The sequence below is a fragment of the Amphiprion ocellaris genome, chromosome 11, assembly GCF_022539595.1.
Source record: "Amphiprion ocellaris isolate individual 3 ecotype Okinawa chromosome 11, ASM2253959v1, whole genome shotgun sequence".
Lineage (NCBI taxonomy): Eukaryota > Metazoa > Chordata > Actinopteri > Pomacentridae > Amphiprion > Amphiprion ocellaris.
The window spans coordinates 32,568,374-32,712,552 of NC_072776.1; the positions used below are offsets into that span (position 1 = coordinate 32,568,374).

The 144,179-nt window shown below is 37.2% G+C and overlaps 3 protein-coding genes across 7 annotated transcripts in view; 2 read left to right on the plus strand and 1 right to left on the minus strand.

Moving 5' to 3' along the window:
- The window catches only part of tent5c (terminal nucleotidyltransferase 5C), a 9,651-nt gene extending 8,467 nt beyond the window's left edge, over nucleotides 1-1,184 (plus strand). For both annotated transcript variants that reach the window (XM_023270708.2, XM_023270707.3), the window contains exon 2: nucleotides 1-1,184. This exon is cut by the window's left edge and continues 3,580 nt beyond it. The gene's annotated coding sequence lies outside the window, so the exon portion shown is untranslated.
- Nucleotides 1,185-22,856: 21,672 nt separating this feature from the next.
- gdap2 (ganglioside induced differentiation associated protein 2) lies at nucleotides 22,857-61,210 on the minus strand. Of its 2 annotated transcripts, none has more exons than XM_023291845.3 (14): nucleotides 60,968-61,210; nucleotides 58,630-58,833; nucleotides 52,809-52,948; nucleotides 51,336-51,489; nucleotides 50,547-50,635; nucleotides 48,453-48,529; nucleotides 46,089-46,248; nucleotides 43,073-43,223; nucleotides 41,592-41,668; nucleotides 40,147-40,223; nucleotides 38,961-39,100; nucleotides 29,549-29,603; nucleotides 28,678-28,821; nucleotides 22,857-25,067 (listed from the first exon to the last, which is right to left on the minus strand). In XM_023291845.3, exons 2-14 carry the CDS (start codon nucleotides 58,812-58,814, stop codon nucleotides 25,026-25,028), a joined length of 1,491 nt encoding a protein of 496 aa, XP_023147613.2. In that variant the 5' UTR covers nucleotides 58,815-58,833; nucleotides 60,968-61,210; the 3' UTR covers nucleotides 22,857-25,025. The 2 variants fall into 2 exon arrangements, with proteins under 2 accessions (XP_023147613.2, XP_023147612.2); XM_023291844.3 differs by having other exon boundaries at nucleotides 58,630-58,836.
- A 6,295-nt stretch (nucleotides 61,211-67,505) lies between these two features.
- On the plus strand, nucleotides 67,506-89,893 carry wdr3 (WD repeat domain 3). 3 transcript variants are annotated; one of them, XM_023296272.3, is made up of 27 exons: nucleotides 67,506-67,639; nucleotides 69,579-69,775; nucleotides 71,230-71,439; nucleotides 72,718-72,836; nucleotides 73,710-73,788; nucleotides 75,417-75,512; nucleotides 76,482-76,580; nucleotides 76,817-76,918; nucleotides 78,126-78,226; nucleotides 78,344-78,448; nucleotides 78,539-78,769; nucleotides 78,862-78,955; nucleotides 80,084-80,185; nucleotides 80,295-80,377; nucleotides 82,297-82,435; nucleotides 82,521-82,577; nucleotides 83,810-83,910; nucleotides 84,272-84,383; nucleotides 85,795-85,929; nucleotides 86,011-86,061; nucleotides 86,472-86,537; nucleotides 87,583-87,675; nucleotides 87,873-87,920; nucleotides 88,012-88,055; nucleotides 88,144-88,272; nucleotides 89,384-89,477; nucleotides 89,572-89,893. In XM_023296272.3, exons 2-27 carry the CDS (start codon nucleotides 69,602-69,604, stop codon nucleotides 89,725-89,727), a joined length of 2,820 nt encoding a protein of 939 aa, XP_023152040.2. In that variant the 5' UTR covers nucleotides 67,506-67,639; nucleotides 69,579-69,601; the 3' UTR covers nucleotides 89,728-89,893. The 3 variants fall into 3 exon arrangements, with proteins under 3 accessions (XP_023152040.2, XP_054871602.1, XP_054871603.1); XM_055015627.1 differs by having other exon boundaries at nucleotides 75,417-75,511; nucleotides 76,478-76,580; XM_055015628.1 differs by having other exon boundaries at nucleotides 67,580-67,639; nucleotides 69,576-69,775; nucleotides 75,417-75,511; nucleotides 76,478-76,580.
- The last annotated feature ends 54,286 nt before the right edge of the window (nucleotides 89,894-144,179 follow it).

Here is a 144,179-nt window from a genome sequence, read left to right on the forward strand (position 1 = left end):
TCTTTTTGTTTGTTTTTTTATTTGAGTGAATTAAAGACGCCCACTCCTACCTGCCTTCAGCTTCTCTCGTAGGCGGCAGGCTTCAGCAGCGAAGGGGTTTTTATCGTGACTTGGTTGAAGTCGCCTCCTCCTTGTAGCGCTGACATTCATCACCGAAGATGATCTTTGAAGGCTTTTAGGGAGGAGAACCTTCAGAATCTCCATCATTCCTGTTTCTTTATCTTCTCTGAGCGATGATAAATCAGATCCACTTTCAGAAACTGAAGTCTGCCATTTAGGGAGAATGAATCTTTCCTCTGGCTTCTTGTTGACGGGTCGCTCGTCAAAGAAAATGCGTGTATTTTCTCGACACCCGATGGTGAACGTAGCCTGGAATGTATGAATCCCGTGTTTACGGTTATCATAGCTTTTTTTTTCTCTTTCTTTCGATATAAAGCTTTACCTTCCCCCTCCAGCTGAATCCCTTCCTTCGTCAGGGTTTGTCTGTATGTTCAACTCTTTGTGAGTGATGGAAAAAACTAAAAAAGCAAAAAAATAAGAGGATGAAAGGTAGTTTGCCTTTTTTATTTTCCGGCCTCCACCTTTTCTTTCTGCTGTAAACTCATCAGTATTAGTCTCTCACTCGCCTCGGCTTCAGTCGCCTCGTTCGTTAGGCTGTTGTTGATATTAGTGCAGCGTGTTTTGTTGTTTTTCTTTTCCTTTACGACACCTGTAGATGTATATTTCAGCCGAGCGGGTGCAGGGAAATCTGCGGATTAGACGTGTAGTGATTCTGCTTGTCCGAAGTCTTACACCAGGGGAATGTGACGGAGCCTCTCTGGAAGCTCTCTGCAGTTTCTATACGAAGAGTTGTGAATTTTTTTTTTAATCATTTTGCAGCAGATGTGTGTTTAACGCATGGAGGTTTGCATGTGTGTATGAAGGGATGCCTGTGGTAAAGTTTAAAAAAAACAAATGGGGAGGGGGTTAAAAAGATATGAAATTTTGTCGCACTATATTTTTTTGAAATAGATAATGCAAAAAGGAGCTTTTGTCGGCTTTGTGACGACTTTTGATGGTTACAACCATTATGCTATTTCATTTTTCAGCACTTTTACCTCATTTGAGTTTTTCCTTGGAATGGAAATGTACATCAGGAAAATGTGTTTGAAGAGGAAATAATCAATAAAGAGTATTAAATGCAACGTCTGTGTCGACTCACAACTCCTGTGTGTAGCTGTGTGTTACAATCTGTAAGGGAGTCAAACATGCGGCCCGTGGGCAAAAACCGGCCCTCCAGAGGGTCCGATCTGGCCCATGGGATGACTTCAAGTGTAAAAACTACACAGAAGACATTAACTGCAGGTTGTAAATTTGTAAAACTATAAATTTAAAATAATTTCTAGACAAGTTGTTTTGATCATAAAGTAAAATACTAGATTGCTTGTTCTTTTGTCATTTTGTGCCTCGTTTTTGTAATATTTTGTCCTGTTTTTGTCTAACTTGTCATTGGTCTCATGTGTTTGTCATTTTGTTTCCTTTTTGTCTCACTTGTGTTTTTTTGTCTTATTTTGTCCTTTTGTCTTTCGCTTTATTCATTGATTTTTGTCCTGTTTTTGTCATTTTGTGTTTTTGTTGCTTTGTGTCTCATTTTTATCATATTTTGTCTTGTATTTGTTGTTTTTTGTCGGACTTGTTTGTCTCATGTTTTTCTCAATTTGTCGTTTTGTGTTTCCTTTTTGTCTCGGTTGTGTTTTTTCTTATTTTTGTCATTTTGTGTTTCGCTTTATTCCTTGTTTTTTTTCTCGTTTTTGTAATTTTGTATCTTTTGTCTCGTGTGTCGTTAGTCTGTCATTTTGTGTCTCGTTTTTGTCATATTTTGTTTTTTGTCTGACTTATTCTTTGTCTTGTTTTTGTCATTTTGTTTCTCATTTTTGTCAGTTTGTGTTACTTTTTGTCTCACTTGTGTGTTTTGTCCTATCTTTGACATTTTGGTTTTCGCTGTATTTGTTGTTTTCTTGTCTTGTTTTTGTCATTTAGTGTCTTTTTTTTCTCTTGCTTGTATCATTGGTCCATTTTTGTGCCTCGTTTTTGTTGTATTTTGTCTGACTTGTCTCATGTTTTTTTCACTTTGTTTCTTGTTTGTGTTGTTTTGGGTTTTGCTTTATTCGTTTTTTTGTCTCATTTTTGTCATTTTGTCTTTTTTTTGTCTCGCTTATGTTTTGTTAATTTTTTTTGTCATTTCATGTCTCATATTTATAATATTTTGTTTTGGTTTTGTTGTGTTTTGCCGTTTTTGTGCTGTTTTTTTTTTTGCCTGACTTGTTTTTATCATAAAATAAAATACTAGATTGTTCAATTCCAGATAGAAATGACCAAAAACACGGTTTCCTCTAACTAGATTCTGTAAAAAACAAAAACTAACTTCCTCCTCTATGCAACCATCAAACCATTAGTGACTCACCTGTGACCAGCAGTGAGTTGTCTAAAAGTCAGTGACCACTCGGCTGAACTGCAGGCTGTGTTCACACGGAGCAGTGAGGAAATAAAGTCAAACATATGTTTAGTTTGAGGAGTCACCAGTTTTTTTTTATCCAGTATTGGTAACACAAAGGCCGTGACTTTTCTGTACTTCTAGTCATGATTGTGCTGTTTTCAGAGAGACGCACAAGAAGCTTCTTTGGTTTATTAAATATCTTATTTGTGAATTTAAAAGCTCAGACATTTATTCTTCATGTCATGTTAAAAAAAAAAAAAAAGTTAAAAATACACCATTTGAACAGATAGGATTCTGTTAAAACTAAATAATTCTGGACTCCTTGCTGCACCTGTGAAGCCATAAGTCACTCTGCTGCAGCCAACATTCACTTTACAAAAATTCTGGGATTTTTCAGCTTAAATTTGGTGACAATAGAGATGAGAGGAATTTTGTGAGAGCTGCTCAAATTTACTGTAATAAATATTCATCAGCAACACCTGTTTGCAGTTTCTGTCAAGACTTTATGAACAAAATCCAATCAGGAGATACGTTTTAGATGCTATAAGTTCAGTGAAAATGTTTTCAAAATAATACATAACGCTTTTCAAGACACTCAGGGATGTAAGTAGGCAAATGTTATGTATGTTTTTTTTGGCAATTAACTTCATACAAAGTGAAATAAATGGTGGAAAAAATGTATTATTGTTTAATATTTACTGCTTTGATATCTAATACTTCTGTCTCCTCACTTTCTGCTGCAGGAGTCCTTGTTCAAAGTGCAAATATTTTCAAAATAATACATAATAAAATAACAATTGTCAGGAAGACGTGAGTAGGCAAATAAAAATCAAGAAAATATAAAGTTATGAATGATTTTTTTTCCAATTAACTTCATATAAAGTGCAATAAACAGAAAAAAACAGCATTATCTTTTAATATTTACTCTTTTGATATCTAATACTTCTGCCTCTTCACCATTTCCTGCTGCTGGAGTCCTTGTTTTACAAGTTTAGTGCAAATATTTTCAAAATAATACATAATACTCAAATAGCAGCTTCAAGACACTCAAAGACTCTAACAAAAATACGTGTTTTTTTTGTGAATTAACTTAATATAAAGCCCTATAAACTGAAAAAAACATTCTTTTAATATTTACCACTTTAATATCTAATAATTCTGTCTCTTCACCACCTTCTGTGTATTTCTTTATGATTCTATCTGTCTGTTGTAGAATGACTTTAAAACCCTTTTGTACTAAAATGTTGTGAAATGAAGCCCAGATCGCTTCACTCTGGTCAGAAGAAACGTTTAATTTCTGGACCCAACATGTTTCCGATGGCTCCAGCTGGAGTTTAAACCGTCCTGTCGAGTTCTGACTTGTGGGCATCTTTTAACCAGAGATGTTTTCCGTCTCCATCACCGGGGAAGCGGTTAGCAAGGAGATCCGCCAGCTCAGCAGTCCAGCTCTAAATCCATGCTGTTGCTGATGCGAGTGTGGTGGAAACGCTGGTCCTGCTGCCAGAGTTTTTATTGGGTAATAACAGCCTGGACGTCGCTCTTAGTGAGGACGGTGCTTTAGGAGCACTTCAAAGTCCTCGAAACACTTTGTAGAGTTGCTGCTCGTAACCGAACATGAAAAGGAAGCTTTGGCTTCAGATGGATTCGTCATGTGTGTGTTTATTCTCATGTTTTTTAACCAAAGCTCGAGGTCATGTGTGTAAATCTGCATGTTTTAACTCCATCATGTTTGCTCGTCCGTCGGATGTTCGCCATCGAGTCCATTTTCCACTCAAACCACAGAAAAATTCGAGAAAGTTTCCCAAATGGCAGCAAAAGTAAATGACAAATTTCTGCTGTTGTGTGTCCGACATTTGCAGCAACTCAAGTGGACGTTAAGGAAGCATTTTGAATAAGTGATGGGAGCTGAATTGTTGACCGCCAACTGGGAAACATTTCACTATTTGGGTTTTTTCCCAAATGAGACTCTTTTTGTCCACTTCGGTTGCATTCAGCCAATTGTGTGCAGTTCAGTGCATCACTACAATAGAGGCCAGATGGGAAACTTTACCACATTCAGCACAAACTCCATCCAAATATCTACTTTTTGTACAGATGCTACAGTAGAGCCTTTGATTAAAGTCAGTTTTAGTACATTGCTACACAATTATTTGAGAAATCCTATAGACAGTGACTCAAAATTTGCATGAAGTGCAGCAAAAGTGTCACAAATGTTAAAATAGATTTGAAAACCCAAAGGTTCCCATGTTAAAGTATTCCAAACAGACATGTACTTTTAGATGAATGTCCATTTTTGACACCTGTTGTCGAAAATTGTCAGTTTGGAGCGTATTTGCATGGGGTTTTATGGTTCCCATTTGGACTTCCTATAAGATATATAAAAAAGAACTTCCTGTTGGAATATTGAGAGGAAGTTGAAATATTTTACATAAAAAAGCTGCTCCATGAGGCTCCAGGTTCCAATTCAAAGGGACGTGGCAGCAAAATAAAGTTAAACAGCTGGAAAAATGAAAGTTAATGCAACATAAATCACTCAAATGAATCACCTAATACAGACTCTGCAATATATATAAGAATATATCACCACAGACTGCAGTTCTGATCAGGAACTATGAAGTTCAAGTTCAGTATTGAATGTAAAATTATCAAATAACACAAAATTGAAGCTTCTGTGACTTTTTAAATATCATATTTGAACATTTAAAAGCTCAGACAGATTTATTCTACTTTATTCCACACTTCTCAAGTTTAAAAAAAGAGTTATAAATGTACCATTTGAACAATCTGGATTCCGTTAAAAATGAAAAATTCTTGACTCCTTGGTGCAACTGTGAAGCCATTAGTGACTCAACTGCAGCCAACAGTTATACTACAAAAGTTCAGGGACTTTTCAGATGTGAAGGGACATTTGTGAACAGATTTAGGAGCGCAATAAAGTCCAGAGAGCACATGCTTGATATGACTAATCTATGTTATCAGATAGGGTACTTGGTGCAACTTTCATTGCATTTTGGGGCATTTTGTAAGACGTGATCATGTGAAATGACTCAGTTCACCTTATTAAAACTTCCAATTCCAAAGAAATGGGAAGAGCTTCCAATGCTGCCATTCTAATCGCTGTTAGATCCAAACAAAGAGGCTTTTTCACAACATGGATATTCCACCAACACCACCAAAAAGACAAAACACAACAAAAATTTAAGCTCTGGCAAGTCCAAAACAAATCTGACTCCAGTTTGACAGAAAGTTTACCAGCTTTCAACCATTTTTAACTAGAATTTTCAAAAAAACTAACTTTTTTTTGTAGCAGCCAAAGACAAGAAATGATTATGCATCATTATAGAAGAAATACTGAGTCTCTGTGGTCTTTCTCCACATTGGATCCCGTTTTAGGGCAACTCTCAAGCTTTATCTAGAGGACAGTGAGCCCTTTGGGAACCAATACAAAAGTATTCCAAACTGACATTGGTGTAGAAGTTTATCAAATGGACATCCCAAATGTCGTAAATGTTCCAGATCAGGGTCAATGGGACAATTTTTGCTGTCAGTTAGGTTGGTTTCCAGATCATTTAAACCTTCTTGTGTGGACGACCTGAACGGCAAAAAGTTTCTTGATTGGACATCAAACACGACAAGCAATCAGTATCTCTAAAAGTTCTGAGATGGTTTCCATTTGTCAAAGTCTTTTTCTGTTCCCTCCATCCTCGTGTCGATGCTGTTTCATAAACTTCAGCCTTTAATCTACTGAATCCAACTTTAACCCCTTTTCTACTGAGGTTTGTTTGCAGTTTGACACAAAAATCACACAAATTCTTATGTCTTCAAACAAAACGCATTACAATAATGGCTTCACTGTTGAAAAGAAGTCTGACTGTACGAACTCGAGACTTCTTTAAATGCAGCACATCCACCAGGTTTCTGTTTAACAAACACTGCAGCTGGACCAGACACCTGAAAACTCTCTTTTCCCAACCAAGCGTTTATTAAAATGACTTGCAAAGCAGCACCTGTCCTCTGGCAAAGACGCTGTTTCATCCGTCTGAGTTTGTTTTTTATGAAACCGGTCTTCAGTGTGAAACTTTTTCTTCATGATGTTCACAACCCAAAGAATGAAGCCCATTTTGATGAACTCGACATGTTTTATTTATTCTTGCCGAGAACTTCTTAAATATAATTCTAATACTATTGAATTAAAAAGAAGTAAGAGACTGAACAACAATGCAAGCAAATAATCACTGTAATGGAACTAAACCAGTTGTGTTGGTTTTAGCCAGCTTAGTACAAATCACACACATTTTGTTGCAGTGATTTTCTACCATTGTAGTGTCTTTTCTTTCAGGATTCGGTTAAGTTAGATCTTTCTGTCCATGTAGAAAGTTACTTTTAAATGCTGCTATTGTGGACTAATTGACTTGTACGTGATGCATAGACCCAATTTGATTTGTTAAATTCAAGACTTTCCCTTTGAATGTGTTCGTATAAATTCAAAAAAAGGTGGAGCCACTGTTTATGAGATTAAATCTACATTTTCTCCATAATCGCTCTTTAATTTGGCCAGGAATTGCTGTAAATGTTTTAGATTTCTTTTAAAAAGTTGCTTTATTGAGGAAACAGTCATTCTCCCTGTATTTTCTCAGGTTGTGAAACATCACAGATGAAGTGGGAATACACTACATTCCTCTTTGTGTTTCATTGAAGAATTACATTTCAGCATCTACATGTTTCTCTGGAAGCAAATTCCCTGTTTGCTCTGGATTTTCCAAAGAATATACTCCCAAAAGTTTTCAACGATCTGGATCATTTCACCACAACAGACCACATGGTTAACCACTTAGTCTATTTTTAAAAAAATTCCACCTAAAAGATCATTCCTGAATTCACTGACAGCTCCACAACTGTCGGGCCAAAACACACAACCTTGGGCTCGATGGATAAGAGATACTCAGGATCACATAAATAAGTCTCTTTGTCAACAGAAATGTTAAAGTTCTGCCAAAACAAGTTTGTAAATTACAGCAAGTCCTTCAAAGAATGAGTCACTGAATACTGATGTTATCGTCCTGAAGATCTCAACTGTAGCTTTGTAGAAATGAAACATAACAGGTCTGGATCCATTGGTGAAGTGTGTTTCCATAACCTACTTTTATGCACATTTTGGAGCGGAAAAATTTAATGGAAATGGTGAAATTTGACAAAGGACAGATATGAATACCTCTTTCGGATAAGTTTCGAATACGCTGTTCCTGCTTCTTACGTTGTCTTTGTCTCCAGACAACATGAACATGGAGTATTAACCCTTTCCTGAGGACTTTTCTTTATTTTTGCCTCATGTGGTTAGTTTCTTCTTCTTTGAGACATTTGGACAGTTTGCAGCACCACCTTCTGGCGACAGTCTGCAGCCCAGTTCAAAGCAAGTAATAACAACTCATTTGCTTTTTCTTTTTTAAAGTTTTTGTGAAATTTTAAAACTTGGCTTCCATTTTGCCAGCACTTGGCAACCCAAAATGTTGACTGCACCAAATAAACATGCCAAAGTGAAGGATTACAGCATGTTTCCATAAATTTCATCAAATGTTGCCATTTCCATTAACTTTTTCTACTGTAAGATAAATATTAACATACGACTTTTCTTCCACGTTTTTACGTTTTAGACTTGCACATCTCCTACTGTACTTTAAAGATGTTGTCTGATTTTGTGAATGCATCCACAGGATCAATGCTTCATTTTGTTGTTGTTCACAGAATTTTTTTAACCTTTTGTTCATGTTTGCAGAGCCTAGTGGTGGCAGTATCATGCTGTGGATCAATGTTTGAAGAGACGTAACTTGAGAAATAATGTAGTTAGAGTCCTGATATTTTGCAGGTTCATTGAAAGGTACATCTGGTTTTTAATGGTAGAACCCTGCTTTGATAAAATAATACAAACCAGTTATATGATGGTACAAATTTGGTCAAAAATGCCCATGTTTCTGTCTATTCTATTATTCCACTAACCATAAAACCTTTATTTCTCAACTTAAGAGGATGTTTTGGGTTTTTTTAACCTGTAATTAGCACCAATAGGGGCTTTTAAGATGTAGAGTGTGGTGCCAGTCAGAGGCAAAGTTTAGGAGTAAAAAACTGCATTTATGGCCAATATTAGGACAAGCATTGAGCAGGTATGATGGTGAAACCACTCCAATAGTGTTCCAACTGGAAGAGTTCTATAATGTTGTTACTGGGATAAAAGATTTTCCAACTTTTGATGCTTCAAATAACTCTATGAAAAGTGGTTCCATAACCAATTACAGGTATGTGTCAGTGTTACGGCCCCTGGTGCTTGTATTAACCTTTGGTTTTATTTGGTTCTTTACATTAGCAGCGCCCGCTAGCTCTGTTTGTCACGGTTTTATTTTTGTTAATTACGTCACTAAGCAATACATTGGTTTACCTCACCAGTAACAACCCAACTGGGTCATAACAGTCACACATCGATATATATTTCATATTTTTGATTTCTCTGTCAAGATATGTTTTGGTTCTTTATAACCTTGTTAGCAAAGAGTTAGTCATTGTGTTGGTAAAAGGTGGTTGCAGTAATACCTGGTGTACAAACTGTGCAAAGAAAACGGTGCAAAAGTCGACATGACCCAGCCATTTTTATGAATATTTGAAGGGTTTGGAAGCAGTTCTGTAGTTTTGAGAAAAATGGGTTCAAAGTTTTGTGTTTTCAAGAATGGTCTAACATTGGAAGCTCCACTGAAACGCTATATTTGGGTTGAGGGTTGGAGCACTTCACCACTAAAATCCAGACCATAAAATATTACAGAGATGATTCAAAACTCAGTTTGGATATTTTGTGGGTTAGACCACTCTGCTTCTAATCCCCTCATTTATCTCAGATGTTACCTATGAGACCAGATTTTTTTTTTTTTTTACACATTTTACTTAATAACATTTACAGAAAAAGAAATGAGGTCTGAACTTTTTTAAAACTGTGGTGAATTGAGGTGGAATGACTGTTTCCTGTGTTCACATTGAAGTGTTGGGTCATTTAAGTCACTGTTGGTTAAAATTACCCAACAAACCTTGTGTGGTGTGTTGTTTCTAACCCTGTTTCATTAAGTTTCAGCTGTTCCATTCTTAATCAGACCAGTTTGTGAACACCCACTCTTCTACACTTGCTTAATTCTTTTGTGTTGCTGCTGTCACCTTTTCTCGGCTACAGCGTCTCGTTTCCTGAGTTTCAGAAACAGCAGAACGAGGCGTCCATGAGGGAGTTTCAGACCCACAACAAAAAAACCACACAACCCCGGCGCACCCCTCTGCTGCTCATGCAAACACACCTCCACGTGCACACGCCGACACAAAAACCCCTCCGGTGGCCAAACAATGCATGATTTCTGGAAAAATACTGGTACAAGTAAGCAGAGGGCAGCGAGACAAAAGGCCGGTGGACAGAGCAGAGAGGGTTTGTTGGGGTCGGTGGAGTCAAACACCTGCTGCTGGTTCTGACAGCAGCTGAATTCTTTACTGTTTCACTGCAGACTTTTTTAAGAGCTTAGAGTTTTACTGCACTTGTTTTGTCAGTCCTTTAACAGACAAGAGTACAGTACTGTCATTTTCAACAGGGGTCAGTGGATTTTCAATGAGCTACTGCTCTGATTTTGGACCTTTTAGTGGTTATTATGAGAATTTTTACTTCAGATTTCAGTTTGCTTTTAGAAATCCGGTTACAGAGGTGATTCGATTGTATTTGTCCAGGATTTTTTGTCAAAATTTGACAAAAAACAGATAGAAATGCCTCTTTTGAATCAGTTATTTCTACTTACTTCATTGTCTTTGTCTTTCGGACAACATAAAAAAATAGAAAACCTTTTCTGAGGACTTCTCTTCAGTTTTGTCTCATATGGCCAAAGTTTGAGATTTTTGGATGTTGACAAACTATTTTTGTAACGGGGATCTTGTGGAGGTTATTGTCAGTAACATGAGTCTTTGTCGCAAAAAATAATCACGCTTTTTCACAGATTTATGAAAGGTCTTGAAATATGACAACATCTGCTGAGTGAAAAAATACATACAGCAACTGTAGTATTTGGTTAAATTTGTCTGTTTCCTCCTCAGTTGGGTTCTTCTGGTTTCAATCTTCTGGTTTATCTTTGACTCCTCTGGACAGAATTGGTTCAGTTCAACTAAACTTGTCATCTTTCTGACTCAGACTTGTTTCTTCATCAGTCCACAGGTTCTTGATGGGTTTAAGTCAGGACTTTGGGGAGACCAGTCTAGAACCTTCATTCCAGCCTGATGGAACCATTTCTTTACCACGTCTGATGTGTGTTTGGGCTCACTGTCTTGTTGAAACATCCAACTGTGTCCAAGATCAACCTTCTGCTGATGGTTTTAGGTTTTCCTGAAGAATGTGGAGGTGATCCTCCTTCTTCATTATTCCATTTACTTTGTGTAAAGCTCCAGTTCCACAGAGCATGATGCTGCCACCACCATGCTTGATGGTAGGTTTGGTGTTCTTGGGGTTAAATAAAGACCTGCCCAAGACAGTCTGAAACCAGTTCTAAACCAGTCCTAAAATGGTTTCAGGTGCAGCATTTCAGTTTCATGTACAACATTGTCAGTGTAATGTGCTATATTTTAGTTTTATCTTATTTTTCTGGTGCAACATTTCACATTATCATGTGCAATATTACTTATTACCTTTAGTATGAATGCAAGAATTACTTTCTACTGTCATATTTCAGTCTTATTTTAGCTTTTTATTTTATTCCAGTGATGTTTCATATTGATATACATATATCATACATATATCTTATTACTTTTCTACTTTTCAGGTGCTGCATTTCTTACGTTATGTCATTTTTTTTCTGAGCAATATCATCAAGTTTTATCTGATCTTATCTCCATAAATACAGCCGCAAACTCAGAGTACTGAACAAGAGCAAACACCAGACATTTGTCCTTGACTGTACAGGCAACTGTAAACAGAATTAGAAGCATAGAAACAGCTGTACCTGCAGCACAACTGCACCTACTGAGGACGCTAACGTTTTATTGATACCATTGTTCTGCAAACATCGACTCGTCTCTTGGAGATAAAAGGTCAAGAGTGACGTTTGGCTTCTGTTTGTGCTCCGGCGGTATCTGCAGGGGAGGGTTTTTTGCCTTGTTTAACTACACCCACCTCTGTTTGACTGAGTGGGACAGGGTAAAGTTAGCGTGATTAGTCATCACCAGAGTCGGAGGCGTTCCAGGAATCGTCAGATTGTGAAGGTTTCCCAGCTGCTCACATGTGAACAGTTTGAATGGAACTCATCTGCGCTGTAATTAATGGTGAAAAATGCTTCCACCTCGCCTCGGTTGCTTCCTGTTTTTGGGGTCCTCGTGGTCAGTGCGGATTAATTAGCGCTCAGCAGCACACGATCCAGGAGTAACGAGCTCCAATAACATCTGTTTTCTGGGATGATGGTTCGCTCATGTGTTCATGTGTTCGCTGTGCAGACGGATGGTTGATGTTGTCAAAAGTGAGTGGAGGATAAGTTGCCATGACAGCAGACTAAACAGGGATGAGCACATATACCTGGACGTGAGGCCTCAGCGATCATCCAGGAGTTCCTCTAGTGACTCTGGGAGCTTTACCGACTCATTTACTAATTACTTCTTGGAGGCATCACTGATTCCTTGCTCCGAATATTTCACTGCAAACATTGTAGACAGTTGCTTTCTTCTATTCAGATTTTTATCTTTCTGACAATCCTTGAACAACTTGACTGTTGAAAAATTTAACCAAACTTTAGCTTAAAACCATGAAATTTGATCAAAATCACTTTATTCAGCAACTTTTTTTTGTTAAGAATTTGCCAAATACAAGCATTCAAATGAACCACATTCTGTAAAAATTAAAAAATTCTGGGATCCTTTGCACAACAAATCATGGCCCAACTGTGATTAATAGACACATGACAAAAATTCTGGGATTTTTTTTGGCTGAACTGCAGAGAAAAACTGCTAGAAAAACATTGTTATGCACTTGTGGGCACAAATGAAACTTTGTTGTTTCCTTTGCTTTAAGATTTCTGATGTTAGAACGGTTTCGTTCTGCAAAACAGACATATATGAGCCACTTGTATTTCTAGATGTTGTGTTTCTATAGAACAGCAGGACTTGATGTTGAGCCACAGAGAGTAGAAATGAGACAGGAAGTGATTGATGAGCTTTAAATGCTGTGAGATATTTAAATGACCGCGATTTGACTCGCTGATGGTTTAACCCTCCTGTTGTCCTCATTAACGGGCACCAAAATTATTGTTTTCTTGTCTGAAATAACTCCAAAAAATCAGCAAAACAATTCCCCAAATTTCTGAAAATTTGCAAAACCTTCAGGAAGAAAATTCCAAGAAAATTCTTGTAAATATTTTGAAAAAATTCTAAAAATATTTCAAGTGATTACACATATATCAGTAAAACTTCTAATATATAATTTTAAGAACATTCACAAAAAAAAACAACCAAAATTCAGCGAAATTCGCTGGATTTTGGTTGATTTTTTTTTGTGAATGTTCTTAAGAAACCTTTTTTAACATTTCTTATTTCCCACCAAAAAATGTTCAAAGATTTCCCAAAAATGTTGAAAATGTGGACATCAGAAGTTTCACTGTAAACATATATTTTTTTCCCACATTTTCAAACTTTAAAACGAGTCAGTTTTGACCTGCAGGACGACACGAGGGTTAAACTCATCCTTTCTCACCTTTGCTCTTGGCTGACAGATGTGCTGTTTGACAGAGTGCAGCTGGAGGCCGATCAGACACCAGAAAATAAAGAGCTCATAATAGAAGCAGCATGTCGGAGTACATTAGGAGCACATAGAGGAACTCAAGGCCAAGATCTGCTGGCAGAACCCAGAGGAGATGAACACTAACGCAGTCAGACGTGTGCTGAAGTCTGCATGTGTGTCGACATGAACCACATTATCAGATCTGTGGGGTTTACTGGTGTTAGAGCAACTGGAGGGTTTAGTTCTGGGAAAGCAACCATCAGAGCGTAGAAAAGGACTCGAGAACACGATGAAATTCTCTGTTTCAGCCACAGCTCGCTTCATCCTGCCACCTGTTGTCTCCTGTTTGAGCAGCTTGTTTGATTCCTGAGGAGGGAGGAACGTTTGCACAAGCTGCTCCACTTCTCACACTTTTTATTTTCCACCTCCGTTAGTTTCCTCTTCAGGTCAGAGTCTGTCCAGGTTTAACGTCTAATGGAGCTTCAGCCTGGGATGATGAGTCTCAGATTATCGAGCTGTTAAATCCACAATATTTACTGCTTCTGATTACGTTTTATTGAACAAGAATGTGATCTTTACAAAATAAAACTCACACTGGAAAATAAAATTATGAATAAAATCCTGTAAAACTACATGATGAAAATCTGGCTGTGAAAAACTGTAAAATTACTGCAAAAATAACTGAAAATATCTGTAAACTAACCATAGTAGTAGCTGATTTAAATACAGTAAACTAGTGTAGTTTTACAGTCACACAACATAAAAGAACAAATTATCATTTGTGATTTAAAAAAATTTACTTATAATGTGAATATTACGTAGTTTTTAAATGTAGTTATTTTACAGTTAACATGTAAATTAATATGTTAATGTGTAATATGTTAAATCTATTCTGCAACTTAACAAAACTGTGAAGATCTGTAAAATAACAGCAAAAAAAATACAGTCTACAGTTGACATTTTTATAACGTGCTTTTTATAACAGTTATTGTCTGTAATTTAACTAAATTGGGGAAAAAAATTATAACAGACTGTATAATTTACCATGTAAAAGAAATTTACATATTATGTAAATATTATTTACAGTTTTGTCCTGTTGTCTTTTTTTTTCACAGTAAACATGTAAATAAATATTTTTTCCCGTGATTTTTAGTATATCAAGTCTGTAACAAAATAGGGACAATCTGTAAAAAAAACAAATTAAAAATGTAAAAATCGTTAATATACATATTTTTACAATTCAAATGATAGCAGATACCTGTAAAAAAATTAAAGAGAGAGAGGCTTTTTCATGATGTAAATACAGTAAAAAAAAAAAAGACAGAAAGAAAGACAGAAAGAAAACAATCCAAAAGAACAAATGACCTTTTCTTAAAATACATATTTTTTAATGTGGACATCATATTTTTTAAACATGCATGTTCATACTTTTTTCCAGTGATTTTACAAGTTATTATATGTTATTTAACAAAACAAGTAAAAAAAAATCTGTGAAATAACAGATATTGTGTCTTCTAATACCAGCAAATATCTGTAAAATAATAACGTTTGTGTTGATTTACTGTAATTAAAGCTGTAATTGTTGTATGTTGTATAAAAACTAAATAAATAGTAATAAAAATAATACATAAACAAAAAATGTCAATAAAATAATATGACAATATTTCTGTTGTTTTTGCCTGGTTTTTCATGGTTAAACTGCAAATCAATATTTTATTTTTAGTGATTTTACTTGTTAAATGTAATTTAACAGAGTGAAGGAATTGTAACTGTAAAAAAACATTTAACATTTTACTGTTGTTTACATTTTTCTTAGAAATAGTGTTTTTCTTGATTCAAATTTTTTTAAACTAAAGTTTATCACATCATGATGCTGCCACCACCGTGCTTCACATCATGATGCTGCCACCACCGTGCTTCACATCATGATGCTGCCACCACCATGCTCCACATCATGATGCTGCCACCACCATGCTTCACATCATGATGCTGCCACCACCATGCTTCACTTAATGATGCTGCCACCACCGTGCTTCACATCATGATGCTGCCACCACCATGCTTCACTTAATGATGCTGCCACCACTATGCTTCACTTCACTTAATGATGCTGCCACCACCATGCTTCACTTAATGATGCTGCCACCACCATACTTCACATTATGATGCTGCCACCACCATGCTTCACATCATGATGCTGCCACCACCATGCTTCACATCATGATGCTGCCACCACCATGCTTCACATCATGATGCTGCCACCACCATGCTTCACATCATGATGCTGCCACCACCGTGCTTCACTTAATGATGCTGCCACCACCATGCTTCACATCATGATGCTGCCACCACCATGCTTCACATCATGATGCTGCCACCACCTGATATTTTGGTTTATGTCCGCGTCTGGACGGTAGAATGTTTTGTCAGCACTTAGTTAATGTGTCGGTTTTAAAATAAAACATTTGTCCATTCACCTCTCAGGACTTTTCTGTAGCACCTTTCCGCAGATGGTTAATTAGTGCTTAAAAAAATGACACAATCCCAATAAAATGTCTGGTTTGAAGTAAAATAGAATGAGTTCACGAGTCTCCTCTGGTGGCCACATCTCCTCTGACCGCCTGCTGCCCTCTAAACACTTCGCTGCTTTCAGCATATGTTCATCTGAACCTCTGCCACATATCTGAGCTGATAGATGGCAGAGCAGCGAGCCGACCAAAGAACACTCAACGCCATCTGCTTTTCTTTATTCTATCACCACTAATCTGTGTTTTATGGACTGCTGGACTGCAGTCTTCTTCATGGTATGTGACTTTTTTTATGTCTTGGGAATTCAGTTGAAAATTGGTGCAGACATTCATGGTCTCCAGAGGTTGAATCCTGAATGTCTTTGGAGGAGCTTGTTGTCTTGTTGTTGGAGCTTCGACTCGTCTTGATGGAAAACAACAAACATCAGGTTGTCCTCCAGGATTTCTCAACACTTTGCTGTTTTCATTTTACCCTCTACATTTACAAGCCTTCCAGGACCTGAAACATCTTTACATCGTTATGCTGCCACCACCGTGCTTCACATCATGATGCTGCCACCACCATGCTTCACTTAATGATGCTGCCACCACCATGCTTCATATCATGATGCTGCCACCACCATGCTTCACTTAATGATGCTGCCACCACCATGCTTCACACCATGATGCTGCCACCACCATGCTTCATATCATGATGCTGCCACCACCATGCTTCACATCATGATGCTGCCACCACCATGCTTCACTTAATGATGCTGCCACCACCATGCTTCACCCCATGATGCTGCCACCACCATGCTTCATATCATGATGCTGCCACCACCATGCTTCACATCATGATGTTGCCACCACCATGCTTCACTTTATGATGCTGCCACCACCATGCTTCACATCATGATGCTGCCACCACCATGCTTCACTTTATGATGCTGCCACCACCATGCTTCACTTTATGATGCTGGCACCACCATGCTTCACATCCAACCAAAATATATAAAGGAAACTAGTTTGTAATGTAAAAAACATACTTTTAGATGTAATTTTTCTAATTAGATATGACAGCTTCTGACTGCATCTCTGTAGCAATATGTTGGCATTGATGCATAGCCGCAATAAACAGCAGCAACCAATGAGCTTTCTGAATGTATTTATCTTTAATTTCACTCATATGCAGCCTCTCAGATCCACTAACATGTGTACAGACTCTCTTTTTCTTGCACTTTTCTGTCACGCCAGTTTGCTGTGCTTCAGATTTTCCTCTGGTTTTCAGCTATTTGCTTCTGCAGACATTCGAGTTGTTGTTGTTTTTCCTTCCCTTTATTATTCTCTTTTATTGCACTGAAGACCAGACATCTCGGACTAGTGCAGACTTTTCCTCGAGGTCCTGAATGTTTGGAGTTTGCGGTTTAACGGGACAAACCGACACGTTGGCCGAGCGACAGTGAATAAAGTGAATCACTCTGCTGCAGTATCGGTGTTCAGATGTGGGTTCAGAGCAGGGGAACCTCTCAGCAGGAGGAGAGGTAACGACGCTGGAAACCCTTCAGCTCCTCGGCCTTCACCAGGAGGTGTCATTAGTGTGCCAACACACTTTTTATGGGTTTGACCGTGATGTTGACCGAACACACAGTCTGGTCACATCATGCACGTCAGAATTTCCTCACCTCCTTTTTGTGCTGCTCCTAATTACTAATACGGACAGTTTCTAATTTTTTATCATCTGGACATCAGACGTGGTTTGAATGAACCAGAGGTTACAGAGTTGCTGAATGTGAGCTTCAAAGGAAACGCTGAGGCCTGAGAGCATGGATCGCTGGTGGAAGGCCTAATTGAATCCACACACGGGAGGTTTTTGACTTTAATTTTTAGCTTATTTTGCATTTTAGGTGTCTGCATTGGATTTGCTGTTAGTGTTTAGCTAATTTGTCAGTAATTTGTTTGGATATGTGTGGCTGTGTGAACCCTGTAAACCTGCCGATGAATCATTCTGACCCACATCCTCCCTACAGGTGTGAGGAGCAACAATGGGTTTCAATAATGGAATATTTCCCACATTATCAACAGAGAACAGCTGCACACCACTCCAGTTAAGATGAGTCACCAGATCTGGGGACGAGGTTTGGTTTGACCAGGTGAGAATGTTTTTGAGATTCACCCACCACCATGCTTCACATCATGATGCTGCCACCACCATGCTTCTCATCATGATGCTGCCACCACCGTGCTTCATGGTTGACATCCCATGATGCTGCCACCACCATGCTTCACATCATGATGCTGCCACCACCGTGCTTCATGGTTGACATCCCATGATGCTGCCACCACCATGCTTCACATCATGATGCTGCCACCACCATGCTTCTCATCATGATGCTGCCACCACCATGCTTCACATCATGATGCTGCCACCACCATGCTTCACATCATGATACTGCCACCACCATGTTTCACATCATGATGCTGCCACCACCATGTTTCACATCATGATGCTGCCACCACCATGCTTCATGGTTGACATCACATGATGCTGCCACCACCATGCTTCTCATCATGATGCTGCCACCACCATGCTTCTCATCATGATGCTGCCACCACCATGCTTCATGGTTGACATCACATGATGCTGCCACCACCATGCTTCTCATCATGATGCTGCCACCACCATGCTTAACAGTGAAGATGGTGTGTTTCTGATGATGTTGAATGTTTGGTGTCCATCAAACATATCATCTACTCTGATGGACATAAAGCTCCATTCTGGTCTCCTCAGACCAAAGAACCTTCTTCCAGGTGTCTTCAGAGTCTCCACATGTCTTCTGGTGAACTCTAGTCCAGATTTAATTGGAGCTTTTTCCAACAGTCTTTCTCTTTGTCTCCATAAAGCTTTGACTGGTGAAGAACAGACAACAGTTGTTGGATGAACAGTCTCTAACATCTCAGCTGCTGAAGCTGGAACTCCTTCAGAGGAGTCATAGAAGTCTTGGTGGCCTCCCTCTCTAGCTTCTTTCTTCTCTCTCTCTCAGTTTTTGAGGACGTCCTGCTCTAGTCAGATTTATTCATGTTTCATCTTCCTTCCATTTCCTAATGATGGCTTTAACTGGACTCTAAAAGATATTCAGGAACTTTTTTCGTGTATCATCTGTGATGTTTTTCAACAACCTTTTCTCAGAGTTTCTTGGAGTGTCCTTCAGTCCTCATGGTGTAGCTCTATCCAGGAGAACTGATCCACCAGAGACTGGACCTTCCAGATACCGGAGTCTTTATACTATAATCACTGAGACACATTCACTGACCTCAGATCGTCTGTTTCATCAGCTGACAATCAAACGTGTTGAATATCCAAATCACAGGAGCTGCAACTTTTAGATGCAGGTCAAATTGTCAGAAATGAAGCATATTGGTGCTACAGAAACATGTTTGTTTGGTTCAGACTGCAGCAAAAATCACCTCATTTTAAATTTTTTTATAATTTTTTTTTACAGTGGAAATAAAATAAAAAATTACCACTTTCACTAAAAGTATGACTCATATCGCAGTCATAATATCTGTCAGGTTACATTTTTTTTGCATGTCGTTCAAGCTCCAGTTCCGACCTTCACATGACATGCAGACAGATTTACTCAACAGTATTTAGTGTTTTCATCCACATCCTAAATTATTATTATTATCGTAGCTAATAGATACTTGTGGATGTCCTGGCCGTGCTCCTGCAGTATTTAGAGTCCATCTGCGGTCACTGATTGAACCACTAAAGACTCATTTCTGTGTATCAGAGTTGCATATTTAGATGTTTATTCCATGAAAATGATCCCCGTCTGAATCCATTCTCAGCCACGGGTTTGACTGCTGTATAAAAAGACACTCTAAGGACAAGTTAACAAGGAAAAAACTCAATTTTCATTGCATTAAGACTTCACTGTGGGTGAAATTACCACATAATGAACTAGTTTTTGAGGGAAAATGTTAAACAAAAATGGTATTCTGAGTGACATTTACCTAATTACATTTCCATGATGTTCTAAAGCTCATTTCAGTGCTTTAATTTGACTTCTTTGCAGCTGTATTGTTTCAGTCGCTGTTGTTTTGTCTCTCAGATGATTTGGAAAAGTTTCTCCTCGTCTCTAACACTGTGGAGATTCATTATTTAATAGTGACTCTCTCTGACTGCTTCGTTAACCTCACAGTTTCCAGCGAACAGCGGGAGGCAAAGCAGTCAAATCTCAAAGTCCCGAAAGCCAAAAACTAACATTTTGGGGTAAAAGTCTTTCCCTCTGGTGGAGAAGTCGTCATATAAAGCTTCAGTCAGCAGCTGTGCTCGACTTATTTTGGCCCAATGGAAAATGGTTAAAACTGCTAATTAAGAAAGTCAACCTGACAGATTCTGCACAGCGGCATCTCTAAAGGTCACTAATTAACACATTATAGATTGTTTGTTTACTGTTGTTTGGCTGTTTGTTGACTCTAAGTTAACCAGGAGAGACAATAATTCTCATTCACAATGTAGAATAATGCACTAATAAACTAAAAGTTAAATCTAAACTAACAGCAGCTTCTCAAAATGCCACAATAATAAATGATCCTGAATTCTTTTATGTCTCATTTCCTAAAAACTGAAAACTCCGTCCATTTGTGATGATATTCTAACTTCTACTTTACAAAAAGTGAAATAAAATTTTCTGACTGCTGTGATGGATTTCAGGATCAATCCTGTCTCCATGCCAGGGATAATTTATACTTTTAAATAATTAATGAAGTTATTTTTGCTGTTATCAATTAATCTGTTGATTATTTTCTCCATTAATTGACTGAATGAAGTTGTTTTCATCTATAAAATGTCAGAAAGTGGTGAAAAAAAACTGCTCAAAGCCTCAGATATCATCCTCAAAAGTCTGGATTTGTCCACAACCCAAAGATAATCAGTTGACTGGAGGAGTAAAAAAAAACAAAACAAAACAAAATCACATACAATTTTCATATTTAAGAGTCTGGAATCAAAGAAATGTGACTTTTTTTGGAAAATAAAATAAATAAAAATATAATATAATTACAATAAAAATTAAATGAAAAAATAAATAAATTGGAATATAATAAATTAAAAAATAAATAAAATAAATAAAGTAATAATATGCATTGATTAAAATAAATTGTCAAAATAGTTGCAGATTAATTTACGATTTGGCAGTTAATCGATTAATAGTTGCAGCTTTAATTATTCTCAATGTAGATACGTTAATCTTAATATTAAACAATAAATGAGCATCCTATTAGAATAATGAGTGAGCAGTCACTTTTTGTGTCATTTTCGAGATGTTTTAGTTAATTTTTGGATAATTTTATGTCATCTTGGGCAAATTTCCAGATTTTTAGTTACTTTTTGGGTCGTATTCAAGATATTTTGTTCAAATTTTGTATCATTTTATATAGTTTTGGGCAAATTTTGTCATTTTGGGCAAGTTTCAAGATATTTTAGTCTCTATCTCGAGATGTTTTGGTCAATTTTTGTTAAGAAAACTAATGTTATATGTATTTGTGTATCAGTGATGTGTATGTTTTAATACAGATATAGATGCTGGCTGTAATTTGGACTCTGTTCCAGAGGCAGCTGATGCTTCTTTGTGTGTTTCGTCCAGTTAATCCTCAGTCGCCCCACCAGGAGACCCGTAGAAGATGGATTTGCTGCCCGGCTCTTTATTTACAGAACAGATAGCAGCGTCCGTCCGTCCACGTCCTCCTTAATCCGGCAGAGATCAGAAAAGATGAAGATGGGCCGTGATGAAAGAGGCCGGACGTGGGAAGGTCGGCCTTCGGGTTGGAGGTTTTTAATCAGACACTTCTTCACTTCCTGGAACACGATGCTGCTCGGTAGAAACACCTGCTGTTTATCCTCGTTCAGCCACTTATGTGTCTCCGGCTTTCCTGTGGTCTGACAGGAAAACACGCCTGAGAGCTGTGATGGGATCAGACTAATCTCTGGAGGTGAGTCAGTCGCACCAGTTGGTATGACATTAGGAAAGATTTCAGATAATCTACATTTATACAAAACATGAAGCCACGTGGGGCTGCACAGTGATGTAGTGGTTAGCACTTTCTCCTTGCAGCTAGAAGATCCCTGGTTCGCGTCCCGGCTTTCCCGGGATCTTTCTGCATGGAGTTTGCATGTTCTCCCTGTGCATGTGTGGGTTTTCTCCGGGTACTCCGGCTTCCTCCCACAGTCCAAAAATATGCTGAGGTTAATTGATCATTCTAAATTGCCCGTAGGTGTGAATGTGAGAGTGATTGTTTGTCTCTGTATGTAGCCCTGTGACAGACTGGTGACCTGTCTAGGGTGTCCCCTGCCTTCACCTGAGTCAGCTGGGATAGACTCCAGCCCCCCATGACCCTAGTGAGGATTAAGTGGTGTATAGATGATGGATGGATGGATGAAGCCACGTGCACATGAATGTATCCATCCATCCATCCATCCATCTTTTCTGCTTATCCGGGCACATGAATCCCATCCGAAGGATAATCCTGGTGATATTCAATATTTCACTCCCTGTCTCACAAAAATCTGCAGTCAAAAGCCTAGTACAGTGGAAAGTATTCAGACCCCTTTACATTTTGTATATTGCAGCCATTTGCTAAAATCATTTAACGAAACAGTTTAAAACCTTCATTAACATAATGTTTCTTTGAAATAAAGTCAAATATTTGTAAAATAACACTGTTTTGAAGGAAGACTGTTAGAGGAACTGGTTGATTGATGTGTTGGTAAAGAAATACAAGCATTTTGGATGTGGTATTTTTAGTACAAAGGTAAAAAAAAATAGTGAAAACCCATCATTAACACAAAGTCTTACCATTACATTTGTCATTTATAGCCAGAAAAAAGCTACAAGTTCACTTTAAATCCAAATTTTGCTGCTTAACTGTTGGTGCAGCTGAACTTAAGGTGCATTATGCAGAGAAAAGTAAGATTTAAGTCGAAAATGCACCAAATGTCATTAATTTAAACAATATAACATGAGAAAAAATTAGTTTTCTACAGTGTTTTTCCTTTCAGTTTCATTCTTAATTTCGAATTAAACACATTAAATACAACCTACACTTCTTTAACAGAGGAAAAGTATTTTAATCAGAGTGTAAAAAACCCCCAAATGAAACTTAACGGTACAACAAATGTGAACAATAACCAAGTCACTCGTTGGATGCGGTCCAACCAACCTCCATTCATCACTTGAAATTATATAAATATATTTAAAAAAAAAACAAAAACAGTAACGATTATATACATTTCCAAGATTTGGCTCATTTATGTACATTCTGAGAGAATCACAGCTCTGACAATAAAGACTTCAGTGACCTGAAGCACCACATTTCCTCCAACGCTCCATTTGTGACACTTTTACATCTTAATTTCTGTAAAAGCAACAAAAAAACGAGGCATTTTGTCAGTGGAGGTGGGAATATTTGAGTTTTCCTTGTGGTTCGTCTTGGAATAATCTCGCCGAACTTTCTCGTACGAAGAAAAATCTGATTTAAAGACAGATTAATGTTCTATTTCCTTTACGGATTGATTGTTTACAAAGCCTCAAAGTTTTCAGCTGAACTCTTATAGTGTCAAATGTGTGGACAAACAAACAAACAAACAAAATAAGGCTGCGAGGGTTTAAAAGTGAAATCAGATGGACTAGATGAAGGTGAAATCAGCAGCTAGTGGAACTTTTATTGTGATAGTGTTGGTTCTTGGGGCACCGGACAGACTGGAGCTGCTATGTAAAGACGAGGTGAAGCTTTTAGACGGAAGAGGAAAGTTTACAAGAAAGTTTTAGTTTATTTCAGCACGTTTGATTCGCCCCAACAAGGTTAAACCCATGAGCTTAATCAAAACTGTGTGTCATTTTGGGCAAGTTTCAAGATATTTTAGTCTCTTTCTGGGTCATTTTCGAGACGTTTTTGTCAATTTTTGCATAATTTTGGGCAAGGTTCAAGGCAGTTAGTCACTTTTTGTGTCATTTTCAAGATGTTTTAGTCAATTTTTCCATCATTTTGTCATTTTGGGCATATTTTGTGACATTCTGGGCAAATCATTTGAGATGTTTTGTTCAATTTTTGTATAATTTTGGGCACATTTGTGTCATTTGGGGTAAGTTTCAAGAAATTTTAGTCTCTTTTGGGTCATTTTCAAGATGTTCTGGTCAATTTTTGCATAATTTTATGTTATTTTCGACAAGTTTTAAGATATTTCAGTATCTTTTTGTGTCATTTTCAAGATGTTTTACTCAATTTGTGCAACATTCTGGGCAAGTTACATTTTAGCCACTTTTTGGGCCATTTTTGAGATGTTTTGTCAATTTTTGCATCATATGTCATTTTGGGCAAGTTTCAAGACACTTTAGTCACTTTTTAGGTTATTTTTTAGATGTTTTGGTAAATTTTTTGCATCATTTTATCTCCTTCTGAGCAAAATGGTCAAACATTGTGTTGTGAGATGTTAGTGATAAATCTGAGCTTTTTCTATGTTTTTTTGTGCCCAAAACATCCATATCCTTTGATTTTGTTGATCCTAGTCATTTCCACCATGTTTCTGAGCATTCTAATGTACTATAAACAGCGAAACCATGGTCTGAAGTAAACTTGAAAATCTTTTTTCACAAATATAATGCCATAAATCTTGAAAAAAGTTAAATTTCTTTGATTATTTATGCTAAAGAAATGGCAAAAGACTGGAATCTTGACAGAGATGTGTTGATCTTCTCATCTAAACTACTGAATAGATGATGTGAATTTAATGTTATGGTACGTAGCTAGCTAGCCGAGCAGCAGCGTTGTAGTCTGTCGAGGAAAATCCCACAGAAGTTAATGTTGTTCTTCTGGTGTTGCGACCGCAGGAGAACACAGACGCCGTTATTACAGCCTACCAGGTGGGAATTTCCAACTTCCGGGAGACTGAAACCCGTCGTTACGCTTCACTTCAGAGTCTCTGCCGCAGAATTTAAACGGCGTGGAAACCCAGACAGACGTCATCCTCCCCGAAGTCTGACCCACATTCTGGAAAACCCTCAGGCGATGCTTCAGGAAACTGTAAGGCATAATCCAGAAACCAGAGCAGATCCACACATAGTCCACATTGGTCTAAATGTGGCTCCAAACTCTGAATTTGGTCCTTTTTTTTGGCAGCGATGGAACAAAAGGAGAGTTTCCCTCATCGTGGTTCTTTAAAGAGGAGGTTACGAGTTCAGGCCAGATCCCAGTTAAAGGTCCGACTGGTTGGATGTCACAGATTGGAGGCCTCTGATGGATGGTAGGGTCCATTCACCTGAGAGGGAGGACAGAGAAAAGTCAGATTATTGGTGCATCATTAGATATAGACTACAGATCGACTGATTATTGGTCGGGCTGATTATCGATGCCGATATTTGGAAATCTGACGTATATCGGCATCGGCCTTTTTTTAATCCGACGGGCCGATATGAAGAAATCAATTTAAAACTGGGTTATTTCGGCTCAGATGCAGCCGAGCCTCTCTCTCTCCTGCCTTCTGTCTCCAGCACTATCCACCCCACCCTCTGATTGGTTGAGAAGCTGTCCTCACACACACACACACACACACACACACACACACACACACACACACACACACACACACACACACACACACACACACTGCAGAGAGGAAAGTTTTCTCGTGTGAGAAGAGCGGAGTAAACATTAGCGGCAGCTCTGCTAACTGGTGGAGGATGGAGTCCCAGGTATTAGAGGGTGTAGTCCTCCTTGTCCCGGTTCATAGTGGGTGAGCTGCTCCATGAACCGGGACGAGGGGGCCTACACCCTCTAATACCTGGGACTCCATCCTCCAGAGACCACCGGACGGTGGGGGGCGTGGCCTATCTGACAGATTCTGACAGATCTGTCAGACCGGTCACATGATAAAAAGGACACGTCAGCACACGCCAGATGACGCTCTGATGAAGACTGCATTTGAAACATGTCAGCTAAGGTAAAACCATCTTTTCTTTGAGTTGTTGGTGTAAAAAATAACGTTATCCTAAACTCTACCTGATTACTTCTGTCCAATAACTTCCTCAAGTTTGGTCTGACTCCAACAAGAATCTCCTTTAATACGTGTGACAGGAACGGACAGATTAATTCACTTTTCCTTCACTTTTCATCCCAACTGACTGAAGAGAAACAGTTGTTGTCCATTTCCAAACTGCAGCATCATGCCAGCAACTGTAACTGTGACAAGTGTATTCCCTCCAGACAAACACTGTTGTGTAATAAAGTCATTATTCAACGAACAAAGTGAGAGGCGGGTTTGTTTCACTTTGTTCCTGAAGGAAACAACACCCTAAAGGGTTTGTACGGCTGAATCGGAGGCGTTCTGTAAGGCGAAACTGACTGGCGGTTTTATCTTTTAAATTCACGTTGCTGAAGAGCTTCATTTATCTGTAATTTAAGATCACCTGGAATTCTCTCACGCTGCTCAGTGTTGCTGTTGATGCACATAAACACAGACGGCTGCAGCTTAACGTACAGTTTCTACTTTTAGAAGAGCTTCAAAACAGCAATAAAGGATTTATTTGGAGATCCAAGTCAACTTTTCTGGTCCTTCAATTCACCACATTTTAAAACTCCTGACCATCTCATGTCTGTGGGACTTTTTTCTGTGCATGTTATCAAGTAAAACATGCAACTTATTTGGCCACAGGTGTTGTAACCTTTTGAGTTATGGGGCATTCGATGAATTGAGGCAGAATGTCCCATTCACTGTACATTTAGTTCTAGTTTTGGTCTCTACCAACTCCTCCTGCTTCTTCTAGCTAGTTGCTAACTAAGATTATCAGCTGTTTAGTCCTGTGCAGTTAGCATACAGTACATTTTAGAGCTTTAATGCTAAAAACAACACCAATAAAGCAATGAAAATAAAGCAATGTGGCTCAAAAGCTAAAAAAACTCACTACAAAGCACTTTAAAGTTGAGGGGAACTGCAGATTTTAGTGTTGATCCTCAGCATGTCATTATTTCATAACTTAGAGAAATGTGCTAACCCAGCTAGTGCGTGATTTGTGTACTGTACGAGTTTCTGACTGTATTAAGAGCACATCCAATGCCCTGACAGAGACACATCTGAAGAATTGGGCTACATTTCAGCACACAAAAACTATTTTTTTGGACTCCATCGTCGCTGAAACTCAGCCCAAATTCAGTCTAAACTGTTTGAGTAGCAATAATTCACAGTTGTCAATGCGAATGTTATTGCCAAGTCCTGCTGGCTGGCTGCAGCGCTGACGAGAAGAAACTGACTGTACTACAGCCTCAGAGGAGGCCAGTCCATTGTGTTCACATACTGACTGTTAAATTCCCTGCAAAAAGGCTGAGGTTGACCTAAAAATACGTTCCTTATGAGCAAGCCAAGCCCAAGAGAACACCAGTGCACAGCCAGAGAGAGGGCAGCATCTGAACTATTGACTACTGAGTCTGACCTGCTTCTCACTACAACACATGATGATACTCACTCAGTGTCAATGCATGGACAACACAACACTTGACTGCATAATTGGTTCCAGAACTAATTCTAATATACTGTACAATGTATTCAGAAAAGCTAAGTTTGCACTCTAACCTCATTTCATCTGAAGTCCAAAAAAACAAGCCAATAAATGTGAAAAACATGACAGAGTCCAACACTTTCTGACATTTTATATCAGAATCAAAAACTCTTCTGGTTTTTATACCTCCTGCTAGTTCCACTATTAAGTGAAAGTGACACATATACAAGTCAAGGGCAGTGGCTATGACCTGGACTGTTGGCTGCTACACTCCAGTGACTCAACTCAGCTAAATAAAACCAATTATCCTGGCCCACCAGGACATTTTAATAGTCTTTTTTATTGTAAATACCAGCAATTTTGGACCTTTTTTGTAAATTTTTGCACCTTATTTCTTCGACCAACATGATTCTGGGTCTTCTGTACATCAGTTTCCTTATCTTTCTTGAATGTAATGTGAGAGTTACTAGATACCTTGAATTTCACCACAAGGATGAATAAAGCATCCATCCATCCATCCATCCATCTACCCATAGATGTATCCATCCATCCATCCATCCATCCATCCATCCATCCATAGATCTATTCATCCATCCATCCATCCATCCATAGATCTATTCATCCATCCATCCATCCATCCATCCATAGATCTATTCATCCATCCATCAAACTCAAAATTTCTATGAAGCTAGCACAAGATGAACGGATCTGTACAAAGCATAAAGTTAAAGATGAAACATTTGTCCACAGTTTGAGCAAGGGCTATGGAAAAGTCACTGCCATTGTTAAAAAAAGGTCTAAGCTTTAGAAATACTCTGCAACCCTTATCCCAACAAAGAGGAGTCGTGGCTTCTTCTAAATCGTAGCCAAATGCTATGTAAAGTTAAATAACTGATGCCCCGAAAGTAAGGAAATGCTGTAAGAAGACAGTGTTTAGGTAGTTATTTTGCTCAGATTGTAATGTTATGACTAAATGGCATTTAACAGCGATGGCGGGGGTCAAGCTGAGGCCTGGTAGACAAAGAAAACTTACAGAGAGGATTGTTTGTAGGGTTTGCTCGAAAGGAAAATCCTAGTTCTATTTAAAAAAAAAAAAAAATCAGAATCAGATGTTTGCACTGGAACATCTAAACATCCTTGATGTGTTTTTGAAATTAGTCCTGTTTGGGGGAAAAGGATGTGGATTGCTAACTTCAGCATTTTAGCAATTATTTTATGAAATTAATTTGAGTGATTTGATGGAGAAAAAAAACAAAAACACGTAAACCAGTGTTCACCAGTTCTCAGTCACTGTTGTAGTTCAGAAATTTCTATTATGGGATCATTGAAACTCAAGTCTTTTTCACAAACCCCACATCTCTTATGAGTCCTACTTACTCGTGCATCATACTCCAGCACAAACGGAGGGATGTCGATCTGCTCAGGTCTGATGCAGGTGAAGAGCTGCTGCAGGTTGTCCAGGTAGCGAACTTTGTCCTTCATGCCAGAAACACTGAAGGTGGTGAAGAACCACGTTGAGACCTGGACAGAAAACAAAGAAAGAGGAGGGGCAAAAAGGACTTCATCAGTCATCAATGGATCTTATGTTATCAAGACGTTAATCTTGCCAAAGAGGAAACTGTTCAGCGTTCTGAAGAAACAACTAGATTAACTCTAATGAAACTTTAATGATCAAAAGAGAGAGTTTGGCGAATGGAACAGAAAGTGCTTCAGTTCTTGTCAACAGTTGAGCAACTGATGTAAACCAGAAAACACTGAAGGACAGTTTTTCTTTGCCAACATAAAAATATTTACAATTTTTGAATTTTCTTCTGGAACCAGATAAGCACCTAAACATACGGTTTGATGGAAATTATGGTGATTCTTGGATAACACCCATCTTGAGACTGTTGGGGCTTTGTGAAAGGACGTGATCATTCAAAATTTAAAGAGTCACACACCAGATTACTGAGCTATTGTTGCTGTTGGAGGTCAATTTTGCAAGGTTAAGTGGGTTTGTGAGTTTAATTTGCACAATGCATCAAGAGTTGTGGCATTAGGTTGTGCGTAGTGAGACAAAATTAGGCTAACAGATGCTTGGCAAATGCAGTAGAACAGTATGAAATGTAAAAAAGTGTGTAACACAAGTCCTGCTATTGCTCACAACCAACCAAAAGACGCTCCATGCACCACCATGTATAGTCTCAGAACTCTTTGATCTACCCCTAAAATAAGCTCTGCTGACACTGGAAAGAGAAACCGATCTTACCTTGGAGCGAAATGTTGGATGGACAAAGTAGAAGGCCTTCAGATTCTTCTTAAACCTGCAAAACACAAACCAGAAGATGAAGAGCACTTTTCAGCAAGGTTATGACTCACTGTTTCTGAAATAAAACAGGGGAAAACTTAGGTAATTTAAAGAAGGATCAATTGTCCGAAATCACTGTAGCTGGGTTTCCAAAAGATGCAGGTTGGCTCTCCAAAAAAACCCCACAACTTTAGAGATGATGAGCCTGTTAATCAGCCTGGAAACTTTTAGCAAACATATTATTTAAAAGCCTGGAATTGCATGCACACATGTTTTTTTTTTTTTTTTTAAAATATCTTTGATTACAATGCTAATGCTAACTATCCAGTATCCAGTTCTTATGTTCCATCCAAGTTAACAAATGCATCAGTCACAAGAAAATACACATCAAGGATATCAAGATATTCTGATATTCTGTCAACAAATCCAGTAAACTAACAGAAAATACCAATGAATTGATCCTTGAGTATTATCTGTGAATCCGAAGTCAAATATCTTATTTCTTTGTGCAGTTAGCTCAGCTGTTTGTCTAAAATCTTTTTAAAATACATCAGTGAGCCACGGTGTTGCTCTTGTTATGTCATTGCAAAGGAACTGGGCATTATGACTCACAATGATGATATTTTAATTCTAACATTGATAGAGATCTGCATTTAGCCTCTCTGCAGGCGAAGAGCTACAAAGAGAACGAGGAAGTCGGAAAGTTTTAGAAAAAGTAAAACTGGACCGGTGCATTGTTGGTTTTGAAGGTTCCATTAAGTGGATCTTTTTCGAGGGAACAAGCCGACCTTTGAAATAACATTGAGCCATGAAAATGTCGTAGATCATTAAAGGAGGTTATAGGCGAGAAATTCATGGCTCCGCTTGAGAAGTTTGAGACACCTTTGGGAGAGATTTAACATTAAAACGAAGCGTAAAGGTTGCACATAAAAAGCATGGAGGGATGGCATTAAGGAGAATAACAGGATTAACTGAATCTTGACTAACTTCACAGGAAAAAATATCAAATATCCTCTTTTTACCGTGTCTGATTTATCCAGAACTTCTGGATTTAAAGCAGTTTAACAAAAATCCTGTTATTCAACCATCTGATGATTAATGGCAATCAGCAGTGTTGGGTATTTTTAACCACACGAGCGACGAGCTTCAGCAAAGTTCATCCAAAGTTATGTTTCTCAATAACTACCGGATAGATCGTCACAGAAATCGGTAAAGACAGAAAGAATTCTTCATTCTAAACGTGAGGTTTAGAATGAACATTTGAAAACCTTGTGAACTTTGCACACAAGATACATCAGAAAAATGTCAAATGGTGTTTCTCAAATGTTTTCTTTCGTCCAAAACCCAAAGATAATCAGTTTACTGTCATAGATGAGCAAAGAAACCATATCTTTACATTACAGCTGGAATTTAAAGGACTTTTGTCTTTTTCCCCTTTTTAGTAGTTGAAGTAGTTATGTGACGATCGCCGTACGTTTGTCTGTCCATCTGTCTGTTAGCAACATTACTCAAAAACGGACTAACAGATTTGGATGAAATTTCCAGTGAAGATCAGAAATGACACAAGGACCACCTCATCAGATTTTGGCAGTGATGCAGCTTATAGTCTGGATCCACGGCTTTGTTAAAGATTTCTGTATTACTGCGAGATAGCATCACTGTAAATATGACAACAAGTGAACACTACGTCATCTGCCTGCTGATGATCACAGGATTGCGATCCTACTACAAATCCACCGCTGAGGACTTATCAGGACTTACCCGTTGGAAGTTATATAAGGAACAATTGACTAAATGGTGGGGGTGTTTCCGAGTCCCATCAATTCCTGCCGCCAGCTACATATTTAGGTCACGTGATTCAGTATCTGTACATAATGTACACATGAATAACACACACCTGTACTCAGCGCAAGGTCATTTTGTTTGTGGGTACATCTATATTAAATGGCCTGATTCTATGTTGCTGTGATTTCTACCACAAATTTTTTTCAAGATTTCTGCCATCGGAAATTATACAACAACTGAGCAGCCTTGGAGGAGTACTGTGCTCTAAATGTAGTAGTTATCTGAGTCCTCTACTGATGTCTTTCTCATTCTCTTCTTGATTATTTCTGTAATTCCTTTTGAACCCTAAAATCAGCTGGCAGGTTTGAAAGATGTGTTTTTTTCTTTATAAAATTTAAAAATAAGCAACTGGTGAAGGTGCTTTAAAAAGATTTGTTTTTCAAAAATGAAAATCTCCACTAATATTTACTCAATTCCAACCATTTTTTTAAATTTGTGGGCAGAAACAACTTAAGTTTTGTCAGATCAAAATGTCATCAAAACTAAATGACTGCCACAGGTCTTCCTAAAGTTAGCTTTGGAGCTGGAAAATCCACTTTTAAGGACATTTTAACAGTATTTTTTTCTTCATGAAGGTTTGTTTTTATTTCTTCGAAACTTTTTGAAGGGAAAGTCTTCGTATCCATTGAAAACATATTAAAAAATTACGTTTTTGCATGATTTTGTTTATGTTTTCTTGATGAACTGGCACTAAGTGACCCAGGAGCAGGAGGAAACGATCCTCCGTTATATGAATGTGGAGCTGGAGGTCCCAACCCTCGTCCAAACCCTTCACCCTCGGCTGCAAACCGCTGCACAGCGAGCTAGACGTCACGCTCCGATGGCGCTGGCAGCAGAAGCAGTCTGGAGGCGAAAACCAAAGCGGTACGAGCCAAAGATTCCAAAATTACTGGAGCTAATCTCTGCTTTTGATGCAACAGTGGAAGCATGAAAATACTCAGTGAATCTCTGACACAAACAAACCTGCATCTACAAGCTGATCCCTAAAAAAATCACCACATTTCAGTCACTGTTTGTTCATTTTAACAGCAGTTGTAGGTTGGATAAATGTTAAAAACATCTGTCTGTGACCTAATTTTAATGCAGAAAATGAAACTAAAACTACATTAAGAAGTCATATTTTAAGATGAGAACTACGACAATATTATAAAAACAATTTTAGGCTCTTCGTGTTTTATATCAACACTACCTGACTTTAGGTTTAATTAAAAAACCTCTACCACTTATTTTATTCAGGTTTTAATTGGCTGAATTGATTTTACTCATTTACTACCATTATTAGAATTAATTTTATTCATTGAGTCCTCTATTGTTCACTTATTTGCATATTTTAGTTTATTAAATGTCTGGTTTATTAGTTAATTTTTTATAATTTTCCCATTTTGTGTTTGTAAAGTGAGGAGTGGAGAGTAGTTTGCATTGGTTTGTTGCATTTTTATTCCTTTTTTCCTTTAAATTACTTTGTGTTACAGTTCATTTGTATGAAACATGCTAAATAAATAGTCAGATTTATCGATTAATTTATTGATATTAGTTAAAAACTAAACTAAAAATGGTTCAAGACAGACTCCTGGACAAATAAATTAAACTCAAAGTGCTTCTAAAATGTGAAAGAATCTAAAAACTAGACTAAAATGTTATTTTTAAAAAATTCGACTGCCACTAAATACAATCAAACGACCAGAAATCCAACTAAAAACACACATTTTTACCAAAAGACGAGAACCATGATTTTTTTTTTTTCTGGGCCGTTTGTCCAACAATGAACCCAAAAAGGGCTAAAAATGAAGAAAATAACAAAACTCATCCGTCTCCTGCAGAAACTAATCAACAAATCCCCACTTAGCCAGACAGTTTTGGAAACTTCTCCGTTCATGTTTGGCTTTGGGTCGATTTACTTAGTTATTCGGAGCCCAAGCGCATCTGCAGCCAGTTTGACAGTTTGATGAGGTTAAATATGTTGTAGAAAAGCAGCAAGAAGTGAAACCTGCTTTAAAATGAGTCAAACGTCCTGACAAAAGAGCTGCAGCAGGAAAAGAACATTTACAGATGAAAGTTGGTTTTTTTTAATGTAATTTGATCCCTAAACATGATATAAAACACAAGACACTTTGCTTGCAGAGCAGAAAAAGAAAATTCACCAAAACACAGAGACCTTCTGAACCAAAACACCTAAATTAAACTAGACTTTTATGTTTGTGCTTCAAAATTCGTCAAAAATGAAAACTAAGCTGATGTCTGATCTAGTTGGTCTTGTATTTTATTTCAAAGTAAACACATTAACATGCATTACCCTCTGAAAACTAGATGAGGAACATCTTTTAATAAATTATCACTGTTTTTCGAGTCAGAAACTGCAAAAATAGGAAGAACCGGATTAAAAAAAATGGTAAAAATGAACAAATTTTAAGCTTTAAAATTGTAATATTTTGTCAAAATCCCTTAATTCTACGTGTCTTTTTAAAACATTCTGCAAAAAGAAAGCAGAGTTGGTAAATAACCTAAAAAACCTGATCAAAAATACCTGCTAAATGACAATCTTTTAGAGGAAATGGGCAGGTTTTCTAAGTCAAAAGTTGCACAACTAAATATAAACAGCAACTTTCATGAGTCCAAGTGTTCTGAGAGTTTTGGTGAGATAACATTTTAAGGTAAGCAGCATTTCAACCTGAGCTCTGATGAATAAGTATCAGTTATAGTTTATGACTAAACAGGGGTTTTCCTGCTCTGACGAAAGAGGAAGCTGAATGAATCACTGATTTCATTCATATTCTGTTGCGATGACTGCATGAATGGGACATTTTTAGTGGCATTTTTCTTTATTCTCCACTGAAATACAGCAGCAGAAAAGTTTAACAGCATACGAGGGGATTTATCCTGTAATAAAATGTGTAAACATCAAAAAAAGGGAAGATTTCTCGACAGAAAAATGGAAATTAAAATGTGGTGAAGATGAACTGGGAGGGGTGAAAGGTGCAGGATGACTGCACGGAGTTTCCCAGCGACACAGGAAGCTGCTTGGTCATGAGAAAACAGAGAGACAAGAACTAGGAAGGTTTAATAAAGCCACACAGTTTCTCTCTAATCAGCTTCCAGTTTAAAAGAAAAAAAAAGCTGTGACATTATTTTGCATTCGTTTTGCTCTACAATAAACTCATCTAGTTTCAGTTGCCTTATTAAACCTGCAGTCAATTAAACACAAAAGGATCCTTCTAGTTTATCACCACTTGTGTCTGATTTTTGTAGTTTTGGACAATTTTTAGACAGATGAGTGAATCTTTATGTACATACACTACCGTTCAAAAGTTTGGGGTCACTTAGAAATGTCTTTATTTTTGAAAGAAAAGCAGCATTTTTCAATGAATATAGCATTAAATGAATGATAAATCCAGTCTGGACATTGTTTATGTGGTAAATGACTATTGTAGCTGGAAACAGCTGATTTTTAATGGAATATCTCCATAGAGGTACAGAGGAACATTTCCAGCAACCATCACTCCTGTGTTCTAATGCTACATTGTGTTAGCTAATGGTGATGAAAGGCTAATTGATGGTTAGAAAACCCTTGTGCAGTTATGTTAGCACATGGATAAAAGTGTGAGTTTTCATGGAAAACATGAAATTGCCTGGGTGACCCCAAACTTTTGAACAGTAGTGTATGTCATGTCATATCTTTTAACAACATTACTCAAAAACGGACTAACGTCTATGGATGATATTTTCAGGGAAGGTCAGAAATGACACAAGGATTACCTCGTTAGATTTTGGCAGCGATGCGGCTCAGTTTAGATCCACGGATTTGTTAAAGATTTCTGTATCATGACCAGATATCGGCTACTGCGTCAGCTGCCTGCTGACGATCACATGACTGTGATCCCACTACAAATCCAATTCCCGTCGTCCGCTACATATATCTGTACATAACGTACACATGCAGAACACATGTCTGTGCTCAGTGCAAAGTCATTTTGTTTGTAGGTACATCTATATTAAATGGACACATTTTATGTTGCCATGATTTCTGCCACAAATTTTTCAAGATTTCATCCGTCAGAAATGATACAACATCTGATCGGCCTTGGCGGGAAACTGCGCTATCTGAGTGCTTTTCTTGTTATGGTATGTATCCACAAGACATGGCATGAAATTAAGTACTCGGTTTCCAGTTGTAAGTGTTTAACAGTGATAAAGTGAGAGCTGTACCAGCATACAAAATGACAGGATTAGCAGGTATGTTGAGTGTAAAATGAGCATAAAACCAGTTTTTATTGCCATGAAGGTGGTTCTTTTTTTAAATTACTAGATCACTGTCGTTCTTGGCTAAGTGGATTATGTTTTATCTGCAAACCTGTTGAGCTGTATGTTACTAAAACGAGTAAACGAAGCAGTTACAGTATTACAAACCTACATGTATTCAGTTGGAGATGCAGAAAATGCGTAAGTATGTTTTTAAGTTTGTTCCTGATTTTTTGCCAAGTTAGTTTTATGCTGCTGGAGCTATTTGTAATATTAGAGAAAAGCCATTGTTGAGTTCTCTCTACTTCTAGTCATGGTTGTGCATCTTCTGCTTTATGCTGCAGTGAAAAATGAGCCCACAGTGAGTAAAAATGTGTTAAAAAAAAAAAAAAAAAAAAAAAAAGCCAAGAAATCAGAGTCTGACGATAAAACCTTAACAGTTGACCAAGAAAGTTGATACCTGTTATCTCTGAGTTTTAGGCTTTGTTGAACCAGTTAACACAAAGAAAGTCTGACTCTGTCAAACTTACTTTATTCTACACCCTCAGATAACATAAATCACATTATTTTAAGGCAAAATTGAAAGTGAATCGATTCCAAATGTTTGAAAATCGCCTCCAATCGTACAACTGTTTGATCAAAACTGTGGCTGGTAAAGTTCAAGCAAGAGGGACAGTAAAACTTTTCTGCTCCAAATTAAAGGAATTCTGACCTAAAATCTTACTTACTATAATTTAATAACAACAAGAAGTCTGAGCATCACAAATCTCACTTTAGATCACACGAACAGGACCCTGCTTTTCATTTGGAGGATGTGGCTCCTATTAGTCTTGAAGAAAATATTCCTCAGGGGTGAACCTCACAGCCGACTACAAAGGCAGAGGCGCTGGTATCGATACGAGTCATTCGAATCAGTGAGTATTTGATGTGACGTTGTTCCGTGAATGTGATGACAAACATCCTGCAGTTCGCTCACAATCTTAAAAATAACAACAGAATTGCTGGTGTAGATCCAGATCTGACCTCTGGGCTGCATGTGTTTCTTTAAATACACTACCAGTAAATGTTTGGACACACCTTCTCATTCAACAGTTTTTCTTTATTTTTACTACTTTCTACATTGTAGATACATACTGAAGACATCCAAACTGTGAAGCAAGATATATGGAATTATGTAGCAAACAAGCAACTGTGAAATAACTCTGACTATGTTTTAGATTTTAGATTTCTCAAAATAGCCACCCTTTGCTTTGATTACTACTTTGCACACTCTTGGCCTTCTCTTGATGAGCTTCATGAGGTAGAACCTGAAATGGTTTTCACTTCACAGGTGAGCCTAGTCAAGGTTCATGTGTGGAATTTCTTGCCTTCTTAATGGGGTTGGGACCATCAGTTGTGTTGTGCAGAAGTCAGGTTGGTCCACAGTTGACAGCCCTATCTGACAACTATTAGAATCCATATTATGGCAAGAACCAATCAGCTAAGAGAAACGACAGTCCATCATTACTATAAAAACTGAAGGTCAGTCAGTCCAGAAAATTGTAAAAACTTTGAATTAATCCTCAAGGAACCATCTAGGAACTACCCAGGAACCTAAAATATAAAACATGTTTTGACTTATTTCACAATTTTTTGTTTACTACATAATTCCATAAGTGTTCATTCATAGTTTTGATGCCTTCAATGAGAATCTACAACATAAATAGTCATGAAAATAAAGAAAAACCATTAAATGAGAAGCTGTGTCCAAAGCTGAAACGCTTCACTGCAAATTCAGAACAACGATCTGCTTTCAGAGCTTTGATTACGGCTCAGTCACAGCCAATATATCAGCCTCGAGGATTTGCTTCCAAGTTTGGATTTCCCTGGTCCAAATATGGCCGCCAGATTTTCAAAAATCCACAACGAAACAAAAGCTTGGTTTTTTTTTTCTTTTCCAAAAAACGTCCAAACAAACCACAGCCTCGGTGGTGTCGTGCTGCAGTGTAAACATCGTTCGCGGCTGCAGAGGTCAGCAGAAGGTCAAATGACAGCAAAACCTCAAAGATGACGCAGCATTTTTTCATTTTACAGCCATAACTGGATATGACACTCTTTCACATTTTATTAAGCTACAAAAAGTGGATAGGCTCATGTAAGAAACAAATTCAGCTTCTAAAGAGCTGTCAAACCTTCGTAGATGAAGGGATTTTGCTAACTTTTGGGTTGATTCCTCAAAGAAAACCCACTTTCTGTGATTCTTAGGTGCATCTGAGTATCTAAAACGGCTAATTCTGCTGTAAACCCAGAACAAATAGTTCCAGGTGAGTGGGAGGCTAAAGGAGTAACTGTTCTAGACTTCTCTGTTTGTCCTTCTTGTCAATCATTGTGAGGCAAAAATGAAAACTAAGCTGGTGTCCAATCTAATTTGTCTTGCATTTGACTCCAAAGTAAACACATTTAACAAGCATTAAACCTCCAGAAACCAGAACTGGCATGTTGAAAGGCAGATTATCTCTAAAGTTACACATTTTACAAAAACACAAACGATGTGCATTAAAACGGTGTGCAACGTTTAAATATTCAGCAAATAATAAATCATTTTTTAAAAGTAGATTCGGTAAATGATAAAAACAATTACAGACACGTGACTAAAATGCGCTAACTTTTCAGTCGCACTGCAGGCAGTGTTTATACCATATATAAACAAATAAAGAATGCATGTAGCTAAATATCTATAGTATGCAGATTCACCATTTTTTCTGGGATTAATAACACTTATGGGCACTTTAAAAAATGTTACATAATTTAAAAAAAAAACAGATAATGATTTATTTAACTGTAGCTTTTTATGATTTCTACATTATATTTGTGTTATACTGCAAAAAAATAGACTTTATATTGCAGTGAAAAATTAGCCTACAGTGATTAAAAATGTGATGGGAGCAAAAAACAAACTAAAACACCCTCTGAAATTCATCAACTTTAATAAATTATTTATGGATGTATAAATTTGCCATGCTACAGTAAAGTCATTTTTGAGTTCTCTCCATTTCTAGCCACAGTTGTACAGTTTATGATTCATATTGCAGTGAAAAATTAGCCCACAGTGTGTAAAAATGCACAAAAAACAGGATAAATGCTTTGAAACCCAGTCTACTGAGTCCAAAAACTGTAAAAATCTTTAAATCTAACTACAAAATGTTGCACGTGTCTGAAATACATTTCCCAGCATGCACTCAGTTCAAGGTTCATGCACAGCTCTTACAAAGGAAGTGTGCAGCAGCTCAGGTGAGTAAAACTTCACACTTACTTGGCGTCCACGATGTCATAAAGGTTCTTGAGGAAGTCGGAGTCCAGATGGTTGTGTTCTCCGGTCAGAGTGTGGAAATAAACCATCACGTACTCCTTCACCGTGATGTGATCCATGACGTGGATGAAGTACAGCAGGGCCTGCACACGCAAACACACACGCGCACACACACACACACACACACACACACACACACACGCACTTTAACGCCTTTTATTAATGTTTTTTTTTGAGTTGAATACCCTGTTTTGGATCACTGTTTTTTTTTAAAGCTTTCAGTTGGTGATTTAATATTTGAGCCATAGGTAGTTAACTAGCAAAAAATTACAGACACGAGACTAAAATGTACTAACTTTTCAGCTGAACTGCAGGCAGTGTTTACACGGCGCAAATACAAATAAAAAATGCATGCAGCAAAATATCTGTAGTATGCAGATTTAACATTTTTACCAGTACTTATAACACTTACAGGCACTGTTTAAAATGCTCTATATGCTGATTCAAGTTATATTTATTTTAAGTTTTCCAAAACAGATAATTAAAGCTTTATTTTACTTTTGTGTTTAAGGATTTATGGCATTAAATTTGTTATAATTAAAAAAAAAATAGATTTTTTATTGCAGTGAAAAACAAGCCTACAGGAGATACATGATCCTAAAATGTATTTACTACTTTAAAGTTAAAAATTTGACCCTGCAGACATTAAAACTGTTAAAAATTTAAAACAATTTGGGATTTATTTTCTAAGGTTGCAGTTTTAGTATTTTTGTTGCGTTGTGATGAAAAATTTGAGCCACAGGTACTTGCTAAGTACATGCTTCTAAAATTTATTTACTACTTCAAACTTTGTGTTCAGTGAGCAAAAACTTAAGTATTTGACCCTGTAGATGTTAAAACTGTTAACAATTTAGAACAACTTGCAAACACACGTTGCAAGATCACAGGATTTGCAACGAAATGCAGATGCAACACGCTTATGTGCACACAAACAAAACACATTTGTACAGTTTGCAGACGTCCACGAGTGTGTTTGAATACAGACGCAAACTGAAAAGGACAAACACAGATGCTCTGAACACGCAGAGACAGAAGCTGCTACAAACATTCAACCAGAGAACAGTCAAACCTGACTCACTGCAACGTCAAGAAAAGGCTTTTATTCTGAAATAACTTCAGGTTTTGGTACCTTTTCAACGTCGATGAGGGTCACTGGGATGTTTCGTCCGACCACGACCATCACTGTCCGTCCACACATGTCCACGCCTGCAGAAACACACATTAACACAACAAACGGTTCAATTATGACTTAGAATCTTGATTTCCAGAATCTCAGAAGTTAGGATTTGCAGCTTTTCACATTTTTGTGTCTTTGTAAATTTAATATCTTTGAGGTTTTGGACAAAATAAGAAGCGCTTTAGACTTTTTCTCTCAATGTTCTAACATTTTGTAGATTAAATAATGAGGATAATAGGATATTAGATGAATGCAAATATAATTTAACAGCTGTTTAACAGGTATAGTAGTTATAATAACACATCATTCCAGATGAATAACTCCACAGTCAGTCCTGAGAGTTAGTAAGTCGCCTGCATCTGCAACAAATAACAACAATTTCTAGAATAAATGAATGATTTCATTGATTTATCAAGCAAAAATGCCAAACGTTCTCTGGTTTATGGTTCTTAAATGTCAGGATTTTCTGCTTTTTACTGTTTAAGTCTTATTATAAATAGACTTCTTTCAGTGTATATTTAGTTTTTGAACTATTTATATGACAAAATAAGTAAATCATTATTATTGAAACAAATAATCAGATTATGCATAGCACAATTATCTAACGGTTCTTATTTAACTAGCGGCTCTTAATTTTAAGGTTGTTTTAGGCTGTTAATACCTAACAAAAAAGATGATAAAAGATGCTCATTGTGTACTATTGTAATACACATGCATTAATATGTGCAATGCTGTTATTTCTAGAACAAGCATTAATGTATATTTTGGTTTCTTTTTGATTTTTGTACAACATTCCTTGATTTTTCGCACCATCTTTGCTGCTGTGAACAGACTAATAAAGGCTTATCTTATCTTTTGTGTGATTCATGTGAATTCAGAGACCGTAGCTCATCATTTTATTTTATTACTGGTCTGTTTTGTATCATCACACACCTTTACACTGTTTTATGTTGTGTTTTTTTATCAGTTTAACACTTCGCACTTTATTAATTACCTTAAAAATTAAAGATGAACGTGACATTTTCGTAAACACAGATGCTTAAAATATTCAGAAAGCTAGATGATGCATAGTTTAGGAAAGGATGCTAAACAGTGTGTTAAAGTTTTTCAAATATCATTTCACATCTGACAGCTTTTAGGACACGAGATCTTTAAAACAAAGCTGCACAACATCACTGCCTCCTACTGGTGAAGGTGTAAAACTGCACCTCACAGCTCAAAGTTCACAGAGGTGATATATTTAATTTACAAGTGTTTTTTTTCTTTAATCCTGCAAACAAAGGCGGGGAAAGTGGATGACAGCACAGGAACTTTAACCACATACACGCCCCTTTGTTTCAGTTTTACATTTACAGAAATGAAACATACGATAATGGAAGATATGACTAAACTCCTACCGGTTTGGTACAAGGCTTTCAGTGCAGCGATGTCTGACAGATCTTCTGCTCTCGCTCGACACAACCAGCGACTGTAGCTGAAACACACAAAGAGAAGCACCTTTAGTTTATGTTGCATAGATGAAAACACACCACATAATACGGAGTATACATGCATCTAAAATACTGCAACCATTGCCGCTATAGAAACTTCACTAGGAGGTAAAATATTGAGACATTTGTGAGTTAATAACTGATGTGTAAAAGCTCTAAATAATCTCTGCTATGACTTGTAGGGACACACAGTTCCTCATGCAGTAAATTAATTTGATGTTAGCTATAAATAATATAGATTTGCTTTAAACTTGGCGAAACTTGCTATAAGAAGTCTTTCTTTCTACTATCTTTTTTATACTTTTTGTTTTAACAGTGGGGATGAAGTATTCAAATCAGTAAAAGTAGTTAATCCAGCTTTTAAAAAATACACTATTGCAAGTTACGTTAGCCTTCTGAACGCCAAATTGAGCCAGTGTGTTTGAAAGACATGTTAACTTTAAAAAAACAAAAACAAAATAACACTATTTATCAGACAGAAACTGCAAAAGCAGAAAGATTAATAATGTGTGACTTCCGGTTCCAAATGTACCAAATCTTAGCTTAAAAAAAGATGATATTTAATCAAAATCTTTGTATTCTACACATTTCATTTCAAAATTTCTCCAATAATAAACAGATGCTGTACAAAAATCTGCACTCTTTTTAACCGATAAGCTATTAGTGACTCAGCTAACCAACAGTAAAATATTCTAGGATTTTCTGGCTAAACTAGACTGAACTACTGTTTAGTCGATAAGAGACAAGTATGGAAACTAATTAAAAAGTAGCGGTAAAGTAGTAGTAGTAAAATATCTATGGTAAATGTGATTTAATAATAATCTTAACTTGTCTGTAAACTCTTACTTAGTTTAATTATTAATAATTCATTATATTATGAACACTGATGTTAAGATGCCATGACATAAACGTAACTAGGAACTACAGCTGCAAAATAAAAGCAGAGGACTATAAAGTCCAATATTTCTTTCTGAAATGTACACAAAAGTTTTTGGACTAACTAATGCTCTAACAAGAGACAATTTGGGACTTCAAAAATAGAATAATTGTAATAATCACTGCAGGGAAACTGCTTTGCAACAGTTTCTCAAATATGAAAAAGGTGTGAAAATATACAAGAATACAAAATATACAGTACAGGAATACAAAAACGTACCGAGATGCATAATCTGGACTCTTATAGCAAGTGGTTTAGTGACAGGAAGAATGTAAACAACAACCAAGAAGGCTTGTTAAAACCTCCCTGGGTATGTAGCGTGGAGGTGGCACCATAGCTAACAGTTCAATATGTTGATCCTTCATGGTATATTACAGAGTACTATTATTACATAAAAATGTGTGTTAATGCAGTATGTTCCAGCTCTGTTAGAGTTTGGTTGCATTCTTACTTTCTCTGGTGCTGTTTCTGCATGGCTGCCTCTGACATCTGGCCCTGTAAGATCAGTTTCCTCTGTTTGTCCACGTCGCCCTCCATCCGAGCAAAGGCGTGATTTCCCACTTGACCCAGATCCAAATCCAGGTTCTCCTCCTCGCTGTCATCTAGAGAAACAGATAGCGAGCGGATATTTAAATTTTTAATCTTTAATGGATTCAGGAGTTACTGTAAAGTTACATGCACACAGGACAGATGTGCATATTCAAACACATCTGTCCTCCCTTATGCAAAAAAAACCCAAACAAGCAAGACTTAAATTACACTTTTTACAGAATGTATTCAGTAAAACATCAAGAATTTGGACTCATGCTTATCTTTAATATGCTGATTTTCTCCTAAAAGATTCACTGCATGCTTTTATTTATCAGATTACTAATCTTACTACTAATTTGCATCGGTGTCCTGGCTTGTCTGTGTTAATTTTTTTAGACACATCCACTATTTGCATGTGTTCGAGTCCACCACATGCATTGCTCTATGCATGTCCACGCATTTTATCGACCTCCACAAGGCCGCATCTGTCTGTCAGCGTGTATACATCAGCCTGTTGTTATTGGGTTTCTCCTGCAGGCTGCTGCTTTCTTTGGATCGACACCCTGAAGCCACATCTCACTGCTTTGAAGCGCCAGGCCAGCAGACATCACACTGCAGGTCAGTGGAGGCGACTGGCTTCAACGTGGAAACCACAAACACTAACACATGGACTGGTGTTACTTTTACAATCCTCCTCACCCAAAACCTAACATTTAACCAAAGCTTTGGCTAGGTAAACTGGAGAGGTCATAGAACATGCAGATTTTATAGAGAGTTTAAGTTTAATCTCAAGCTATCAATAGTTACTGTTAATGTAGTTAATGCTTGTGGTACTGTTATTATAGTTAATGCTAGTGTTACTGTTATTGTACCTAATGCTAATTTTACCTTTACTGTAGGTAATGCTAATGTTGCTGTTACTATAGCTAATGCTAATGTTGCTGTTAATGTAGCTAATGCTAGTATTAAAAAATGTAACCAGCCAAACACATGGCAGCGACTCTACGTATTTAGGCATGTAAACACGATGAAGACGACCTGCTGAAGTTCAAATGGGGAAGAAAGGTGTTTTAAGTGACTTTGAACGTGGCTGGTTTGACGATTTGAGACATTCAATCTACAACCATCTCGAGGATTTACAGAAAATGATCCAAACAAGAACAAATATCCAGTGAGCAGTTCCCTGGGAGAAAAAAAACCCTTTATGCTAGAGGAGAACAGCGAGAATGGTTTGAGATAACAGAAAGGCAATACATATTCATCCAACCTTGAAGCAGAAGACAGTCCTGTCAACTATAATCAGGAAACCGATGCTACAATCCACCAAACCGGACAATAGAAGATTGGAAAAAATTTGCTTGGTCTGATGAGTCTCGATTTCTGGTCAGAAATTGGCGTAAGCACCATGAAAACATGGATCCATCCTGTCTTGTATCAATGGTTCAGGCTTCTGGTGGTGTAATGGAGTGGGAGATATTTTCTTGGCACAAAATGAGCATCATTTAAACCACACAGCCTCCCTGAGTGTTAAGGCCATGTCCATCCATTTATGACCACAGTGGACCAGCTGAAATCATCTCAAACTGGTTTCTTGAACATGAAAATGAGTTGACTGGGCTCCAATGGCCTCCATAGTGACACAATTTCTGTCCACAATCATGTCAATGTAGACCAAAATCTCTGAGAAACATTTCCTTGTTGAATTGATGCCATGAAGAATTAAGGCAGTTCTGAAGGCAAAAGGGTCCAAACTGGTACTAGACAATCAGTGACTATTTATCATTTAGAAGTACAACAACCACCAGGTACTACAGCTGATCTACAATACGTCTTCTGACATTCAAGTCCTTCGTCTACCTTATCAGTTAATAATCTTTTAATTATTAACGAATCCATCATCATCAAGTAAACCCTATAAAAGCAGCCTGCAGCTCTGTCTTGCTATGGAATAATGCTAATTTCTTGGTAACAGAAAGACGACAAACTGCATAAAAACATGACAGAAAAGCACCTGCTGCGTTCGGCCTCCCGATTGTCATATTCAGACGATACTGTGTGGAAAACATGATGTCATCCAGGGAGGAAGCAGTGCATGAGTGGGTGTGCACGAGTAGGTGTGTGTGAGTCGGTAAAAGGTAGCCAGATGTTCCACTGACCCAGTTAAAAAAATGCTTTTCCATGTCCTCAGACTGACTCAGCGACTACCTGAACTTAAACAAACGGTTCTCACATTCAATCCTGACCCAGAACTACATCTTTACTTAGACAAAACTTAATGTTGTGGCTGACTAACCATGTTGTTGAACAGGTAGACTACTTAACTCGACACCCACAGACTGTTCCGACCTGACTTATTTAAGTTTTTCTGAGACAAAACAGATCATAATCTCCTAAAAACTGCTGTTCTGTCTTTGTAGTGCAGTTAAAATATCCTTAGTTAATTCTGAAGTGCTTCAATTCAGTCAAAATTGAAGTTGAGGTTCCCTTCCTTTGGTCAGAAATGAAGCGGAATCAAGTGAGGGGGTTAGAAGCAGAGTGGTCTAACCCACAAAAAAATCTGAACTGAGCTTTATATCATTTCTGTAATGTTTTATGGTCTAGATTTTAAACTGGTCTAACACACATCCCAAATACAGCCTTACAGTGGCGCTTCAACTGTTAGACCATTCTTGAAAACACAAAACTTTGAACCCATTTTTCGCAAGCACCAAAGAAAGTGGTTTAGACCACTCTGCTTCCAAACCCTTCAAGTACTGAGTGTTTATTGAGCCAACTTTCAAAACCGTAGCAAGAATTCAACTGATGTTTGACACAAGAAGGAGACTTAAATACAAACCATTTGAACAAATATGACGTCTAATCTTGTAAAGAGATTGCAGACATGAAAGTGAACCACATTACAGAGCTCTATCAAACAGTTTAAACTGGTTTTCTACCTTCCAAGGTTCCAGGTTTCTCGGCGATACGAATCTGTCTCTCCGGGACGACGGGTTCGCCCTCGGAGTTTCCGATGTCAGCTGGAATAAGAGGCAGGAAAGTCTTCTCCTCGTCCTCAGAGCGAGGATAATAGAGAGGCAGCAACTTCTTGAATACAGGCTGAAACAACACACATACACATACTAAATAATCTAGTCTTTCACTGACTACGACTATAACCCAAGCTTATCACTTCCTGTTAATTTGACTAGACTTTTCTCATTTCCTTGTGAGAAAGGGATGCTGAGTTTGAACAAATTTCTTAATTTGGCAGCACTATCAATCAATAATCAGTCAATCAATAACACAAAATTTATGATAGAAATTAAGACACCTTGACTGTACTTATGTGTCAGACAGATTTTCAGCCACTGGGACAAAGTGATGCTGTTTCAGTGCACTTTACTTTATAAAGCTCTGGCCAGAAGGCATTAAACACTACAGAAGACTTTGTCATGGTGCCAGTTGCTAGCTAAACTCCCACAATAACATTATAAACTGCTTCTACCTCCTCTGGTCTCTACAGTATCAAACAATAAGAGGCTCCCCCTGGTGGAACAACCAGGTACTAGATCTAATCTGCAGTATATTTTCTTTCAATGTCGCTTGGTTCTTTTAATTGGTATATTTATTACTATTTTGCTGCACTGGCTAGCAGCTAAGTTGAATCTGTTCTCACTCGACAGATAAATAAAGGGAGAAAAACCACATAGCAATAAATACACAAAACAATAAAAAACTTAAAAGTAAAAAAAAAATAAGTAAAAGCAATAAATAAAAGTTGACTTCAGCAGATTCTGAATAATTTTAGACATCAGACAGTTTAATCATAATTTAATCTGATTAAACAGAGTAAATAAAGAAATGATCTAAACTGAGACAATAGCCTTTTTTTGTAGAATATTGCAGTTTTTATCAGAGGATTTGTTTATGGATTGAGTACGCAGATTTAACTCGAAAGGGTTAGGGTTATCATCAAAAATGCTGACAACTGAAACAAAAACAGGCTTGAAATTTTTTACTTTACGTGTAATAAATACAGAATATTTAAGTATTTAAATATAAAAGGTTATCTTTTTGAATTAAATAGCAGGAAAAAAAGCATTTCATGATATTGTAATTGTTTGACACAAATACTTGATATTTAACATAACATGTAAGTGACCTTTGTGTTTTGGTTAAGTTAGTGTTAATTTCAAGCTAATCAAATTTAAATTCTTTTACCAACTATTACTGAAGCTTACCATCAATCAATGGTAAGTTGTTTATGTATTTCACATTTCCTTGTTTTGGCAGCCTTTCTAATCAATAACCAATTAATCAGTAACACTAAATTGACTAACAGCGCCTGGATACAGATAACAGACATCAAAAACATCATTTTGACTGGTTTTACTCAAGATATTTACATCATTCTGATGAGTTAAAACCTAATTTAATTTAATTATCTTAAACTAGAATTATGATTAAACTGTCGAGATCTGAAAGTGGAATTACAGCAAATTCTGTTATAGATATCCACAGTTTCCTTCATGGATAACTGCAGCTGAATTGTATATTTATGTTGTTAGAAATCCACATGAATAGTGAAAGTGACACCATTTATACTAGGAAACATGGAACTGTGGATAAATTAAATGTTCTTTATGATTAAGAAGAATTATATTACGGTTATTGGCAATAAATATCCAGTCCAGCTCTTTAACTGGGTATTTAAATTCACCCTACACGTACATAGCAGCAACACAAAGTGTATTTTCATTCTTTTTTTCTTTATTTTATGTGCGTAACTACAATAATTGTATATTTGGCCTTGAGGGTTTACAAAATAAAGTCGTTTATGCTCAACACTCCAACTGAATGCCTCCAAAACTCCAGTTTCTTTGCTAAATGTGCTGCTCATGCTGTGACATGGTGTTACATAACAGGAAGGATAAGAAAAACTGGACTTAAATCAGAAGAACATGTGTGTTCAGGCTTTCAGAAGGTTGGAGAAATTAACTACCCTCAAGCAGGACTTAAAGGGAATCAGGCTGCTTTAATGATCAAACACTTTGTCAAACTCTCCCTTCACCATTTTAACAGCTGAATAAGAGGAATCTGACTCTATTAACTTGTTTTCTCTGAGTTTACAAAACTGAAATTACATTTTTAGTAACATCATTACAGGGAAATTATGCAACACCAACATTAAAATGATCAGTGAAGGTTACAAAAGAGCAGAAATTCCACAATCTACCTTTTTACAAGCTGTAAAATGAATCTGTACACAGATTGTATAATACAGTTAAAGGGCAGCTGGCACAGATTAAAGTCATACAAACCTCCTCTGTGTCCGACACGGCGAAAACCACCGTCTCAATGCTGTTTCCGTGATTCTCCAGGAACCTGCGCACTGTTCCTGTAAACTCAAAACCACTACGGTTAGCTTAAATACTAGGACAAAACAACGAAAGGAAGTGATTACAAAATGTCAAAAACCCCCTGAGAAAAACACCTTAAAAGTCCTCATGTTCCCAAAGATACGACGGAGAAAATCAGCATTTTTAATTATAAAAAAAGTGATTTAATGCTAACAATTAGCAAAATTAGTGTTTCAAGATGGTTATAAACTCATCTTGTTCACAGTACTATGGACAAATAGTTTGGAAACTAGCAAAATAATAAACACAAATGCATCCGTTTCTGTGCATGTATTTGCTAAACTAAACTAAAATAACATCCTGGCATTAACTCAAAGGTTATAGTTTGCTGTTTTGTTCTCGGTTTATGGTCATTTTGGAAGCTGTATTTTGTCTTAATGCTTAGTTTTGGCCTTATACCCACAGGTTTATTCATTTTGCAAAATGCATCTGAAACAGGTTTATCAGATTATGATATTATTGTGTGCTTAAGTCAACATATCAGTTAAGCTAAAAGCCAGTTTGTTTGTCCTGGGTTTGTCATAATCAAATCTGTGTCTGTCTGTTTGTAAAATTTCTTCATCTAATTTAAAGTATTTATAGTGGATCTGTGTGGGACTGAAGTTAAATTCTACTTTTTAACTTCATTTCCAAGATAATTATCAGTGATTATGTGAAACAGAAAGCCTGATAGATGACATCATAAAAAACAAGTTCTGAACGTCCCACAATGCTAATAAAAGCTCTTTGTGTGTGTTTCGTAATTCTCTGTGACCCCGAGCAGTTTCTGGATTTTTTTTTCGTTCCTGTTGCATTCTTACTCACTGCGGGTTCATTTTTCACTGCAATATAAAATCCGGAACCTCCATGGAAACAGAGCAACTGTGGTTAGAGGTTAAATGTCTTTAAACAGTTAGAATGCATTAAATCATAAAAAAACAACTAAAAAACGGAAGCAGAATTTTGTTGATTATTTATTTTATACAAACAAAAAAAAAAAATAATGGTATCTACATGTACATTTTTTCAAGTGCTCTAAAAAAGTAACTCTACCAACTGTAGATATTTTACCACTAACGTTTTTAATTTGTTTGCATAATTGTTGCTTATCTGCTCCGTCTAAACGCTGCCTGCAGTTCAACCGAAAATCCACGAATTCACCAACGGTAAACGCAAATGGTTTGTTTTTAAAAAATGAGACATGTAGAATAAAGTGATTTTTGATGAAATATAAAGATTTTAAACTGAAGTTTCAGATGGAACGGTACGTCACACATGATTAGTTCAAGGACCATCAGAAAAAAAAAAAAATTCTGTATCACAAAAAGGAAAAAAGGAAGTTGATTTTCTTTTATTATGTATTTTTAAAAACTAAAAAAAAGTCCCTGAATTTTTGTAATGTAACTGTTTCTCACAGTTGAGTAACTGTAGTCACTAATAATTCTCTGTTGTACAAAGGAGAGTAGACGTTTTGTTTTAAATATTCAAATGAGACATGTAGAATAAAGGGATTCTGATTAAATATGACAATTTTAATTTGGTTTGGTTTTAATTTCAGATTTGGTTCTTTCCTGATTAAATGACACTTTATAGCAGTTGAAGGAGTGTTGAAAAAGTTAAAAATCCAAAGATTTTCTCGGTTTTTATAGCTTCTAGTTCTGATTTAGGTGAAATTTTGGCAATATTATATTAAAAACCTGCTTTTCAAACCATTGAAGGTCACAACTAACAGCTTCAAGACTGTGCTGAATTTTAATTACAGTACAGAATCTGGTAATTTCAAATTGTATTTGACCTGTATTTTTTGTCTTAAATATATTTATTTACTAATACATATATCTGAGACATGTAGATTAAAGTGATTTTATTCAAATTCATAGATTTTAAACAGATTTGGTTACATACCATCGGAAAGTTGAATATATGATGATTATTTCTGTTGTCATGGTGTCATTTTGGTGAATATTTAAACCAAACATGCCTTTGAAAGCAGTCAGTCAAGTGTTTGTGTCTTACTGAAAGCGATGTGTGTCGCGTCCACCAGTGGATAACCTCTTTTAGTCGTACTGACGACACAGAGGCCAACCGACGACATCGACTGCTCTCTGTGGTGACAAGGAAAAAAAAAAAACACGTTAGATACCACATTTCTACGAGACACTGGCCAGATTCACAGTCTGACATTCTATTAAATCTCTTCGAAAACACACATCTTTGCAAACCAAATTTAAAAGTCCATTATCCTATTAAAATAATTTATTTAGTTTAAGAACTGACGGCGCACAACTTAGCATCCAGTTTCATTATTCCCCCTTTACATTTTATACTTGAATTTCAATTGGACACTGTGAACAATTTGTCAAGCAAATATGCAGATCTGCATGTATTTAACAATAAATTATATCATAAATCTTACATTATAAGTCAAATTGAGATGCAAACAGCAAATTGTGTGAGAATTTTTGAATTTTAAATGTGCAAATCCATGTATTTCTTGTCAGACTTACTGCCTTTTTTGCACTTTTAAACTTTCATGAATGAACACGTTTGATAAAACCAGATGCAGCTTTTCTCCAAACACTGTCACTGACATGATTATTGTGAAAACATTCCTTCAGAATGGGCTGGAAAGCTCTGAGAGGCTTTCATCAAATCTCTGTTTGTTTGTCTGTCGAGGTCAAACGTTGTTTATCAAACACTGAGGGGAACTGAAAGGATAAAATCTGAAAAACTCTGTGTGATATGAAGCGCTGCTTTGGAGGATGAAAGCCCAGTTAGTGGAGGTGAGGAGTGTTTGATTCTTACGCTGCCAGCTGCATGATGTTTCTGTAGCAGCTGTATAATGAACTCTCCGCCGCCGTCCTGTACTTGGCTTTGAACTTGGGTCCCACTGTGTGGATGATGAACCTCGCCGCCAGGTTAAAACCTTTGGTCAGCTTCGCCTCGCCGGTCCGACATCCTGCAAACAAAAACAAATGATACAAATGATTTAGTACAAAATAAAGAACACAAAAACACCTCACAGCTTCTGTAAATGTGCTTGTAAGCAGATAAAACACATTTTGATATGTGAATTCTCTTGAATATGGATGCTAGGTTTGAGGTTCAGGATATTTGTATGATATCTTGCCTTTAGGTTTTGAGTGCTAGTTATGTTTTTTGCTCGTTTTAAAAAACCTACAATTCTACAATTTCATTTAGCTTTTATCTAAAGCGACGTACATCTGAGAGTAGATATCACACAGCAAGGATCTAGTCAGGAGAAAATAACCTGGATAAGAGCCCTAAAACAAGCTCAAGTGTGCTAATAGAACCGCGGTGTCTACAGGCAGTGTGGGAGGTAACAGGATGTTTTTTATTTTGTTGTTTTTTGCAGTCTGGCAAGGGTGTTCAGTGGTTTTTAGCTGGTTTTTAGTCCTTTCTCAAAGACTGAGAGAGGTTCTGCAGATTGAACAGAGTTTGGTAACTCGTTCCACCACCAGGGAACCACAGAAGAGAAGAGTCTCGCTATGGACCTGCCCTGTGGTGGTTGGATCAGGAACTTTTTCAGGGGGTGTAGACCTGAATGAGAGAGTTCAGGTAGGAGGGAGCTGTTCTCATTCTCCTTTTGAATGCAAGTGTCAGAGTTTTAAATTTTATGTGGGCAGCAACTGGAAGCCACTGAATGATCTGAACAGTGGCAGAGATTTAATTTACCTACAGCATGTTGTCAACATGATGCATTTTAGACAAATCACATATTTTTGGTGTTCACGGCTATTAAAAACAATAAATAATGTCCTGGCAGTTCTGGATAATGAAACACATGAAAATTGTGTTTATAGGGGCTATTATCACAAACTAAACCGCTCGTTGTGTTTGGATGGTCGCGGAAACTCCAAAATTTAGTGTTTAAGATATCTTAAAAACAAAAGTCTCTAAGGAAAGCAACCGCCGCAAATTTCAAGAGTCGTGCACACGTTGGTCCAAGCTGATCTCCAGTTCAACTTTTGCATTTAAAACTGTGAGGCTGCGAGACTTGAGGTATGCAGTATGTACATGAATTCTTTTGTTAGTTTTGTTCCTTTTGGTCTGATCGACACTATAGTTCAAACGTATTTCAATCATCCTAAATGTTCATATACTGTATATTAAAGGAGCTTTATTGTGAAGATCAGCTGAGCATCAGGTGTCTGCTTATGTCTAATCCTGACACTGACATTTATGTTTTGCTGCTGCTGATCACTGAGCTGAAATCTAGTTTTTCTCAGCAGACGGATCTCATCTAAACCTTCTAACCTTTGAGTTTGAGCAGCTCGTCTCTCAGCTCCGGTCCGGCCAGCTGGTGGATGCTGTCAGAAACCGGGTTCTTGTCGGTCAGCGACTCGTTGCTGGTGTTCACGATGGCGGTGCAGTTTAGCAGAGCGACATCCCCGGTGCTGGTGTGAAAAACAAACAAACAAAGAAACATAATCAGTGTATTTAATATGATAAAATACACTTAAATATACAGGCACAATCACATCACAAAATAATGATCTTTAGATTCAGCTTCACTCAAAATCTTGGAAGAAACACTAAAGTAGGTTGGTCTAAGTTTGTTGCACTATTTTTTCTTATTTATTATTGTTTTTATTTATTGATAAATGTATTGATTTTTTTAGCATTTTATTTATTATGTCTTTTTTATTTTATTTATTTATCATTTTATTATTTATTTTATTATTTATGTATTTATAATTTTGTTGATTTATTTTCTTATCTATCATTTAGTTTTATTTTTTATTTTTCATTTTATTGAATTTTTAACTTATTATAGTATTATTTATTTATAATTTTATTTATTTATCACTTCATTGATTTAGTTTTCATTCATCCTTTTATTTTACTTTTTTTTATTACTTTATTTATTTTTATTTTATTATTTTTCTTGTATCACATATTTCATATTTATCCACTATTTATTGTGAGAAACATGCTTCAGTTGCTATATTCTTGTCAGGTTTCCATTTCTACTTAGTTATTTACTGCAGTGAATCCTCATGAGATTTTTCCTACCTCCAAACACATAATATAATGTACCTTTCTAATTTGTTTTCATGCTTATTCAATCCGTTCTCTGTTTACACTGCCTGCAGTTCAGTCAAAAAGACCTTAAATTTTTGTCACGTAACAGCAGAGTCACTAATAAATTCCCATGTTTTCTGTTTTGACATGTAAAATCAGGTGTTTTTGATCAAATATCACAACTTCAGGCTTAGATATGGTTGTTTCCAGACCAAAAAGCACGTTGGAGAGTTAAAATCCCAACATATTTTCTCTGTTTTATAGTTTCCGGCTCTGTTGGTGAAATTTGGGCAACTTTTAAAAAACAACATTCTTTTCAAATCCATTGACGTTGATTTGTGGGTTTAGAAGGTTAAAATATACATGCAGTGTATTTACACTCAGCCAACCTTTACGCTGCAAACATTCATACAAACAGCTGTGAAGACATTTAGCCAAAGCACAATTCTTCTTTTATTGCTTCAGCATTTCTTTGCTCTGCAGCTCTTTGGAAAGAACACTGAGGAAACAGTTGTGTTGAAACAATTTGATCACAAGACAATTTCACCAGGACCGAGAAGGAAGAGGGTGTGTTTTTTCGCTTTAGACCAGGGGTGTCAAACATGCGGTCCACGGGCCAAAACCGGCCCTCCAGAAGGTCCAATCCGGCCCTATGGACGACTTCGTAAAGTGTAAAAATTACAGAGAAGACACGAACTGCAAATTGTACATTTGTAAAACTATAAATTGAAAATAATTTTTAGACCGTGACAAGTTGTTTGATCATAAATTAAAATACTAGATTGCTCATTGTTCTTTTGCCATTTTGTGTCTCATTTTTGTAATATTTTGTCTTGTCTTTTGCTGTTTTGTATCTGTCTTGTTGTTTGTCTCATGTTTTCGTAATTTTGTGTTTCCTCTGTCTCGCATGTTTTGTCTATTTTTTGTCATTTTGTTTCTTTTTTTGTCATTTTTTTGTCTCATTTGTGTCCATTTTTTTGTCGCTTAACTTTTTTCTCTTTTTGTTTTGTTTTGTGTCATTTGTCTAATTTTTGTCATTTTGTGTCTCATTTTTCTAATATTTTGTCTTGTTTTTACAGTTTTTTGTCTTTTTTGTCTGACTTTTGTCGTTTGTCTAATGTTTTTGTTGTTTTGTTTATTGTTTTGTGTTTCCTTCTTGTCTCGCTTCTGTTTTTTGTCTTATTGTGTCATTTTGTGTTTCACTTCGTTTTGTGTACAATTTTTGTCATTGTGCCTTTTTTGTCATTTTTTGTCTTGTTTGTGTCCATTTTTTGTTGCTTTGTAACTTTTTGTCTGACTTTTGTCGTTTCCTTTTTGTCTCACTTCTGTTTTTTTGTCCATTTTTTGTCGTTTTGTAAATTTTTTTTGTCAAATTTTTTCTCTTTGTTTTGTTTTGTATTGTTTGTCTCATATTTGTCATTTTGTGTCCCGTTTTTGTAATATTTTGTCTTGTTTTTGTTGTTATATGCTGCTGTTGTTTTGTGGTAATAATAAATGAGTCACAATGTAAAACCAACCAGGCTGCAAAAAGTAAATATAACTTTTACTGACAAACAGATCTGGTAGTTCCTGTTTTATTATCGTCTGTATAAATCCTCCGGTTACAAATATTCCCCATGAAGCCAAACTTCTCTTTTACTCTCCATTTAAGGAACAAGATTATTCTGCTTGTGTTTGAAGGTGTGGCGTGTAAAACTGTTCAGCGTCACGTTGACAGATTTATGTCGTGACAACAACAGCAACAAACGAAGCCAAAGCAACGCCGCTGCCAGATTTTTCTCTGAAGGAAATTCAGTGTGGGAACGGTTTGGTTGTAAAAAGCTCACATGAATGTTCAAACAGGAATGCAATTTTCATCAGCAGAAGCAGAAACGACTGACTTAAGTTATATTTCGTATCTGTGCTTGTCTTTGAACCAGTAAAACTTCTTTCATCTTGTGTCCTGCCAAGAGTGGTGTAATATGAAGATAGTTGTGGCTGATATTTGGCATTTTTCATTATTGTTTCATTATTTTCATTGACAGATTATTGTAAAATAGATTAAATGCACTACTTTGGCTCTTCAGCAGTTCTATCACTCTGCAATCACTCTATGGTCTCTGCAATGTTCCGCCTACAGCTCTTTCTGATTGGTTGTTACCTGTCCTGAGTAACAGCCAATCACTGAAAGCCATTGTTTACACAGAGAGACAGAGAAGCACGTTTGATTTTGGAAGGTGAGGCATTAGACAAGTGGTAAACAAGTGGTGCAGCTGGAGCTTATTCTGCTAACGGTGCTAGGCTAATGCTATTGCTAGAAGGTTTTCTGTGCCTCTTAGCCTGCAGCTAACGCTATCTGGAGCTCAGTAATGTCTTCCTAAAGTCAGATTAACTTTAAAATTCTGTTCTAACTGACAGACAGCCTCTCTAGCAGAGATACAACCTGAAAAACCTGAACAAGAAGCACAACCATCTTCACAAAACAGGACATAAGCTGCTTTCACTGTGGCTAAGGCTACGCTAACGGTTATTACCTGAGAGTATCTGGAAAACAATAACTAACAATGCTTTAAGATCTGGACTTTGTTGGGAAATAAAAGTGACAGAACAAAGAAAGATTAAGAAAACAGAGAAGCACAAGACATGAAAGTGAGGGAGACAAACTGATCAATCTCAATCAATCGATCGATCGATCAGTAAACACAGCATCTATTCTGACGAAATCACTCCTATTGCTAGGAGCTGCCTTATTAATGAAGAAGCCTAGTTATGAATGACAGATTCTCTGCTATCAAACGCTGTTAAAGTATAACATTTAACGTTAATCAGTTTAAAATTTCAGTTATCAGCCTTTTTTGATGACCAATAATCGTTTTTGCTCAAATCAAAGTGAAAATAATCTTGTATTATGTTAATTTTCTCTTAGCTGCAGCACCAGCAGTGTATAATGAACTACGGGGCCAAGCATAAAAATATATTTACGCATTTTCTGCATCAAAAAACTGAATATTTACAGGTGATATAGCCTTTAAATATCTGAAATCTGAAAACACAGTGCCTTCAAATAGAGTTATCACCAGAACAGAGGTTCAAAAATGTGCCTATGAGGGACTTTTCAACATTTTTCAAACATGTGCAACCTCCTCTGAGTGTTTTCATTTCCAGCGGTCACGAGCTGAAGGAGGTACGACTGCTGGAGGGTCGACGGTTCTTGAGCTCGGTCATGTTGTTGCAGCAGGAATGTGTTTCCTCCTGATGACTGCCGCTGCAACAACGAGGCCTCACAGAGAAACTGCTGCTAAAGATGGTCATGTGTTTCTGCACAAAGAGGATTTACAAGCTGCTCTGGACTCTGAACTGGTCTCAGTGGAAACGCAAAAAGCAGAAACACAAAAACTACTGCTGACAACGCTTGAATCACAGCTCCGGGATTCTCTCTCTGAACATCCGATACTATAATTAAAATGACAACAATCACTCAACACTGTCATTTCTCTGCTGATGCTTCTCTTCCTGTGACTTTCTCTTCACTATCTGACATGTTTTTGTTGAATCGTGTAACTTTAACAACATTTCTAGTCATATTAAAGCTGACAGTAACATCCAAAATCAATAATTAGTCTAAAATGATTCAAATTGTCTGAAATGCAAAACTTGTACAAAATGAGTGAAAATGTGTCCAAAATAACACCGATTTTGCCAACAATTAATCAAATTAGTCAGAAACGACTCATAATGTTTCTAAAATGACCAAAAATGAGTCTAAAATGACTCATATATGTAAATACTAATAAAATAATGCAAAATTAGCACAAAATGACACCAAATTAGTCAAAAATCACTCCAAATGAGTCAGAAGTGACTCAAATTGTGTCTGGAATAACTTAAAATTATTCCAAAATGAAGGGAAATGTGTCCAAAATGACTTGAATCTTGTCAACGATGAATCAAATTAGCCAACAAAAACTCAAAATGTTTCTAAAATGATTAAAAATGAGTCGAAAATTACTAAAATTCTACCAAAATGACTTGAATCTTGTCAACAATTAATCAAATTAGTCAACAACAACTCAAAATGTTTCTAAAATGACTCAAAATTAGTCCAAAATCACTCCAAATTAGTCTAAAGTCACCCATATTGTGCAAAATGTATTCAAAATGAGTGAAAATGTGTCCAAAATGACACAAATCGTGTCCAAAAATTACACAAGTTAGTCAAAAATGACTGCTTAAATGGATAAAATGATTTGAAATTAGTCCAGAACTACTAATATTAGTCTAAAACAACTCAAAATGTTTCTAAAATTACTAAAAATGAGTCTAAAATGACTCAAAATATGTCCAAAATATGTACATAATGACTCCAAATTAGTCCAAAATGACTTGAATCTTGTCAACAATTAATCAAATTAGTCAAGGGCAACTCAAAATGTTTCTAAAATGACCAAAAATGAGTCTAAAATAACTAAAATTAGTCCAAAATAATGCAAAATTTGTACAAAATTACTCCAAATTAGTCCAAAATCACTCCAAATTAGTCTAAAGTGACTCAAATTGTGTCTGAAATAACGGAAAATTGGTTCAAAACGAATGAAAATGTGTCAACAATTAATCAGATTAGTCAAAAACAACTCAAAATGATTCTAAAATGACTAAAAATGTCCAAAATAATGCAAAATTTGTACAAAATCAGTCCAAAATCAGTCCAAATGAGTGAATTTCAAACACTGATCTACAGCATGATACTGCCACCACCATGCCCAGCATAAATCAACACGACTCCACCTTCTTTAAGGATTTTTAACTCAAAAATGAATGCTACCTTTGAGATTTTACACATTTTGTTTAATAACAGGGAACTTTTTTTTTTTTATTTTGGTGACTCGAGGTGGAACGATTTTGGATTTAGGGCTAAAAACGGGGCAACATTCGATTCGATTTCACAGTCTTAGAACAACTAAGGTTTTAAAAAACAACCTAAACCACAGGCTCCCCGCAGAAATCGTTTAAATGATCTTGTTTTCATATTTTCTGTGTTGATAAAAAGCTGCTGACGTGAAGAATCATGACTCACAACAGGACGATCTTGCGGTTGATGTCGGGTCTGCAGGGGAACGGCGAGGGGAAGCTCTGCTGGCCGAGTGGACCGTCGCTGAGGTCCTGAGGAGGCGTTTCCTCTCCATCCTCGCCCAGCTGCTGCTGCCACGTGGGGAGAGTCTGGACGTCCACGAACTGGGAGCGAGCACCCAGAGGATCCATCCGTCTGGAGGAACTCGAGCTGCTGAGATATGAGCAGAGAGACGGCGGTTCTTATTTATAAAGACAAGAGAATCCTTTATTAACCCCATAGAGGGGAGATCTGCAGTTACAGCAGCAAAGAGGAGTCAACTTAGACTCATGTGGAGTTACTTTGTATATGATTTTGGACATAGTTTCAGTCATTTTAGACTCATTTTTAGTCAATTCAGATATATTTAGAGCTCTTTTTGACTAATTTGATTACTTGTTGACAAGATTTGAGTCATTTTAGACTCATTTTCAGTCATTTTTCACAAATTCTGAGTAATTATGGACACATTTTGAGTCATTTTAGACTCGTTTTAGTCACTTTGAGCTAATCTCAAATCATTTCAGCCTAATTTGGAGTCATTTTAGAAAAATTTTGAGTCATTTTGACTCATTTTCACTCATTTTGGACAAATTCTAAGTAATTTTGGTCACATTTTGAGTCATTTAGACGAAGATTAGTCATTTGGGACGAATTTGGAGTCATTTTGTGCAGTTTTGCAGTATATCAGACATATTTTCAGTAATATTAGACTCATTTTAAATCATTTCAGAAACATTTTGAGTAGACTTTGACTAATTGGATTAATTGTTGAAAAGACTCGAGTCATTTTGGACTAATTCTAGTTAATCTAGACTAATTTTCAGTCATTATGGACAAATTATGAGTATTTTAGACACATTTTGAATATTTTGGACTAATCTGGAGTCATTTTGGACTATTTTGAGTCATTTTAGACTAATTTGAGTGATTTTGGACAAATTTTGAGTCATTTGTGCTGATTTTGCATTATTTTGGACATATTCTTAGTCATTTTAGACTGATTATTAGTCATTTTAGAAACATGTTGAGCTGTTTTTGACTAATTTGATAATTTGTTGAAAAGATTCTAGTTATTTTGGACTAATTTTAGTCATTTTAGACAAATTTTCAATCATTTTGGACATATTTTGAGTCCTTTTGAACACATTTTGAGACATTTGAGAGTAATATTAGTTATTCTGGACTAATTTTGAGTCACTTTGGACTAATTTTATATCATTTTAGACTAATTTTGAGTAATGTTGGACTAATTTGGAGTCATTTTTCAAAGGTTTTGCATTATTGTGAGTAGAAATACTCATAGAAAAGTATTAATACTGCAGAGCTTTTGAATTTCATGCCTGTACACATCCGTATGTAAATTCCCCATGTCATATCTGAGTATATCCATAAATGTCAGGCTTGTAGAAAATCCTGCCTGTAAATAAATGTGTTAAACTGAGATTTTAGATGAGATTTAGATATTTTAAAGCACGCCGAGGCTTCAACATCCAGCCTGACTGCAGCCACATGAACCACATCGCTCTGATTTCTAGCAGCAAACTTACCAAGAACCCTGCATGTAATCAAATTATCGGCAGATTGGAGGAGATAAACTCCACACTTCAATAAATACAAGTGTGACAGCAGCCTCTGTTTCCAGTAATGATGTTACTTCAGCTCTAGACACAAACCAGAATGGAGCTCATCAGCCTCAGATAAACTCACTGCGTTGTACTGAGTCCCATGACAGTAATCTGGCTCTGTTACAATACATACACACTTTATTAATTTATGATTTATTAAACATCATTCAACAGCAAATTAGATTCTCATGAAGTCATTTGAGGAACAACAATGCTTCTGAAATAAAAAGAACCTGCTGCTTTTCTTGCTGCTATGTAACTAAACATTGGATTTTAAGGTCAAATTATTGATTATTTTTACAAAAACAACAGCATTATCACCAACTTCTGCTTTTCGTATGAGCTCAGTTGCTCATTTTCTGTCTATAAAATGAATATATTTGCTTTGAGACGATCAAAACAAGCAGTTTAAAGAGTTCAGCTGTAATATTTGACACTGTTCTGCTGCTGATTTAATGGAAGTAACAGCTGAACATGATTAAATCAGCCAAACACAAGCTTCTAGTGTGGCAGCATGAAGAGGAATTAGTGCAGAGAAACTGTCAAAGATCCATTTCCCCGCTCGTAACTCATCTCCTCCATCTCCCTGGACGTATTTAGGTCGGTTTCCAGTTGATTTATTGTCCTAATAAATCAGAAAAGCCTGAGTTCTGGTTAGCAACAACAAAATTACCTACCTAGCCAATTATGTTTCCCCAGGCAGAGGTGATGTTCACGCCAAAAAAAAAGATCAATAAATCCTCAAAAAATGCTTGTAGACTCAGGAGATGTCGTGGTTCCTCGGAGTTCTCATAGCAGAAAGCGAACTAACCGCAATTTCAGCCGGAAAAGAAGTTTAAAAGTGACAATTAGCTCAGTTTACACATTTAGCATACATGCTAGGAGCTGATTGCTGCAACGGAAAGCTAACGGCAGTTGACGAAGCAACATCCGGTTATGAATTTCAAAATAGAATACACTGAGACATATAGTGATGGTCCTCTGATACCCGAGGCTTCGACACATGCGCTGTAGCTCATGAAGCAAATGTGATGACAGCATGATTATAAGCATCCTCTGGTAAATTAACAACCAGATACTGATGTCTCTCACCATATGGACTTCAGGAGATGATTAGATGATGATAAACTGTGACCTACTGGTTGGATTCTCTCTGTTCTCATGTTTCTTACATGTTTGTCCCTGACAGCCGGGTCCTAATGTTTTTTAAGCAACACACCATACTATGACGTTTTTACAATGATGGTTCTACTATGGAACCAGTTTGACATGTTCAGGTGTTCTTTGTGTGAAAACTCAGAGATTTCAGGGATCAGAAGGTGGTTTTCAACTTTCTTTGTTAACTTTCTGCTTCAACTTTAAATTAAATTTCCTTCACTAACCCCGCCCTCTGGACTTCCAGGAAGCTGTGTTCCTATTGGCTGTCCAGGTGGCTGTGTTCCTATTGGCTGTCCAGGTGGCTGTGTTCCTATTGGCTGTCCAGGTGGCTGCTTGGTGTTATCAGGAACACCTGAGCAGCTCAGTGTCTTCCTGCTTTATTTAGCTGCAGACAAACATTTCCTCTGTTTCTCTTCACCAGTGAACTGGGTTTGGCTCCATTGCTTTAGTCTGTTCTTTAGGCGTTGCCTTGCAGCTTCCAGCAGTAAAATCGTCTTTAATGTGTTTCTTGGTGTGTTTTAGGGCTTTGTACTGGATAGTTGTCTTAGTAAATGTGGTTCTTTAGCCACAGTTAGCACATGGTGCTAATGTGTGCAGTGATTAGTGGATTTGGTGCAGCTGAGTTGTGTCTTTATCTTGGCTGTAGTGAGTCTTTAGAGGTTTTTGGTCAGACACATTCTGTATTCTTGTTTGAGAACCAACGTTGGTTGTCCAGAAGGTAAGAGTTCCTGTCCTGATTCTCTGTTCTCAGAGGTTCTCTGGTAGGCTGCAGGAGACTTTAGCATTTGGGTTGTGCTAGTTTGGTTTTTGTATGGTTTCATTTGGACGACTATCTTGAGGCCCCTCCATGTGGTTTAGTGAGGTTTTCTGGAACAGTTCTACAAAGCAACCTGCAGCAGAAGAGACTTTGAGAGTTTTTAGGAAGTTCTGGAGACCAGACTTTAGAGCAGCAGAAACATTTGTCAGCAGTTTGAGCAGGAGAAGGTGAGCTTCAGAGTAGAAATGAGACAGAAACCTTCTTGACCCATGTGGTGAGGTCCTGTACCAAGAGTTTGAGCAGGTTGTGAAGAGTCTGTAGTTCTTTGGTCTGAAAGCACAAGAAGAGTCGACTCATTAAAGGAGAAAACAGGAGATATTGTTGCTTCTTCTGTCACTCTGCGGTTTCCTTAGACTGAATATCGAGTTTATATTTTAAATGATTTCCCATGTGAGCCCAAGAAGACTTCAATAAACTCCCTCCATCCCCTGAACACAACATATTTTATTACCATGTTAAATCTTTTTTTTTTAATGTTTTTGAGTTTTAATCATAGTTTTTTCTCTTTGCTTGTTTAGTTTTGTCATCTGTGTAAAAGGTGCTAAACAAATAAAGTTGAATTGATAAACTGAATAATTGACTAACTCATGATTGTGACAACAGAAGTATTTTCACTGTGATTTAAGGGTTTATTTCATTTTTAAGGTTGGGGTTAAAATCTTGACAGAAAAAGAAGATTAAAGAAATAAACTACATAACAAAAAGCAATTAAATCAAACAAAAAAAAATAACACAATAAAACTTTTAAAAAATATTATTGTTATAAAGATTTTAAAAATTTAAGATGTAATTTTCTAATTAAACATTTAATTTTTTAATTAAATGTTTTGTCTTTTTAAAGGTTTAATAATCTAATTAAATGTTTTGCATTTTTTTAAATGTTTAATATTCTTGTTTAATTTTATTTTTTAAATGTTTAATTATGGAAAATATTTTATCTGTAATTTTTAGTATTTGTATTTTTAAAATTTTGTTTAATTTCATAATGACATCTATTGTATGTTTTTGAATTATCTAATTCAATATTTTGTCTGTTTAATAGAGTTAAACATTAAATACAATTAAATTATATATACATATACCACCTTTTAATGTTTAGTTTTCTTTTTAAATGCTTCATTGTATTTTCTGTTTAATTCTTATTTGAAGTTTTATTTTCTTTATGATGTATTTTTCTAATTAAACATTTAATTTTTTAATTAAATGTTTTGTCTTTTTAAGGGTTTAATGATCTGATTAAATGTTTTGCATTTTTAAAAATGTTCAACATTCTTCTTGTTTAATTGTATTTTTTAAATGTTTAATGATGGAAAATACTTCATCTGTAATTTCTGATATTTGTATTTTTAAAATTTTGTTTAATTTCATAATGACATGTATTGTATGGTGTTGAATGATCTCATTCCATATTTTGTCTGTTTAATAGAGTTAAACATTAAATTACATTAAATTATATTAAACAGACAAAATATGGAATGAGATCATTCAACACCATACAATACATGTCATTATGAAATTAAACAAAATTTTAAAAATACAAATATCAGAAATTACAGATGAAGTATTTTCCATCATTAAACATTTAAAAAATACAATTAAACAAGAAGAATGTTGAACATTTTTAAAAATGCAAAACATTTAATCAGATCATTAAACCCTTAAAAAGATAAAACATGAGCGCCCATATAGCTCAACGGGTTAAGCAGGTGACTCATGTACAGGAGCTGGTCTCTGACGCAGCGTCCCGGGTTCGAGTCCCGCTAGTGGCCTTTTGCTGCAAGTCTTCCCCCGACTCTTCTCCCCTGTTTTCCTGTCTGTCTCTCACTACACCTATCTAATAAAAGGCCAAAAAAGACAAAACATTTAATTAAAAAATTAAATGTTTAATTAGAAAATTATATCTTAAAGACAATAAAAGTTCAAATAGGAATTACACTGAAAATACAATGAAGTATTTAAAAATAAAATTAAACATTAAAAGGTGGTAAAACATTTAAAAAGGAAAACCTTAAAGATTTAATCGAAATATTAACAGACTGTCTGAAGGTTCAAACTAACACAGAACTACTCAAGAACTTTTAAGATTTCAGTCCTCAGACTGTGTGAAGGTTCAAACTAACAGAGAACTACTCAGGAACTTAGAAGATATCAGTCCTTGGACTGTCTGGAAGTTCAATCTAACAGAGAACTACTGTGGGACTTAGAAAATTTCAGCCCTCAGACTGTGTGAAAGCTCAGGTCCTGAGGACTCGGGAGGTCTGGAGGCTTTGAAAGTCTTGGAACTGAGGGTTCAACCCTCCAGCACAAAGGCTGAAGTCCAGCCTCCTGAGAAAAACGATCGAGTCGAGACTCAAGTTAAAAAAAACCTCGAAAATGGCAAAAAAAAATATAGATGATAAATGCGCAAAAAAAAAAAAAAAAAAAAAAGTATCGCGCGCAGCTTAGAGGGAACAGTGGTCCCAAAACTGTTGATAAATTATTTCTCAATAAAACCTCATAACCAGTTACATAAGCACACCCTCTTTACTGACCTCTTTACCAATAAACCCCAAGACGTACTTTGCCAAAATCCATAATAATCCATAAAATCTTTATTTGCACCAGCCCCATGTGAAAATGACATCAGTCTGTATTTGTAGAGCATCTCATGAATGTAGCAGCACCGTTTAAATGTTTCATAACACAGAATATAAGCAAAGAGTATATAGGGATACAGACAAACATGGGAAATAAGAAACGTGCTCTTCAATAGTTATTGTCATTATCATTACTAGTAATATTATTTTTGTGTCCACTACAACCCATACAATCATCTAGTGTAGTCAAACAGGAATGTGTGCATGGCGAATCAAATCCAAAACAATCCATGAACCAACGACCACGTCTTGATTGCACTTCATATTATTGACCACTAGATGTCCTACTCGAGCACTGTGTGTCATTGAGGCCTCGAGTAATGAACCATGTTTTGAATGAAGTGTCGAAGCTTCAACAAAGCCTCGATCAGCCATCACTAGAGACATAAGACATAAGAGGTTTTATTGTGCAACTGTTGCCAGCATTACAACGAAATTATAAAGGCACTCCAGGACTCAAGTATAAAAAGAAAGCTAAAACTGAATTTGAAAAAAAAATCAAATATATGAATAAAAAATATATATATTTACCACAATTTTACACAACTTTAAAGAGCACATTATTGTTTTTCTTCCTCTTTCTTATTATATACACATATCATCATGTCTACCCATTTTAGAAACCTGTCTGTAAAATATTTTGCAATGTTTACACATTTTTGTAAGAAAATGCATCCCAACGAATCTCCCCCTTCTGATTATTTGCAGTTTTTTGCATCATAAGTTTCTTGAAATGTATATTTAAATATGAAAATTAAAATTAGGAATCTAAAAAAGTCCTGTGCTGCATTCATTTCCAGAAGAGACACTGAAGCATTAGATAAAACCATCTTCAAATTTTTTTTTCATGTTATTGTCATATTAAAATCAAATTTTGTTTGTTTGTTTTTTTTCATTATGGGGATTTTTCATCTCATCATGATTAAAAATTATTCCAAAGTGACTCAACCTGTGTCCAAAATTATACAAATCTTATCATAAATTAAGGAATTCAGTCCAAAATTACTCAAAGTGTTCAAGATGGTGTAATATTTGTACAAAATTACTCAGAATTTGTCCAAAATGATAAAAATTTGAAAAATATTCTTAGTCTTAAGTAATTAAATGATTCAAAATTATTCCTAAATGACTAAAATTCATCCAAAATGACACAAATCTTGTCAGAAATTACTCACATTAGTTCAAAATCGACTAAAACCCGTCCAAAAATGCTTAAAATCTAGCCTAATATGCCTCAAAATGTATCCAGAATAATACAAAAATAATTCCACATCTTTGTTATCACTATGTAAAAAAAAATTGTACACACACACACACACACACACACACACACACACACACACACACACACACACACACACACACACACACACACATATATATATATATATATAAAAATAAAAATAACTATGCCATTATAAAAAAATATTGTAAAAATCAAACTATGAATGATGTATGAAGAAACATTTCTGTTAAAAAAAAATGGAAAAGGTGTAGTCAAATAAACAACAAAATGTGTTTTGGATGTAAGATGACGTGGAAGCAAAATATCAAGATATTAAAAAATCCCCTAACATGAAAAATACTCTTCTTCAGGAAAATAATCATGTTTTTCTGCAAAGGAAAATGAATGTTTCTTGTAAAAAAATATTAAAATTACATCTGGTCGTTGTTCGCTAACTGGAAAAAATAGTACAATATCTATTTATACATTTGTGATGTTTACTCTCAGTTCCAACTCTCCATCTGTCCATTATAATTACCAATATCGTGAATGATTAATGGTTTAATTAAGTCCCTACTGATGCAAGGACGCTGGATAATAGAACAACAAATACATATTTTGTAATGTTAAAAGGTGGATGGAGTTTAAAAAATTAATAAATTTGCAATTTGTGTGAATGTGTCTTGTTTTGGTCGTTTTGTGTCTCGTTTTGTGTCTTGTTTTGATTGTTTTAAGTTGTTTTGTGTCTTGTTTCAGTCATTTTAAGTTGTTTTGTGTCTTGTTTTGGTTGTTTTAAGTTGTTTTGCGTCTTGTTTTGGACATTCTGTGTCCTGTTTTGGTCATTTTTGTTGCATTTTTGTTTTTGTTCAGTATAATATTGTTTGCCCTTGATCTTATCGATGTACATATGTTGTGTATAATTAAACCTGAACTCATTTGATATATTTATGTGTCCTAATACCACCATAGTATAGTTTTTTTATTTTGTAAGGGCTCACACACACTAGCTTCCGGTTCTCTTGGTGCTTTTCCCTCCTTGCCTCAGCGGATCTTCAGCTCCTCATCAGCTGACTAATCAGCAAAACACACTTCCGCGGTGGCTGTCCAGGAACCGCTAGGAGAAGTCATCGCATCTCTGTAAACCGCAGAAATCTCTCAATACTCATGAAACAAACGAATCTGCTACAAGATTTTGTATTAAAGGTTTATTGTGGATTATTTTAAAAGCGATTTAATAAAATTTACGCTGTTTCTGGTGCTGCAGACAAAAGCAACAAAAACAGTGCAATCGAGACGCACACACAAGCTGTTAAATATATTTTTAAACATTGTTCTGTTCAATAAATGTCTCAAAATAGCTTTAAAATAATATAAAATACATACGGTGATATTTATAAATGCACAAACAAGCTAGCGGTGCACTCTTTTTAAAGCGATGTGTGATCGATTGGTTGAGTCTGGATCGACACCGCAGAGGAAGACAACACAAGTTAGCTAGTAGCATCGATTAGCGGTAAGAAATAATCTAAACAAACAAACACAGCGGCGCTAAAATAACAACACACGCGTTAACGGTTCGTGTACCACTTACCGACACACATTTACGTTAAATTTGACTTTACGTGGCATGTTTACCGGAGAACATCACCACGTGGGTTCGAGAGCAACCGGGCTGTTGTGGTTAGGTGTGCTCGATTTGGGGCACGGCGTTAACTGGCCGGGCGGGATTTGACTCGTATCGCGTTGATTCAAAGCGTCGGGAGCGCTAACTCCGGCCGTGCGGGAGGTGGTGCGTAGAAAACGAATGCACAAAGACTAGCATGCTACTTGAAGCTAGACATTCACTGATAACTAAGTTTATAGGATAAAAAACTCAAATTTAAACAGATAAAATACAAACTTTAGAATCGGAAAATTGACTGTACATCTGTAATTGTGAATATAAGAGATAAAACAGGAGATAACGTGAAATATGTGTATTAGATTTGACCGTAGCAATTGCACCGTTTTTAAGTTATTTCAGGGTAAAATTAATATGAAATATGAGACATTGTCCCCTCTCTAATGTAAAATCATCCTGTCTTCATGATCCACATTAATATCACAGTGATTCTTTATTCTTTATTTATTCTTTCAGTGATACTGATGCCTTGGAATCAGTCCTATTTATAATAAATTTCTGAGTTGCAATCGTGTGTAGCTGTGTCTTGCTAATACTTGTTTTTGTACATTTTATTTATGAGTAATTTGGGTGATTGATTGTTTTTTTCTTTAATGTTTTTATTATGTGAGTCAAATACAAGTGTTTTAAAAGTATAATATGATGTGTTTTTGGTTCTTAATGGTTCTTAAATTCAAATAATGGATCAGTTGTGATACAATTATATTTTGCTGTAAATTGTTGAGGAAAAGTGACAACATTAATATTCACATTTTTTAGAATAATAAAAAATAATATTTAGTTTTTATATATATTTTGCAAGGACTCGTCTACATTCTGTATAAATATTGTAGGCAGGACAGCCGCTAGCGAAGATTTTCACTGTCAAATAATCTATTTTTTTTAATCAATGAATTGATTAGTTGTTTTGTTAATAAACACCCCCCCCCCCCCGCCGCGCGCACACACACACACAAACCCAAAGATATTCAGTTTTCTGTCAAAGAAGAGAAAAATAAGAAAATATTCACAATTTATAAGCAGGAATCAGAGAATTTATACATTTTTTTCTCAAAAAAAATACTCTAATTGATTGAGAACTTGGATTATAAAACAATAAATAAGAGCTGAACTCTGCCAAACAGTCATTCTAACTGTCTGGTGCCTTCTACCAACTTAATTATTTCTTTATGCACTTGGTATTTATTTATAATGCAAAGAGAGATTAATTTTGTTGCAAAATTTGCATTAACAACAAAAAGACTTCTATTTTATTCTAATCAATTTTCTCAATATTTGTTGATTAATAGTTGACAGCCAATTAATTATTGCAGCTTTATTTAATGAGTGAAGAAACACTAAACACAGTAAGATACAGGTATGCTGACACTTACAGTCGTCAAAAAAGAATGAAAAATACAATGTAAGATGACAAATATTCCACTTGTGGATCTATAACTGCACAAGTCATTAAATGAGCCTTTAATAGATGAGCTCAAATAAAAGGAATGTTAAAATCATAAACTTATAGAGGGAAAATATATAGAACTGTCCAGATACACATTCTTAATTTTAAATCAGATAAAACAGCTTTACCAGATCAAAAATATTATAAACCAAATACAAAAAATATCACATAGGACTGAGTTGGATAGTAGACCCTAAAATGTTCCGATCAACATAACTAGCAATTAATACAAGAAAGCAGGGCTGGTTAAAAGAATATGCTTGAGGAAATAGTGCTTTATTCAAGTAATAATTCGATCAATCTCCTTTGTTTGTTGTGAAGCAGGATTCATCCTCAGACGGCCCGTCATGGGTTTGACCAAACAGTATCTGCGCTACGTCGCCAGCGCCGTGTTCGGAGTCATCGGCAGCCAGAAAGCAAACATCTCGTACGTGACGCTCCGAGGAGGCGAGCGAGGGCGCTACGTTGCCGTGGCAGCGTGTGAACATGTCTTCATCTGGGATGTTCGGAAAGGAGAGAAGGTCAGAGTTACAGACGTCAGCAAAAGTTTCCATCCGCCCGTAAAGACCACATTTATCATGACAGTTTTAAGTCTCCAATGACTCCTAGAACTCTGAATTTTCAGTGATGGAATCATTGAAACATGAATTTTTGTCGAGCATTTTTGTTCTTTAATAGATTTATTAAAGGTCTTCTGGAAATATGAAAAAATCTGCTGGGTCATAAATATACATACAGCAACTTAAATTATCAGTTTTGTTCATATAGAAATTTGTGTTAATCATATTTTCTTAGTTTCATGACCTCCTGACTTCTCCTGAGTGATTCCAGTCGACTACAGCTGCTGACTCCTCTGATCCAGTTTAAATAGAACCCATTAGATCCACTCATTAGACTCAAACACTATAGTGGCACTATAATGATTACAACTGACTACAGCCTTTTGTTTCTTTCATAAATTCTTAGAAGGTCTTCTGGAAATCAAAATCTGCTGGATCATACAGAAATGTTGATATTTGGTTAAATTTGTCCATTTCCTCCTCAGTTGGGTTCTTCTGGTTTCAACCTTCTGGTTTCTCTTTGACTCCTTTGGACAGAATTGGTTCAGTTCAACTAAACTTGTCGTCTTTCTGACTCAGACTTGTTTCTCCATCAGTCCACAGGTTCTTGATGGGGTTAAGTCAGGACTTTGGGGAGACCAGTCTAGAACCTTCATTCCAGCCTGATGGAACCATTTCTTTACCACGTCTGATGTGTGTTTGGGCTCATTGTCTTGTTGAAACATCCAAGTGTGTCCAAGATCAACCTTCTGCTGATGGTTTTAGGTTTTCCTGAAGAACGTGGAGGTGATCCTCCTTCTTCATTATTCCATTTACTTTATGCAAAGCTCCAGCTCCACAGAGCATGATGCTGCCACCACCATGCTTGATGGTTGGTTTGGTGTTCTTGGAGTTAAAAAAAGACCCACCCAAGACAGTCTGGAACCAGTCCCAATCCAGTTCTGAATGGTCTAAAACAGGACCAAAGTGAAGCCTAAACCAGTCCAAATAAAGGTTCAGAACCAATCAGAATACAGTCTGAAACCAGTCCTAAACCAAAACTGAAACAAGTTTTGGAAACAGTCCAAAACCAGTCATAAAAAAGGCAAAAACCCGTACAAAATTGGGACCAAAACCAAACCTAAACTACTCCTAAAAAAGTCCATGACAGTCTGAAACCAGTCCTCATCCAGGACCAGATCCAGAGTAAAATAAATCCTAAACCAACTTTAAATCACATCCAAAACCAGGAGACTGAAACCAAACATAAACCAGTCCCCAGAAAGTCCAGAAAGAACCAGAGCATGATACTGCCACCTCCATGCTTGATGGTAGGTTTGGTGTTCTTGGGATTGAAGGACACCACAGGACATGGACCTGTTGCAGCAGTTTGATAAATTCCCGCCAGACTTCATCCAGTTTGTGTTTCTGTTTAGGTTCTGATCCTTCAGGGACAGAAACATGAGGTGACCTTCATCTGTCCTTCACCTGATGGAGTCCACGTTGCCGTCGGTTACGAGGACGGCGCCGTGAGGATCTTCAGCCTCCTGAACGGTGAAACCAACGTCTCCTTCAACGGCCACAAGTCGGCCGTCAGCATCATTCAGTACGACGCCCTCGGAGCTCGACTCGTCACCGGTTCCAAGGTGAATAAATCTGAGTTTTGTTACGTATTTATGAGCTTGAAAACCTCTGAGGTCAAGATGAAATCACACATTCACAAACGGAGATGCTAAAAAGGATAAACTGGGGTTCACATGGTTGAGGGGCTTAGTTTGCTTTCAAAAATGCATGTTTGTTCTGTTGGGTTTTCTGTTCTTTCTTTCTAATTTATAAGGATTTTATCTTATTATGCTTTCAGATGACATGTTGTCAATCTGCGCAATATAAATAAGACTGAATTAAATGAAATTAAACTGTCTAAGTTGAATTAAGGGTTGGTTTGGAAGAACTAGAACTACCAACTGTCAGTTTTACCTCCTTTACTGTTTTCAAATCTGTAAAAGTCTTTCAAAATAAAAGCCCTATATCTCTCAGTTTGGGGTGGGGGGGGTGTTAAAAAAATGAATGTAATGTTCTACATCTGCATTAATTATATTATTCAAATGTGTAATTTTTTGTTGCTTATTTGTTGTAGACAGTTTATGTATAATTATTATATTTATGATTATTTATGAATTTTTGATCTGTAATAATAATGATATTAATTCCCACAAACCAGATTTTTTTATCTTTATTTTGTCCAGTGTAGCGAGCTCTAAGCTCCTGGTTTTTACTGAAATTTGTTCATTAATCATCTCATGAATTATAGGAGATTTTGGATAAATAAATAAATTTAAAAAAAACTAATCTTCTTCTTCTACATTAATTATAGTATTCAAATGTAATTTTTTTTTGTTGCTTCTTTGTTGTGCACAGTTTATGTGTAATTATTATATTTACGTTTGTGGTTATTTATGAATTTTCAATCTGTAATAATAATAATCCTAATAATTCTTACAAGCCAGATTTTTAATCTCTATTTTCTCCAGTGTAATGAGCTCAAAGCTTCTGATTTTTACTAAGATTTGTTCATTAATCATCTCATGAATTATGAGAGATTTTGGATGCAAATTTGAAAACCTAATGTTCATAATGTGCTTTTACATTAATAATATTATTCAGATATAATGTTTTTGTTGTTTGTTTGTTGTAGGTACTGTTTAATGGTAATTATTATATTTATGATTATTTATGAATAATTTTAAAATCTGTTTCACTATTTTTAATCTGTAGTGAGAGATCCTGCAGCGACTGTAAATGCAGTAAACCCCACAAATCACTATTTTAACAAGTGTAGCTCATTATTTTTTAATAAATAGATGAAAATGAGCAACTTCCCCGCCTCATTAAATGACATTATTGTGGATTTTGTCCTCCTCCAGGACACAGATGTGATCGTTTGGGACGTCATCAACGAGTCTGGACTCTACAGACTGAAAGGACATAAAGACGTCGTCACTCAGGCGTTATTCCTGAAGGACAAGAACCTGCTGGTCACCTGGTAACACAACTTATATTACATATAAAACCTTATATATCTGGTCCTTCGGCTGATTTATTGGTTAAAATGTAGGTTAGAAAAACAAACAATACATGAGTAGAAGCTGGAAACGTTTCAAGGATCACTGAGAATGTTAATTTCTGGACAGAAATACAAATTTTACAGATATTTTTAGGAGGGCAGGCATGATAATTATAAAATAAATTGCTAAAAAGGAGTTCCATTTAGTTTATAGTGCTGGGCAGCATCATCACAAATCGCTTATTTATTATTTTTAAATCTCAATTTTTAAGTTCAACAATGAGCCATTGTTTTTTTTTTTCCTCAAAAGATGTATTTTTATTCTCATTTTTTCTGGGAAATTGTACGTTTTTAATAAAAATTTTTCCTTACTCTATATTTGTCACGTGTTCATGCAGTACAGGAAGTGAAAGTTTTGCAGAATGAACACAAAAACGTTCTTTAAAAATAAAAAAAAGTCAGAAATTATGAGTAAAGTGATGAAAGTGTATATTAAAGACATGTTTGTTTGTGTATTAGAGGGTGTGCATGTTATTTATGTCTATATATACTGTTATTTGTCTAAGTTTAAGATCATTTCTGCTTTTTGTCGTCTTATTTTGAAGGGTTCTTTTAGTATTTTGCAGAGCTTCATACTCATTTTTGAGCCTTTTTAGCATAATTTACTTTATCATTTTATACAAACTGTAGGATTATTGAATTTTCTTTACTTGACACAATAATGCAGTTAAAAACCTTCATAAACCTTCCTGTGGGTTTAATTTGTACTTTTACTTGTTGTGTTTGAAACAAGCTGAGCTTAAATCATTACATAATCCGTCAGAGTTTCTGTGTGTTTTTGTTTCTCTGCAGCTCCAAGGACAGTTTTGTGAAGTGGTGGGATCTGGACACTCAGCACTGCTTTAAGACGCTGGTGGGACATCGCAGCGAGGTGAGACGATTCCTACGCTGCATTTATTCATTAACGTTAAATCAGAGCTCCAGGGTGTTTGCATCCGTCTAAACTGCAACATCGATTCAGGCGAAACAAAACAGAGAAATGACGAGCAGGTTTCATTCATCAAACCTCCTGATTTCTGCTGAAACAGAGCAGCTTCAGTCTGAAACCATACATTTAACTGGTTCATTAATTGAATGGAGGCTCATACTTTGTGTTTGGAACTACTTTTTGTCCTTTTTAAATAACTGTTTTTTTTAGTTTTTGTTTTGCTTTGATTCTGAGAATCAATGATATTTATTGTCATTGCATTTCTACAGTGAAACTTTGTTGTCAGAAAGTGTAGCAGTGCAATGAGGTGTGAGGTCTGCTTTAAAGTGTCTGATGCAAATAAAAAGAAAAGGATAAAGGATGAAATAGTGGAGAGATAAAGGGGTTAACATTCACATCCACTCTGCTGCAGATGGACAGACATTTCCGACATTTTTATCAGAATTTATTTACATACACATTCACTAATAATAATTAAAAATCATCTAAAATTTGACACATAATTAAAAATGGTTGACTTCCTGTTGTGTTTTGAGCCTGGGTGTCAATTACATTTTTGAATGTCTTGACAAGTTACATACACTACCGTTCAAAAGTTTAATAATAATATTATGTTTTATTTGTAAGGGCCTTTCTAGACACCCAACGTCGCTTTACAGGAAAAACAAATACAGCAGAACAGATACAACCATAAAAAAGATAAAAACCAAACATAAAGAAGGAGGCAGTTAGAGAGAATAAATAGTCTTGTTTGGGCTCACCCAGACAGTTCCATGTTTTCCATGAAAACTCACACTTTTATTCAAAATAACTACACAAGGGTTTTCTAATCATCAATGAGCCTTTCAACACCATTAACTAACACAATGTAGCATTAGAACACAGGAGTGATGGTTGCTGGAAATGTTCCTCTGTACCTCTATGGAGATATTCCATTAAAAATCAGCTGTTTCCAGCTACAATAGTTATTTACCACATTAACAATATCTAGACTGAATTTATCATTCATTTAATGTTATCTTCATTGAAAAAAAACTGCTTTTTTTTTTTTTTTTAAATAAGAACATTTCTAAGTGATCCCAACCTTTTGAACAGTCGTGTATGTGGAGTTATTTTTGAGTTATTCCATCTCTGATGTGCTTGAAGCTGTTTTTTAAACATAAACTATGAATATTTATTCATTCTAAACCAGTTTGAATCTACAAATATTTCTGGTGGTCAATCAGTTATGAAAGTTCAACTGAAATAACTTATTTTTTCATTTTTGTGACCAACTATTTCATAATAAATCGTGTTTTATATGTTTAGTAGCTACATGTGGTTCAGAAAACATCACTAGTTGATTCCATATTATTTCTTTTGTTAATATGAGCTCAAAGATGGAACTTTTCATGATAGCTTCAATCTTTTTCATCCTTCAGCTCCCCCACAATCAGGAATAATTTGGTCTTCAACATCCATTCCAGAAATGGTTTTCAAGATGTTTCTTTGCTCTGATGAACGTCCCTCTGTGGTGTTAATATTTCGTGTGGTTTGTGATAACTGGGGTGATTCTGGTGTTTCTCCGTCAGGTTTGGGGCATGGCGCTGCTGAACCGGGAGAACCGGCTGCTGACCGGATCAGCTGACAGCGAGCTCCGAGCCTGGGACATCCGATACCTGGAGCAGGTGAGCAGGAGCTCAGCTGGTTCCATTTCAGACAGGAAGTTAATAAACAACACGGCTGGATATAGAGCCAAAGATGATGTATAGATGGAAGGATAGATCAGTTTAGTGGAGAGGATAAATAAATGAAAGCAGTTTGGAAAATGTTGGAATAAACTCTGCATTTTCCTTCTTCTCATGTCATCATTTCCTCGTCATAAACTAACATTAAATAGAAACTTTCATTTAATAAGCAACTAATTATTCAACATTCTAACTTCCTGACTTACTTTCTGAAACACATCTACACATAAACCCAGTACAGAACATATCAGAGTCACTATGAGGGGAAATAATCCAAGATTAATGAAATAACTGTGAAAATAATGACCTAATTTCTAAGAATTTTTAAAGAAAAAAGTAAGAAAATAAACGTTTGGAGAATTAAGTCCTCATTCTGTTAATGAAAGTCTAAAAAATTTAAGATTGGCAGATAGATAAATACTTTATTCATCCTCTAGGGCAATTCAAGATTGCACATTATATTTAAGGAAAATAAAGTGCAAAAGAACATGCAAATCATGCAAAAAATGATGATATTTAGATTAAAGTGCAAAATTGTTGGTTTTTACAATAAAATAGAGTGTGAAAATGTGCACAGAGCTAATAATCAGCTTGTGGGGGGAGGCTTTAGTCCTGGATTACTGGTTTTATTACAAAAATCAAAGAGAAAAATAAGAATAATTTAGATAAATATAACATGAACTTTACTGAGAATGAAGTTTTTGTTGGTTTTATCCTCTTTAAAATGTAGTTTTGCTTCCTAATGATGCCACATAAATTAAATAAATTGCTTTTATTGATAGAGATGCATCTTTTATGGCATTAAAACCATTTTAAGGTTGCTAAACTTTAATTTTCTGCTCTATTTATGTCTTTTCATTAAATCAGCTGCTGTAAAATGACTCTGTTTGGTTGCTTTGTGCTCTGGAGAAAGCAGAAGGAGAACCCAAAGTGAAGAAAGGAAAAACTCTGCTGGATGAAGACGAGGACGAAGACAAACAGGAAGAGGAGGATGAAAGTCTGGAAGACGTACGTTGTGGTTTTTAATGTATTAATGTGGGAAAATAGAAAGCTTTAACTGAATTTTAGTCATTATTAAGCAGCTTTTTGTCTCAGAGGGATAAAAAATGGATTCCTACTTAACAAAAAGCCTGTTTAAATGTGATTTATTTCACATTTTTCGACTAAAGCATTGCAGATTGTAGAACTATAATGATTATTTTTGCTTTTAAACTTTGCTTTGCGTCTGTTTTCTCTGTCTTCAGCGCATCCTGAGCTGTAAAAAGGCCGGATCGATCCTGAGAGAAGCCAGAGATCGAGTCGTTTCGCTGAGGACGGACACCAAAAACAGAATCGTCGCCTGCCATGTGAGTGTGGAAGCTTCTTCTGGTTCCTTCATGCGGAAAAATAATGAGGTTTTCCTCAGGCGCTCTAAAAAAATCTGTGGATTTAAAGAACATTTTAGATGTTAAATTAAGTAGAAACAACGTTAAATGTGAAATATATCAACAAACAGGGATAAAGTGAATGATTTTATTATATGAAAGTGACTTAAAATCACTTTAAAATAATTTTCCCAGGTGTTAAACAGGCCGTAGCGGTAAATTATTAAACATTTGAGGATCAGTAAGCTCCCGAAAATACACTTCCTGTTTATTATTATGACAGAAATTACACATTTTTTCTTTATTTTAGCAGCTTTGTCACGTGTTTTACCAAATGTAGTGGATAAATCTTTCTATCAGAGCCTCAGTAGGAGAGATAACTGACTGTTTATCTTCAGAATTTCATAAATAAATAAAATCTGAAATAGTAAAAACATCATAGAAAGAACTCAAACAGGAGGCTGCTGTCAAAATAAAAGTCCTGCATTCAGTGTTTTCCTTAGAAATGAAGTGAGAAAATGTTGAAAAATGTGAAAAAGTTAATTGTGTTCTTAAATATTTTCATTTTTTTCTCTTTAAGGTAATAAAAAAGAACCAATAATATTATTTGCTGCATTAAAATCTTAATATTACTCATCTCTGCTCAGATATTCGACCTTTTTTTTCTATCATCGTTTTATTTTTTAAAGCTCTTCCAGACTTTAATCAGTTTTCATCAGTTGCTGTTTGTTTGGTTTTAAACATTCTTTAAGCATCAAAGTCGGTTTTTGCGGCTCTTTGCTTCATTTAATGTTGTTTTTACTATCATTGGGGTCAAATTCAAGCTTTAAACCACATTGTAAATAAATAATCAGCTGTTTACAGACTCAACTGTAGTTTATTTGCTGATTTGCTTGTTTCAGTTTGTGGCAATGTTGTGCTGATTTTATGGTTTTTTCTGGGGATTTTGCTTCTTTTTGTGCAGATTTTACACCATTTTGTGATAATTTTACACCATTTTAATCATAATTTTACATCTTTATGTGGTGATTTTGAGTGTTTTTGTGATAATTTCTTGTCCTTTGTATGGATTTTACACCTTTTTGTAATAATTTTGCATCTTTTCCAGGTGATTTAATGTTTGTTTGTGTTGTAAGTTGACATGATGACAATGATATTTATACTTTCTGTACTCCTCCGCCTCATTCAGGGCAATGATTCAGTCCTGGAGCTCTTCACTGTTCTGTCAGAGGAGGAAGTGCAGAAGAAGATGACCAAGAAGCTGAAGAAAGCCAAGAAGAAGGCGGCAAAGTGAGCACAGAAAACACAGTAATTTATGTTTAATGCTGCTTTCTGTTGCTGTCGCTGCTACAACTGAGTCTGAACTCGGCAAACTGAAGCTTGTTGTGTTGCTGCTCTTCACTGTAGATCTCAGGAGGAAACAGGAGAAGAAGCAGCAGAACCGGTGGTGGAGAAGATGCTGAAGGACGAAATCATCAGACTGATGAACATCAAAGCTTCTGCAAAGATCAGGTCAGTGTGGAGACCAACGTTCATGGAACCATGGAAGAACACAGATTCAGCATCTTCCTCCTCTAACCGTCATCCTCTCTCCTCCCTCAGGTGGGTGGACTGTCTGTCCTGTGCAGGTGGAGAACTGAAGGTGGCGCTGCTGCTGCAGAACAACACGGTGGAAACCTACAGCCTGAAGACTTTAGACAAAACCCCGACAGCCAATAAGACGGCTCGGCTGACGCTGGGCGGCCATCGCACCGACGTCCGGACGTTGGCCTTCAGCTCTGACAACCTGGCCGTCCTGTCGGCCTCCGGAGACACCGTCAAAGTCTGGAACAGGTGACGCCGTTAGCCGTTAGCCGTTAGCAGACTGAGACCGATGTTACAGATTTAGCTAACAAGTTTAAATGTTAAACGCTGCCTCCTCTCAGGTCTACTCTGCAGGTGATTCGTACCATGGCCTGTGAATACGCCCTCTGCTCGCTGTTTGTACCCGGAGACAGACAGATCATCCTCGGAACAAAGGTATTCACACACTTTAATAGACTTTATGGTGTTCATTTAGAGCTTTTAGCATCACTGTCAGTGTTATTTTAACCCTCTGAACCCTGAAAACACACCAGCAGGTTTAAAAAAAATCTTGTGTTTTAAAAAATGACTTAACACAATTTATCAAAGACAGAACCTGTAAAAACAGGAAGAATTGTCAGATTTTCAAGTTTTTGGTATTTGTTGAAGAAATTAGTTCAAATCTACGCTAAAATTATTATATTTGATCGAAATCACTTCAATACAATACAATACAAGAACTTTATTTATTCCCAAAGGGAAATTCAATACAAATAATAAATAATATATATAGTTAATTATATATTATATTAATATAATTAATATAAATAATAAATAATTCATTCATTCTGCATGCCTCATTTTAATATTTACCAAAGATAGCCATATATTTTTTTCAAAACAAAAACAAAAAATGGTGAAATTTAATTTCAGTTTTGAATGTAAACTTAGCGAATAGCCAGAGTTGGAGGTTCTGTGGCTTATTAAATTGTCTTGAGAATTAAAGAGCGCAGCCTAATTTATTCTACCTTATTCCACATGCCTTGTGTAAAAAAACAAAGCCAAAAATATACAGTTTAAACTCACAAGATTCTGTTAAGAATAAATAATTCTGCTCTCATTGGTGCAGCTGTGACGCTGTAAGTGACTCAGCTGTGACCAACAGCCAAATAACAAAAATTCAGGGACTCTCTGGCTGCACTGGAAGCAGTGTGGAAACAAATTAAAAATGCCAGTAGTGAAATATTTAAATTATGTAGAGCCACATTTTTTTCAGTATTGGTAACCTCTGGGGACAAGTGAAAAAATATTGCACATGTTGATTGCATTTTTTTTTTTTAATTTTGTAAAATAAGGAATCAAAGAAATTTCAGTTTATGACCTTTAAACGTCGCTATATTGCTCCAGATACATTCCTTAGTTAATTCTACTTCTTCAGGGTTGTTCTGTTTCCCTAGAGGTGCAGGACAGTGAAAGTTTATCTTTATAAAAAGTACCTGTGGCACTGTGAGGACAGTTCTGCTCGTCGACTTCTAGAGCAGCTCGTCTCTTCTGGTCTCTAAAAGCTGTTTTACTTCCTGTCAGAGCGGGAAGCTGCAGATCTTTGAACTGGCCTCTGGAAGCCTCCTGGAGACTGTAGATGCTCATGATGGAGCTCTGTGGTCGCTGTGTCTGGCCCCAGACCAGGTAAACCCGTCTGGACTCACCTGTATCACTGACAGGTTTACATGAGTCAAATCTCCATCAAACTGCTGCTTTTCTGTGATTTTTAATTAGTTTTGTGTGTTTCCTGTAGAGAGCGATCGTCTCAGGAAGTGCAGATAAAACAGTGAAGTTCTGGGACTTTGAGCTGATAAAGGACAAAGAGTCGGGACAAAAGTAAGTCATCACCTTATTCCAAGCTACAAAATACTGCTAGATATGAAGGTTTTATTGGAGCAAAACTGCTGAAGTGAAGAAGAAAAGCTGCACGTCTATAATTCACGTGAATTCATGCACATCTGCAGAATATTTTGTCACTAAAACAGTTTTTCTTGGATTTATCTGAAGCAAAAACAGGAGTCAGCTGCTTGAATCTGCTGCTACGACTCTTAAATGCTATTTTTTTCCCTCACAAATATTTGCAAACTTGTAGATTTTAATTCCGTGTGTAGATCTTCTCACATTTGACCTGTTCTATGAATGTAAAAACACATTCACAGATCTGTACTGAAATAATGTGAAGGAAAAAATGTGTGCATCTGTAAATAAATATGTGAATTCATGCAATGAGATTTGCACTCTTTTCTCATTAATACATTTATTTTCTTATATCTGAAGCAACAACAGGAGTTTTTTGAGAGGTACGACTCTCAAAAGCAATTTTTTCACTGACTATTCTTTATTCATTGCAAACTTGTAGATTTTGTAGATCTTCTCACATTTGTCATTGCAGATGGACAAATTCTGTTCTAAAAATAGCAAATTTAAAAAGTCAAAAACACATTTTCTACAGTTATTTTGGTTCAAAACACATTCACACACGTGTTTCAACAAAATAGGAAGTCAAGGAGAAAATCTGCACGTCTATAATTCACGTTAATTTTTGCACGCCTGCAGAACATTTTGTCACTAAAATAGTTTTTCTTGGATTTATCTCAGCAAAAACACAAGTCTGTTGCTTAAATCTGATGCTACGACTCCCAAATGCCATTTTTTTGCCTGCAGATACTCTTTATGAGTTGCAAACTTGTAATTTCTTTTAATTCTGTTTGTAGACCTTGTCACATTTTTTATTGCAAGTGGACGAATCCTATTCCAGGAATCACAAATTATTAAAGCCACACGCCCACTTATTTGTACAGTAATTTGGTGCAAAACACATTCACACACATGCATCAAAGGACTCTGAAGGAAAGGAGAAAATTTTCTGTAAATCACGTGAATTCATGCAGTGAGAGTTGCAGAATATTTTCTCACTAAAACAGTTTTTTCTTGTATTCTTGGATGTATGGGTGAAATAAAAGCACAAGTCGGTAACTTTAGCTGTTTAAATCTGCTGCTACGACTTCCAAACGCTATTTTTTCACTTGGAAATATTTTTTATTAGTTGTAAACTTGTAGCTCTTCCCACATTTTTCACTGCAGGTGCATAGATTCTTCTATTCTACAAATTTAAAACGTCAAACACGCATTTTTCCACAGTAATTTGGTGCAAAACACATCCACACACCTGTACCAAAAATAATATGAAGTCAAGGAGAAAATTGGCATGTCTATAATTCACGTGAATCTTGCACATCTGCAGAATATTTTCTCACTAAAATAGTTTTTTTCTTGGATTTCTATCAAGGAAAAACACAAATCAGCTGCTTGAATCTGCTGCTACTACTCTCAAATGCTATATTTTCGCTCAAAAATGACAAGTTTTGCTGCACATATATGCAGATATCACCAAATATTTTCATAATTACACCAACTGCAGCAGGGATCTGACTAGATGTCGTCTATTGCAACTAAAAACACTGTTAAAAGTAGCTGTTCTTCCTGCATCATAGACGTGGAAAGTAGGTACAGTTCAGCTTTTCCAAACCAGCAGTTCCTCCTACAAGATTCATTTATGGTGATTTCTACTGTGTTTAGTCACAGCAGGAGGAAAATGCTGCAGCAGTCAATATATTATCTGTGCTAAATATCATTTTTGGTTTGTTTCGTTGATGTTTAATGTAAAAATTTAGCATTTCTAAGAATTTCTACTTGCAGATTATTGTTAAAAAAGTTGCTGAAATGTCATTTTTTGTGTGTTTTGTGCGTTCCAGGAGGCTGACGGTGAAACACACTCGCACTCTGCAGCTGGAGGAAGACGTTCTGTGTGTGAAGTTTTCTCCTGATCACCGACTTCTGGCTGTTTCTCTGTTAGATTGCACAGTTAAAGTCTTCTACACAGACACACTGAAGGTACATAATACATACGTAAATAAAACTATAGCTTGTTTTATTTGTATCAGACAGTATCTAAGCTCTCTTCTTCCGGATGTTTCAGTTCTTCTTGTCTTTATACGGACACAAGCTGCCGGTACTTTGTCTGGACATCTCACATGTGAGTACAAGACGCAAAAATATTCACTATCAGCTGCTTTTAGGCCTGAATAATGAAGGTGATGCTTTGGTTTATTTTGCAGAATGACAGTCGACAGCTATGAAAATTAGTCAACACGACTGAATGTTTTACGCTAGATTTGCCATGTAAAACCACTTAAAATAATATTACTTTATTTCTATAGCAACCTTTAGAACAGCATTCACAAGGTGCTTTGACAGGCAAAACATGTAAACACAGACAAAGCAGGACATACGGAGTCAAATAAAATAAACAGTAAAATTATAATAAGTTAAGAATTATCTAGACTATCAAATAAAGGAGTGAGGCAGTGTAAGACGTGAAGACTAAGATTGAAGATTAAAGAAATAAAGATAACTGGGCAGCTAAAATTTCATTTCATTTCTGACATCTGAAATATTTAGTAAATCCGTGGATCCAGACTATAAGCTGCATCACTGCCAAAATCTAATCACTTGGTCCTTGTGACATTTCTGACCTTCCCTGAAAATATCATGCAAATCCGTTAGTCTGTTTATGAGTAATGTTGCTAACAAACAGACAGACAGACAGACAGACAGACAGACAGACAGACAGACAGACAGACAGACAGACAGACAGACAGACAGACAGACAGACAGACAGACAGACAGACCAATGCTGGTTGTCCCATAACACTGCCGCGTTCCTTGGCCGAGTAATAAACAGGTAAATAGTACATAAATATAGACTAGAACACTAAAACTAATTCAAGTTAAAGGTGAACTGCACATAAAAGTAAGTCTATAAAAGACATTTTCACTACAGATGCACCACTAAAAGCATATTTTTTTGTTGTTTATATTACAGTAAAGTCATCAAAACACAGAAATTGTAATGTCACAGCTCGTTCTGTGTACATTCAGTGTATATTTAAGGTCTGCCGAGCATGAAAATACTCTCAAAACTAACTTTTGAAGTATTTTGAAGAGAATTTTACTTCTTAGTCGTCTCCCTTATAGCTTGTTTCGTTGTATTACCCACTAGAATCACATAAAACCAACCTGTACGTGGCTCAATACATGAAAATCAGCTCTATTGTGTTAGTAGAGTTCAGAAACCCAACAGGGAACCTTTAAGAACCTCTTATTAGACTTGTTTTTACAGCCAGTGTTGCTCCTTGTGTTGGATAAAACTCATAAAATCACCTCCTCCTCCTCCCACACTCTGACCTCTTGGTTCTGTTCTACCAGGACAGCACTCTCATTGCGACTGGCTCGGCCGACAGGAACGTGAAGATCTGGGGTTTGGACTTTGGCGACTGTCACCGCTCCATGTTTGCTCATGACGACAGGTAACGCCCAGACCAAACAGTTCTTTTTTTTTGTTTTTAAATCAAATATGCGGTGAGAAGTTCAGGACTGTTTTGGTTCCAGCTCTGACTTCATCTGTTGTGTTCTGAGAATCTGCGTCCAGTTAACTCGACTGACTTCACACCAGCTGCTCTTTCATCTGGTTTCTCATGGATCTCATCTCACTCGTCCTTTCTCACGTTTTTTTTTTCTCTTTTAATTAACTTTAATCTCTTCTGGTTTATTTCACTTTCAGCTTCATTGGTCTGATCTTTTCGCTGTTTTTTACTCAGATTTTCTTTGTTTTCTCACCGTCTTTTGAATTAAATTAAATTTTCCTGTCTTTCTGTTTGTCCTCCACAGCGTCATGTTCCTCCAGTTTGTCCCCAAGACTCATCTGTTCTTCACAGCAGGAAAAGACAGGAAGATCAAACAGTGGGACGCTGACAAGTTTGAGCACATCCAGACACTCGAGGTGATGTTTTCCTCAAAGCTCTTGATGTCTAGAGTTCAATGGCTTTGCACGCACTGAAATTAAATACTGACCACACCTCATTCATCAGCTGTGAACCAGATTGACTCCAACATGACAGATAACATGTTAGTCTTTAGTCTCCAATGACTCCCATAACTCAGTCACAGAAACACATGAATCTTTGTCACAAATAGCAATCTATGGTTCTTTCATAGATTTATTAAAAGTCTTCTGTAAAGATGACAAGATCTGTTGGGTCATAAATATACATACAGCAACTTGAATTATCAGTTTTGATGATGTAGAAAGTTGCATTAATCAAATTTTCTTAGTTTCATGGCCTCTTAACTTCTCATGAGTGATTACAGTTGACTACAGCTGCTGACTCCTCTGATATACATAAAAATACACAAACAGAAATTTTAATATTTGATTAAATTTGTCCATTTCCACATCAGTTCAGTTCTTCTGGTTTCAACCTTCTGGTTTATCTTTGACTCCTCTGGACAGAATTGGTTCAGTTCTCTTTCATGACCTCCTAACTTCTCCAGAGTGATTACGATCGACTACAGCTGCTGACTCCTCTGAGCCACTTTAAATAGAACCCATTAGATCCACTCTTTAGACTCAACCACTACAGTGGGAAAGTCTGAGGCGCTCAGCAAAGATCTGGAAAAGAAAATTATAGATTTGAACAAGTCAGAAAGTCCCTTGAATCCACCGCAAAATGCATGATTGTTTTTTATGACAAAGATTAATGTGTTTCAGTGATTCCATTATAGAAAATTCAGAGTTAAAGGAGTCATTAGAAACTCTACATGGTCTTTACAAGTGTATTTTGTTCATGACTGTAGATTCAGGTTATTTCCAGACAACACAGCATATGATTTCTTGGGTCATCAGTTGTGTTTCATGAATATTTGGCTAAAAACGAGGATGTAACACCCGTTATACAAACCAAAGTTAAAGCCTTTAATAGTTTAACATGGGGAAAGGTCACATTAAATCTGAACAGTTGATTTATTAGATGATTCTGAATGTTTGGATCAAATTTGATAGAAGTGGTCTAAGAGTTTTATACTTTTAAATTCAGTTTCACTCAGATTTTTTCCTATTATTCTTCCATTTAAAAGGCCAAGATGACTTTGAAAACAGCTACACACAACTAAAACATTTCATTTTCTAGGAACACTGCACCGAATTCAACAAACGCCTCGCGGAATAAAGGAGATTACGAAATGCAAATTTGCTTGACAGCTAATGATTTTAAGATATAAGGCACCAGCTGGGATGGGATTAGATTATTCTTGGTGTTTTTCCTCAGTAGTAAATGCATATTTCTTGCAGCCTACTTGTGTTTTTACACAGTATGAATTTTGCCAGTGTTGTAACCGTCCTTTCCGCCCCTCAGGGCCACCATCGGGAGGTCTGGTGTCTCGCCATCAGCCCAAACGGCGACCATCTCGTGTCGTCATCTCACGATAAATCTCTTCGTCTGTGGGAGAGAACCAGAGAGCCAATAATCCTGGAGGAGGAGAGGGAGATGGTGAGGACTTCAACAAATACACTCAAACACACCCAGAGATTGTTTGTGCCTCTAAATAACTCTTTGCTTTTGTCTTCACAGGAACGAGAAGCAGAGTTCGAGGAGAGCATGGCCAAAGGAGACGTGCCAGTGGTGAGCTCAGCTTTCAGATTTGGTCTTCAGACGTTCCAGTTGAATGTGGATCTCTAGCAGCTTCAGGAGTCAAAACCAGATTCCTGTTTTCCTGTTCCTGGATCACCATCAACTTCTAATCAAATTTCCAAGCATTATTAACAGTATTTTCAAACAAAAACAACCCCAGACTCTTGCATTTCAGACCCCCATGCTGTAATTATCTCAGAATACATTCTCAGCCCTAAAATCACACCACAGGAGACACTTATGGAAGATTTTTGACACATTTTCAGTGTCTTAATACTGTTTTTAACGCTTTTTAGTAACAAAAGATTCAAGTTAACGGAGATTAAACAGTGTCCTTTACATCCGGTTTGCTAATAAATGAACTAAAATTAGTTCTGCTGTTGTTTTGTTTTATTCTGCAGGTTCCTGGAGAGACTCAGGGAGAAGCAGCACCAGCCGGGAAGAAAACCATCGAGACGGTCAAAGCTGTGAGTTTACTTCACCTCCTCCACTATAAATATCATTAATGGGGTCCGAGCACCAACGCTGAAACTTTGCACACATTTCAGGACCGCCAAAAATTAGATATTTTATGGAACTTGCATAGGTGTGAGTCAAAATGGCTCAATAGCGCCACCTGGAAAATTTCAAACAGGCTGTACGACCAGGACATGTCACCTACAGCTATGAAATTTGGTAGCTATAAGTAACTCGTCATGACGCACAAAAATGTAACTGACACCCATACCTAAAAGACAACAGGAAGTCGGCCATTTTGAATTATGTGACATATTTTGGACCAATTTTTGCACATTTTCAAAAGCAATAAACTCACACAGGGTAACCCCAATAGAGCTGAAATTTGGCCAGGATGTACATCAGCTATGGGTGATCAAAAGTTATCAGCATGGTCAGCAAAAGTCTGAGGGCGTGGAAATGGAATGGAATTTCGACAGTTCGCCATGAAACAGGAAGTGCTGTCTAACTGGCCTGTACATGCTCCAATCTGCCTCAGACTTTACATGTATGATCAGACTCCAGCCCTGATGAATTCTATAGATCAAAATATAGTCACAGAGAGAGCGCCACCTGGTGGATGGGTCACCATGAAACAGGAAGTGCTGTCTAACTGGCCTGTACATGCTCCAATCTGCCTCAAACTTTACATGTTTGATCACAGTCCAGCCCTGATAACACACCTAGGCCGATATACATTCACAGTGATGGTGCCACCTGGTGGACAGTTTTGATAGCTCGCCATCAAAAAGGTCATCGGCCAGAATATACTGTCAGTCGCAGCGCCACCTAGTGGACATGCTTGGATTCACTGACCAGCAAGGATGCGAGGACCCGACCAATACTGCTTGCAGCTTTAATTCCGATTAGAGTTTAGAGTTTAGAGTCTAAGTTCTTATATTTACCCCCCAAAACTCTCCTTTTAGACACAGAAAACTATTTTTTTTTATTGACAATAAAAGCTAGAAATTTGCAGGTTTTTTGGCTTTTTATTGATGTTCTTCCTGTTTTTCACAGGCTGAGCGAATCATGGAGGCTCTGGAGATTTATAAAGCAGAAGCCAGGAAAATGGAGGATCACAAATACGCCTGTGAGCACGCAGGAAAAGAGGTATTTTATTACAGCTTTTAATGTTTAAGCAGCGGCGCGTACAAAATCCCTCAAACATGCACTGATCAGGTAGAGCAACAAATAACCAGAAACTGTAAATAGAATGTTTGAAGGTTTAAATGTTGTTTTTGAATGCAGGATGTTGTTTCACTTTCATTTTTGTGCATTTTTGTGACGTCAGCTCATGTTTTTTGCAGCTTCCTCCACCCAAACCCAACCCCATCCTCGTGGCCTTCAACGTTACGGTAAGTTCTGAGAAATAAATGTCTGACGGGCATCTCCTCCTTTTATAACTAAATGCATCTGCAGGTAGTAACTGAGTCTCCTTCCCCTCAGCCTTCCCGCTACGTTTTAGACGTCATAAAGAAAGTCAGATCGAGGTGAGACCGAAACCAAATTGATCGTCATCTTCCTGCTTTGTTCTGTGCATTTAACTCACTTTTTTCTTTCTTTTCTCTTCGCTAACAGTGAGCTGGAGGTTTCTCTGCTGGTTTTACCGTTTCCATACATCCCAGAGCTGCTGCAGCTCTTCAGCAGCTACATCCAGCAGGGTCTGGAGGTGGAGCTCGTCTGCAGATGCCTGTTTTTCCTCCTCAAGTAAGATTCACATCCATTACAGTTAATTTAGTTCTTAGTGGTAGCATGAGATAATCTCAAATGTAAGATGTTAAATCTCTATTTTAAGCTCAGATGTGGTGGATGCAGATTAGTTTTGAATGTCTTGGTTTTTACAGTTTCTGGCTCTGATAGATGAAGGGTTTGGAAGCAGTGGTCTGACCCACTTTTTGAATATCTCTATTCAATCTCTAATATTCAAAGCGCCACTGTAATGCTGTATTTGGGTTGTGGGTTAGACCAGTTTACCACTAAAATCCAGACCATAAAATATTACAGAAATTATATAAAACTAAGTTTGGATTTTTTTATGGGTGAGACCACTCTGCTTCTAACCCCCTCATGTCAGTCTGCAAGTTTTCAGTCATTTTAAGTAATTTTCAGTTCATTCTAAATGGATTTAAGTCATTTTGGACAATTTTTGAGTCTTTTTTAGAATATTTTTGTCATTTCTGACAGCTTTTGTGTAACTCTGGACACATTTTCAAGTCATTTTAGACAAACTTTGAGTTACTTTGGATCATTTTTAAAGCATCTTGGACAAATTTTGTGTCATTCTGCAATTTTTCAATCATTCTGGATCCTTTTTAATCATTTGAGAGAAATTCTGACTGATTTAGGATCATTTTCCAGTCGTTTTAGACTATTTTCATGTCTGAAATTTGTTATTCTGAACAAATGTTTGTCATTATAGATCATTTCTGGAAAACTTTCTTTAATTCTGGATCATTTTCAAGTCATTGTGGACACATTTTGGATCATTTTTGAAGCATATTGGACAACAAGGGTTTGGAAGCAGAGTGGTCTAACCCACTTTCTGTAGTTCTGGACAAGAAAAGGCTCAAAGTTTAGTGTTTTCCAGAATGATCTAACATTCACTGAAACACTATATTTGGGTTGTGAGTTAGTCCAGTTTGCCTCAAAAATCTAGACCATAAAATATTACAGAAATTATATAAAACTCAGTTTGGATTTCTGTAGGTTAGACCACTCTGCTTCTGAGCCCCTCAGATGATTGGTGATTTTTTAAAATAGATAACATGACTTTTGACAGTTTCAGGTTTAGCTGACGTTGTTGTTTGCTTCTTTCCAGGATCCATTTCGGTCAGATCTCCAGTAACCAGATGCTGCTGTCCGTCATCGATGAGCTTCGGACCAACACGCTGTCAAAAGTCCGCGAGATCAGAGTAAGAAACGTCTGGATAAAGAGCTGAACTGTTTGTTGTTTTGTCCTTCACAAATGATCTTCTGAACATTTCCTTCTTCTTCCCTTCATTCCAGGATGTGATGGGCTTCAACAGCGCCGCCCTGCAGTTCCTCCAGAGAGAGATCGAGAGCAAAGAGGACGTGATGTTCTTCGCCGACGCCACCGGAAAGCTGGAGGAGAAGAAGAAGAAGAGGAGGAAGAGAGAGAGGGCCATCCTCACCATCGCCTGAATAGAACGAACTTTATTCTCATTATTTGCTAGTGTCTAAACATCCTCATCCAGAGCGTTTCACACTGTCTGTACGTCATGAAATGTTTTTCATTTCCCAAATAAACTGAAGATTTTCTCACGGGTTTTATAGCAGCTTTCCAAACAAATAAATCCTCGACGGCAGAGTCAAATGTAGCGTGTAGCTTCTTTCAAACACATTCGCATGGAGTTAAATATGTAGAGCAGGTTTGATTTAAGCTGCTTTCTGTGCTACAAGCCCTCAGGGAGACATTCAGGAAGTGAGGGTAAAGATGAGCCTACCTGAGCTCAGGACCACCTGGGTTCTACCTCCTGCAAACTGCTGGAAAAAAACTCAACTCAGGGAGATGTGGCTCCACTTTATAGCTGCAGTAACTTCGCCTGGATTTATTATCCTGGAGCCTGCTAGATGTGGTAAATATAAGTCATAGGAGGGGAGAAAAGCTCTCATATGTCAACTTTTAATCCTGTGGCCTTTAGAGAAGCTTCACAGCCACATCACACACTTCATTTTCCACCAGCGTGTTTATTTCCTGACCGTGGGGCGCGTTTGGAATAATGAAACGAACCTTTTAAAACACCTCTCGCTCACTGTTTTAATCTGAAAAAACAAATTAACTCTGCATACAGAGGGCTGTAAAAAAACAGAAAAGAGAAAAAATGTTCTACTTTATAGGCCTGGATTCTGTCTGCCTGCTGTAAATGTCACACCTACCTAAATTAAAAATTCTTCAGGAAAATCCCAGGCGGCGCTGCTGCAAACCAACAGCGCTGACATCGTATTAACACCCAGCCGTGGTTTACAGTAATCATCTCTGATTAAAATGGGGAAAAAATGCAAAGTTTAAATGAAGCTTTGTGCAAAAATGCAAACCTACAGTGAAGTAATGACACAAAATGAAGCTTCCTGCTGAAACTGAAACCCAAAAACTATTTTTAAAGAGTGTTTTGCTCAGTAACAGAATCTCATACAGAGTAAATGCACTAATCCTGACTTTATTGTCCATTTGAGTACTTTTTAATAACATTTTTTACACCAGTTTACGTGCAAACAAGTTGATAGTTTATTTTTTAGCTTTAAGCTCTTTGTGTTGATGTAGACTGCAGGTTTGACTTTAACTGCAACGTGTATGTTCGATAACATTTTGATTTCTCGTAAAACTATTAAATAATTGCCAATTAATTAACAATTGAGGGCTTTATAATATTTGAATTAAACATCAGATAACTTAAAGCTTCAGAAAAAAAATCTGGATTCATAAAAAGTTGCTTAAAAGTTGAACTATCTTAAAGACTGTTTGATATGAAGTAACTCAAAAAACATGATTAATTCCTGTAAATAAAAAAAAAATAATTTGGTTGATTTTTATGTGAATGGGAAGTTTCACTGATATATATGTAATCACTTTAGATATTTTTAGGATTTCTTTTGAAGATTTTTACAAATTTTTTGAAAATATTTACAAGGATTTTCTTGCCAAATTTGGGGGATTTAAAAAAAAAATACAACCTTTAAGGGAAACTTTTAAGGAATTATTGGAATTTTCTTCCTGAAGGTTTTGCAAATCTCAAATTTTGGGATCTTTTTTTTTTGCAGAATTTTTGGATTTTTTCAGACAAGGAAACTATATTTTTTGGTGTCCGTAAATGAGGACAACAGGAGGGTTAAATTCCAACATAATGTGTTTTAACGACGGTGGACAACACCTCCATCCAAAATCTTTTATAGCTGCTCATTCGAGTTGAATCCCATAATTTTCATTCTAATCATGGATATGTGCAGCTATGGCATGATGGATAATGTTCCCATCATTTCTGTTATTGCAATTAAACCGTTATTGAGAGAAAAGACCAGTGATAACATGACGTTCCTGCACATGAACAGTTGTTGGGTTTTATGGAAGCTAACAGTGTTTAATAATGTTTATAGAGCACCGGTAGAGCTCCGTCTGTTCACTAGATGGCAGTCTTGTCTTTCCTTAAACCAGTTTATTTTCCCTGTTTGGTATCTGGGTTCACGTCCTGCTGCTTGTTCTCAGGCCTCCTGCCACCTGCTGCAGATTTCAGCTCATAATGACGCTGGAGAGTGAAGAAGAAACCAGTAGTCAGATACTCCGTCATCTCCACACTGACGTCTACACAGGACTTCATTTTAACAGCTCTGGTGCTGAAATCTGACTTATTTCAGGCACTGTTCTTATTTTAATATTCAGTTCTGGCTGCTACTCCTTAAGTTAGTTAATTAAAAGTCCCATATGGTGAAAATTCTTTGTGGTTATTATAAACTTTGAGGTGTAAAGTAAAAGCTGTCAAGTGTTAGCTAGCCTCTCAGCTATACAACTAAATAAGAATTAGCTATATAACTGTGTGCTATGTAACACCTAATATAAGCAATAGTTGTCCAACTGAAACAAATGATCCTATAATTGACAAAAATAAACCATATTTGCTGTATTTTGAGACAAAAGAAATACAAAAAGGCCCACTTGCAGGACATATTTGATTAATGTGCTAAAAAAGAGGCAAAATGCGGGACCTTTATGAGGAAAACTAAATTATTTGGCAAACAAATTAAAGAGTACTATCTAAAATATGTGTTTTCTAATATACACTACTGTTCAAACGTTTGGGATCACTTAGAAATGTTCTTATTTTTGAACAGAAAAACACTTTTTACATTGAAGATAATCAGAAAAACAGTCTAGACATTGTTAATGTGGTAAATGATTTTTAATGGAATATCTCCATAGGGGTACAGAGGAACATTTCCAGCAACCATCACTCCTGTGTTCTAATGCTACATTGTGTTAGCTAATGGTCTTGAAAGGCTAATTAATGATCAGAAAATCCTTGTGCAATTACATTAGCACATAAATAAAAGTGTGAGTTTTCATGGAAAACGTGAAATTGTCTGTGTGACTGTGAACTTTTGAACGGTAGTGTACATGTTGCAGTTAAAAGTCAGGGCCTCTGTTAGGTTTTTTAACAGAATATACTCATACAAACTTTCCTGTCTTACAACAAGAATATTGTTTTTTTTTTTTTACTATTGTTAACAGCATCATTATCTGCCTGTAAGGCTAACTAGCACACTTAAGTTTAAACTTTATGCCATATTAGCTTGCTGTAGCACTAGCTAACTAGCTTACTTTATGTTACAATAATAACTTTGTGCTATGCTAGCTTGCTCTAGAACTAACTTACTAGCTGAGTTGATCTTAAGCCAAAAACACTGTGCTACATTAGCTTGCGTAACACCGGCTAACTAATTGACTTTATGTTGTGCTAATGCCATTATGCTATATTAGTTTGCTTAAGAACTAGCTAACTAGTTGACTTTGTGTTAAGCTAATAATGTAATGCTTTATTAGCTTGCTGTAGAATTAGCTTACTAGCTGACTTTATCTTAAGCTAATAACACTATGCTATATTAGCTTGCTTAAGAATCAGCTGATTACATTAATAACGCTGTGCTATATTAGCTTTCTGTAGCGCTAGCTAGCTAACATGCTTGAATTATTTGCTACTGTCAGTGAGTCATCCCTGCTAATTTGACTAAAATTAATGTCATGAATTTACATATTCATGATAATAAAGTTAGAACTTTTTTCCTCAGGTCCTCAATTGAAAATTAATTGACAATAATTAAACTGTTTAAAGAGAACTATGTAAAATATAAGTGTTTTACATGTTGCACTTAGAGCAACATCAAAACTTGAGAACAGTTTTTTTTGCACAAGTAGCATGTCTGTATTGTTTAAAGTTACTTGATATTTAGTAGTATAATTACAAAGCTGTAATGTAGTCTGGTATGATTTAATTAAACTCTAAATTACTAATTTAGGTGTCAGTCTTGTTTATATATTATGCTGAATTTCAAAAAAGCAACACTTTATTCTTAAGGTGTGCTTCTTTCCCCAATTTATCATAATTTTTCAATAAAATCTTTCCTGTCACTGATATGTAAAATTTAAATTCATGACATAAAAATAATGTTAGCGATCACCGGGGATGTTTAATCTGATGATAATGATTTGTTTTTTACTGCACATAATTATTATTATAACACTTAATGTTGGTGTTTTCGCCTGTTTTTATCTACTTTTTTCATACAACAAACAAGTGCAATATGTAAAAACAGACTGATTGTGGTTTCTTGGAAGCAGTGGCTGTAGAATGTGCTGATGTGTTGTTTTACAGCGTGTATTTACATTACAGCGTGATGGACAGCAGATTGTGTTACTGGATGTGGTCTGCGCTGCTACAGTCTGTCATCGTATGGTGGGCATGACATTATGTAGAGCAGGATACCGTGGACTGCTACTCTGGGTTTGGTGCCGGTGAATGTGATCCGAGCTATAAATGTGTTTGACCCATAGCTGAGATAAAAGCTGCAGGCAGCCACAGGATTCATCTTACTGCAGCGACGCTCATCCACCCGGCAGTTTACACAGAGTCCTGTAACAACAGAAATGTGTGGCACTGGCAGATACTCTACGTGTCCATTCTATATCCATACAGTTAAATATGATCCTTTAAGCTGTTATAATGGAAAATGCACAGTAAAACAGACATCCAGCGTGGTCCATTTGGAATAAATACACGAGTCAGGTGATGTTATCCTAGCTGGAATTACACTGCTAAATGAATTATGTTAAAATGAAATTATATTGCAGCTTGCTAGCAAATTTAGAATCATTCTGGACTACGTTTTAAGCATTAATTTTGAATCATTTTGCACATTTTCATACGATACAATTAGCCTTAATTCATCCCACAGTGGGGAAATTTGCATTGGTGCAGCAGTAAAGAGAATAATGCAAACATTTAAGAAATATCAGTAGAAAAATAAATAAAACAAAAATATACATAAGTGTTAGTCCAGATTGTCCAAATTCCTCTAGATGGAAATAACAATGTTGAACAGATTCTTTTATGATGAATTTTGAGTCATTTTGGACAAAGTTTTGAGCATTTTGGACTAATCTGTGTAATTTTTGACACAATTCACATCATTTCTGACATATTTTTAGTCATTTTAGAATACAATCATAAACTTAAATTTTTAAAATACTGTCTATTTTCTTTAAAAATAGGTATATTTTGTATATACTTTTAAGTATTATTTTTTTATAGCCAATAACATAATGCTATATTACCTTGCTGTAGCATAAGCTTACAAGCTGACTTCATGCTAAGCTAATAATGTTATGCTATATTAGCTTACTGTAGCAATGGCTTACTAGCTGACTTTATGTTACACTCATTACTCTACGCTATATTTGCTTGCTGTTGCGTTAATTAACTAGCTGACTTCATGTCAAACTAATAATGTTATGCTATATTAGCTTGCAGTAACACTAGCTAACTAGCTGATTTTGTGTGAAGCTAACAGCATTATGCAACTTTAGCTTGCTTTAATTAGCTAACTGACTTTACGTTAATACCATTATGCTATAATAGCTGACTGTCACACCAGCTAACTAGCTGACTTTATGTAAAATTAATAACGTTATGCTATATTAGCATTCTGTAGCACTAGCTAGGTAGCAACTTCATTTTAATCCAATAACATAACAATTAGCTTGCTGTAGCTAAGCAGCTGACCTTATGTTAAGTTAGCAATGTAAAACTACATTAGCTTTGTGACTTTGTGTTAAGCTAACAACATTATGCTATGTTAGCTTGCTGTAGCATTAATTACCTAACTGATTTTTTGTTAAGATAATAACATTATGCTACATTAGCTTATAGTCACACTAGCTAACTAGCTGATTTTAAGTAAAAAATAATAACATAATGCTATATTAACTTGCTTCAGCGCTAGCTAACTAGCTGACTTTATGTCAAACTAATAATGTGATGCTATATTAGCCTGTTATAGCATTAGCTAGGTAGCTGACTTTATATTGGGCCAAGAACATAACACTATATTAGCAACATAACACTGTATTAGCTTGCTGTAGCACTAGCTAACTAGCTTGCTTGAATTCTTTGGTACTGTCAGGTAAACATTCCTGCTAATTTGAGTTTATTTAACATCATGTTATTCTTCTTTTCTGAGATTTGTTCACATTAAGAAAAATCTAGAATATCCACATTGTCATCCTTGAAGACAACTCTTAAAATCTAAAATCGTTGCCCAATTTTTCTTATTAATGTAACTCTGGATATTTATATTACTACAAAGTTATTTTTGTTGCAGTACATTACAAATTCTTGCATAAAACAAATTTAAAAATGGGTTTGGTTCAGTTATTATTATTATGCAGACCACATGGTTTCATGTGATGAAATGATGTAAACATGGACTCTTTAAGTACATCTGTCACCAAACTAGTGGTAACTGAAATTTCCTTGTAATTTTGCAAATTAAATCTCCAGCTCTGCCTTGAAATAGTTGAGAAAACACCAACAATTCCAAACATGATTTCATCTTCATGTTTTCACTTTTAATCCAATTAGCCGACTAGCCAATTAGCTTAGCTTGTAACATCCAGGAACATTTCCCAGCAGCGCGTTCGGCTTCCTCGATGACCTCAGTGGGACGGCAGAACAAGCCGAGCCGACAGACAGGCCATCCATCAGCCCGCCAGGCCAGCAGTCATCCAGCGACGTGTTAAATCTGTGTCCAACACTCATGAATGGGTCGGTACCTGCTCTGAGATATGAGGTGATGGATGCAGCTTCAGCCTCAGCAGGGTGGAGGCTGCAGGCAGCGCTGACTGATGAGGTGATGGTGCATGAAGAGGCGGCCAGCAGAACCGCTGAACCCAGCTGAACTGCAGAGCTGAACTGCAGAGCTGAACTGCAGAGCTGCCAGTTATGAATGTTTCCTTTCTCCAAGTCTTCCCTCAGTTTTTTTTTCCGTTCCACAGCTGTCCTCAGACTTTGTACGCTTCGTTCCTTGATGTTTGTTTGTGCGATCGCTCTTTTTCTCGCAGATGAATTCTTTCTTGTTTCACTTTTTCATGGTCAGGAATGGCAGATGCAACCTTGATGTAGCTTTTATCAGCATTACTTCTCTTAATAAGAATATATGAGTTATAAGAATGAGAAAACAGGTGAAAAATTGCCACTGTAAGCCACCAAGTAAGTTTATTTACTGAGTTAAAGTGAGTTTTGACCCAGATAACAAAGATAAAGGCCTTTATTAAAGCAGATGCCACACATTTGGTTGGGCCTGTAAGAAAATCTACAACTTCTTTCACTTTTTCATGGTCAGAAACGACTAAAACATCATTATAAAGCACTTGATGTAGGTTTTCTTTACAATTAATTATCTTAATAGGAAAATATGAAAAATAAGGATGAAAAAACAGATGAAAAGTCACCACTGTGGAGGTTTAAGTTTGTTCTTTGGTTTTGTTTTATGTCAGTTGGTACCAAGAAAAGTGCATGTTGTCAGTTTAAGTGAACTTTGAGATTTTAAATATGTATTCTGCAGTTTTTTTAAGCAAATTTGTGATCATTCATCAACAAAATGCAAATTTTCCACATGATCCATGTTGGTGAAAGTGCAGAAAAATGACCAGAATAGCAAAATAGACCCTCCAAAATGTTACAAATCATGTTTCCACTCAAGCTTATATCTTGTGCCACATGTTTGGATTGGTCCTGTAAGAAATTCTATCACTTTTTTCACTTTTTCATGGTCAGAAACGACAAAAACATCATTATAAAGCTCTAGATTTAGCTTTTGTTTAGCATTATTTCTCTTAATAAGAATATATGAGTTATAAGAATGAAAAAACAGATGAAAAGTCGCCACTGCAAGCCGCCAAGTAAGTTAATTTACTGAGTTAAAGTAAGTTTTAGCCCAGATAATAAAGATAAAGGTAGCAGCATGGCGCTTTATTAAAATGGATTTGAAACAGCCTTGGTAGCTTACAGTGGCTACTTTTTTTATCAAGTTTATAAAGTGAATTTGTGATCATGCATCAACAAAATCCTAATTTTCGACCTGATCCATGATGACAAACATACAGAAAATGGCAAATGAGATCCTTTAAAATCTCACAAATCATGTTTTTTTAGGCGTAACTCACATCCTATGTAGTTAATGTTGCTTCATGACCAAATACAAAATTTCACAAAAAGCATTTCTTTTTTAAAACAATAAAGTCTGGATTGGTTCTGTAAAATCTAATCTAATTGTAGTGATATAATCAATCCAACATTAAATCTGTGTTTATTTAACTTTTATTAATCATTATTCCAACAGATATGGGTAAAAACAGCAAGAGAACCGATGAAAAGTAGCTGCTGCCTGCTTTGTTCTTCTGTTTGTTTTTTTTTTTTTTTTTACAGCAAATGGTATCAAAAAAGTTTGCTTTGTTTGCTAATCTTTGGCTTTAAGTGAATTAAATTTATGTTATTTCATTGCCTCACTTTAATGTTGAAACAGGAGGAGCTGCATGCTGGTATCTTTATTAAAATGAGTCGGTAAAGTCTAGTTTTATGCACGATTCATGCTGAGGAAGACACAGAACCATAGAAATGCACTAATGCACTGCAAAAATAGCACATTTTAGCAAACGCTGTCCCAAGAAACATCACAGAAATGTTTTCAGGAGAGTTTGTGTCTTTTTAAGGAGGAAAACTCCCTGCATGCAGCAGTCCTCTACTATAATAATTACCAACAGCAAAAAATCATATACAAGCACATTTAAGGACTTGAAGTTTCTGAAATTAAACAAAAATTTATCTTTTAAACTTAACTGATCTTTAAAAGTCATTTTTTCTTTACGTCTTTAGTGCTAGGTAACTAGCTGACTTTGTGTTAAGGCTAAGGTTTATTTTTAGAAAGTATGTTTGATCATGGAAAAACTTTTCTTTCTTTTAGGGTTAGCGGTCAGACAAAGTTATTTATTGTCACAATTATATTTGCTCTGATCGTTCATGTTTTCATTAAAGAACAGTTCATATTTTACTAATTCTGCTAGAGTATGTAAAATTATGAACACAACTGTATGTGCAAAACTTTTCTGAAAAGTGTCCCAACACTTGCACTTGGTAAAAAAAAATCTGTAAATCTATCATGTTAATCAATGACAATGATTGGATTTGTTCCTGTTTAACTGCATTTTCTCCTCCAGATCAGCGTTTTAATGCAGCTACCGGCTGAAACAGTCGTCGAGGAGCTCGGCAGCGGAAAAGGGAAACATGTTTTAATAACCAGAGTCTGCAGAGATCAGGGCAGAGGAAACCCTTTTTTTCTTCCTCTGAGCTGAGGTCACACATGTGCAGCACAAAACGGATCACGGAGTTAAAACCTGCTCAAACGGATCCGTGTTTTTAATAAAAAAAGAGGCAAAAAAATATTCACTGAAGCATGAGTCTGCCGTCGGGGCACCAAACACATTAGCCCTATTAGCTTCTAACATACACATATAACAGCCACACTCCCCTTTAAGAGCTCCCTCCCCAGAAAAATCCACACCGCTGATGTAATTAGTGATTTTAGAGCTCTGCACTTCATATTACAAGTCATAAACAGACATTCAATACTGGGCTTTGAGAGGGCTGTTTATTCTGGAGTTTTATAGTCCACGCAGGGCCCTTCTGTGTTTATCCTCCCAGAACAATAATGCCACTATGCTCCTGGCCTGGAATGCTGTTCATTTGTCCAATTAAACACAGAAAATAAATACTAAAAAAACCCCGGCCGACTTGTTCTGGCCCCCTGACTCCGGCTGAAAAAAACCCACTTGGATTTACAGGGTGGCGCTGGCCGTCGACGAAATGAGCTGCAGAAGGCCTAATCTGAGTTATTATCTGAATACACCGAGGAATAAATGTGGATTAGTGAAGCAAACAACACGAGAATGCTAAAGCTGAATCCTAGTTTGCTGCTTCCCTTCACTTTGGAGCAACGTATGAGAGTCTAAAAATCATAGGAGGGCGTTAAAAAGCAAAAAAACATCATTATAAAGCTCTTGATGTAGCTTTTGTTTAGCATTATTCCTCTTAAAAAGAAAATCTGAGTTATAAGAATGAGAAAACAGATGAAAAGTCGCAACTAAGTAAGTATATTTTACTGACTTAAAATGAGTTTTAACCCAGATAATAAAGATCTTTATTAAATTGCTTTGTGATTTGTGATAAACAGCAACATTCTAAAGCGTGGCAAAATACCAAAGGAGACCCTCCAAAAGTTTGCAAATTATGTTTGTAGGGAAGCTCAAATATTACACCACAACTACACAACTTTTTTCCACTTTTTCATGGTCAGAAACAACAGAAAAGGCAAAAAAACCCATCATTATGAAGCACTGTGGTCTACTGTCCTTGCCCTCTTTCTTTTCACCCTCTACACTGCAGACTTCTCTCATCACACCACAAACTGCCATCTTCAGAAGTTCTGACTCCACCATCGTCGGCCTCATCACTGATGGAGATGAGGAGGACTACAGAGAACTCAACCAGGAGTTTGTGGACTGGAGCTGCTGAACTGCCTCCAGATCAACGCAGTGAAAACCAAGGAACTGCTGGTGGATTTTAGCAGGAACAGACACACTTCTGCTTCACCAGTGAACATCCAGGAAACGGACATGGAGATATTGGACTCTTACAGGTACAAGAGGTCCTACACTTACATCGGAGTTCCGTTCCTTGGGATCAACGTAAGTCGATTTTCGCTGTAAGTCAGAACTCCGGCGAAAATGTAAACTAAAGAAAAATAAAGTCTCACTGATTCATCACAGAGGGTCACTACAACATGCTGACCTGTTTTTACAACTAGACCGATGTTCGTCTGTGTTTCGCCTTGTTCCGAACATTTTATTATATCTAATTTCACTTCCATGGAGCTGGCTTTCCTATTCTTCAAAGCACTGCCGTCAGAAGAGTCTGACTTACGCTTGGGAGCCATAATGAAGGGCAGAAAGTTAGAATGTAGCACAATCCAAGGTGGTGTACAACCGGCGAATGTAAACAAAGCCATCTGATAGCACCACGTGACAACATATTCGTTCGCTCTGCTCGCCAACTAGTTCCATGTAACCAGTTCCGATGCAACACCGAAACGCCGTAGGTCGATGACGCCGTAAACCGAGGACTCCCTGTACCTGGGTGCTCACTTGAACAATAAACTGGACTGGACTGTTAACACCAACGCACTCTATAAGGAAGGTCAGAGCAGACTCCACCTGCTCAGGAAACTGAGGTCCTTCAGGGTGCAGGAAGCACTTCTGAGGACCTTCTGTGATTCTGTGGTGGCATCAACCATCCTGTATGAAGTGGTCTGCTGGAGCAGCAGCAGGAAGAGACTGAATGAACTGGTTAAGAAAGCCAGCTCTGTCCTGGGCTGTCCTCTGGATCCTGTGGAGGTGGTGGGAGACAGGAGGATGATGACAAAGCTGTTGTCTATCATGGAGGACACCTCCCACCCCCTGCAGGAAACAGTAGCATCACTGGGCAGCTCCTTCAGCGACAGACAGCTTCAGCCATGGTGTCTAAAGGCCTCTACACACTGTACGATTTTCGACCGTCCCAGACGAAAGATAATGGTGAGAGAATGGTGGTGGTATCTTTGGTCGTGGCTCTAAATCGGTGGTCCTACGTCGGACTGTGAGACATGTTCAAAGGTTCAAGGATGGCCGTTGTCATGGACCAAAGACAAGCTGCCATCAAATTCTGACTGTCAGAAATCTGGGGTGATCATCTCACAGTGTGACTGCTGCTGAGACCTATGACAACTAACTAACCAATAGAAATGCAGGATGAAATGACGTACTGATCAACGCCACACTGACGCTAAAACCAAATAGATGATTTGTGGCGACAATGGCATCAAAACCAGTATGTGGGATTTAAACAAAGAAGACAGTCTAGTAGAGTTGTGGCAGCAGAAGCCTTTTTGATGACGTGTCCTCCAGGTCGTACCACTATGGGACAGAAAAGGACGAAGCATGGAGGGAAGCCCCCTTTGCAAAATTGGCATCCCAAATTAGCCTCTCTTTCCAAGCCATGACCATAATCTCCTCCTTCTCTTTTTTTTGGGGGGGGGGATTTCTTTCCAAACACATAAATGTCAGCAGAGCGAGAGCTCTGTTCATGTTTGGCTAGTTTCCCTGTGATTGTAGGGTTCATGTTTGGCTAGTTTCCCTGTGATTGTAGGGTTCATGTTTGGCTAGTTTCCTGTGATTGTAGGGTTCATGTTTGGCTAGTTTCCTGTGATTGTAGGGTTCATGTTTGACTAGTTTCCCTGTGATTGTAGGGTTCATGTTTGGCTAGTTTCCTGTGATTGTAGGGTTCATGTTTGACTAGTTTCCCTGTGATTGAAGGGTTCATGTTTGGCTAGTTTCCTGTGATTGTAGGGTTCATGTTTGACTAGTTTCCCTGTGATTGTAGGGTTCATGTTTGGCTAGTTTCCTGTAATTGTAGGGTTCATGTTTGGCTAGTTTCCTGTAATTGTAGGGTTCATGTTTGACTAGTTTCCCTGTGATTGTAGGGTTCATGTTTGGCTAGTTTCCTGTGATTGTAGGGCTCATGTCTGGCTAGTTTCCCTGTGATTTTAGGGTTCATATTTGGCTAGTTTCCCTGTGATTGTAGGGTTCATGTTTGACTAGTTTCCCTGTGATTGTAGGGTTCATGTTTGGATAGTTTCCCTGTGATTGTAGGGTTCATGTTTGGCTAGTTTCCCTGTGATTGTAGGGTTCATGTTTGGCTAGTTTCCTGTGATTGTAGGGCTCATGTCTGGCTAGTTTCCTTGTGATTTTAGGGTTCATATTTGGCTAGTTTCCCTGTGATTGTAGGGTTCATGTTTGGCTAGTTTCCTGTGATTGTAGGGTTCATGTTTGGCTAGTTTCCTGTGATTGTAAGGTTCATGTTTGGCTAGTTTCCTGTAATTGTAGGGTTCATGTTTGGCTAGTTTTCCTGTGATTGTAGGGTTCATGTTTGACTAGTTTCCCTGTGATTGTAGGAGCTCTGTTCATGTTTGACTAGTTTCCTTGTGATTGTAGGGTTCATGTTTGGATAGTTTCCTTGTGATTGTAGGGTTCATGTTTGACTAGTTTCCCTGTGATTGTAGGGTTCATGTTTGGCTAGTTTCCTGTAATTGTAGGGTTCATGTTTGACTAGTTTCCCTGTGATTGTAGGGTTCATGTTTGGCTAGTTTCCCTGTGATTGTAGGGTTCATGTTTGACTAGTTTCCCTGTGATTGTAGGAGCTCTGTTCATGTTTGGCTAGTTTCCCTGTGATTGTAGGGTTCATGTTTGGCTAGTTTCCTGTGATTGTAGGGCTCATGTCTGGCTAGTTTCCCTGTGATTGTAGGGTTCATGTTTGGCTAGTTTCCTGTGATTGTAGGGTTCATGTTTGGCTAGTTTCCTGTGATTGTAGGGTTCATGTTTGGCTAGTTTCCTGTAATTGTAGGGTTCATGTTTGGCTAGTTTCCCTGTGATTGTAGGGTTCATGTTTGGCTAGTTTCCCTGTGATTGTAGGGTTCATGTTTGGCTAGTTTCCTGTAATTGTAGGGTTCATGTTTGACTAGTTTCCCTGTGATTGTAGGGTTCATGTTTGGCTAGTTTCCCTGTGATTGTAGGGTTCATGTTTGACTAGTTTCCCTGTGATTGTAGGAGCTCTGTTCATGTTTGGCTAGTTTCCCTGTGATTGTAGGGTTCATGTTTGACTAGTTTCCCTGTGATTATAGGGTTCATGTTTGGATAGTTTCCCTGTGATTGTAGGGTTCATGTTTGACTAGTTTCCCTGTGATTATAGAGTTCATGTTTGGCTAGTTTCCTGTGATTGTAGGGTTCATGTTTGGCTAGTTTCCCTGTGATTGTAGGGTTCATGTTTGGCTAGTTTCCTGTGATTGTAGGACTCATGTCTGGCTAGTTTCCCTGTGATTGTAGGGTTTATATTTGGCTAGTTTCCCTGTGATTGTAGGGTTCATGTTTGGCTAGTTTCCTGTAATTGTAGGGTTCATGTTTGGCTAGTTTCCTGTGATTGTAGGGCTCATGTCTGGCTAGTTTCCCTGTGATTGTAGGGTTCATGTTTGACGAGTTTCCCTGTGATTGTAGGGTTCATGTTTGGCTAGTTTCCTGTGATTGTAGGGTTCATGTTTGGCTAGTTTCCCTGTGATTGTAGGGTTCATGTTTGGCTAGTTTCCTGTGATTGTAGGGTTCATGTTTGGCTAGTTTCCTGTAATTGTAGGGTTCATGTTTGACTAGTTTCCCTGTGATTGTAGGGTTCATGTTTGGCTAGTTTCCCTGTGATTGTAGGGTTCATGTCATGTTTGGCTAGTTTCCTGTGATTGTAGGGTTCATGTTTGGCTAGTTTCCTGTAATTGTAGGGTTCATGTTTGACTAGTTTTCCTGTGATTGTAGGGTTCATGTTTGGCTAGTTTCCTGTAATTGTAGGGTTCATGTTTGGCTAGTTTCCTGTGATTGTAGGGTTCATGTTTGGCTAGTTTCCTGTAATTGTAGGGTTCATGTTTGGCTAGTTTCCTGTGATTGTAGGGCTCATGTCTGGCTAGTTTCCCTGTGATTGTAGGGTTCATGTTTGACTAATTTCCCTGTGATTGTAGGGTTCATGTTTGGATAGTTTCCCTGTGATTGTAGGGTTCATGTTTGACTAGTTTCCCTGTGATTGTAGGGTTCATGTTTGGCTAGTTTCCTGTAATTGTAGGGTTCATGTTTGGCTAGTTTCCCTGTGATTGTAGGGTTCATGTCATGTTTGGCTAGTTTCCTGTGATTGTAGGGTTCATGTTTGGCTAGTTTCCTGTAATTGTAGGGTTCATGTTTGACTAGTTTTCCTGTGATTGTAGGGTTCATGTTTGGCTAGTTTCCTGTAATTGTAGGGTTCATGTTTGGCTAGTTTCCTGTGATTGTAGGGTTCATGTTTGGCTAGTTTCCTGTAATTGTAGGGTTCATGTTTGGCTAGTTTCCTGTGATTGTAGGGCTCATGTCTGGCTAGTTTCCCTGTGATTGTAGGGTTCATGTTTGACTAATTTCCCTGTGATTGTAGGGTTCATGTTTGGATAGTTTCCCTGTGATTGTAGGGTTCATGTTTGACTAGTTTCCCTGTGATTGTAGGGTTCATGTTTGGCTAGTTTCCTGTGATTTTAGGGTTCATGTTTGGCTAGTTTCCTGTAATTGTAGGGTTCATGTTTGACTAGTTTCCCTGTGATTGTAGGGTTCATGTTTGGCTAGTTTCCCTGTGATTGTAGGGTTCATGTTTGGCTAGTTTCCTGTAATTGTAGGGTTCATGTTTGGCTAGTTTCTTGTAATTGTAGGGTTCATGTTTGGCTAGTTTCCTGTAATTGTAGGGTTCATGTTTGACTAGTTTCCCTGTGATTGTAGGAGCTCTGTTCATGTTTGGCTAGTTTCCCTTTGATTGTAGGGTTCATGTTTGACTAGTTTGCCTGTGATTGTAGGGTTCATGTTTGGATAGTTTCCCTGTGATTGTAGGGTTCATGTTTGGATACTTTCCCTGTGATTGTAGTCACACTAGCTAACTAGCTGATTTTAAGTAAAAAATAATAACATAATGCTATATTAACTTGCTTCAGCGCTAGCTAACTAGCTGACTTTATGTCAAACTAATAATGTGATGCTATATTAGCCTGTTATAGCATTAGCTAGGTAGCTGACTTTATATTGGGCCAAGAACATAACACTATATTAGCAACATAACACTGTATTAGCTTGCTGTAGCACTAGCTAACTAGCTTGCTTGAATTCTTTGGTACTGTCAGGTAAACATTCCTGCTAATTTGAGTTTATTTAACATCATGTTATTCTTCTTTTCTGAGATTTATTCACATTAAGAAAAATCTAGAATATCCACATTGTCATCCTTGAAGACAACTCTTAAAATCTAAAATCGTTGCCCAATTTTTCTTATTAATGTAACTCTGGATATTTATATTACTACAAAGTTATTTTTGTTGCAGTACATTACAAATTCTTGCATAAAACAAATTTAAAAATGGGTTTGGTTCAGTTATTATTATTATGCAGACCACATGGTTTCATGTGATGAAATGATGTAAACATGGACTCTTTAAGTACATCTGTCACCAAACTAGTGGTAACTGAAATTTCCTTGTAATTTTGCAAATTAAATCTCCAGCTCTGCCTTGAAATAGTTGAGAAAACACCAACAATTCCAAACATGATTTCATCTTCATGTTTTCACTTTTAATCCAATTAGCCGACTAGCCAATTAGCTTAGCTTGTAACATCCAGGAACATTTCCCAGCAGCGCGTTCGGCTTCCTCGATGACCTCAGTGGGACGGCAGAACAAGCCGAGCCGACAGACAGGCCATCCATCAGCCCGCCAGGCCAGCAGTCATCCAGCGACGTGTTAAATCTGTGTCCAACACTCATGAATGGGTCGGTACCTGCTCTGAGATATGAGGTGATGGATGCAGCTTCAGCCTCAGCAGGGTGGAGGCTGCAGGCAGCGCTGACTGATGAGGTGATGGTGCATGAAGAGGCGGCCAGCAGAACCGCTGAACCCAGCTGAACTGCAGAGCTGAACTGCAGAGCTGAACTGCAGAGCTGCCAGTTATGAATGTTTCCTTTCTCCAAGTCTTCCCTCAGTTTTTTTTTTCGTTCCACAGCTGTCCTCAGACTTTGTACGCTTCGTTCCTTGATGTTTGTTTGTACGATCGCTCTTTTTCTCGCAGATGAATTCTTTCTTGTTTCACTTTTTCATGGTCAGGAATGGCAGATGCAACCTTGATGTAGCTTTTATCAGCATTACTTCTCTTAATAAGAATATATGAGTTATAAGAATGAGAAAACAGGTGAAAAATTGCCACTGTAAGCCACCAAGTAAGTTTATTTACTGAGTTAAAGTGAGTTTTGACCCAGATAACAAAGATAAAGGCCTTTATTAAAGCAGATGCCACACATTTGGTTGGGCCTGTAAGAAAATCTACAACTTCTTTCACTTTTTCATGGTCAGAAACGACTAAAACATCATTATAAAGCACTTGATGTAGGTTTTCTTTACAATTAATTATCTTAATAGGAAAATATGAAAAATAAGGATGAAAAAACAGATGAAAAGTCGCCACTGTGGAGGTTTAAGTTTGTTCTTTGGTTTTGTTTTATGTCAGTTGGTACCAAGAAAAGTGCATGTTGTCAGTTTAAGTGAACTTTGAGATTTTAAATATGTATTCTGCAGTTTTTTTAAGCAAATTTGTGATCATTCATCAACAAAATGCAAATTTTCCACATGATCCATGTTGGTGAAAGTGCAGAAAAATGACCAGAATAGCAAAATAGACCCTCCAAAATGTTACAAATCATGTTTCCACTCAAGCTTATATCTTGTGCCACATGTTTGGATTGGTCCTGTAAGAAATTCTATCACTTTTTTCACTTTTTCATGGTCAGAAACGACAAAAACATCATTATAAAGCTCTAGATTTAGCTTTTGTTTAGCATTATTTCTCTTAATAAGAATATATGAGTTATAAGAATGAAAAAACAGATGAAAAGTCGCCACTGCAAGCCGCCAAGTAAGTTAATTTACTGAGTTAATGTAAGTTTTAGCCCAGATAATAAAGATAAAGGTAGCAGCATGGCGCTTTATTAAAATGGATTTGAAACAGCCTTGGTAGCTTACAGTGGCTACTTTTTTTATCAAGTTTATAAAGTGAATTTGTGATCATGCATCAACAAAATCCTAATTTTCGACCTGATCCATGATGACAAACATACAGAAAATGGCAAATGAGATCCTTCAAAATCTCACAAATCATGTTTTTTTAGGCGTAACTCACATCCTATGTAGTTAATGTTGCTTCATGACCAAATACAAAATTTCACAAAAAGCATTTCTTTTTTAAAACAATAAAGTCTGGATTGGTTCTGTAAAATCTAATCTAATTGTAGTGATATAATCAATCCAACATTAAATCTGTGTTTATTTAACTTTTATTAATCATTATTCCAACAGATATGGGTAAAAACAGCAAGAGAACCGATGAAAAGTAGCTGCTGCCTGCTTTGTTCTTCTGTTTGTTTTTTTTTTTTTTTTTTACAGCAAATGGTATCAAGAAAGTTTGCTTTGTTTGCTAATCTTTGGCTTTAAGTGAATTAAATTTATGTTATTTCATTGCCTCACTTTAATGTTGAAACAGGAGGAGCTGCATGCTGGTATCTTTATTAAAATGAGTCGGTAAAGTCTAGTTTTATGCACGATTCATGCTGAGGAAGACACAGAACCATAGAAATGCACTAATGCACTGCAAAAATAGCACATTTTAGCAAACGCTGTCCCAAGAAACATCACAGAAATGTTTTCAGGAGAGTTTGTGTCTTTTTAAGGAGGAAAACTCCCTGCATGCAGCAGTCCTCTACTATAATAATTACCAACAGCAAAAAATCATATACAAGCACATTTAAGGACTTGAAGTTTCTGAAATTAAACAAAAATTTATCTTTTAAACTTAACTGATCTTTAAAAGTCATTTTTTCTTTACGTCTTTAGTGCTAGGTAACTAGCTGACTTTGTGTTAAGGCTAAGGTTTATTTTTAGAAAGTATGTTTGATCATGGAAAAACTTTTCTTTCTTTTAGGGTTAGCGGTCAGACAAAGTTATTTATTGTCACAATTATATTTGCTCTGATCGTTCATGTTTTCATTAAAGAACAGTTCATATTTTACTAATTCTGCCAGAGTATGTAAAATTATGAACACAACTGTATGTGCAAAACTTTTCTGAAAAGTGTCCCAACACTTGCACTTGGTAAAAAAATCAGTAAATCTATCACATTAATCAATGACAATGATTGGATTTGTTCCTGTTTAACTGCATTTTCTCCTCCAGATCAGCGTTTTAATGCAGCTACCGGCTGAAACAGTCGTCGAGGAGCTCGGCAGCGGAAAAGGGAAACATGTTTTAATAACCAGAGTCTGCAGAGATCAGGGCAGAGGAAACCTTTTTTTCTTCCTCTGAGCTGAGGTCACACATGTGCAGCACAAAACGGATCACGGAGTTAAAACCTGCTCAAACGGATCCGTGTTTTTAATAAAAAAAGAGGCAAAAAAATATTCACTGAAGCATGAGTCTGCCGTCGGGGCACCAAACACATTAGCCCTATTAGCTTCTAACATACACATATAACAGCCACACTCCCCTTTAAGAGCTCCCTCCCCAGAAAAATCCACGCCGCTGATGTAATTAGTGATTTTAGAGCTCTGCACTTCATATTACAAGTCATAAACAGACATTCAATACTGGGCTTTGAGAGGGCTGTTTATTCTGGAGTTTTATAGTCCACGCAGGGCCCTTCTGTGTTTATCCTCCCAGAACAATAATGCCACTATGCTCCTGGCCTGGAATGCTGTTCATTTGTCCAATTAAACACAGAAAATAAATACTAAAAAAACCCCGGCCGACTTGTTCTGGCCCCCTGACTCCGGCTGAAAAAAACCCACTTGGATTTATAGGGTGGCGCTGGCCGTCGACGAAATGAGCTGCAGAAGGCCTAATCTGAGTTATTATCTGAATACACCGAGGAATAAATGTGGATTAGTGAAGCAAACAACACGAGAATGCTAAAGCTGAATCCTAGTTTGCTGCTTCCCTTCACTTTGGAGCAACGTATGAGAGTCTAAAAATCATAGGAGGGCGTTAAAAAGCAAAAAAACATCATTATAAAGCTCTTGATGTAGCTTTTGTTTAGCATTATTCCTCTTAAAAAGAAAATCTGAGTTATAAGAATGAGAAAACATGAAAAGTCGCAACTAAGTAAGTATATTTTACTGACTTAAAATGAGTTTTAACCCAGATAATAAAGATCTTTATTAAATTGCTTTGTGATTTGTGATAAACAGCAACATTCTAAAGCGTGGCAAAATACCAAAAGAGACCCTCCAAAAGTTTGCAAATTATGTTTGTAGGGAAGCTCAAATATTACACCACAACTACACAACTTTTTTCCACTTTTTCATGGTCAGAAACAACAGAAAAGGCAAAAAAAACCATCATTATGAAGCACTGTGGTCTACTGTCCTTGCCCTCTTTCTTTTCACCCTCTACACTGCAGACTTCTCTCATCACACCACAAACTGCCATCTTCAGAAGTTCTGACTCCACCATCGTCGGCCTCATCACTGATGGAGATGAGGAGGACTACAGAGAACTCAACCAGGAGTTTGTGGACTGGAGCTGCTGAACTGCCTCCAGATCAACGCAGTGAAAACCAAGGAACTGGTGGTGGATTTTAGCAGGAACAGACACACTTCTGCTTCACCAGTGAACATCCAGGAAACGGACAAGGAGATATTGGACTCTTACAGGTACAAGAGGTCCTACACTTACATCGGAGTTCCGTTCCTAGGGATCAACGTAAGTCGATTTTCGTTGTAAGTCAGAACTCCGGCGAAAATGTAAACTGGAGATGGATTTCCTTTTCTTCAAAGCACTGCCATCAGAAGAGTCTGACTTACGCTTGGGAGCCATAATGAAGGGCAAAAAGTTAGAATGTAGCACAATCCAAGGTGGAGTACAACCGGCGAATGTAAACAAAGGCATCTGATAGCGCCGTGACGACATATTCGTTCACTCTGCTCGCCAACTAGTTCCATGTAACCAGTTCCGATGCAACACCGAAACGCCGTAGGTCGATGACGCCGTAAACCGAGGACTCCCTGTACCTGGGTGCTCACTTGAACAATAAACTGGACTGGACTGTTAACACCAACGCACTCTATAAGGAAGGTCAGAGCAGACTCCACCTGCTCAGGAAACTGAGGTCCTTCAGGGTGCAGGGAGCACTTCTGAGGACCTTCTGTGATTCTGTGGTGGCATCAACCATCCTGTATGAAGTGGTCTGCTGGAGCAGCAGCAGGAAGAGACTGAATGAACTGGTTAAGAAAGCCAGCTCTGTCCTGGGCTGTCCTCTGGATCCTGTGGAGGTGGTGGGAGACAGGAGGATGATGACAAAGCTGTTGTCTATCATGGAGGACACCTCCCACCCCCTGCAGGAAACAGTAGCATCACTGGGCAGCTCCTTCAGCGACAGACAGCTTCAGCCATGGTGTCTAAAGGCCTCTACACACTGTACGATTTTCGACCGTCCCAGACGAAAGATAATGGTGAGAGAATGGTGGTGGTATCTTTGGTCGTGGCTCTAAATCGGTGGTCCTACGTCGGACTGTGAGACATGTTCAAAGGTTCAAGGATGGCCGTTGTCATGGACCAAAGACAAGCTGCCATCAAATTCTGACTGTCAGAAATCTGGGGTGATCATCTCACAGTGTGACTGCTGCTGAGACCTATGACAAGTAACTAACCAATAGAAATGCAGGATGAAATGACGTACTGATCAACGCCACACTGACGCTAAAACCAAATAGATGATTTGTGGCGACAATGGCATCAAAACCAGTATGTGGGATTTAAACAAAGAAGACAGTCTAGTAGAGTTGTGGCAGCAGAAGCCTTTTTGACGTGTCCTCCAGGTCGTACCACTATGGGACAGAAAAGGACGAAGCATGGAGGGAAGCTCCCTTTGCAAAATTGGCATCCCAAATTAGCCTCTCTTTCCAAGCCATGACCATAATCTCCTCCTTCTCTTTTTTTGTCTCTTTCCAAACACATAAATGTCAGCAGAGCGAGAGCTCTGTTCATGTTTGGCTAGTTTCCCTGTGATTGTAGGGTTCATGTTTGGCTAGTTTCCTGTGATTGTAGGGTTCATGTTTGGCTAGTTTCCTGTGATTGTAGGGTTCATGTTTGACTAGTTTCCCTGTGATTGTAGGGTTCATGTTTGGCTAGTTTCCTGTGATTGTAGGGTTCATGTTTGGCTAGTTTCCTGTGATTGTAGGGTTCATGTTTGGCTAGTTTCCTGTGATTGTAGGGTTCATGTTTGACTAGTTTCCCTGTGATTGTAGGGTTCATGTTTGGCTAGTTTCCTGTGATTGTAGGGTTCATGTTTGGCTAGTTTCCTGTGATTGTAGGGTTCATGTTTGACTAGTTTCCCTGTGATTGTAGGGTTCATGTTTGGCTAGTTTCCTGTGATTGTAGGGTTCATGTTTGGCTAGTTTCCTGTGATTGTAGGGTTCATGTTTGGATAGTTTCCCTGTGATTGTAGGGTTCATGTTTGGCTAGTTTCCTGTGATTGTAGGGTTCATGTTTGGCTAGTTTCCTGTGATTGTAGGGTTCATGTTTGACTAGTTTCCCTGTGATTGTAGGGTTCATATTTGGCTAGTTTCCTGTAATTGTAGGGTTCATGTTTGGCTAGTTTCCTGTGATTGTAGGGTTCATGTTTGGCTAGTTTCCCTGTGATTGTAGGGTTCATGTTTGGCTAGTTTCCTGTGATTGTAGGGTTCATGTTTGGCTAGTTTCCCTGTGATTGTAGGGTTCATGTTTGGCTAGTTTCCTGTGATTGTAGGGCTCATGTCTGGCTAGTTTCCCTGTGATTGTAGGGTTCATATTTGGCTAGTTTCCCTGTGATTGTAGGGTTCATGTTTGGCTAGTTTCCTGTATTTGTAGGGTTCATATTTGACTAGTTTCCTGTAATTGTAGGGTTCATGTTTGACTAGTTTCCCTGTGATTGTAGGGTTCATGTTTGGCTAGTTTCCTGTGATTGTAGGGCTCATGTCTGGCTAGTTTCCCTGTGATTTTAGGGTTCATATTTGGCTAGCTTCCCTGTGATTGTAGGGTTCATGTTTGACTAGTTTCCCTGTGATTGTAGGGTTCATGTTTGGATAGTTTCCCTGTGATAGTAGGGTTCATGTTTGGCTAGTTTCCCTGTGATTGTAGGGTTCATGTTTGGCTAGTTTCCTGTGATTTTAGGGTTCGTGTTTGGCTAGTTTCCTGTAATTGTAAGGTTCATGTTTGACTAGTTTCCCTGTGATTGTAGGGTTCATGTTTGGCTAGTTTCCCTGTGATTGTAGGGTTCATGTTTGACTAGTTTCCCTGTGATTGTAGGAGCTCTGTTCATGTTTGGCTAGTTTCCCTGTGATTGTAGGGTTCATGTTTGACTAGTTTCCTTGTGATTGTAGGGTTCATGTTTGGATAGTTTCCCTGTGATTGTAGGGTTCATGTTTGACTAGTTTCCCTGTGACTGTAGAGTTCATGTTTGGCTCGTTTCCTGTGATTGTAGGGTTCATGTTTGGCTAGTTTCCCTGTGATTGTAGGGTTCATGTTTGGCTAGTTTCCTGTGATTGTAGGGCTCATGTCTGGCTAGTTTCCCTGTGATTGTAGGGTTCATATTTGGCTAGTTTCCCTGTGATTGTAGGGTTCATGTTTGGCTCGTTTCCTGTAATTGTAGGGTTCATGTTTGGCTAGTTTCCTGTAATTGTAGGGTTCATGTTTGACTAGTTTCCCTGTGATTGTAGGGTTCATGTTTGGATAGTTTCCCTGTGATTGTAGGGTTCATGTTTGACTAGTTTCCCTGTGATTGTAGGGTTCATGTTTGGCTAGTTTCCCTGTGATTGTAGGGTTCATGTTTGACTAGTTTCCCTGTGATTGTAGGGTTCATGTCTGACTAGTTTCCTGTGATTGTAGGGTTCATGTCTGGCTAGTTTCCCTGTGATTGTAGGAGCTCTGTTCATGTTTGGCTAGTTTCCCTGTGATTGTAGGGTTCATGTTTGACTAGTTTCCCTGTGATTGTAGGGTTCATGTCTGACTAGTTTCCTGTGATTGTAGGGTTCATGTCTGGCTAGTTTCCCTGTGATTGTAGGAGCTCTGTTCATGTTTGGCTAGTTTCCCTGTGATTGTAGGGTTCATGTTTGACTAGTTTCCCTGTGATTGTAGGGTTCATGTTTGGATAGTTTCCCTGTGATTGTAGGGTTCATGTTTGACTAGTTTCCCTGTGATTGTAGGAGCTCTGTTCATGTTTGGCTAGTTTCCCTGTGATTGTAGGGTTCATGTTTGACTAGTTTCCCTGTGATTGTAGGGTTCATGTTTGGATAGTTTCCCTGTGATTGTAGGGTTCATGTTTGACTAGTTTCCCTGTGATTGTAGGGTTCATGTTTGGCTAGTTTCCTGTGATTGTAGGGTTCATGTTTGGCTCGTTTCCTGTGATTGTAGGGTTCATGTTTGGCTAGTTTCCCTGTGATTGTAGGGTTCATGTTTGGCTAGTTTCCCTGTGATTGTAGGGTTCATGTTTGGCTCGTTTCCTGTGATTGTAGAGTTCATGTTTGGCTAGTTTCCCTGTGATTGTAGGGTTCATGTTTGGCTAGTTTCCTGTGATTGTAGGGCTCTTGTCTGGCTAGTTTCCCTGTGATTGTAGGGTTCATATTTGGCTAGTTTCCCTGTGATTGTAGAGTTCATGTTTGGCTAGTTTCCTGTAATTGTAGGGTTCATGTTTGGCTAGTTTCCCTGTGATTGTAGGGTTCATGTTTGGCTAGTTTCCTGTGATTGTAGGGCTCATGTCTGGCTAGTTTCCCTGTGATTTTAGGGTTCATATTTGGCTAGTTTCCTATGATTGTAGGGCTCATGTCTGACTAGTTTCCCTGTGATTGTAGGGCTCATGTCTGACTAGTTTCCCTGTGATTGTAGGGTTCATGTTTGACTAGTTTCCCTGTGATTGAAAGGTTCATGTTTGGATAGTTTCCCTGTGATTGTAGGGTTCATGTTTGGCTAGTTTCCTGTGATTGTAGGGTTCATGTTTGGCTAGTTTCCCTGTGATTGTAGGGTTCATGTTTGGCTAGTTTCCTGTAATTGTAGGGTTCATGTTTGGCTAGTTTCCTGTAATTGTAGGGTTCGTGTTTGGCTAGTTTCCCTGTGATTGTAGGGTTCATGTTTGGCTAGTTTCCTGTGATTGTAGGGCTCATGTCTGGCTAGTTTCCCTGTGATTTTAGGGTTCATATTTGGCTAGTTTCCTATGATTGTAGGGCTCATGTCTGACTAGTTTCCCTGTGATTGTAGGGCTCATGTCTGACTAGTTTCCCTGTGATTGTAGGGTTCATGTTTGACTAGTTTCCCTGTGATTGAAGGGTTCATGTTTGGATAGTTTCCCTGTGATTGTAGGGTTCATGTTTGGCTAGTTTCCTGTAATTGTAGGGTTCATGTTTGACTAGTTTCCCTGTGATTGTAGGGTTCATGTTTGGCTAGTTTCCCTGTGATTGTAGGAGCTCCGTTCATGTTTGACTAGTTTCCCTGTGATTGTAGGAGCTCTGTTCATGTTTGGCTAGTTTCCCTGTGATTGTAGGGTTCATGTTTGACTAGTTTCCCTGTGATTGTAGGGTTCATGTTTGGATAGTTTCCCTGTGATTGTAGGGTTCATGTTTGGCTAGTTTCCCTGTGATTGTAGGAGCTCCATTTATGCTTCAGTTGTTTATTTTTCATGGATGGACGGCGCACGTTTATGACGTTTTATTCTTGCGCATTCACATCGTCTCACGAACATCGTAGGCTGCGATTCAGCTGCGTTGTCATTGTGCAATCTGCACACAGCAAACCTCACGTCATGACCAAAGATTATTAGATTCATGTCATGCAGTGGAGCAAGCTGTTATCTTATAAGGTTGTTAAAATCGTACAGTGTGGAGAAGCCTTTAAGGAGAGATACCACAGGTCCTTCCTTCCTGCTGCAGTCAGACTGTTAGATCAACATCCCAGTAGTTCAGTTCACCCACTAACTGCAATAAAAATGCAAATAAGGACACGATGTGCAATTTCACAGAATTTTTCTGTGAACATTTATATTTCTTCTATGAGGAGAAAGTAATATTTATATTTCTTTTCTTTTTAGTGTTTCTGTTGCTGTAACAGAAAATTTCCCCACTGTGAGATCTATAAAGTATCTATCTATCTATCTATCTATCTATAGTATATCTATCTATCTATCTATCTATCTATCTATCATCTATCTATCTATCTATCTATCTATCTATCTATCTATCTATCTATCTATCTATCTATCTATCTATCTATCTATCTATCTCTTTTGTTTAGCATTTTTCCATATAGAAAATATGAGTTATAAGAATGAGAAGACAGATGAAAAGCAGCCACTGTAAGCCACCAAGTACGTGAGTTTTGACCCAGATAATAAAGGTAAAGATCTTTATTAAAGTAGATTATTGATCATGCATGATTCAAACATCAACATCCCAATTTGTGGCAAAAATAGCAAAAGAGACCCTCCAAAATATTACAGATCATGTTTCCAGGCAAGCTCTTATCCTCTACCACACTTCTGGATTGGTCCTGTAAGAAATTCTAACACTTTTTCATGGTCAGAACCGACACATGCAACCTTCATACAGCACTTGATTTAGAATAAATGTGGATCAGCAAAGCAAAAAAAGACACTAGAATGCTAAAGATAAATCGTAGTTTGCTGTTTCCTTCCACTTTGGAGCAACGAACGAGAGTCTAGAAACCATCGGAGAATCTGAGAGTTTTTAAATCAAATGTGGCACGATTTGCTGAAAAATAACAGTTTGTGTAGCAACAAATTGAGGGGAGCAGAGCGGCTTGGTCTAAGTTAAACTGTGATTTATGGACGGGACGCCGACCCACAATCCTCCCTGACAGACATGCAATTTCCTGTGTGAGAAAACACTAACTTAATCCATACTGCGAGGAAAAAAGAGAAGAAGAAGCCACGGACAGAAAGTATTCGTTCATGAATAATAGTCAAACCGCTGCTGGAAGATGCCACGGCTCAGATTTTCCTAAAACCTCCGACTGTTTTCTGTCGGCCTGCAGTCGACTTAGTTCATGTAATTCCACAAATCTGTTGGAACACGTCATAAATACTCTCCAAAGGTTGACGTTTTCATAAATCTCCCAGTAAAACTATTTTTAAACCAGGTCATAATCAGTGTGGCTCAGAACATATGAGTCAAGTCGATGGTGTTTTATGTGCAAACAAACATTTTCTTTCTTCGGTGCACTTTGAGCGACTCACTAAATGCGATTTACAGGATTTTACTCAGTTCAAATGAGGTAATGCAGTTATTATTGGCTTCATACTACTGCTGTTTGTCATTGATGTAAGTTTAGTGTATTTTGAAGAACAAATGATAATTTTGTACACAACAGAAGGTTAAAAGACTCAATTAAAACTGAATTTATGACATTCAATAGAGTTTTCCTCCTAAAAATATGATTTATGTGACATGTTTAATGATTTTTTTAATGTAGACGGTCTCTAAAATATTGAAAAGAAAAGCATGGGTGCTGTTTTTGAATGCACACTACTCTAAAATCAGGAATAAACCTAAATTTCTGTATTTTCGCCATGCATTTCTAATTTTTCATCTTTTTCATCATGGATCAAGTGTAAAATGATCTTATTCTTAATGTGTTATTCATGAAATCATCACTTATCCACCTCAAAAAGTGGACTGTATGCTGTTTTTGCCCTCAAACTTCAATTATTTTAGCTCTAAGGTCAGGAAAAAGGACAACTTTCCCTAAAATATTTACCATAACGTATTTTTTTGCCATGCTTTTCTAATTTTTTGCACATTTCTCATCATGGATCAAGTGCAAAATTGGCTAATTCTTGACGTATGATTAAGCACAAATCCACCTTAAAAAAAGACTTAATGTTGTTTTTGCCTTTACACTTTACTTGTTCCAGCTCTAAGATCAGGATTAAAATCGAACTTTCTTTAAAATACTAACAGTGTAATATTTTTTTCGCATGCATTTCAAATTTTCTGCATCTTTCTCATCATGGATCAGGTACAAATGAGCTTATTCTTAACGTATGATTCATCATTTCACCACTAATCCACTTTAAATGCTGTTTTTGCTGTCACACTTTATGAATTTTAACTCAAAGATCAGGAATATCTCTTAAATATTAACTCTATGGTATTTTTGCCATGCATTTCTAGTTTTGTGGGTCTTTTTTTTTTTTAATCACAAATCAGGTTTAAATGAACTTTTTCTTCATGTATGATTCATCTATTCATCACTAACTGACCTTCAAAATGCTTGACTGCCGTACATCAATGCACACTTTACTTATTTTAACTCAGTAATGAGGAATATGCACTACATTTTCTGTAAAATATTAACTGTATGGTATTTTTCAATACATTTCTGACTTTTTTGCATCTTCATCATGGATCAGAGGTAAAATTAGCTTATTCTTCATGTATGATTCATCAGATCATCACAAATCCACCTTAAAATAAAGCATGCATCCTGTTTTTGCTGTCAGACTTAAACCATTTTAACTCTAAGATCAGGTTTTTCTCTTAAATATTAACTCTGTGGTATTTTGGCAATTCATTTCTAGTTTTGTGGATCTTCTTCATCACAAATCAGATGCAAAATTAGCTTTTTCTTCATGTATGATTAATCTACTTAGATGGATGGCGGTTTTTAACTCACAATTGAGGAATAAAGCTAAATTTTCCATAAAATACTAACAACATGGTATTTTTCCTTGAATTTCTAACTTTTTTCTGTATCTTCCTCATCATGGATCAGGTGTAAAATTAACTTATTCTTAATGTATGATTCATCAAATCATCACTAATCCACTTTAAAAGAAAGCATGCACGCCAGTTTTTAACTCAAAAATGGGGAAAAAAGCTAAACTTTCTGTAAATATTAAACGTGGTATTTTTTCCATATATTTCTGAGTTTTTTGCATCTTAATCACCAGGGATCAGGTATAAATTAGCTTATTCTTAATGGATGATTCATAAAATCATCACTAATCCACTTTAAAATAAATCATGCATGCTGTTTTTGCTAGCTAAAGCTAAATTTCTTGACACCAACGGCTAAAAACCAAACAAAAAGAACAAACCTATCGATCTGTGGTGCTAAAAGCTTGCACCAGCAGCTTTTTCTTCACTATTTTCCTGTTTCCTTATTATTCTTAATCCTATTAATAGGAATAATAATGAATAAAAAGCTAAATTAAGGTCTTTATTGCTGTTGTAGGTAAAAAACAAATAACGAGCATCTGTAAAAATCTGCACACAAGCTGCCTTCGTACAGAGAAATACCTCCAACATTCAGTCCACCTGTTTCCAGAAACCAGCTGTCTGCAACAATCAGAGCTTCATGTGTTGTAGTTTGTCTACGGAAACCCAAACACTCGGCTAATTATCCAGGCTCGGACCAAACACCCTCCAGGGCTGTAACTCGACCGGCATCATGTCCTCTCCGCTGTGTTTGGTCTGAGCATCGGATTAAGGTGTCAAAACCACCGAGGACTCGACCGGTCAGAGGAAACAAGAAGGAATAATCAGACCGGAGCAGAAACAATGTGAGGAATGTCTGTGAAGTCCGGCTGGGGGTAAAGTTCTGCATCTGACGTCCAGGTTATTGGCTCAGAGCAGGAAGTGAGCTTGTTATGGAGGCCAGTTAAAACCCACCGCTGAGTCATAAATCATGGAGGCAGAAGCTACAACTCGCCTCTTTCAGCAGCTACAGCCAACTTTAACGCCTCAGATGCTTTTTATGTTGGTTTGTCAGAGAGAGAAAGATGAAATCTGCCGGTAAATGTCTGGAAACACCATCTGTGTCGTCATGTACAGCTACACCAGCCTCTACAGCTGTCAACTCTGTAGAATGGTCTGCTGCACCTCATTCTCTTAGAGGGGAAAATGCTCTGGCTGGTTTGCATTTCTTTAAACCAAATACAACTGTCTTAGCCCGGGATGCAGTAACGGTGCCCCTTCAAAGTAGTGTTTTGGTGCAGAATATGTATGATTCATTGAAAGCAGGCTTGTATTATTGCAAAATCCTTATGAAAATGTGCTCTTTGTAGCATGTAGGTTGTTGCTTTTGAGTCTGTTGTCGTAGCAAACAGGATTTTGAAAATGTAAATGGCAGGCTTTTATCCAAAGTCTTTGTACAGTATGAGTCAGTTCATGCTTTCTGGACTTTGAAAGTGGACATAAAAGCAGTGCTATTCATATTACTGGTAGATGTTGGTTTTTCTATTCAGTCTGTAGCATCCCAGCTCTGTTAGAGTTAATAAAAGTTCATAAAAGCAGGTGTTTTTGGTTCTGGTGAAGCAATTTATTGCTCAGAGACATAATTATTTAAATGTGTTGCTAAATCAAAAAAACAATTAAAACCAAATGAGGGCTAACAGAGGCACATGCTTGCTAAAGCAATATAGCGAAAGAAAATTCCTTAAAGCTGCTGTAGCAGCAGATGTGTTACTAGCATAGCTAACAAAAAGTAATGAACGAATGAGTGCAGGAGTATGATATTTAAGTACCAGGAGCCAATATAAAATCTAATTTTGAATTCTGCAGAGATTGTGAGATTCTCCAGATGTTTTTTCAGGATTTTGTCAGCTGATTTGATTGCATTTTGGTGTGAGGAAATGTGCATATTCCCCTACAGTTACCATCAAATTACACAAATTTTCCTGCCTTCTGGTGGCATAATTTTGTGACTGAAATGGATGTATTTATGTGATAAACCACAATATTTAGCTACCAAGTGCCAATTTAAGATGTAATTTTAAATTTGCAGACTTTAGAAGTTTCTCCAGCTGTATTTTCAAGATGTGTTTTTGATCTAATTTAAATTTAATTTAATTTTAATGGAAGGAAATGAGCACTTTCTCCTGCAGAGTTTTCTTATGCAGAGATTCCAAGTTTCAGATAAAATGGGATGGATGTACTTTCAACTATCGATGCAGTGATTGCATGAGCTCATATTTTCATCATTTTTAGAGTATATAAAGATGAAGTTATAGTGTTTTTTAAATGCGTGTTCTATTCCTATCTTTCTCCTGTGTTCCCCTGTATTGTACGTCTCTGCTGAGGACGACTTCAGGATGAAAAAATGTCTTCTTTGCAATAATCCTGAAGCCCAAACAGTCATAAAACTGTGGAAGAAACTCCTCAGAGCTGGTCCAGAACCAGATGACAGCAGCATCAGACTCTATTAAAAAGGTTCCTGATGGACTCGCTGTCTGTCAGCTGGTCTCAGGAGTCGATCCGAGGCTGCAGAGTGAAGCATGTTAAAATCTGTCATAACATCCCGAGTGGGAACAGAAATGTGTTAAAGAGGGGAGAGAGTCTCTTAAAGGGAGCTGGACGGATCGGTGTCAGAGCCGGAGCCTCCAGAAACAGACGCAGGACGTTTGCAATGGGACTGTTTCCTTTACGGTTCTTTTCTTGTTTTTTCTTTTGTGGGGAGAAACGAGGATGAAAAATAGCTGAGAGGGAACATGGAGCCTGTCAACCCCCCAGAAGCACCCAGAGACCACCCAGACTGAGCTGTCACTCATTCACCCTGAACACTGCACGATTCTGTTTCCTCCTAACGAATTACTGCAAACTTCTTTCTTTTATTCCTATTATGGCTGCTGATGAGTTACTGTGAGTGCAGACTAGTTGTGTTTGTTGACGTTTCTTTGTGTAGATCTTGTTTTATGAGCTTAATTTAATGTTTTTTTTTGTATAAATCAACTCAAATACACTGACTTTTATAGTGATTTTCTTATGCAAGTTATTCCAAGTTTCTCCAGATACTTTTTAAAGTTTTGGTTGTTTAAATTTTTTTCATTTTGATGCACGAAAATGTGAATGTTTTCTTGCAGCTTCCTTCAAAATATGCATGTTTTCATAGGCAGAGATTGTAAGTTTCTCCAGATACTTTTCCAGGATGTGTTTGATCTCATTTGCATTAATTTCGATGCCACAAAATGTGCATTTATCCCTGAAGAACACAAACTTTCTTAGGCTTAGATCCCAAGTTTCTCCAGATGTTTTTTCAGGATTTTGTCATTTGATTTAATTTTGACCCAAGCAGATGTGCATTTTCTCCTGCAGCTGCCATCACATTTCGCAGGTTTTCCTGCAGTAAAGAAGGATGTATTGACCTGATAAAGACTAATCATCGCTGCTATAAACACACACACTTCGGGGTCGTGCGGGTCTCAGATGCAGTGTGTCTCCAGAGTGTGTGTTGCCTCTCAGGGGTGAGTTGTCTGTCAGCGCTGAGGCTTGAACTGGCAGCTCGTGGTAATCCTTCTGTCAGTGCACGGACCTCCTGCCAGTAACACACACACCGAGCGCTGACCAACCAATAAACCGGCCCAGTCCAAACATAACCTGCAGCCGGGGCCCAGACCACCACACGGCCGCCCGGCATCCGGCTAATCTGGGGAGATTTAGGGAGACCCGTTCCTTTCATGTAATGACAGACAAAGTGATATACGATTACATATCGCAAAACACCAAGGACCACTCGAGATTGAGCTGTGAGAGGTTCGCTATGTGGACCTGACAGGAGAAGAACAGATGACCAAAAGCCTGCACCATGCATCTGAGCTGCAGGGCTTACTGGGGCCTTTTCTGCAACTCCTGTTTCATGTGAATAGTAATGATAAACGACAAGGAGAGTTTGAAGAACACCACAAATAACATAAAGAAAGGAAAATCTGTAATTTTGCAAAACTGTCCAATTTTGGTTGACATTTTCTACTTTGTTTTGAAAGTACGCTGAAAAAAAATGACAAAAATAAACCGTAAATTTGCATTTCTGATGTCAAACATTAAAATCTGTAACAGCGAGAAGCCAAAAATTGCCAGACAGAAGACTGAGCTGTCACTCACTGCAGGATTCTGTTTCCTCCTCAGGTATCACTGCATGACTCTTTCTTTAACCCTCCTGTTGTCCCCATTTATGGGCACCAAAAATATTGTTTCCTTGTCTGAAAAAAATCCAAAAATTCTGAAAAAAAATTCCCCAAATTTCAGAAATTTTGCAAAACCTTCAGGAAGAAAATTCCAATAATTCCTTAAAAGTTTCCCTTAAAAGATTTATTAAAAAAAATAATAATAATAATAATAAAATCTCCCAAATTTGGCAAGAAAATTCTTGTAAATATTTTTAAACAATTAGTAAAACTTTTCCAAAATAATCCTAAAAATATCTAAAGTGATTCCATATATATCAGTAAATCTTCTAATATTTTCTTTAAGAACATTCACAAAAAAATCAACCAAAATCCAGCGAATTTTAGCATTTTTTTGGCACCTCAGCTGCCAGAATATCAAGTTGTTGCTTTTCTAAACACTGTTTTATAGTATAATGCTGAGAAACAACCACAAACAGAAAACCGGCTGCTAAAGAAATGAAATTTCCACCTCTAGTGATTCTTTGCTTCCTTTCCAAATTAAATAAAAGTCATTTACACACTTTCTATCAGTTTATCTACAATACAGCAAAGCTTCTGCAAGTTAATTTATACTGTGCTGGCATGAACTAAAACTAGACGGCATGACAAGCACATTTATTAAATGTGCATTAATTCTGCACGATTTGCAGCTAATGGACTAAAACCTTCAGAACCACTGGTACCTCAGAGAGACATTAGCAGATCCTGCTTTCAGCTACCTGCGGCCTTATAACTCAAATTCTAGTGGTTTAGAAATGGTTTATTTACGTATTTGTGGTGAAAGATTGCTGAAATTCTGAGATTTGACACTGAAAAATGCACAAGAAAGTGGAAAAACTGAGCTAAAATGTGCCAAAGATACAAAAACACGACACTGTGTGTGTGAGATGTGAGCAGTCAGATGGTATATACATATTAAAAAACTTGCTATTTGACCAGAACTATGATACATGTGAATATTTCATGTATATGTGATTGTTGAACATAACTATAGGCATCAGTCCTATGATATATCAGCCTCAGTTCTTTTGATTTCCATCTAGTTCCATCCAAATTGCTCAACTTATTAAACATGACAGCTGTTTTTTCTACAAGACCTTGCCAAAAAACTTCAGTATTGTGTTTCCTGTCATTCTAAAAAACTAAAATTCCTAAAGTGCCAATACAATTACTTTCCTCTTCTGACCAGAAAACAAAAAAGACATCTGCTCTGAACTTTCATAAATGGAATACCAGCTCATCTTATGATCTTCTTTCACAAAATTGGCTCAAGTGCAGGAGAAAAAACTGGGAATCAGTTTGGAATATTACCAAATTTAGCAGATAATGCAATCTGGAAAAGACCTTGAGTCTGGCTCTATGAAGTATACATGGTTGTAAAACTGAAACGAGGTGGTTTGATGTGGTGTTCTTGCTTGTATAAACAGAAAGGAAAGAAGAAGTTACTCCTTTCAATCAGGTCCAACATTTATTCTAGGTGGTAAAGGATTGTAGCTGGGGTTGAGGCTGCCAGATCTTCCACAATAAACAAGAGAAAATACTTTATGCAGAGTTATGCTGAACCAGGAAAACATCCATCCATCCATCCATCCATCCATCCATCCATGGACGGGTCTTCCTCTTGGGGCATCTTAAGGTGTTTCAAGGCCAGATGAGATATATAATCCCTCCAGCAGGTTCTGGGTCTACATCAGGGTGTCCTTCCAGTTGGAAGCACCTGAAAACCCTCCAAATTTGGATGCCCAAAGCAGATGTTTCCTGGTTCCTTCCGATGCGAAGAAGACTCTGATCTCCCTCTGGATGTCACGTTCTATTTTCCCATCATGGACAAGACCCCAAGACACTTACAAAAGCACCAGTCCACTGGTTTCCAGCACAGAACTGTGGCCTATCAGATGGTCTACCTGCTCTTGGCTGCAAACTGCTCCAGAACATGCTGAAGATCACAGCCCGATGAAGCCAACAGAAAAAAGATGCACAAACCCTCCTCACCATGAATATCCCAAACAAGATCAGAGAAAAGGAGGCAAACTGTTGTCACAGAACTGGAGGCTGAAGGTGGAAGACTTCATAATCTGCTGGTTGGGGCTGAAGATTATCACTTTTGAAGCCTCACTAATGGGATTCTCAACTGTTGATCAATACAGCTGCAAGGTTTTGACAAGGAAATGTGAAATATAGTGAAACTTGCATTTGTATTGTAATGCCAGTCTTATCTTAAAGACCTTATTGTCCTGTATTATTCTAACAGCAGTTATGTCCACATACGTTTGGACATATGGTGAGCATTTCTGTGGAGAGTCAGTGTGTTTGCTGTACAACAGTCCCTTTAAATCCCTACAGTCAATCCTACACAGAGACCCACAACCCCTTTGGCCTCGGACTAATCCTATAAGAGTAATGCTATGAAAACACACACAAGCATCCACACACTCTAATAACAACTTGACCAGTACTGGAGCCTCTGGGGGGGTCCGAGCTCACAAACAGCCCCGTCAAAGTGTTCATCTGCAGCCAGACACTCACAACTCACACACATGAAAGCAGAGCCAGCCGTAGAGGCAGCGACTGCTTCGTATTAGTGTTTAATTAAGTTAAAAGACCTCTCTCCACCTCTCTCACTCTCCAGGCCAATAACTCAATTGAAGTCGTCTTTCCTTTCACGGCTCACGGGGATCACAGGCCATAAAAAGCAGATTGTGGCATCACCGCTGTGGCCTCCGACCGCCGCCTCCAGCCATCGCTGATGTCTCACTCATGTCATTAACTCAATAAAACTATTAAGAGGACCTCCCTCTGTCCACAAACCTTCCTCTAGCTTTGTCTTCGGTGCCCTCACCTTGTTTTCTTTTCATTCTACCTGCACTCGCTCATCTCAAACCTCCTTCTCTCTGACGGTGTCCAAACTTGACTTTCTGTGGTTCAGGTTTTAGCCTCCGGCCAAACGCTGCTGCCAAGACAAGCAGATTGGACTCTTTTATCTCCACGGACTTTCTAAATGCTGGAGGCAGAACGGGCAGCGTTTCAAATCTGATCTTTAAGGTTGACTGTCAAAGTTACAGAATAGTATACAGTTGAACTTCTGCTGACTATTTTATCTGCCATGGTGTTCTCCACAGCAAAAAAATCACAATGAGGCTGAGTAAACACATTTTTGCAACATATTCAAGACAGTAATCTGGAATATTATTATGTTTTTATGTGTTTATTACATAAAACTCTAGATTGGCATATCAAAGACTGTACAGAAAGAGCTACTGAGAAACTGAAAGCAGGTTATTTAGTGGATTAAAATATGTACAATGACAATAAAGCTACTCTATTATGGTCTGTTCTCTTGGGGTTAGACATAGGTCTAGTTTTTGGTGGGGATGCATAAGAAACACCCACCTAAATATTTATGTGCTTTTATATCTTGACAAAAAGGGGGAAAAAACAGCAATTGTTTTAACATTTTCAATTTCTTTGCTATTGGTTTTGGTTCATTACGTGTCCACAACGTGATTAATAGATTCATTTTACATAACTATTCTATGGGGCTGCTCTGGGGTTCAGGCATATGTGTTCTCTAAAGCGTCTTGAGACAATTTGACTGTAATTGGCGCTATATAAATAAAATTGAATTGGATTGAACTGAACTGATTGAAAGACTAAGACTGTTCTGTCTGATTAATTAATCAACATTCAAGTGTATATAAATCAGCTAAATAATCCATTAAAATTCTATCAACACTCTGTCAAAAAAAATTTAATCCATAAAAAATGTTGAGAACTCCAGCAGAAAAAGTGCAAGAAAAAATAAATTAAAAAACTGTAACAACTGTCTATCAATTCTATGTCGAATCACATTTTTAAAAAGCTTTTTTTGCATTTTGTTTCACTGGAAAAGTAGACAGTGTTGCCTAGTGGCCTATCGCAGTTAAAAATGCATTCATTTAATCTGTTACAGTCTGCCTTCTATGCATACATTTCCTTTTAAAAGTTTGGGGTCACCCAGACAATTCCATGTTTTCCATGAAAACTCACACTTTTATCCATGTACTAACATAACTGCACAAGGGTTTTATAATCATCAATGAGCCTTTCAACACCATTAGCTAACACAATGTAGCATTAGAACACAGGAGTGATGGTTGCTGGAAATGTTCCTCTGTACCTCTATGGAGATATTCCATTAAAAATCATCTGTTTCCAGCTACAATAGTCATTTACCACATTAACAATGTCTACACTGGATTTATGATCAATTTAATGCTGTCTTCATTGGAAAAAAAAACAGATTTTCTTTCACAATAAGGCCATTTCTAAGTGACCCCAAACTTTTGAACAGTAGTGTAGGTGATAACATGCAAGCTCAAAATTTATCCTTTTTATTTATAGTAGTTTATCAGATCTTTTCGCCTCCATCGCTGTCTGCTGTTGAGTCTGACTGAGAAGTGTTAGCTAAACTTCCATCCTCACTCCTTATGTTTTTCCAGCTCCTCTTCCTCCACCACTTCCTGTCTGTTTCACCACCTCTCTCTACACCGTCACTCCTTGCTCATATACAACTTTCCCTCCCTCCACAATGACAGATCTCTGCTTAGCACCTCCATAAATTGCCAATAACCTTATTTTTTTTCTTTTAGCGCTGAATAAACACCGAGCAGATCTCGTCTCCGGGGACCGAAGCTGCTGTGGTTCCGATCGGATGACGGGGAGGGATAGAAAAACAGATATAATCTCTTTGAAAAAAACCCCTGGCTTGTTTTATCAGCCGCAGGAGGAGAATGAAGAAGACTTTTCAGCCGAGATAAGCTGCATGTGTGGGAGATCGTCAGATAAAACGGTTTCTTTTTTGGTTCCATTTTCTCCCTTTCTTTATCTGTCAACATCTTGGCTGCTTGTCTGTTATTAAACACCTTCAGCAGCGGTTTGAACTTCTCTCGAGTAACATTTTATCTGGCTAACAGGCCGCCGCACGGGTGATAAATCTTCCCTCGCAGGCAGCGACTCCCACGGTTCGATTACACCACCTTGGCAGTGTGTTTTATTTCATAGCCCCAAAAAAAAGAAAATCTATGAAGCTGCATAAATCCTTCATTCATCGGACTACCGTTAAAGTCGGTGTTGATTCAAGGCCTCGATATTTCAAAAAAAGCAAAATGAGCCGACACTGTAGCTGCTGTTCTGTGGGGTTTATGTTCAGCCTCAGATAAATCTTTGGAAATGAAGCGATTTCTAGATAATGCTGGTGTTGAGAGGGTTAAGGAGGCGCTGGTGGGGGTCTCAGGCTGAAGCTGCCTCATTCCCTGCTCCAGTAGAATATAAATTTGCACTGGTATGAGGGAGATTTAGCTGCCGTATCACATGAGAGCAGTGTTGTGTGTCCGAATTGTAAAACTAAAGTGTGTGGGGCACATTTTTGGTTGGTTGGGTAACGGGATCTTGTTGGAGATATGAAGGAAATAGAAGGTGGATGTCCAGTCCTAACTAGAGGCAGTAACTCATGTCAGAGAGCAGAAACTGTGAGTTACGACCTTTAAAGCCACGCTGGGGTTAAGTGTTTTCATTCCCAAACCACCTGACACTCGACCTGAGCAGTGCGTGGACAGCTTGATGTGTCCGAGGCGTAATTTATGGTCGTGATCATTGTCTTTGTTATTTTTGCCCACCGAGCTCCCGCCTGCCACCAACCTGATCCCCAAATTTCCGTAGAGCTCGATGGCCTTTGCTCTGACACATCCTGATATCCATGTCATATCTGTACATATTCGTCTGTAAATCCACCACGCCGGATCTGTAAACCGTCTTTTTGAAGCAGACATCAATAGGGGGTTTAGCTAGTAAAGGAGCACCGTGATAGAGACTTATATGAGATTTTCTGACCACAGTCCAGCAACCTAGTCTTAAATTAACATCCTGATATCCATGTTATAACTGAACATATCCGTACGTAAACTCTCCATGTCGTATCTGTACATATCCACATTTAAACCATTCTGTGAAGCAGAGATCAATAAGGGAATTTAGCTAGTAAAGGAGCACCATGATAGAGACTTGTATGAGCCTTAGTGACCACAGTCAGAAATATCAATTTGTAAATTCACCACATCGTATCTGTACATATCCATATGTAAACCATTTTGTTGAAGCAGACATCATTATGGGAGTTTAGCTAGTAAAGGAGCACTGTGATAGAGACTTATATGAGCTTTACTGACCACAGTCTAGTAATGGCCGATACCACACTCTTAAGGTTTGATACAATACCGATTACTTTTTGCATAAAATATTCTATGCCAATTACCGATACCAATTACTGGAACTTTCTTATCTGTGTATTGTTTCTCAATCATAAAATTAGTACCCTTAAAAACAAACCACGTCAAGCACTAGCAATGTAACAACTTTAATGTGCACAGTTGATTGACCACAATCCGGTTAGCTAGTTTTAAATTAAGCATAGATACAAGTATTTTTGTTTTTTGCCAGACCTTTGACTTTCATTTTGGATTTTTGTTAGCATAAGCGTGGCTGTAACTGTTTGAAAAATGGTTCTTATTAAGATTTTGTTAACAAGTTGTCATTTCTGCAATAATTTCATCAGTGTGAATTCATACAGTCATTTAAATTGATTAAAAGTGCAATAAACAAGACATTAAAAGGTAATTTTGAAAATTTGACTAAAACATACCACCATAGATGCAATACGATTGCAGAGGAAAACCATATTGTCTCTAAATAACCAAATTCTTCACTCGTCTGAGAAGCGTATGCTGTGATTTTGTGTAGAATATTGACTTTACATGTAGTGAGTGAACATATTTGGACCCATCTATCAACTGAAACTACCTTCTTAATCAGGCTTTGGATTGATTTGATGGACTTTAGTTATTACTCTTCTTAGAACTAATATTATTTATCATTCACTATTTATTTTCTTTAGTTACATATTTTAGTCTGTTCAGTGTATTGTTTATGACTTCACTTTGTATTAATACTAGATATTTAGTTTTATTTATTTATTTTACCTTATTTCATTTTATCTGGTCTTTCCTTATTGCATTTGTTATTTAGGATAGTGTTTCCTCAGTTCCTCAGTCTCTGTGTTTTTGAGTCTTTTAATAAATTCATGTTGGGGGTTGTTTGTATTGTTTTGTTGCATTTTTATTCCTTTCATCTGTAAAATACACTTCGCGTTACATTTTATTTGTATGAAAAGTGAGTTTAAAACTTATAACATACTTAACATTGTGCTTTTGAAACTTTGCTGTATTTAATTTTTCTTAAGTTTCACCGTGTCTGCTAACAAAAGGGGGAAATACATATTAAAAATACACCTTTATTTCATCGAACCGGAGTAGTTACAGTGGCCGGTTGACATTCATCTGCAGGACTTTGTTTGACTTTGACGTAATGAACCGAGGAGTATTTCGATGCGACTGGTAACCTTCTCATGTGTTGCTCCTGAAGCTTCTTTTTCAGCTCCAGCTCCAGCTCCAAACTCCTCTCGGTCCGACTCTCTGGCTGAGCTTCAGGCGTTTCCATGAGTCTGTCAACGTGGCTCGACGTTCGGCCACGACGTTCCAAATTTCCACCAGGCTCCTCTACAAAATATTGATCTCATCACCAAGTAAATAAACACGGTGATGGATGGCAGAGGTGTTTTTTTCTGCCTCTACTTCGTGTGAATCCATCTGTCTTTCAAAAGGCAATATGTGGCGGCCGTCTGACACAACTGTGGCAAAACACGACTTCAAGCCTCCGTGAAATATGTCGGAAAAACACGAGGGCGAAATGATTCGCACTTATGTGGCGAGAAGTGTTTCCATTAAACTGGTGAGCGACTGGTTGGGATCAGGGATGTAGCAGGAGGCTAACTGGACCCTTTTATTGGTGGAAATTAAACAGATCTGAAGGCGTCATAAAATTTACACTCAACAGATATAAATTACATTAGGATGAGGGGAAAATGTGAATAAAATAGGGAGTTTTTAAAAAGTTTTTATCCCTTAATGCTGTCCTCACTCCTGAGCATGCATTTGATTGGCCACCCAAGTATCTTGCTGAAATCCACATTTGGAACCAGTGTTTTTTTACTGTGTTTTTAATGCATTTATTGCAAATTTAGAGTCTCAATAAGTCTTCTGAGATATTATATAATAAATATATATAACAATATAGGTGATTTTGAAGTGGACTTTTCTCACAAATTTTGGTTTCATAATGTTTTTCTTTTAGTTCCCAGGATGTTCTTCTTAAAGGCAGGATAAAGTTCTCTGTAGATGCTTTAAATGTTTTTTCCAAATGTTGCATTGAGAACGTTCTTCTGTTGTTATCATGTAACATTGTGGGAACGTTTTACAGAAGAACATCGCCGAAACATCCTCAGAATATTGGAAAATGTTCCACCTTTTTAGAAGACTTCTTTAACATCTCAAAAACATTTTTTGAACATTGGCTTCAGAACGTTCTTTTGTCATCATGGAACGAAATCTGAAAACATCCTCCAAACATCTTCTGAAAGTTAAAAAGCTCCATCATAATTCACTTTTACCTCATAGGAGCATTATTTTAAATCTTAATCTTTTCACTCTTGACATCATATTTACTCCACCAGGGAACACAGCGGAGTTAAGTGATGATCGGCGTTGGTTTGTCTGTCTGTCTGTCTGTTAGCAACATTACTCAAAAACAGAATAACGGATTTGGATGGAATTTTCAGGGAAGGTCAGAAATGATACAAGGACCAAGTGATTAGATTTTGGCAGTGATGCAGCTTATAGTCTGGATCCATGGATTTGTTAAAGATTTCTGTATCATTGCAAGATAGCAGCATTGCGTCACTGTAACCATGACAACAAGTGAACACTACGTCAGCTGCCTGCTGATGATCACATGGTTATGATCCTACTACAAATCCACCGCTGCAGACTTATTGGGACTTAACCATCGGAAATCATCCAAGGAACAACTGATTAAATTGTGGGGGTGTTTCTGAGTCCCATCAATTCCCTCCGCCCGCTACATATTTAGGTCATGTGATTCGGTATCTGTACATAACGTACACATGCATAACACACGCCTGTGCTCAGCACAAGGTCATTTTGTTTATGGGTACATTTATATTGAATGGTAACATTCTATGTTGCTGTGATTTCTGCCATGAATTTAGCAAGATTTCAGCAGTCGGAAATGATACAACAACTGAGCAGCCTTGGCGGAGTGCTGCACTCTCTGAGTGCTTTTCTTTTTACAGTTTACTTTGCACTAAACTTGGCTCACTTTGCAAAGTAATAGGACGTAAACTCAAACCCTGAGGAGCACCACAACTCATTTCATACATTTCTAGGCAAACATTCATCAACACCTATTTATATGTTTGTTATTTTCTTTGGAATTTATCAAGCTTTGTCTTATCTCATTACACTTGACATATTTACATTTTACCTTGCTCTAAACTTTAGTTCACTTTACAAAGTAATAGGACCTAAGCTTGAACCTTGACTAACACCACAACTCATTGTGACTTGATTTAGATAGCATTTTTCTTTTAAACGTTATTAGAATTTGTAGGTCGTGTTATCCAGTGTTAGAGAACATCCCCTGGTTGCTGGGCTTTTCTAGTTTCTTGGATTCATTTATCCTGTTTTTCATTTTTTCACATCTTTCCTCTGGATTCTTTTTCTTTATTTCTTTAATCTCATCCATCCTTTCAGTTCCTCCATGTCTCAATCTCCTCCACTCACATCTTTCTGACTCCCAGCAGGAGGTCGGGGATGCTGAGTGCTGAGCTCATAAATTCAGCTCGGTGTGAAACAGAAGAAGGCTTCCCGGGAGTTTTTTCATCACCGGAGCCTTTTTAGTGCCACCGGCTCATGTCACCAAACCCTCGCTGCTCGATGTGTTTATGTGAGTGTATTTGGGACTCGCAAGTCCAAGCGTGGGAATGAACCGCAGGGAGGAAAAAATATGCCACAGGTTCAGGACGGGATGGTAGGAATAAAAGTCAAAATGAGCAGAGATGCATATTTTCTTCAAGTGATTTAGTGACGAGATGAATGTGGAGGTTTTTAACGACGGGGCGCCAACAGATAAACACGGTTCGGAGATGACACGTCGATGCATCGGCTTCGCACAGCCGAGCGACAGCGTCATTCTCCGGATTCCTGGTGTCAGATGGTCGCAGCCTTTCTGAGTTTCCCCCCAGAGACGGGAAGGTTATCCAGCCCTGCAGGAACATGGTGGCGCTGTGAGGTTCTGTTGGACAGCTGTGGCCTGATCTCAAATCCACACCAGCCGCTGCACAGACCTGCCAGTCACCCGATAGCACTGTGAAAATGACACAATTTGTTTTAGGATACGTACAGATTCTGGCAAGTTTGATTGAAAAGCAGAAAGAAGCAGCGGATGAAACGTTTCTGTTGTAAATCTAACAGCTGGAAACTTTAGACACGAACACGTATTTTTTATCAAAGTTTCGTTCTCCAAGGTTGTAAATCAAAAATGTTTCATCATCATGCAAAGGACCTTTCCTGATCTATTATGTCGAATGTTTGTTACGCCATAGCACAAGTAATTCTTCATCTGACCCACTCTGGCCCTGAACACATTCTTTCCTGCAGAGGTTTTTTTTTAAGTGATGGATGAGAAAGCCCTTAGAGAAGTTTCGAGTTGTTTTGAAAGAAGTGTCACATTTGGGCCAACATTTTGACTCTTCTCAACTTCTAAATGACTGAAGAAGTGTTTTGTAGAACAAAATAACCAAACTTTGTCTATCTACAGAGGAAAGTTACGTGTCAGGTCAAGTTTGGAGTTGTTTTGAAAGAGGTATTTGTCATTTGTATCAAAATTTTGACACTTCTTGACTCCAAAATGACTCAAGGAGTGTCCAGATTTTGAAAGAAAATTAAACTTTGCTGATCTACAGAGAAAATTTGAGAAAACTCACTTCTTGGATCTAATTTCAAGTAAGCTTTTTCTCACTTTGGACATTATTTGAGTAACTGTGGACAATATTTTTTCTTTTTGGACTTTTTTTGAGATATTTTTGGCAGATTAACGGGATAGTTTAATGAAAAACGTGGGTGAGTGTTTACTCAAATGTCTTGTTTTGTCCAAAGATGTTCATTTTAAAGTCATAAAGGAGTTACAGAAACTGCAAATCAGAGAACTTAGACTTTTCTTTGAAAATTACTCAAACTACCTAATCAGTTATCAGAATATTATTTCATAAGATGACAACGAACAGATTATTTGTTGCAGATTCACTTACTGATGTCAAATCAGCATTTTTTTCAAAAGCAGTGTAAATTCTGTGACTGCAGTTTCTTGAATATGAATATTTTCTGTTTTTTTGTCCTCCTCTTTGACTTTAAACTGAATGTCTGTTTGTCCTCCATCACTTATATTGAAATTACATTAGTATGGAACGAAGGAATGTTTACAGTCACTCTTTCAATCTATATATGGGCCTGTGAGTAAAAAAAGATGGTGTAGGCAGTATTTTTTTGGTCATTCCAGAGTTTTCAGCAACATTTCATTGTTTGAGTCTGAGAACGGAGTTTAGGCAAACTTAAAACCATGATATAAGAATAAAACGTCTTAGAAAATCTGATAAATATCGTTAAAACTATTGTTAGTGTCCAAGGCTAATATCAGACGCAACTTTTTTCCTTTCAATTAGACTTTATTTGTGTAGCAGTTGTCAGATAAATGCAATTTTATTTTACTTTTAAGTTGCTAATTGACAACATATGTCATATTAAATATAGTTAGTCAAGTTGAAACCCATCAAATCGAAAGTTTCCTTTGGATTCTCTTGGTTTGCTCAAAGAGAGAAAACTGGAAAAACCTCCAGCAGCACCAGGCTCAGGGAGGGCACCAGTCTGCCTCGACCAGTTAGGGTGAGTGTGAAGGTGTGAGAGAACAGGAGAACAAACAAAAATGCATAAAAATACAATAAACACATCACAGAACAAAAGAAAAAACAACAGTGTTGACATGAACAAGTAAAGGTTAAAAGTAATAGGACCTAAACTTGAACCTTGAGGAACACCGGACCTCATTTCCTCAATTTATACCTTTTTAGACACACATTCATCAATGCCTGCAAAAATTCTCTATTAAGATGAGATTTGGACCAATTAAAAACACAAAACCAACTCTTATCCTCCTCAGATGATCCTCACATTAACTTCAGTTTAATTCACATTTGGCCATTAGAGATATTTCAAGCTTGGCCTGCAAAAGCAACTGGAGGCTCTAATTTGAGAAACAAGAGGAAGCAGAACTCGATGCAGGCATGTTCGTGATCCCTCCCCAGAGGAATGAAGTGTCTCGCTTCATCAGCTTGTACCGTCCAGCGCCAAACTAAATCTTTACCCTCTTGTCCTCTTCCCATCCCAGCATGCTCCAGGATCGAAAATAACGCCTCAGAACAGGTGGCGTCAGCAGCGGACACATGCTAAAGGAGCGAATAACAAATGGTTAAGAGCCGACCAAGCAAATGTTGAAGTCTTTGCCTGGGTTTTGTCATCGTGAATGAAGTGTGGGAGTGTTCAGCTCGCTCATTAGTCTCACGAGTCCTCCGGAGAGGCTCAACACTCATTTCAGACTCATAAAGCCACTCGAACACCCACTTAGCGTTTGTGTACATGAGGGTAAAAGGCAGACGGACACAAGCAGAGGAATGCAAACAGACATCTACGCAGAACAGAGCAAGGGGTTGATGGGTAGAAACTAAGTCCGTCCTGCCACTGCGGGGTGTCCGACGTCTGGGTACACCGACTGATTTATGGGACACTCGAGACAGCAAAGAGAAACGTGAAGGGAAAAGTCAAGAGCTCAATGAAGTCCAGGAAACTTTCACTTTGGCAGGTTTTTGGTCAAATCCAGGGTCACGACTTATGTTCTTGTGACAATTTGACAAAATTGTTCTGCAGCAACCAGAAAAGGGAGTCGAACTGCAGTTTGTTCACAAATTTGGGAATCCAAATTGACAGTGAATTGAAAATTGACTGTCCGTTTGTGAGGTTGCCTCAAAGACTTCTCCAAGAGTCAGACAGTTCAAAAAGCATAGCTGGGTCCACCATAGTGGTATCACTGTCCAGTCAAAGCTAAGATCGACAGTTTGGTGTGAAATACAATGAAAAGTAATGTAGAAAATGAAATATCTTCAGTTCTGTGGTCACAAAATCCTTGAAGACATCACATTGTATAGAATAGAACAGAATAGGGTTGTTTTGCTTCAATTCACTGAACGCCCCATGCCTGATCATCTTCAATTTGACTCATTTTTTATTTTAAAATGTTGATTATTGATTGAGTTAACAATTTGTAACATCTAGGCTCAGAGGTAACATTAGTTTTCGAGTTAATTATTCTTAAAGAAGATGAAGTCATGTTCATTTTTGCTGGGCATAGTATTGGCAGGATCATGCTGTGGCTCAATGTTTGAAGCCGTAACTTTAGAAATAGTGAAGCTGGAGTCTTGAAATTTCACAGGTTTATTGATATGTACATCCCAAAATGAGACTGCTTATAGCATCACTTTTCAAAAAATTACTTGAAGTACTATGAGTTGGGTGATTTTTCTTTTAGCCCAATAAAAATATTATAGAACTCTTCCAGTTGGGACATTATTGGAGTGATTTCACCATCATACCTGCTCAATGATTGTTCAGATATTGGGCACAAATGCAAAAAAACATCATTTTAGTAGTTGTTTTTCTCATAAAATATCTGACTGACACCATATTCTACATTTTAAAACCTCCTATTGGTCTTTCAGCATGTTAGGGTGAAAAATAAAGGTTTTGGAATAGAGAAGAACGTGGACATTTTTGACCAAATTTGGACCATCATATAACTGGTTTGTATTATTCTATCAAAGCAGGGTTGTACCATTGTAGACCAGATGTATCTATCAATGAACCTGCAAAATTCAGGACTCTACTTACATTATTTCTCAGGTTATGGCTCTTCAAACATGAATCCAGCATGATACCGCCACCATGCCACTATAAATTTTTAACTATTGTTATCTAAGAGCCCAGATTATACACTTCAAGAAATATTCTTTTTGTGACATGTACAATATTCGTAATTGCGGGACTGAGCCTGTACAGACCATTGGACTTTATTGTCTTAGTTCTTATTGTTGTTTTTATTGTTCTTTCACTGTATTTTTTATATTTTTGATGTATTTAATGCTGTTTATTGTGGAGTTGCAGCTGGACTGTAAGAGAAATTCCCCTTTGAGACAATAAAGCATATCCAATCTTATCTTACAATATTTACTATTTGTACCAACTCCTAACTTCCCCTTTGCCCCCATTATAACTACACTAACCACTAGAGGGCGCTGCCACTTTGGTTCACTTTGCCAAAACTACTAATGCAGCAGAAAATCTGGTTCTGCAGCTCCTCTTCTGTCCGGATTAACGGCTGACAATGATAACTTGGGAACACTTGTGGGTTCTTTTCCTTCTTAGGTCACCGTGTGAAATGCCCTCACCCAGGAAGCCCACCGGCCCCAGACTTAAATTTATCCCAGCGGTGGGAGGACGGACTGAAGGCCTGGAGCTGTCAGAGTTGTCACCGAGCCGCTGCCCTTCTCCTCTTCTTCTTCTTCTCCTTTCCCTCCTCAGTTCTTCCACTTGTCCGATCGCTCATCGCCGTCCTCCGTCTCCTCTTCATCTCCTCGTCGTCCCGTCTCACATGTCGCATTTGGGGGATAGTTTTAAGCCCAGATCCTGGCAGTATCATAGCTGTGTACATTTTTAGCATGGTTTTCATCAGAAACCAGTCTGAGACGCCTGCTGACATTTACATTAGCACAGATGTTGTGGCCTCGACGTGTCTCCTCTGCTCTCCACTGGCTTTGAATACAGAAATATTATAGAATTTAGAAAAAATCTTAACCATGATGTCTTTTTGAAAGTAAAACCTGTTGAATAATTATCAAGAATCCTGTTTTTATGGTGTTGAAGGTTATGAAAAGAGCATAAGCGTGACATTTAACTCCCTAAGCATTAAACCTGCCAATGGGTTTAAAAGTCATATTGTCTTAAAAAAAAGTCACAATCTACTTTAAAAAATCACATTACTTTTCCTTACCTTTCTTTTTTATTATTTTATGTGCTTTATTTCCTATTAGTATATTGTTTCCTATTATTAGTATTTATAGTATTATTCATTTAATATTGTTATTTTTATCATTATCATATATAAAATATCATCATCTCTCTCTCTCTCTCTCTCTATATATATATATATATATATATATATAAACTTAAAAATTACTAATGTTGCATGTTTTTTCATTGTTTTTCTATTTTTTTATTGCTTAATTATTAGTACTTTATTTCCTGTTACTTTTTTATTTCCTATTAATAGCATTTTAAATATTATCTTTATTACGATCATATTTATAATAATGACTAAATAATAAAAATGACTAATATTGTATATTTTTTCTATTTTTTTATTCCTTATTATTATTGTTAGTATTTCATTTACTATTTTTTAGCATTCTTAATATTATTATTTTTATCATTATCACACACACACACACACACACACACACACACACACACACACACACACACATATATATACATATATATATATATATATATATATATATGTATGGCTTGTATTTATTTATGTATTTATTTTTAATCGCTGTTAGTTTCTAGAGGACTTGGTTGAAACCAAGAAACTGTGACCAACCCATTTGATGTGTTGCATGTTACATAATTTTAAATAAAAACTTATCATAGTTTCTTTTAAAACATGTAAATAATAATTACTGAACAAATATTAAATAATTGGCAAAAATGCTGAAAGACCATAGCATGATCTTTAACCCCAGGTTATGTTAAAAAAGAAATCTCATTCTACTCATTTTTTCTTTTTTCCTTTTTCCATTCATAAATATGCATATTTTTTTCCATTTATTACGATTACTACTCCTATTGTTAGTATTTTCTTTTTGTTTGTATTCATCTACTTTTACATGTTCTGTCTCTTTTTTCATGGTTTTTCTGACTTTATATTACAGTTAAAAGTGAACCACAGTGAGTAAAAATGTGACAGGAGCAAAAACAATCCGTATTAAACTAGTTTTTTATCTCTCTTTGGGGCACTTTCTCAGGTTCTGGGTGTTCTTACCTGACATGAAGATGCTGACAGCTCATCCTCATCAGTCTGCAGCACTTCCTGTTTGAGCGTCACCCCGAGCATGCTGGGAGCTGAAACCGACCCGCTGCTCGGTGACCTCCGTCCGCTGACCCCCAGCAGGCCGCCGACCCTCCGCCTGGGCTGCTGCCTCCATCCACAGATGGACTTTCCTCCAGATCAGGCTGTGACAGCAGGCAGGTGCAGCGCTGTTGGTGTGAGCAGCAGCCAGAACCTCCACCTGCCAGCCGGCCTTTTGTCCAACGTTAAATTATCACGGACTCCGGCTCGTTAGAGGCCCATTGTAGCATTAGCACATTGTCATGACCGCTGAGCCTCTTCGCTTTAGCACCGCGGCGCTTCGGCTCCAACTGGACTCCCTGGAGGGGAAGCACAATTTCAATCATAATATATTAAAGACTTTATTCTGCATTTTCTATATTTTTTGATTATAAAATATTTTACACTTCATTCTGCATTTCGTATATTTTATTATATTTTATTATATTATTGCAATTTATTCTGCATTTTATTTTACACATTATTGTGCATTTAGCATATTCTTAACTATAGTATGTTTAAGACTTTATTCTGCACCTTGAATTTTTTTTATCATAGTATATTTTACATTTTATTCTGCATCTAATATATTTTTAATTATAGTATATTAAAGGCTTTATTGTGCATTTTGAATATTTTTAATTATAGTATATTTCACTTTTTTGTTTATTTTGTACTTTAGTATATTTTCAGTTATAGTATATTTGACATTTTATTCTGCATTTTATTTTACATATTATTGTGCATTTAGTATATTTTTAATTATAGTATGTTTTGCATTTTATTCTGCATTTTGAATATTTTACTTATTTATTTTTAGCACTTTAACCACAGAAATTTCCCCTTGGAAGTCAATCATATATTTCTATTCTATTCTATTCTATTCTATTCTATTCTCTATTCTATTCTATTCTATTCTATAATTCACTGTTCACTGTACTATCAATCTTTCGTATTTGTCTCTATACAGAAAACGCTACTATAATTTCAAAATAAAAGCTTCCTGACCCTTCCAAACATTTTTCTTAATATCCTTAAGCTTAATTCTTATTATTTCCTAAATGCCACTTTTAACAAACTTTACCTGTTTTTCCACTTGTTTTCAACCAGTTTACAGAAGCTGATGCCTTCAAAATAAAGAACTTTATTACTACACCTGACTTTCAGAGCTTGTTTTGATAATTTAAGCTCCTTATTTCCCCCTTGGTTGAATCTCTATGAGTTTAACATCCTTTAGCCTACTTCAGGGGGAGGAAAGGTGTGTGTTCGGGGGTTAGAAAGTGTGTTTGTGCAGCCCGGGATCTGAACATGTGTTCGTAATGTAAAACCAGTAAGAGGGTCAGTCGCCTCTGGCTGAGAATATAAGTTAGCTAATGTGTGCATGTGTATGTGTGCATGTGGGAAGGTGTTGAGTATAATGTTCAGCATTGGTTTCAAGGTCACACACACACACACACACACACACACACACACACACACACACACACACACACACACACACACTGAGGATGGTAATAGCGGCGCTGACAGACATGAGCGACCAGCTGAAGTGGAGCTGAGCTGCAGCTGAAGGCCTGAAAAGGCGTCGGGACACTTTTAAACATCAGCAGAGGGAGAGAGAGACATCTGTAGACAACAGAGCAGGATGACCCACAACGTCCATCCATGATTATTAACTTTAACACTCACACCGAAGAGGAAACATCATTGTACTGACCGCATAGAGAGAATTTAGTGGACAGGAACGTTACAGTGCAAGTGCAAAGGTAAAGCAGCACCAAAGAGAGGCTTTTATTTTGACAGGACAGCTGGATTTTATGTTTACAGACATGTAGAATAGAATAGAATTGAACAGAATAGAATAGAACGGAGGTTTATTGCTATTTGCAAAAGAACATTACAGGTACACTGGAATTCTTTGTGGGTTTTCTCAAGTCATCTTTAGATACAAAGGAAAGACGAAATAAAATGAAGAAGGAAAAAAATGATTTCAACTTGCAAAACAGAAAAAGCTCAGGATATAGTTACAATAATTGTCATAAAAAGTCAATGCCACCCACACACATACACACACACACACACACACACACACACACACACACACACACACACACACACACACTATAAATATATAATTAGATTACAGCTTTATTTTTCTATTTCTACTGTTTTTTAATGTTTGGAATAACGCCATTAAGCCATTTTAATTTAAAAGGTAAATCTGATCTGATTTATGTCTGTACACTGTATAAATGTACACGATTAAAGTAAATATAAATCTGAATAAATAAGGACTTCAGAATTTTTGATAAATTACTGAATAAATATTTAATAATTAGTAAAAATGCTGAAAGACCAGGGCATGACCTTAAACCACGTGTTGTGTTAAAAAAATGTACTTTTATTTTCAGTAATTGCATTTATGTCATCTTGTTTGTTTTCTGTGCAAAATCTGACAAAATAATTCGTTTTTTGTCTTTTCTGACCTTAAATAAGACTGAATTCATATAATCTATCATCTGTGAAAACGTTTTCTTAAAAACATAATAAATAAATTTTTTGTGTGTATTCCAGTACTTATAGTTTAAATATTAACTGATATATTATGAGACGACGTTCTACAGCTTCTTTCCTTCGTTTTCAGAACCTTGCAGCTCGTCGTCTTCTATCTTCTAAGACCAGCGTCAGGGTTTGAATTCCAGCACCTGGCTGTCGACAGTCATCGCTCTGCTGCCATTTTAATTGGTCCACACACACACACACACACACACACACACACACACACACACACACACACACACACACACACACACACACACACTATAAATACCTGCTGTGAACAGCAGCAGACGAGGCTGAATATTCTCATGATGTTTATCTCCGTATGTGCAGAAATGTGAGTCCTGTGATGATGTGGTGTGTGTCTGTGGGACAGTGTGAAGTTGTGTGTTTTTATGTGACAGTGTAAGTGTGTTTTTGTGTGTCTGTGTGAAGCCGACAGGTTTCATCACCTCCCTGATCCACCGTCATGTTCTGTCCTCCAGAGGATCCAGGTTCTGCTGTTCTGGAACATCCAGTGAACAGTTTTTAGGTTCTTCATCACAGCAGATCTGACCTGTTGATCTGAAATTACACTAAATATCATCTATTGTTCTTATTGTTAGACTGTATTTAGACTTTTTAATACCCTTTTTATATGATATTATGTGATGTTATATTTTATTTTATTATATTATATTATATTATATTATATTATATTATATTATATTATATTATATTATATTATATTATATTATATTATATTATATTATATTATATTACATTATATTATATTATATTATATCACCATTTGGAACTTTTTTCTTCTACCAGCATGATTTACACATTGTTTCTTCTACCCACATGATTTTGCACCTTTTTGTTTTGATATACCAACATGAGTTTACAACTTTTTTCTTCTACCAGCACAGTTTTGCACCTTTTTTTAAATGTACAACTCACATTTCTGCAGGAGAAAAAGGCATGTGACTTCTGTTTTCTACAAAAACAAACAGGTTTAATTCATGTTTTGGGCTGAAAATTAAATAAAAAAAGGCCTGTGACTTCTGTTTTCTACTTAAAATGTTGTATAATCGACCTTTATATTACCTCTCCTGCATGCTGCTGTCAAATTCACTTTCTCAGGATAAATCTGTAACATTTTTTTCTATAAAATGCAACATATAGATTTAAATTAAAGCAGGATTTCATTTGCTATGTGACTCTTTTGGCACTGTGGGGCAGTAATTATCTGTTACAGCGGGGCTTCACCGAGCAGCTCCAGGTTTTTTTAATAAAAGGTTTTTTTCTTCCACCAGTTCCTCGACTACCAACAATAATAAGGACTGAAAAAAGGAAAGCCGAGTAAACAGACGATCCTGCAGGTCTGCTGGCAGACTGAGCTGAGTTCTGATCCGGGAGCAGCTGGAGAAACATGGGATCAGGCTTTCCCTGCAAACAGCTGGAGAAACAAACCCACACAACACAAACACACACATGTTGTAGCCCCGAGAAAGTGTGCAAAGTGTGCACAAAAACTCAACGCACAGGAACCCCGTCAGTGCAGCAGGCGGAGAGGGAAAAGTTTCCAGAAAGCTTCAGCAAATGATAAATGTGCATTCATCACTCGCACACGGCCCAAATATGAACTTTTACAGGTGCAGACAGAAGTTCAACCACCGTGTGTTTGGAGTTTCAGCTTCCAAAAAACTTTATTCATCACAGAGCAGGTGAGAATCAAAGCCAGCCAGGTGTTTTAGATTTCTTAAAAAGACATCATCTGAACCAACTCCAGTTTTACAACCATCTAATAGAAGAAAACTTAGCTGTGAAAATGTCAACAATTAATAAACAAAGTCAACAATGAATCACATCCATCAGTTTCTCTAATTAGTTTTGTCTAAAATGTGGCCACAAATTAAAAAGTGAAGAATTATGAGGGATATTTATAATAATTATCATAAACTGTGTTGATAGTTTTACAGTTTGGTTGTAAATAAAGTCATTTTTTATGATTATAATACTAGGACTATAATACTGAAGAATTATTTTAGACTCACAACTTCATTTCAAACAACAGCTGAGGAAGATTACTAATAGGATGAACTTTAACTGGTCCAGTTTAAGATTTATTCTAAATAATTTATCTCTGGAATCAGCTAATCTGTATTTTGATGCGATGATTTTGCCCCACATGTTGTACTGTGGAACGAGTTGGACAACGGCCTGGAAAACAACCATAAAACCTGTTTACAAACAAGCCCTAAAGGCTCTAGATAAAAAACAGAAATGTATCATTATTGTTATATTCTGAAGAAATATAAGCGATTAACTGTCCTGTCGTCCTACAGGTCAAAATTGACCTGTAGGAGTTTTACAGTTTGTTTTATTTTATTCTGAGTCCTTAAATGTTTTTTCTGTCTGGAAACAAGTAGCCAAACTATGTTCATTATCACCAAGAACTTTTAACATTTATATTAAGAACAAATTCACCAACTTTAGAACATCAAACATTTCTTCAGCAGCTCAAGCCCAGTTTCAAAATAAAAGCCTTTTATTGGAATATCTTCAATAGTTGACCATAAATGGATGGAAGGCGCAGCGGTGGCAGCATTTGTTCAGTGTGTGTGTTGTGTGTGTGTTGTGTGTGTGTTGTGTGTGTGTTTGTCGGCGTTTCTACGTGGTGTTTCCAGCCGGGATCGTTAACGTGTAACGACATTGTTCACAGCTTATCGGAACATTTACGTCTCACCATGAGATGTCTGCGCCCACAAAGATCTGACCGTCCCTGACAAAGACGGATTGAGCCAAAATACCAGCCGGCTGGGTGGGAGCGGTCGCCCCAAATACCCCGGCTAAATATAGGAGGGGGGCAGCGGGGGCAGAGGAGAGGGGCAGCAGGACAAAGGGAGGCAGTGAGGAGGTCAGAGTACCAGGTTTTAGGTTGGACGTGGAGCCTTCAGGGTTTATTTCTCTCCTGCAGGGGGCTGAGATTCATGAGTTAACAGGTATGAGGTCAAAGTTTCAGTATCATGAAGGTGTTTCCAGCTAGATCTCCATGGTAACTGATGCTGCAGAGTTAGATCTCCATGGTAACTGATGCTGTAGAGCTAGATCTCCACGGTAACTGATG

Excerpts from the sequence above, each read along its gene's own strand:
- gdap2 (XM_023291845.3), bottom strand. The coding sequence starts at position 58,814 with ATGGATCCTCTGGGTGCTCGCTCCCAGTTCGTGGACGTCCAGACTCTC. Across the intron at positions 51,490-52,808 it reads CGAGCTGCTCAAACTCAAAG|GATGTCGGACCGGCGAGGCG; the intron begins GTTAGAAGGTTT and ends TTTTGTTTGCAG. Across the intron at positions 43,224-46,088 it reads GAAACCTGGAACCTTGGAAG|ATGACAGCGAGGAGGAGAAC; the intron begins GTAGAAAACCAG and ends CTGTTTCTCTAG.
- wdr3 (XM_055015627.1), top strand. The coding sequence starts at position 69,602 with ATGGGTTTGACCAAACAGTATCTGCGCTACGTCGCCAGCGCCGTGTTC. Across the intron at positions 78,227-78,343 it reads GCCAAGAAGAAGGCGGCAAA|ATCTCAGGAGGAAACAGGAG; the intron begins GTGAGCACAGAA and ends TCTTCACTGTAG. Across the intron at positions 86,062-86,471 it reads CCAAAGGAGACGTGCCAGTG|GTTCCTGGAGAGACTCAGGG; the intron begins GTGAGCTCAGCT and ends TTTATTCTGCAG.